The 141,628-nt window shown below is 33.3% G+C and overlaps 16 protein-coding genes, 1 long non-coding RNA gene, 3 other non-coding genes and 3 pseudogenes across 24 annotated transcripts in view; 8 read left to right on the top strand and 15 right to left on the bottom strand.

Moving 5' to 3' along the window:
- Positions 1-2,879, bottom strand: part of LOC11410903 (ubiquitin domain-containing protein DSK2a) — a 6,412-nt gene extending 3,533 nt beyond the window's left edge. The window contains exons 1-4 of one of the 2 annotated variants that reach the window (XM_024783668.2): positions 2,430-2,879; positions 886-1,626; positions 532-746; positions 344-454 (exon numbers count right to left, since the gene is read on the bottom strand). In XM_024783668.2, the coding sequence (XP_024639436.1) occupies positions 344-454; positions 532-746; positions 886-1,626; positions 2,430-2,664 (1,302 nt within the window). In that variant the 5' untranslated portion in view covers positions 2,665-2,879. The remainder of the gene's footprint in view (positions 1-343; positions 455-531; positions 747-885; positions 1,627-2,429) is intronic. The other variant, XM_024783667.2, reaches the window with a different exon arrangement.
- Positions 2,880-6,811: 3,932 nt separating this feature from the next.
- Positions 6,812-13,870, top strand: LOC11405782 (uncharacterized). The gene is made up of 14 exons (XM_003612276.4): positions 6,812-7,019; positions 7,111-7,192; positions 7,381-7,491; positions 7,773-7,870; positions 7,973-8,068; positions 8,210-8,346; positions 8,450-8,522; positions 8,613-8,658; positions 8,763-8,872; positions 9,087-9,194; positions 9,287-9,346; positions 10,310-10,371; positions 11,025-11,337; positions 12,819-13,870. The coding sequence occupies exons 1-14, from the start codon at positions 6,948-6,950 to the stop codon at positions 13,590-13,592; spliced, it is 2,142 nt and encodes a 713-aa protein (XP_003612324.2). The 5' UTR covers positions 6,812-6,947; the 3' UTR covers positions 13,593-13,870.
- A 5,724-nt stretch (positions 13,871-19,594) lies between these two features.
- Positions 19,595-23,509, top strand: LOC11405453 (G2/mitotic-specific cyclin-1). Its single transcript, XM_003612274.4, has 11 exons — positions 19,595-19,810; positions 19,929-20,046; positions 20,152-20,208; positions 20,615-20,660; positions 20,755-20,907; positions 21,010-21,135; positions 21,615-21,704; positions 21,897-22,118; positions 22,353-22,451; positions 22,568-22,746; positions 23,088-23,509. The coding sequence occupies exons 1-11, from the start codon at positions 19,759-19,761 to the stop codon at positions 23,230-23,232; spliced, it is 1,287 nt and encodes a 428-aa protein (XP_003612322.1). The 5' UTR covers positions 19,595-19,758; the 3' UTR covers positions 23,233-23,509.
- An 8,263-nt stretch (positions 23,510-31,772) lies between these two features.
- On the bottom strand, positions 31,773-43,331 carry LOC11410902 (protein GRIP). The gene is made up of 22 exons (XM_003612272.4): positions 43,097-43,331; positions 41,388-42,262; positions 41,152-41,267; positions 40,567-40,736; positions 40,125-40,218; positions 39,143-39,229; positions 38,872-38,952; positions 38,143-38,268; positions 37,254-37,362; positions 37,100-37,179; positions 35,324-35,452; positions 35,131-35,231; positions 34,863-34,996; positions 34,681-34,778; positions 34,456-34,575; positions 34,303-34,330; positions 34,080-34,138; positions 33,682-33,753; positions 33,543-33,590; positions 33,060-33,165; positions 32,886-32,944; positions 31,773-32,378 (listed from the first exon to the last, which is right to left on the bottom strand). Exons 2-22 carry the CDS (start codon positions 42,223-42,225, stop codon positions 32,265-32,267), a joined length of 2,769 nt encoding a protein of 922 aa, XP_003612320.1. The 5' UTR covers positions 42,226-42,262; positions 43,097-43,331; the 3' UTR covers positions 31,773-32,264.
- Positions 43,332-44,381: 1,050 nt separating this feature from the next.
- On the bottom strand, positions 44,382-49,281 carry LOC11409367 (serine acetyltransferase 2). Of its 2 annotated transcripts, XM_003612271.4 has the most exons (10): positions 48,702-49,280; positions 48,105-48,302; positions 47,604-47,663; positions 46,794-46,889; positions 46,664-46,688; positions 46,162-46,256; positions 45,752-45,918; positions 45,366-45,439; positions 44,829-44,888; positions 44,382-44,650 (listed from the first exon to the last, which is right to left on the bottom strand). In XM_003612271.4, exons 1-10 carry the CDS (start codon positions 48,897-48,899, stop codon positions 44,613-44,615), a joined length of 1,011 nt encoding a protein of 336 aa, XP_003612319.1. In that variant the 5' UTR covers positions 48,900-49,280; the 3' UTR covers positions 44,382-44,612. The 2 variants fall into 2 exon arrangements, with proteins under 2 accessions (XP_003612319.1, XP_013453581.1); XM_013598127.3 differs by lacking the exon at positions 44,829-44,888 and having other exon boundaries at positions 48,702-49,281.
- Positions 49,282-57,009: 7,728 nt separating this feature from the next.
- LOC11409879 (isocitrate dehydrogenase [NAD] regulatory subunit 1, mitochondrial) lies at positions 57,010-61,302 on the top strand. Of its 3 annotated transcripts, XR_003011974.2 has the most exons (5): positions 57,010-57,659; positions 58,548-58,787; positions 59,879-59,957; positions 60,308-60,422; positions 60,789-60,931. XR_003011974.2 is itself a non-coding variant. In XM_013598123.3 (4 exons), the coding sequence occupies exons 1-4, from the start codon at positions 57,150-57,152 to the stop codon at positions 61,061-61,063; spliced, it is 1,092 nt and encodes a 363-aa protein (XP_013453577.1). In that variant the 5' UTR covers positions 57,011-57,149; the 3' UTR covers positions 61,064-61,302. The 3 variants fall into 3 exon arrangements, 2 of the variants coding, with proteins under 2 accessions (XP_013453577.1, XP_003612317.1); XM_013598123.3 differs by lacking the exon at positions 60,308-60,422 and having other exon boundaries at positions 57,011-57,659; positions 58,560-58,787; positions 60,789-61,302; XM_003612269.4 differs by lacking the exon at positions 60,308-60,422 and having other exon boundaries at positions 57,014-57,659; positions 60,789-61,302.
- Positions 61,303-62,040: 738 nt separating this feature from the next.
- On the bottom strand, positions 62,041-67,786 carry LOC11426249 (probable acyl-activating enzyme 1, peroxisomal). The gene is made up of 2 exons (XM_003612268.4): positions 67,527-67,786; positions 62,041-63,895 (listed from the first exon to the last, which is right to left on the bottom strand). Exons 1-2 carry the CDS (start codon positions 67,731-67,733, stop codon positions 62,450-62,452), a joined length of 1,653 nt encoding a protein of 550 aa, XP_003612316.1. The 5' UTR covers positions 67,734-67,786; the 3' UTR covers positions 62,041-62,449.
- A 4,842-nt stretch (positions 67,787-72,628) lies between these two features.
- LOC112422240 (uncharacterized) lies at positions 72,629-76,493 on the bottom strand. The gene is made up of 5 exons (XR_005646251.1): positions 76,326-76,493; positions 76,144-76,203; positions 74,304-74,386; positions 72,905-72,940; positions 72,629-72,818 (listed from the first exon to the last, which is right to left on the bottom strand). It is a non-coding gene; the product is annotated as an uncharacterized lncRNA (long non-coding RNA).
- On the top strand, positions 72,846-75,933 carry LOC11415504 (uncharacterized). Its single transcript, XM_003612267.3, has 11 exons — positions 72,846-73,400; positions 73,527-73,781; positions 73,859-74,044; positions 74,147-74,244; positions 74,325-74,409; positions 74,495-74,581; positions 74,662-74,748; positions 74,850-74,990; positions 75,093-75,214; positions 75,304-75,376; positions 75,457-75,933. Exons 1-11 carry the CDS (start codon positions 73,161-73,163, stop codon positions 75,574-75,576), a joined length of 1,494 nt encoding a protein of 497 aa, XP_003612315.1. The 5' UTR covers positions 72,846-73,160; the 3' UTR covers positions 75,577-75,933.
- Positions 76,494-77,251: 758 nt separating the features above from the next.
- On the bottom strand, positions 77,252-79,992 carry LOC112422010 (protein FAR1-RELATED SEQUENCE 5-like). Its single transcript, XM_024784709.1, has 2 exons — positions 79,921-79,992; positions 77,252-79,540 (listed from the first exon to the last, which is right to left on the bottom strand). The coding sequence occupies exons 1-2, from the start codon at positions 79,990-79,992 to the stop codon at positions 77,252-77,254; spliced, it is 2,361 nt and encodes a 786-aa protein (XP_024640477.1).
- Positions 79,993-89,888: 9,896 nt separating this feature from the next.
- On the top strand, positions 89,889-92,100 carry LOC11426247 (cytochrome P450 83B1). The gene is made up of 2 exons (XM_003612265.4): positions 89,889-90,971; positions 91,287-92,100. Exons 1-2 carry the CDS (start codon positions 90,084-90,086, stop codon positions 91,893-91,895), a joined length of 1,497 nt encoding a protein of 498 aa, XP_003612313.2. The 5' UTR covers positions 89,889-90,083; the 3' UTR covers positions 91,896-92,100.
- A 4,715-nt stretch (positions 92,101-96,815) lies between these two features.
- LOC11416506 (putative DNA (cytosine-5)-methyltransferase CMT1) lies at positions 96,816-102,893 on the top strand. The gene is made up of 20 exons (XM_003612264.4): positions 96,816-97,162; positions 97,250-97,349; positions 98,074-98,181; positions 98,270-98,389; positions 98,484-98,574; positions 98,675-98,889; positions 98,992-99,057; positions 99,171-99,419; positions 99,504-99,562; positions 99,688-99,754; positions 99,871-100,200; positions 100,311-100,379; positions 100,488-100,574; positions 100,674-100,761; positions 101,128-101,246; positions 101,318-101,419; positions 101,500-101,543; positions 101,635-101,704; positions 101,950-102,053; positions 102,559-102,893. The coding sequence occupies exons 1-20, from the start codon at positions 96,915-96,917 to the stop codon at positions 102,728-102,730; spliced, it is 2,508 nt and encodes an 835-aa protein (XP_003612312.1). The 5' UTR covers positions 96,816-96,914; the 3' UTR covers positions 102,731-102,893.
- Positions 102,894-106,276: 3,383 nt separating this feature from the next.
- LOC11408561 (uncharacterized) lies at positions 106,277-107,434 on the top strand. The gene has a single exon (XM_003612263.4). It carries the CDS (start codon positions 106,316-106,318, stop codon positions 107,231-107,233), a length of 918 nt encoding a protein of 305 aa, XP_003612311.1. The 5' UTR covers positions 106,277-106,315; the 3' UTR covers positions 107,234-107,434.
- A 2,931-nt stretch (positions 107,435-110,365) lies between these two features.
- On the bottom strand, positions 110,366-110,449 carry LOC112422276 (small nucleolar RNA Z159/U59). The gene has a single exon (XR_003012644.1). It is a non-coding gene; the product is annotated as a small nucleolar RNA Z159/U59 (small nucleolar RNA).
- A 7,131-nt stretch (positions 110,450-117,580) lies between these two features.
- On the bottom strand, positions 117,581-118,921 carry LOC11407322 (uncharacterized). Its single transcript, XM_003612259.4, has one exon. It carries the CDS (start codon positions 118,528-118,530, stop codon positions 117,670-117,672), a length of 861 nt encoding a protein of 286 aa, XP_003612307.1. The 5' UTR covers positions 118,531-118,921; the 3' UTR covers positions 117,581-117,669.
- Positions 118,922-120,351: 1,430 nt separating this feature from the next.
- On the bottom strand, positions 120,352-120,525 carry LOC112422328 (uncharacterized; annotated as a pseudogene).
- A 1,286-nt stretch (positions 120,526-121,811) lies between these two features.
- LOC112422315 (U1 spliceosomal RNA) lies at positions 121,812-121,972 on the bottom strand. The gene has a single exon (XR_003012682.1). It is a non-coding gene; the product is annotated as a U1 spliceosomal RNA (small nuclear RNA).
- Positions 121,973-123,465: 1,493 nt separating this feature from the next.
- On the bottom strand, positions 123,466-124,483 carry LOC11405450 (uncharacterized). Its single transcript, XM_024783881.2, has one exon. It carries the CDS (start codon positions 124,434-124,436, stop codon positions 123,564-123,566), a length of 873 nt encoding a protein of 290 aa, XP_024639649.1. The 5' UTR covers positions 124,437-124,483; the 3' UTR covers positions 123,466-123,563.
- Positions 124,484-126,726: 2,243 nt separating this feature from the next.
- On the bottom strand, positions 126,727-126,876 carry LOC112422330 (U4 spliceosomal RNA). The gene has a single exon (XR_003012694.1). It is a non-coding gene; the product is annotated as a U4 spliceosomal RNA (small nuclear RNA).
- Positions 126,877-130,375: 3,499 nt separating this feature from the next.
- LOC112422009 (uncharacterized) lies at positions 130,376-130,953 on the bottom strand (annotated as a pseudogene).
- Positions 130,954-134,644: 3,691 nt separating this feature from the next.
- On the bottom strand, positions 134,645-135,715 carry LOC11409366 (uncharacterized). The gene has a single exon (XM_003612255.3). It carries the CDS (start codon positions 135,647-135,649, stop codon positions 134,795-134,797), a length of 855 nt encoding a protein of 284 aa, XP_003612303.1. The 5' UTR covers positions 135,650-135,715; the 3' UTR covers positions 134,645-134,794.
- A 2,062-nt stretch (positions 135,716-137,777) lies between these two features.
- LOC112422336 (uncharacterized) lies at positions 137,778-137,917 on the bottom strand (annotated as a pseudogene).
- Positions 137,918-139,746: 1,829 nt separating this feature from the next.
- LOC11409877 (uncharacterized) lies at positions 139,747-140,680 on the top strand. The gene has a single exon (XM_003612253.4). The coding sequence runs from the start codon at positions 139,802-139,804 to the stop codon at positions 140,663-140,665; it is 864 nt and encodes a 287-aa protein (XP_003612301.1). The 5' UTR covers positions 139,747-139,801; the 3' UTR covers positions 140,666-140,680.
- Positions 140,681-141,628: the final 948 nt, after the last annotated feature.

The following is a 141,628-nucleotide window of genomic DNA, read 5'->3' as shown; positions in this document are numbered from 1 at the left end:
ACAAATTGTCACAGTCGATTAATTTTCAAAGGCTCAGCTAGGAGGCCACTATCCAACCACTAGATCTAGGTCTGACTCTTGCACTCATTAGTCATTATTTTTTAATCCTGAAAAGTGAAAACCTTATTACTCATACAATTTATCACAGTGCCGGAGAAACAAAAGTGAAAATATCTATAGAAACATTAAAAATTAATGTTCTCCTAAAATGAGTGTACGATTAAATGCTTCAGCGTTGCACCACAAACTTATTAACACGTTGATTGTAATGTACTCAACACTGATTGAGAGAGCCTGTTAGCTCAGATTCATCAACAGACGAGAGCATTCTAAATCTGCCTACCTGCATTGTCTCGGGTGAGGAAAACATTCGAAGAAACTCCGGGTTTTGCATCACTTCTCTCATTGAATTCATATCAGGCATCCCACGCTGATCAGTATTCATACCAAGAATCTAAAATAAACCAAGACGTTAGAGATATCAGTTCAATAGCATGCATAACATAACTTCTACGCACATTAAGTAAATACCTGATTCATTGTTTGAGGATTGGACATGATACTTTGCATCATTTGAGAAATAGCTGGATTTTGCATTAATTGGGTCAATGAACCAGCATCTGGCATACCACCCAACATGCCTTCGAGATCTGGCATACCAAGCCCGCCTAAGCCAGTGGGTGTCTGCTGCCGAGCATCTGCAGCAGTAGGTGTTGATCTCCTGACATTAGTTTGGGCACCTCCAGCTAAAATAACAAGCATTGGTTTGTAAGGCTTTAGAACATAACAAATAAATTGAAACATCAAAAAAACTTGAAAATTGTGATAAACCGCGGGGCATTAAGTTCCTTGATCAGTTGATCATGATGAAAAAATCATACTTACTTGGAGCAGATGACCAAGGATTAGGAAGTGGGTTAGTATTGGGTACAGGGGAAGTTGCTTCAGCATTAGTAGTTGAGGGATTGGTCGATGGATTCCTCGTTTGGCCACCTTGAGTCCCCAAAATTCTGGAACTGTCATTTCCTGCCATTGTGGTGGCATTTAAAAATGGTTCTTGAACATTTTCATACATGCGCCTCAGCATATTAAACCCCTCAGGAGAAGATTCAATGTTGCTCATAGCTCTGTCTGTATTCCTCATCATTTCACGCATGATCTCAGGGTTTCTTGTAGCCTCAAGTGTCTGGCGAAGTGTGCTAGGATCATTAAGTATGTGTGCCAGCTCAGGGTTTCTATCCATGAGCTCTTGCATCTGTGGGTTACTCATTAGAAGGTTGCGCACTATCTCGGGATTATTTAATAAATTTTGCATGGCAGGTGAGTTCATTATTTCTCTCACTAAATTGGGATTTGACATAAATGGTTGCTGCAATTGTTCAAGATCTGGAGGCCCTGCTCCAAATAAACTATTGAGACCACCACCTCCTCCCATCCCATTGATACCTCCTAGTCCTGGAAACAGTGAAGCTCCAAGTCCAGGTCCTCCTAATCCCCCACCCTCATTAGCACCAGCAGCTCTAGCATTAGTAGTAGTCGTATTGGCACCAGTGGTATTAGCCCCACCAGTTGTATTGGCAGGCGTAAAGCCACGAACCAAATGGACAGTGTGATCTGCCTCCAAACCTATAAATAAATCCAAATACAAAAGAAAATTATATTCACACATTCGCTAAATACTCTCGGAAACAAGTTAGGATGCTCTCCATTTATCAAAATAAATGGAGGATGCCATTTAGAGATATAGTGGGTCCCACCACTATTAATTATTATTTTATAATTTTCTTCAAACTTGTGTCTCTCTTTCTAAATAGAAGAAATGGATATGCTCCTAAATGGAGACGATCCTAACCCCTCTGAAACACCAAAGAATTTCCATATGAACAAATCAATTCCTGACAGCATAAAATAAACAATGATTTTAATCCTCGTATTTTCACTCTAAAAAGTACAATACAACCCCTTTACATCCAAATAAAATAGTGTTTAAATCTAATTCCATGTTCCATTGATTGTCGACAAATTCATCCTATGTTATTGTTAACCCATACAAATGCAAATACTGGAGTTATAGACTATATAATAAAAACATAGACACGGACACCTGAAACACACGTCACTCGCATGGTGACACCAATAACAATTTGAGAAAATAACATAATTCATGATAGTCATATGTGTCGATGTCAAAAATGACACCTTTGATTAGGTGCTAGATAGGTTATCGTGCATTCTCAAATAAGTGAGATAAATTAATATAATAAACCAAAAAGCACGAAAAAATGATAAAATCAAAAGCAATACAATCAAAAAATTACACAAACATATCTTTAATTTTCAATTATTACATAAAATTAAGCATCAGGAACAAAACTCAGAATCTAAAAACACGAACAAATATAGAAATAATTGGAAGATCGGGTTCATACCGTAGCTTTGAAGCGTTTGATCATCCTTAAGAATTCTTCCCTTATAAATCAACCGTTGTTGATCAGCAGAAATATCGCAGTTCTGAGCAATAACATCCTTGAAGGAAACAACGGTGGAATCGAGGCTAATCTGAACGGAAAATTTGGAACCATTGGAACAACGAATGTTGATCTTAACTCCTCCGTCGGTTGATTGTGGCTCCGTGGTGGTTTCAGCGGTTGCGTCACCTCCCATGGCGGCGTCGGTGGGAGGGAAATTGAAGGTAGTTAGTAGTTACGGTTGTGGATCGAAACCCTAACCCTAGAAAACGATTTGGGAATGAAATTGGAAGCGTGTGAAATTTTGGGATGAAATGAAATTGAATTTGAGAATTTGTGAGAAAGATAAACTGAGAAATAAAAAGAAATAAAATAGACTTGCGAAATAAGAAAATAAAATGAGAGAGAGAGAGAGAGAGACTAACCCACCTACGCAGGGAAAGAAGAATTGATGTTCGTTTTTTTTAGAAAACTTTCTACTCACGTGCTTAACTAGCGCGTAGTGGAACACAACCTCTTATACGAATAAATAAATCATCAAATTAGTCTTTATTTTCTAGGACCTTGTTAGATAAATAGTATATGATTTTATGATTATTAATTAAATAAAGTAAATAATTAAATTGATTGTAGGTTGTTGGAATATATAGAAACCATTTTTCAAAAAAAAATATATATATGTAGAGACTTAATTCAGAGTAAGTGGTTAAATATAAAATCAATTTAATGAATTAATAGAGTCAAAATCTTTTTTTTTTCAAATATTCATCATAATAACCTATTTGAAAGTATGCTACAAAGTTTGAGAATTTTTTTTATCAAGTGGTTTGGATGTTACTTGCTAGATTGACACTCTTGTGGAGAAATGATAAATTTAGAGTTTGAACTTAATCCTTGCATATAACATCTCTAATAAGTATCAATTGAGGTACAAAGAAGATTATTTTGAATGTTTGCTCTTTGTTATGATCTTTAATACCACAATAGGACCACATGTGATAAGGAGGCCCAATCTCTTTGTATAACGCGTGAATATGATGGGGTTTGTTCTTACTATTTTTAATTGTTTTTTACTACTATAAAAACATTTAATTATTATGGGACCAAGGTCTATGTATTTATAAATAAGTGTCATGCTAACAAATGTTGATGTTTTTATGACATTTGTTAAGAGGATTTAAAAGATGAAATCATTTATGAACTTTATGGGAAAGAAGAAAAAAAATTGGTCAAGACTTTATGGAAAAAATTATTCTTAAGTTTTAATATGTTGAATATATAATTTTCAAAATCCTTATTTATTAATTTTGTTACGTCTGCAACAATTTAACCTAATTTTTTTCCGTTTATTTGCTTTATTAGATTTGCAATTATTTAACCTAACAAATTTCATCTAAAAAAAAAGTGTCGCATCAATTTCATTCGTATCCTTTGCCTTTTCTTTTCTTTTCTTTTTTAATGAAAGATTTTCTACACTTATTTAATGATCAACGTTTGTTTTAGAAACTATGAGCATATCAATGTTTGATGTCTTCTATTTTATACTTATTTTATTTTATTTTTTTGACAATTTTTTGTATATTTTCTTATTTAAGGAAATATTTTGTACACTTATTTAATACTAAAAAAATGGATCGCACCAATTTCATTCTTATCCTCTTGCCTTTTTTTTTTTTTTGCTATCCTCTTGCCTTTCTCTTTTTGACAATATTTTGTACACAATACTATAAAATTTCATTGCACTAATTTCGTGCCTTTTTTTTTACAATATTTTGTAATTTTTTTTTATGAACCAATTTCATGCCTTTTTTTTTTACAATATTTTCTAACTTATTTAATACGTTTACAAACAGAATGCCCTAATTTCCATGCAAACTCGGCTACCCTAATTTCCATGTAAACTTGGTTATATATATCAAGCCCTAAACGTGTTTCTCTAAAATAAAATAAAAACTAAACCGTGTAAAAATTTCACACACAACACAAAAATCATATATTTTGATATTTAGAACTTTGTAAATGGAAATATCTGACCTTGCAACTTATTTTTTTCACCGTTATCAATTATATATTGCATTTTATTATTTGTATGTCAATTCCTTTACAATAAATTCGAGCGGAACATGGGAAAAAATCTAGTAAAGTTTATTTTAATTTTGTTAGTATTTTCCCGTAAATAATAATAAATAGTCGATTCCCTCAACAAAAAAAAAAATAGTCGATTGGTTGAAAACAATGGTGCGTTTTTTCAATTGATTGAAAATGATGTTGAAAGTGGTAGCAGATAATGAATGTGGTAGCCTGGTAGGGCAGCTACCTAATAAAAGTATGGGAGATTTATTGTTTGCATAAGCAACTTGGAACGAAGATAGCTTAGCTCATTTATGGTAAAATAACAAAACTTGGCTCTAGTAAGCATTGTTTAATTGGACCTTATAAAAGAAGGGAAATAAATTGTTTAAGTATTCCTTAGATTAAACACTCTTTATTTGTCCATGTGTACTTAACTCATTTGGTAAAGGTGATGCATATTATATGCAGGGCCGGGGTCGAACCTCGGCATCCCACTTATTCGCCGTTAAGGTAAATTTCTCTAATCACTAGGCTATTTGAAAGAAGAAAAAAAACACTCTTTATTTAAGTATTTGTAATAATTTGTTTGTAAGTACGTGCAATTTATTTAACCAATTAATTAGACCTTGCATGAAATATTAGTTTTTGGTATAAAAAGAGGGAGAAGTCTAAGAGAAAGGTAAAAAAAATAAAAAATAAATAGAAAGCAAACAAACATTTTGAAATGTGAGCCTGAGAAACATTATCACAAAGGAGTTTTTTTCGCTTAATGGGAAGAGACTCCAAAACATTAATCTTTGAATCATCACCAAAATGTTTGTTTTTGGACGGAAATTAAAACTGATGTTTTGAGATTTGTCAGAGAATTTCATCGAAATTAAAGATAGGCAAAAGGTGTGAATAATACATTTATTGCTCTAATCCCTAATGTTGAAAGTCCACGTGTTTGTCAGATTTTATACCTTTTTCCCTTGTGGGTGTAAGTATAAGGTGTTGACAAAGGTGTTGCATAATAGATTAAAGAAGATTGCTGGTAAAGTGATATCTAATACCTAATATGTTTTTGTAAAAAGAAGGAAAATTCTAGACTGAATTCTTATTGCTAGCAAGTTGTTGGATGATGTGTGTAAAGATAAAGAACGAATTATTATTGTATAAGGTAGGTTTTGAAAAGGAGTATGATTGTGTGGAATGGATTTATTTAGATGTTATAATGAGAAGAAGAAAATGATGAATTTCCCAATCTTGTGGCGTAAAAGGATTGTGGAATGCGTGAGCACTTCAACGGTGTTGGTTCTTATGAATGGTAATCCAACCAATGAATCTAAATTAGAAAGGGGCATTCTTCGGTGTGATCCACTTTCATTTTTTTTGCTGATTGCTATTGAAGAGTTGAATGTTATGTTAAAAGCTTCGAATGAGGCGGGGTTATATTTAGGGTATAAAGTTGGCCAGGAGAAGGACTGCAACACTTCCCATTTGCAATTTGCTACAATCATAAGGGATTGCAGTTTTGCTAGTTTGCGTAATGAGACTATTGACAATGGTCGAGGTTATGCAGTGTACTCATAAAGAGAGTCTTCAATCAAATAAAACGATATATGTGTAATTACTGTAAGATTCAATCTTTTATTTTCGTTTGCACTTTCAATTTTGTGAGGCAAAGAAACCAAATCATACTGCTAATTGGACATAATTTTAGAAAATTGTTCGGTACAAAGTTTTAAATTAATATTCATTTTTTCGTTACTTTTTTCATGCGATTTTCCGACAAACCTCTATAGTGTAATTTGCTGAAGAAACTAGATGTAAACGAGGCTAGTATTATGGAACACGAAGAGGTTAGATTTCAATTGAAGATCGTCAAATATGTTTTGAATGGTAAGGCGTCGTATGATGTTTTGAGTTGTAGATAAAAAGAGTAGGATAAGGAAGTACAAGAGAATAGAGAGATTAAAATAAAATAAAAAGAGAGAAAAAACACTTTAGTAATTCATAACCCCACAATTTATCCTCAAAAAATGATTTTTATTCTTTTTTTGGCAAATAACGTAGCGGCTAGATTTCATCTATAAGATGAAATGTGAAGTGTTTGAGATTCAAACTTCAACTCCAATTTATCACCATCAATAAAACTATGTTCACCACCAATGATACAATCTTTATTTTCTTTTTTAGGGAAATGATCTTTATTCCCTAGCTATATTTATTTATTTTTAAAAAAAAGCTATATTTATTAATTACGTGATTCACGGTTCAACCAATTGAACCATAAATAAGAGGTCTAGTTTGATCTCCGGTTCGTTTTTTTAAATCATTGGAATTAGTGTGAGGAGCACCGTGGCGCTCAAATTGAACAAAATCTATGACTAATTAACGGTGAAGTTGTTTCGTTTCGTTTCAACAATGCTGAGAACGAACAACAACAGCAAGCGCGGAGTGTTCACTCACTTCAAAACTCTCATCAACAACTCACGGGTACCCCTCTCTCCTCTTATTTTGGTTCACGCATTTTATCAAACACCTTGTGTATATCTTTTCTAAACTACCCTTCAATTACTTCTTCCAGTGCTTCTGTTCATCTTCACCCAAACAACCACTGCAATATCATTCCTCTTCAGAAACCGAATCAGATTCCTCACTTTCTCGTGGTACATTTGCTTCTACATTTTTTAGTTTGAAATGTAAAACCTTTTTTTTTATTTTGTTATAGTTGCGTTTATACGGGTTACATTTTTGTTTTCATTTTTTATTTTCTTGTTGTGTGTAGAATTCCATGCTAAGGGTTGTTTTGGTTACATGCATTTGAGATTTAATCGAACTTTTGGATATTTGACAGGCCGCATTGACATTTCAAACTGGAAGACTTTCGATGCATGGAAGCTTGGCGTTACCGGCTCTATGATTTCAAAACCGTCTCACTTCGTCCTCAAACTTCTTCAGGACAAAGGTAAGAATCTTCTTATACCCCGCTATATTCTTTGTCGAGAGAATTTATGTACAGACTCGTAAAATATTACCCTCTTCTAACTACTACTGCCTCCCTGATCATGATACAGACGCGTTGGTTTCGTTGCAAGTTTATTTCTTTGGACCTTTTGTGATTTTTTCCCTTTCCTTTTATCTTTTAAAAAAATTATGGTATCAAATATCATTCTCTTTTGTCTGTTTTGTTAAGACTCCAATTTTCTTTTTGTTTAACAGGATTTGTTTACCTTTTGTGAGTTGCAGGGTTAAAGTCCTACTTAGTAGGTGGGTGTGTGAGAGATCTAGTACTGAATAGAACTCCAAAAGATTTTGATGTTGTCACCACAGCGAAGCTTATTGAGGTTTGTATGACAATCATTCGACTTATCAAATAAATTAGATGCACATTATTCATTTTTAGTGAGTTTTAAAACACCTTTTTTCTTCTATAATATATCTGATAGGTGAAGAGGCTGTTTCGTCGTTTTGGTCATCGTGCTGACGTTGTTGGGCGGCGTTTTCCAGTATGCCTGGTTCATATGCAAGGTTCGGTAATAGAGGTTTGTTCATGAGGAGTTATACAAGATTATCGCTATCCTTGTTTAAATACATACTATATGTGTGATTTAATGTGCTCTTCTTTTGGAGATTCTTCTGTGATTAATGTAATATCGAGAAATTAATTACTTATATTTGATCAGGTAACCAGTTTTCACACGGAATCAGAAACTCCCAAAGCAATGAAAAATGTTTTACACTCTCTGATGCCCAAATGTAAGAATAAAGAAAACCGATTCCTCTGCAAAAACTCTTTGCGCAGAGACTTTACAATTAATAGGTATTTGTGAGTTTTTGTTTTTTGTCACCCCCAAGTTTTTATCTTCGAGATAGACTTTTTTTATCCCTGGTTGTCTTGTTAATCCATTTCTTATTGAAAGCAGTTTATTTTATGATCCCTTTGCCAATAAAATATATGATTATGCCAATGGAATGGCTGATTTGAGGTCCTTAAAGGTAATTCTTTATTTGATCTGGTAATGAATGTTTATGCCTTCAAGAATGACAGTATACTGATAAATATTCTGCTTGGTCACATGGATTCAGCTAGAAACCGTGATCCCTGCTCAGATTTCCTTTAAAGAGGATCCAGGTAGGTAGTATCATACTCTAATCAGCATTTTGAAATTAGGAACTCTGACCATATTGATAAGCATCCACTATGAAAATGAATGTCGTTGTGAAATTTCTCTGCAGGGAGAATTTTGCGTGGCTTCAGAATTGCAGCTCGTCTAGGTTTATCATTATCAAGGGAGATTGAGGCTGCAATCTGGACATGCTCTTCCCTAGTTGAGGACTTGAACAAGGTACCTCGTTTGGATTTTATGATGATATGCTGCCTGAATTTGGCACATGAAAATTTATATCGTTCAGTTTTACTGGTATTGATTCTCCTCGTATTTGTTGCACTTCAGTCTATTAGTCAATGACAATCAGAAAGGGTACAGCATGCCAATAACATGTTCTTTTTGGATATAAATTAGTTTCTCATCTAGTAGCTGCTATTTTTATATACCTCAGGATAGAATGATGATTGAAATGAACTATATGCTGTCTTATGGAGCTGCTGAGCCGTCTCTGCGCTTACTCTGGAAATTCAAATTGCTTCAATTTTTGCTTCCGGTGCAAGTAAGTGAATCTGAGTTGCTGACTTTTCAGTCTTTTAATTTAATAATATGCTTCTCATCCGCATAAATTTTTTACTCATTAGTTGATTATAGGCAGCATATCTTGACGAACAAGCTACTAAAGAAGATGCTCAGGATTCCAATATGTTGATGGTGAGTTAAATTTGCAAAATAATTCTAGAACAAACATTTTATCTTATATGATTCAGTGAATGCAAATGCTAAAGTCATTAGAAGCTGAAGGAATGTGCTACTCTAAGTTGATAGTTTAACCATTAAGCATAGAAGGATAGTCGCCATTATGATTTTTTTTGTATATTAAATAATTAAAACTAAATCATAAATGATTAAAATTATATTAATACCCAAAATTCATGAAATATTCTTAAATGAAAAATATCCAACAAGTTCATGCAAATAAAGGCTTAAAGTAACAGAAAATTGGAGTTCAATGTATATAGCCGTGCATCAGAAGGAAAGAATACCTATAACACCCTTAATATAACTTTTTTTCTAAGCATTTAACGGCTGCTAAAGTGGACTACAGCATACTTCTTTGGTATAGCATGCTATTGACTACCTTGTTAAAATATTGCAAAAAAATAAATGAATTGTCTGTCGTCATTGAAAATATAATTACTTGATCAGTGAACTTGATTTGGTTATCTTGTTCTTATTGGCCTACATATGTAACTGAAATTCCACTTAAAAGCTCCAAACAATACGTAGATTAGTAAAGGATTGTTAATTTGATTCTACTTTTCCTGATAAAGCTAAAGATAAATTGGACTGAAGGTTAAATGATGTTACTTACATTGCATCGGTCTAGCATTAAGAAATGTATATGAAGAGGTTATTGAATATTCTTAGGCTAGGCTTGTATGAATAGGAAGAAAATTGAACAGTAGTTGGGCATCTAAAGTTTAGATAAAATGAGAAAATGGAAAATGTTTATGTCTGAGAACTTCGTTGTGTCAAAATAATTATTTTTTGCCTTTTCATTTTCACGTACTCATACAAGGATTGGATTAGTCACAATATAACAATTAACTAGTATACTTTTGGTATCAAACTTTTCTTCTTTCTTCTCATGGTTCTGTGTTGTCTTTTGTGCAGAAATTATTCTTCCATATGGATAATTTGGTTGGATGCGGTCGACCTTCTGATTGCACTCTATGGTGAGTGATTTTTATATAATAAATTTTTTGGTGAGTTGGGTCTCATAGGCTCATCGTAGCCAAGATAGACCTCAAAGCTCAGTGAGTGCATACAAAAATACTTCTACATCACCCACGGTTGTAACATCGGCAACAAGATTTGAACTCACGTCCAGCATAATGCCGGTGTTAGATACTAAATGAAGAAAGTGCAAGGTGGTTGCAATTACGGCGGCTAGGGTTTCCAACAAGGATGATCAAAACGGATTACTCATTAATAGCTTATTTTTAGTTTTAAACGTATATTTTAATTCATTTGGAAATGAGCATAGCATACAACCATTCTAAACCGTCTTTTTTTGCTTATAAACACCTTAAAAGTTAACTTCATCCCAATTAATTCGTAAATCCCTTCTAATGTGATAATAGATCATTCTGTTAACTTGGGGTCAAAATTCAAATGACTAATAAAGAACGAAAGGGTCTATTGTAAGGATGGTTGGGATTTAAGAATTAGTTGTAGTGAAGTGAATTCAAGAGTTTAGGGCGGTTCTTGGTTGTATGTCTTGCTCTTTTCCTTAGTAAAATAAAAGGTTCAGGTTTGTTGTTTTTGAATTTGTATTCCCTCAGCGATGAGTTTTAGAAACATCATTCTACATTTTTATGTGTTACAGGATTGGATTGCTAGCATTTCACCTGGCATTAGTAAATAACCCCCAAGATGCTCTTGTGGTGTGGGCATTTGCTTCTGTTCTATATCATGGAGATTGGGAAGGAGGCATCAAGTTTGCTAAAGAACATGCTAAAATGTCTGTTAACTTTGAACCTGAAATAAAGAGGTCCAGTATATGCAAATCAGATGAAGATATTGCAGAAGCAGTCACTAAATTGGCATCTTTGGTGATTGACTCCATACATCCGCTGGTTAATATTGAAAGTCTTTCTCAATCTCTGTCTAGATATCCATCTGTTCCACCCCCTCACATGGTAAGTAGATCTATTTTGGTATAAATTTCTTTAGCTAAGGTTTGAAAATTGACTGCACATAGTTGCAACATGATTGTGTTCTGTTCTAATTGATTGGGTTATTCTTCAAACCTGCCACAGTTAAGGTTGTGTGATACTTTTTTCTGGTTAGAACTTAGATGTTTGTAAGAGTTTGAGCATTGAAAACAATGTCGCTCTGCTGTCATGTGTAACAATGAAGAAAATTATACTCCAAAGGGATATGATGTTACTAAATAAATGAATACTGAATACTAAATAGAGAGGTTTATTTGACTGAAGATTATTCATTAGTATTCCAGCTTATGTGCCCAAAGCACACTATTTCCACACAGTTTATAAGTGTAGTTTTCAGACCGCTGCCATTTATGATTCTATAATCAATCAGAGTTTGAGACATGTGAACTCATATCAGCTCAATCTTTTTGTCATCTTTTGCATCAATTTCACGTGTTCCTATCCATTACAATTGAGTTTTGATTATGGCATAAAATGTATAGTTTGTGATATTCAGTCTGAAGCAACCAATTTGATACAGAAAACAACCTTTGGTTCCTTTTTCCACATAACAAGGCATGGAGATGGCCAGAACACAAATTGATAATATCGATGACAAAAATGAAAGCTTCGGAATCAAGTTGGTTTCATATAACTATAGTTGTCAAACAAACTAGCAAATCATGTTAGTTTACAACTAGGTAACAAAATCGAGTTTACTCACTTGCATAGTCATTTATATGTAAACTAAGGTAGACTCGTATATACTCACATAAAATCGTGAGTTCAATGGCTACCGAACGAGTCTACAATATAATGGTTACTTTCCCTGCATTTGCCTAAAATAGCGGCGTGTTATCTAGAAAACCATAAATGCAACAGCTGAATAATAAGGCTTTGTTGTGCACAAACCATTCATCTTGCTAAAATTAAGAAATAAGGCATTGTTATTACTCTTAGAGTATACAACTTTCTAGACCTAGTGTTTACTAAATAAGCATTCAATGTATTTATTGTGATCTCATTATAGATACACAGTAATTTAGAGTTTTACATATTTTTACACATCTCGAAATTGTAACATTTGACTCCACAGACGCATGTAGCATCCCAACACGAACCCTAATGCAAAAGAGGCAAATGATGTTGTATTGAGTTTTAACCAACATGGTTCAACGTAAACAAAATTGAACAAACCCACCGTTGCAAGTATGCAATGAACTCACTAGGTTAACGGCCATTAGGACGATCAGGTTGCTGATTTGAAATTAGAATGAGATAGTAGATGATTTTGCCTATCCTGGGATATTGTCCTTTCCTCCCCATAATCTTATACTACCTGATTATAAATTTGTTCCTTTATGTTCAGTTAAGTCATCTCTTACCCATCTGCAAATCATTCACTGTGTGTTACTTTGTGGTTATTCCTAAGGTTCCTATTCAACTGAAAACTTTGTGGCTTTCAGGTATTAGTTGTATCAAAGAAAACAGGGAAAGCTGTCTCTGAAATTTTCGAAGTGCTGGTCAATGATATTAAATTTTACAAGAGTGAAAGGAAAAGCGCAAAGATAAATTATGACATGCTTGGGAGTGGCCATACTTCAGAGACTAGATTTGTTTTGGGCAAAATTGTTCTTCAAACTATGCAAAGTGGAATCATTGGAGATGCGGACGGTTTTGGGACTGAAAAATGCCACCCTGACACTGAGGGCACCAAGGATTTTGGCCAATTGGTGACAAGGGAAGATAAAAGAAAGGTGTTATCAACACCAAATTTAGAACATAGGCCACAAAAGCTGAAGAAACAGAAATTGGCTGAGAATGCATGCATTGAAGAGCAGAAAACAGGCCTGGATGAATTTTGTAAGTACAAGGAAACCAATGAAGAGCACCAAAAGCCAGTTAAGTTGCACCAGGAGGTTCATTTATCTATGGTGAACTCTATGCCAAAAAATAAAAGTAATAAAAGAAAACAGTTGATAAATGACGAAAAGAAAAACGACGACAAGAAAATTGCCAGGGCGAGTAAAACTTCTACAGACTACGCCAAGCATCTGAATATAGATACATCAGCGCAATCTACAATGTCTAAGAATCATCCGGTGATAGCCAATAACCACAACAAAAATGTGGATGTAACAACAGATGAGTCGGTTGACGAAGTTGTCAACGATAAAGGAAGACAACAACCACAAAAAAGTAAGAAAAGTCGGTCTCCGCTCTCCAGCTTATTCAAGTAATGTAGAAGATAATATATTTCCTTTAGCATAGTTTAGAGATAGAATATATATTGTCTTCCTTGCAAGAGGAAGCAGAAGATATTCTTGCCGTGGTCTTGGATAGAAACATAATTGTAGTCTAAAATTAAGCTTTATTTCATCTAGACTGTTCTTATGCTGCTATTTTGTGGAATATTGACATAATTGGGAGAAAGACACAATACTACATGTGTTTGGATAAACCATATAATCAAACGCTTGTCATATAAATATTTATGTATAAGCTATTTTTATAAGAATTGCACTTGGTTTTATATAAATTATAAGTCGGTTTCATAACAATTTTCAATAGTGTTTTGATGGCTCGGATTTGCATGTACGTGTATAATAATCTCAATTATGGCACTTCATAGTATTTCTTACCACTTGAGCCATCGTATTACCTCACCTCTCTTTATCCGTTTGTACTTTGTATCATTTCCAATTGATTTTCATTATTACGTTGGGTTTGGATTGTCTTATAAAGAGTTTATTTTATTTTATTTTGAGCGAGAGTTTATTTAAATCTAGAGTTTAATTGATTTACAGTAGACCGTTGTTGTAAATAAGTTTTACCTATGCATCTAATGATGTATTATCACATCATTTGATGAGTTTTTTTTTTTTTTTTGATAACGTCATTTTATGAGTTAAAATCATATGATTTGTCATACTACATTAACTAATGTGACAACCCGTTGTTTAATGTATGTATAAAACTTTTGTACATTGACAATGTATATAAATTAAACTCTTAAATTTATATACTAACATAAACATTTATCAGAGTATTTGTGTGAACTTAGGAAACAGTTACTTAGGACCCTTTTGAATTGAGCTTATGAAAAAGAGTTTATGCAAATAAATAAGTTTTTATCTTAATTCATAAGTTCTCAGTAACGAAAATTGTACCTTCATGAACTGTTTTTTCATAACCTACATTAACAATTCCTTCAAAAAAAAAAAAACTACATTAACAAGTTTATAAATAATACATAAAAGCATATTTACATAAGTTGCTTTGCATAAGCTCTAAAATAAGCTAATTCAAACATGGCGAAATTCATAAATCATCTTCCCTCTTATCATAAAATACATTCCTAATCGATTGATTCCCTGCTCGGACAATCAAAATTTCACACTTAAGGGGGTGTTTGTTTCCTGGTTTAAAAAATTATTCCCAGGAACATGGAGGTTGGAATTATAGATTCCTATGTTTGTTACAAAGTTAAAAAAATAACTCCCGGGAATAAAGAATTCCTAGGAAAAAAATAACTTCCACTTACCCATGATTTTATTCCCAAAGAAAGTGGACGGGAATAAAAGATTCCCATGTAAATGGTACTAAAATGGAAATAACTACCCATATACCCACTATCACAAACAATTCCCATGAATCTGACAATTATTTACCAAACACCATTTTCTAAAAATACTCAGGAATAAGATGCCCATTATTATTTCCCAGGAAAGATTAATCCCAGGAATGAAATTTTAAACCGTCAAACAAACGCCCCCTAAGTTTTTCTTTTTATCCTTTTCCCTCTCTCTTCTTTTAACAAAGAGAAACTACAGTTAGTATTATTAAACAAACTATTTTTGTAATATCAATGTGCTTCAAAAATTGAATATTCCGAAACGTTGCAATTACTGTATCTGCAGGCCAAGTTTTTAATTTACTCCGTATTATATATCAAAGTAGAATCTAATTATGTGATTGGATTTGATTTGGTATGGTATGGTACCCTTAAATTGTCCTTTACAATTCAACCAACGGAACCCCACCATTTTGATTATTGGCATTGTTTTTCTACTCCTGGATTGGATTTTCTAATTAAGCAATCATATGCACGTGCATTTTTATCCTAAAAATGAAAAAAAGCGAAAGAAAAATGATGTACAATACAATAAAAAGAGGAAATTGCACCAAAATATAAAAAATAAAAAGAGGAAAGCTTTGTATTCATTTCCTAGTGCGGTAGAGCGCATTTGAGTATTCCTTTTTGAATTTTTTTCTTCCTATTAGAACAATATTTTAAAAATCAAATTATACAGAGTGAGCTCATATAGTTAAATTATTTCAACCACAATTGAGTGCCTGTTAGTTTGAGCGGTGACCCACCACTGCCGCACATTTTCACCCATTTTCACCGTGATAATGAAAAGCTACTAATTGTAGCTTCTTATCAAACGTGATTGTTGACCGTGATATTGTTAGTTTCCAAACACATGCTTAATCGAATAAGAAAAAAATAAATACACAAAAATAAAAATGTCAGAAAAGTGAAAGATATAAATTAAAAAGCGTAAATAGTCAATTTCCCCCTGAAATTGTAAGTTTCATCAATTACCCCCTGAAATTTCACAACGTTAGTCAATTTACCCCCTCCATCAAATTTTTCTGTTAGTGAACATGACGTTTTGCAAATACCCCCTTGAAGTTTTACACTTATGTGCAAAATGCCCCCCAAACTTAAAAATTTATATTATTTTTTCTTAAAAACAAACAATTAATAGATAAATATTAAAACTAACTATTAATTTTGGAATTTGGGAAAACTACATGCATATATACATCAAAATAGGCTCCAAAATGGGGAAAATATGTATTTTTAAAGTGACAATAATGGGATGATTTGTGGATTAATATTGGGGGTTGTGTAGTTTAAATGGTTTGAGCAAATTGTTGAAGGAGTTGGAGGAGTTAAAAGACTAAGATGGTGAAGGAGAAAATATAAATTTAAATCTGATTATTAATTTGTTTATAAACCTCTAAAAATAATAATTTGTCTATTAGAAATAATCATTATTGTCACTTTAAAAATACATATTTTTCCCTATTTTGATGTATATATGTATGTAGTTTTTCCAAACTCCAAAATTAATAGTTAGCTTTAATATTTAACTATTAATTGTTTGTTTTTAAGAAAAAAATAATATAAATTTTTAAGTTTGGGGGCATTTTGCACATAAGTGCAAAACTTCAGGGGGGTATTTGCAAAACGTCATGTTCACTAACAGAAAAATTTGACGGAGGGGGTAAATTGACTAACGTTGTGAAATTTCAGGGGGGTAATTGAAGTTTTGTTAATTTCAGGGGGGTAATTGATGAAACTTACAATTTCAGGGAGGAAATTGACTATTTACTCAAATTAAAAAATACAAAATGTACTTCTTCCGTCCCTATATGTAAGCACCTTTTGCCTCGAATAAAATGGTGCTTATATATAAGGACAGAGGGAGTAAAAATTAGTTGATTCAACTATAACTCTAGTTCGACTAGAATCAAACCAATCAATAATTTGACTATTTTTCAATTTAAATGCATTGGTGAGTTGACCAATTTTTTCAGGAATTTAATGGTGATGGCTTGACAGTCCAAAACAACTTTGTACGCACAACCAATCAAAACATTATGAATTGCAACATAAATTAAAAATATTAATCGATGTGACGATTTTAAATGTTTTGCCCGATTGTGTGTGCAAAATTCGTTTGAACCGTCAAACTCCCATCATTAAACTTTTTTGTTTTCAAGTTATTTAATTTAATTGGTCAAACCGTGATTTTTTACAACAATGTACTTGAGTTAGAAAATAGAAAATAAAAAAAAAATAAAGTAAATGTTCTAGACTGCCTAAATGACTATCTTTGACAATCCTCATTGAAAATATAGGTTCAATGATATTCGTTATATTGATATATTTTGAACTATTAAAGCTAAATTGGTGAATTATAGTTTCGGGATATAGAATTCGAAATGCATTTACATAGAGACAACACACATATTCTCTAACATATCTTTTTACCAACACACATTAAAACATATTATTAACACACATATCTAATAAAACACAATAATATTATCCAAATCATACAAAATATTCAAATAAAAATATCCAAAATACCAAATAAAATTTCCAAAGCATACATAACCAAATATTCTACTAGGTAACATGTCCCATAGCACCCACCTCCTTCAGCGAAACACCACTCCAAACTCTGCAGAATAGACTCCACTGCTCCAAATGACCAATGGTTAGAAACCCAATGACTATTGTCTAGATGCGGCCTAACCATGAGTTCATGTCTGCAATCGGGTTGCATGTCTCCTTGATGATAAATTTGACAGGTGCACCAAACTGTTTCATGTAACACAACAATAAGATATCGTCTCCACATGAATTGTTGTTTTCAACCAGGCAATTTACTAAACTTATAATTTAAAACCATAAATTGAAGGGAGTTTGAAAAGATGTTTGATTACGATGAAAAGTAAATGAGTTTTTATTCATATTTTAAACGCGATTAAAATTCTTCGAATCTCCTCTACCTTTTCGTTGGATTAATGCAAGTCTTATATCAAATATGATATAAGGATTATATAAATGATGGCTAACCTCGCAGGCATAAGATTCTCGTCCCTCTAGATGTCAGATTGCTCCATACTGATATATCATGGACTTATCCTCCCACATGTTATTGAGTCCATAATGTCATGTTGCTCCACAACTATTTAAGGGACTTATACTCACAAATGTAGGAGAAGTTAGGATGTTATATTGACCCTAGGCTCAAGACTTACACTCACACATGTGTCTTAGAACCTAAACATCATACTAAGAATCCCTAATTTCTCAACGATTCTTGAACAAAATACTTATGTAACGGTATCAGTTAAAGCCAAATGCCAATATGTAAACCCTAACCTAAGATCAATTTAATGCTAAGAGAAGTCAATTCTTAGTCGAAAAGCATTAAGCTCGATACATATGTAAATTATATATAATTCGGATCATATTGAATAATAGAAATCATGCATTATAAAATTCTAACAAATAAATAGAGGTTCACCTTATAACCCCAATCTTTAGGTGTTTAACTACTCATGGTAACTGAATACATAGTCAAAGAAAAACAAAACATACTTTAGAACAATGTGAAGAAGGTTGGAAAACACTCACATTTGATGCTGTAGTCGCCCACCTTTATCGTTGAAATCCCAAGTTTCTAAATAAGTTATTCTCGTGAAAAGAGACGTTTAAATAGACATTTTTTGCACTGAGTTACAAGGATTTTTGCCCTGCTATCAATAGAGAATACAACATAAAGCTCATGAGGCAGAGGCTAAATGGCCTTCTTGACATATTTTTCGATTTTTCTTCGTTCATCAAGTGTTTTTGTTCTTTGACATGCTCTTCGGCCTAGTTATTGTTGTTATATTGTTTGTTTGTCGCGCTCTTCTTTGTAGCATATAGCATAATTTAATATTGAAGTTGTCTAGCGATTAAAAAAAAAAAAACACAATTGTCACACCTATGTGTTCACATTTTTTACGTTGTGCAATTTGAATAAGATGCATTTTGATTTATTAATTAATTACCTATTGTGTCACCCGCGTATTCTTGTCATTTAGTACTCAAATTCAAAAATCTTTTTTTATTTATTTATAAAAAATACGCAATATCTAAATTGTATTTTTAACTAATTAATTCCCCTAAAAAATAATTAATATAAATAAGATATATTTAAATTTATTTTTAAAAAGTAATATCACAAAACATTCAAACATATTTCATCATCCAGATTTATAATAATATTATTTTCTAAAATACGTACACAAATATCTAAATGATCATATCTAATTACACGTCAATATAAAATCATCTACCTTAAACTTATTTGAGAAATTCAAATTAAGATATATTTAGTAAAAACTAATTGCTACAATTTATCATATTATATATCTATTTAGTAAAAGAATAATTGTGATTTGAAAAAAAGAGAATCGTGATGGGGTTGCTTGTAAGACACCTCTTTCCATCACATGTCATATTACCGTTATTCTCCTTATGACAGAACAGCGTACTAATAGAAAAAAGAAAAAACATAATTATTTTATTTTCCCAAATCTGAATAATCGAACGGTCACAAATCACTAGCCGTTAATTATTTCAAAACATAAACCTCTGTGTTCACCACAGACAAATACCCCCAAACGTTGTTTCACTCTCTTCACTTCAACTACTGTCACTGTTTTTCTCTTCCATATTTTTTTTTTTAAGGATCTTCATTTTCATGCCCTTCTTCTTCTAGGATCTTCCATTTTTTTGTGGGTTGTGTTTGATTTTTTTTTTCATTGAAGAAAATGAAGTTTTCTGTGGAGAAGAATGTTTCTAACAACCCCACAAATTTTGAAGGTTTGATAATGATTTTCATGGTTAATGGGTTTTGATTTTGATTCAAAGATTGAAAATTTCAAAATGGGTTGTTGAATTTTTTAATTAATTGATTAATTAATTGTTTTTGTGATAATAGGAGGGTTAGATTCTAGAAAGGTTGGGCAAAACAGAAGAGCATTGGGTGTGATTAATCAGAATTTGGTTGTGGAAGGACGTCCTTATCCTTGTGTTGTTAACAAGAGGGCATTGTCAGAGTAAATTCTTGATCAGATTATATGAACCCTTCTTTTTGTGATTGTGAATTTGTTTTTTCTTTTTTGGTTTTTGGTTTTGATTTATGGTTTGTGGGTGCATCACAGGAGAAATAATGTTTGTGAGAAGAAACAAGCGGATCCGGTTCATCGACCCATCACTAGGTGAGGAATTGATGATTTAAGTTTCTGGTTTGGTTCATAGACCCTTTAGTGTGATTTGAATTTCTGGATTGGTTGACCATAAGAAAACACAAAGATACTGAGACAAGTGTTTGAATTTTGCAATTTTAAAAACCAAAACAGAAATTATGTAGCATTGACAATTCAGATTATTGGAATGTTTAGTGTTCGACAGAAGTCCGACGCCACATTATCAGATGTGGTTAAATTCAATTATTGTTATTTTCTTAAATGAATTTGTCATCGGTGTCTACATCTACATGCCACGGTGTCTCTGTCGTGTCAGGTGTCTGCGTTATAGATCCGAAATAATGGAATTTTTCATCTTATTACCATGCAAGTTTTGTTAAAATGATGATGGACTTATCTTGCTTTACTGTTATATTAGGAGGTTTGCTGCAAAGATTGCTAGCACAAAAACATCTAATGCTGAGGTAGAATCTTTTATTCCTTTGGTGAAATTTCACTACACTGTACATATTCTTACCTTTTGACTAAGATTTTGAGTGTTTGGGTCAATTTGAATAGGGAACTACCAAAAAGTCAAACTTGGCGAATTCAAGTTCAAATGGATTTGGAGATTTCATATTTGTTGATGATGAACACAAGCCAGTGGAGGATCAGCCAGTGCCAATGGCTTTAGAGCAAACAGAACCAATGCATAGCGAATCCGATCGGATGGTAATTCTTTAATGTCTTGTTTATTTAATTCGTTAATAAGTTCATATTTTAAATCATTTTTCAAATTTTAGTTGTTGACTGCAAATAATTGGTCTTAAATAGGAGGAAGTTGAGATGGAGGATATCATGGAAGAGCCTGTTATGGACATTGACACCCCTGATGCAAATGACCCTCTTGCAGTTGCTGAATATATTGAAGATCTTTATTCTTACTACAGAAAAGTTGAGGTACATTTGGAATCAATATTTTACAACACTTCTCTGATCATTTGGATTTTATTTAAAAATGGGATATATGAAGCAATGACTTAGACACGGACACCATACACCACACTGACTCATAGACACCTATGATAATTTGAGAAAAACAATAATTGAATTTAATGGTGTGTCTCATTGTCACACTGACATGTGTTTGGCACCTGTCCACATCCACCTTCAAATTTTAGTGTGGTTGCTATATATACTACTCTGGTTGAGCCCTAATGTCAATGGAAGCATTTATTGTATTTTCTCTTTTATTATAGCTTATTGTCACTGTATTTATTCAGCATGAAACCAAATTTATACTCTTGAATTCTCTCACTAATTAGACCATAGGAGTATTTCACTTTTATAATTTTATGTAAATTGATTTCAGAATTCCAATTAATATTGCAATTCTCTCCAATCAAATTTCAATAACTAATAGCATTAACTACATGCAGAGTACTGGCTGTGTTTCACCAAACTATATGGCACAGCAATTTGACATTAATGAAAGGATGAGGGCTATACTGGTTGACTGGCTTATTGAGGTATATTAAATGCTCCTTCTGAATCACTATGCCTTAAAAAATGCTATTGACTTGCCTCCTGGATTAAATATAGGATTAATTATGTCTAAAAACATAATTAACTCTTAAATATAATTATCATTAACTTTTTGTAAATTTGATTTCCCTCCAAATGTTGATAATGCTCACTTGTTTTGCATGAACCCTTTTCAGGTGCATGACAAATTCGACCTCATGCATGAGACATTGTTTCTCACTGTCAATCTTATAGACAGATTTTTGGAAAAGCAGTCTGTGGTAAGAAAGAAGCTTCAGTTGGTTGGTCTAGTGGCAATGCTTTTGGCATGCAAGTATGAGGAAGTTTCAGTGCCTGTGGTTGGAGATCTGATTCTTATATCAGACAGAGCATACACCCGGAAAGAAGTTCTGGAAATGGTACATTTCTTTGCTTGCTTATTGTCAGAACCTTTACATTTATAGCATTTGTGGAGCCACTCAATATCACAACGAAGGTTTTAAAACTGCAGTCCTCTTACAGTTTCTGCGGTGACATTGAAAATCTTCGTGGAGCGACATAAAAAACCTATGCCTTCTTATTTGTGGCAGCGCAGACCTTTTTCTAAAAATTCCGATGACAAGTAACTGAGATTTATGTGTAAATTTTTGCAGGAGAAGGTGATGGTCAATGCATTGAAGTTTAACATATCTGTGCCAACAGCCTATGTTTTCATGAGAAGGTTCTTAAAGGCGGCTCAAGCAGACAGAAAAGTAAGGACTCAAATTTCTGAGAAGGGTTCTTCCATGCCATTTTTTTTTATCATAACTTGCAATACCATAGTTACTAATTACAAATACTTTTTGCTATATTCCTCACCATGAAACAGCTTGAGTTGCTAGCTTTCTTCTTGATTGAGCTATCTCTTGTAGAATATGCAATGTTGAAGTTCCCTCCTTCTCAACTAGCTGCCGCTGCTGTCTATACAGCTCAATGCACTATGTATGGTGTCAAACAATGGAGTAAGACATGTGAATGGCACACCAACTACTCTGAAGATCAACTCTTGTAAGCATTTTAAAGTTCAATCTTTTTCTAGTTCCAACTAAATTGATGGCTTATTCATTATGAGTTCAAAAACTGTGTCATTGTGTTGGTCTATACAAATTGAACATTCAATCATATCCCACATGTAGATATTTGTAGAGAAATATAACAAAGCCAGACATCATTATGAGATATGATATGATTAAATGTACGTGTCGAAGTAGAAGAATTGCACATTCAATCATATCACAATGTTGATATTTGTTGAGAGATATAATAAGATGACTGCTTTTTCTAGTTATAATGAAATTTATGCTAAATAAATACTAAATAGTGACTGCTTTGTTTGTGACTACTTACAGAGAGTGCTCTAGTTTAATGGTTGACTTTCACAAGAAGGCTGGGACAGGGAAACTTACAGGGGCACATAGGAAGTATGGCACATCAAAATTTAGCTATACTGCGAAATGTGAACCAGCAAGTTTTCTTCTGGAGAACGAGTCGTAGCTGGCCATAGCTTAGCTACTAATGATTGAATAACAAAAAATTAACTTTCATAAATGGGTTTAAGAATGTTGTAAGCAACTTGGGTTGCAATGGGGATGGGAATTTACTAATTCTAAGGATTCTGAAATCCCCACTCAGTGTTTTACTTGTTTGTTCTCTAGTTATTTCTCTGTAATGTTCTGATTGAACATAGTTTACATTTACAACTGTATTTCTGATGTTCCCATTGAACATAATAATGGAAATATATAGAAAATTTTCAATAATTCTTGGAGTATTTTGATGAATATTTTTGCTTTTGTCATGAATTCTCATTGTTGAAATTATTTGTCTATGTTGTAAGAGATCTTGTAAGTTGGAATTATGCAAATTTCTTGTAGTTTTTTCACAAATTTAGTTCATCAGTAAATCCCAAAGGTAAGGTAGATTTCTCATAGATTTCTCATTTTAGTGTAGTTAAATTTCCTTTTTGTTATAAGATTACACATAGGCAAACATAAGCCTTTTGTAAATCATTTGGAAGAGGTAAACCAAGGAGAGCTTTAAGCACATCATCAGTTGGTATTAGTTAGTTAATTACATAGGAATCTGTGATGAGTTGAAACAAGATGATCTGTTAGTTGCAAGATTTGCTAGTAGTGATGAGGACCTCCAAGAGGTTCAAGGATCTCGAGAGGGTTTGATTACTAGAAGTCTAGTGAGTCTAAGAGATTACTAATAAGAAACCTGTCTAACTAGTTTTGATGATAGTAGAACTTGGCAAGTTCAAGTATAAGTAGGAGTTCACAGACATTTCTAACTAGTTTTGATGATAATAGAACTTGAAAAGTGTTCAAACCTGTCCAGAGGCTGGTTCAACAAATTGTAACGGGCTTTTAAAATCTCTTGCGGTGATCACCGTTTTGATCTTATCTTCTTCATGCAGTGACGACCATTCATTTCCATATTCATTTTCTAATCTATTCCGCTTTGTAAGTTTTCAATTTCTTTCTTGGTTCTGGATTTTTGTTTATAGAATAATTATTAAATTCAATCATGAAAATATCTTCTTGAACCTTCACCTTAGGTAAGAAATGATGGTCAAATATAAGGGCTATGAAAGCAATTATTCGAGCTGGTCTTAGAACTCAAAGTAAACTTACATATAAGTTTGTTGGTGGATGTTAAGGTCAACCAATCATGGTTGGAAGTAGTAGGTAGCGGCATTGGTCCTTAATTGCAAGGTTGACTCTATTTCCTTCAAGAATTTGGTTATTATTGGCGTAAACCAGAGAAGGAAATCTTCTAGGATGTCAGTCATAAATCATAAAAAATCGGCTGTCTAATCGGAGGAATTGAATTTTCTCTTCTGTTAAAATTTGTCATGTCTGTTATCCTGATCTATTTTCTTTCCTATTTCAAAGCGTCATCTTATTTTAAACAGTTTATCTTGGGGGAGTAAGGAGGCAAGAAGAATTCATTGGGTAAAATTGGATAGAGTGTGTTTTGAGAGAGAATGGAGGGTAAGGCATCAAAAACATGCTGCTAGGAAAATAACTTTGGAGAATGCAAGTCGAAAATCATGGATTCTGGTTTAAGATATTGAATAACAAATATGGCCTATAGATGGAGTAATGATTGGGGAGAGTAGACGAAGTTCAACATGGTGGAGTGATATTGTTAGAGGATTGAGAAAGATGGTGTAAAAACTGCAAAGCATTTGTATTTGTTTCTTGAATGTAATCATTTTTCAAGTGTGTGTGTGGGGAGGATTGCTAAGATTGTCAGGTGTGTTAAGCCATGTCAAATGATGCAGCATATCACTTTCAGTAATTTGAAGAGGTTGTGAAAGGAAGGAGATAGGATAGTTGAACAAGATTATCATGTGTGTATATTTGGATGATTTTGAATAGGAAACAAAATTGTCTTAGAGAATAAAGCCGTGATAGAAAATATTGTTGAGTTGTGAATATACTATCTTGGAGTAGCTCAGTATTAATGGAAAAAAAATAAAATAATATATGATTGTTAATATTTCATAGGTGTAAAAATGTAAGGTTGGTGTAAATGCATATAATGTACCGAAAGTATGGCCTCGAGTTTGTAATGAAAAAATACACCACTGAAACTATTTCCTGCTTGATGCGCATATCAGAATGAATACCTGATTTACATTTCAGTGGAGAGAGAATATTCTGTGTATTCTAAATTCTGTTTTACATTTCTGTTAAGAGCGCTTTTTTATTGTTTGACGTACCACGGGCATACTACCAAACAACGTGCTGAATGTCTGGGTACTACGCGTGCCAATGCCGGTGCTTCAGAGCTCAAACTTAATGATCACAGAGGGGGTGCTGCTCCTTATATAGGAGTGTTGAGCTAACCTCTAACTAGTAGTATTCTTTAAAAGGCTGTGTAACACACCGAACTCTGATCAGTTAGTTACACGACAGTTTATACTCAAGATGTATGCCTATGCTAAGGTGCACTGTGCACACTCGTGCTAGACATCATGTAACAAACTGAACAGTGCACTATACAGGAGTATTAACTTAGATGTGTACTTGTGTTGTGTAGTGTTTGTGTGGTACAACTGTGTAAACCTATAAAAGTAAACCATATAGTACACAGGCTGTGTAACATATCTATAACACCACAGGTGACGTGTGTTTTATACTAGTTATTTTTTTAGTTTCTTTTAACTTCGGACGATTACGGATAGGAATGGGTGTAAGGTTACAAACCGAACCGATCTGAGCAAACCAACCCTAACTGTATGAAAATTGCTCTTCTCACATAAAAAATTGCTCATTCTCATAAACACAGCGTGAGTTAACTTACATTGAACTTCACGTGAGTTAACGCGGGTTGAGATCCTCTTCATTTATAAAAATAAATGGAGATTGCCATTATGAAAGAGATAGACACATAAAATAGGTGGTGGATCCTATCATTAAATGAATTTCACCATCATTAATTATTTTCAAATTTTTGTGTAAGGAGTATGTTGCAGTGCAATTAATGAGTCATGATGTTATGCAATTCAATCAAAAAAGTCTGAAAGGGGGGAACATGTATCTTCAAGTATCCATATGCTCATACAATTTTAGACTTTGGGGTGGCGGTAACCCCTAATATCTAAGGTGATCTGAACCTACGTGGTTCTAACAATCTTAGTCCATGAGAGTAAAGAATTTTGATAATTCCTTGATTAACATGAGATTTTTATTTAATCTCCTATTTTCTTGATCAATCTTGTTTATAATGTGAAATGTTATTGAGATGCTTTTAATCTCAATATGAAGCTCTTCTTATCAATCTGAAGTCCTTCCTAACACATTCTAATGTTCAGAATCATGTTTCTTTCGATATAATTGTATTGTGCATTTTTAATATCCTATTATAAATAAGACTTGAATAAACTTGTTAGAAAACAACATATCATAATCACTCTGATCTCTATGCCCAAATAAATATGTTATCTTAAAACATCAACTTAAGAAGGATTTTGTAATTTTCTTCATCATATTTCATGTTTTATTTCTTTCAAGAAGTGTTTTGAACGAAGTAGTAATTTTTGTTTTAGACAAAATGGTTTTAATTTAAAAATAATGTAAATCAAATTAAAACCTACCATTTATTGAGTATTCCATTACTTTTTTTTTGAAAGATCATTACCTTTATTATTATATAGTGTAAAGAGCTCAATTCATATTCTATTTGTTACATGAAAAAAAATATTGAATCATACAATAAAAGTTCGTAGATTCTTTTATTTTTGTTTTTGTGATGTTGAATTTTTGCTATTTTTAAATTACTCTACTAATTTGGATGAATGAATATTTTTATTTTTATTTTTTGAAAAAAATTAAGATCAACATCACTTACTTTTCAAATTAACTCTTAAAATGATTCTTATCAGTGGTGGGGTTCGAAAAAAGATGTGATGTGTTTGGATTGACAGCCATGGTGATACCTCTAATTTTAAAAGAAAAGGAGACACTGTAGATAAAATTCTTCACTCTCTTATTTCATTTCATTGTCATGACTAAAAAATCATAGCTTCAGATACCAAGAAATTATGAAGTAAAAAGAAAAAGAAAAAAAATACAATTATTGGGTGCATGCAGAAAAATAATTTGGCAGCTCGTGGAACATTCTAACATATGGTATATTGTACAATTCTTTTGCTAGAGCAAGAACTCATTCATCTCAATTTCCATTAACCTCCATTAACCTGTACACAAAATCCTTTACGACACCTAATATTATATTTTTTAAATTTTGGACAATCTTTATCCGTTACACAATATTGTCGAATGAGGGGATTAAACGAATCAGATACTATTATCATAAGAAATAGGGAAATAAATAGAATAACATAAACAAACTTTAGTGTTTCAGCCATATTTTTTCCTATTTTCATATAAAAATATGATATAATTTAATCTCTTTATAGTGTATAAAATTCATGCTCTCGTGAAATTAATTAATAAAATTATAAACCCTTATAAAATTAAACTCATTACGAAACGCCTCTCGGGTATATCAGTGTGCTGTGTTTGTAACTTTAACACACTTAGAAAGGGGGTCATATATAAACTATTATATAACTAACTTTTTTACCTTTTCCTTTAAAAAATATTTCATTACTTTTTAATCTTTCATGCTAGTAAAGGGGAAAACTCTTCTTTTGGACCATGGTAATATTATCTACGAATATAATGCACAATTTGGGTGAGAACATATTTATGCATAAGTAGAATATATTGCAGTTTTTTATTTTTTATGAACTAAGAGTATTGAAAAGTATGAAAGGGAGATTTGGACGTCCCAACTAGGTTAGCATTTCCATGAAACCTAAATCCTCGGTCACCTTATTCATAATATAAATTAGATCGATCACCCGTGCTGCTACGCATGTCATATACATTTACAAACATTCCTTGCAATGAAATATTCAACGTCACACAAAATGACTTGATTTTATAATTTAGGTTTTACATGTTTCGAAAAATCTCTTTATACACCCCATTTGAAGTCGTATTAATGCAGTTGCAACATACAGCTGACCATGTGAAAATATTGACCGAGAAGGTATATGTCAACTTCTTTTAGTGACTGCACTTGACTTTTGTTAATGGTCATTGCAAAAGAGATACATGAAACCGTCGACGTTGAAAGTCAGCGTATTAATATCACCACAAAAGCGTGTTAATATAAACATGACATCTGGCCAAAAAGTTTTGATTCCACAAAACAAAGTCAGCGCTTCTCTATAATCAGTGCTTTAAAAATCAATGTTTCTCTATAAATTAATGTTAAAAAATCAGACGCAAACAGTATAGGACCCTTAATCAAGTTATAACTAAAAAAAGGAACATTCAGTTTTAGTGTGTATATCCGTGCACCGAATGAGAGAGAATTTTTCTCTTAATTAAATTTAAATTAAAATACCTTACACTTTATAATATGAATATTATAGGATATACATATGGTTCTCAAGGAGAAAATATTTTGTCTATTAAATTTTTCAGAAACAATCTCAATATCAAAAGCATTATATAAGGGAAAGTGACTACTATTAGGATATTCACAAAAAGAAATCCAACAAATTGAGTCCAACTTGAGAGAATAACAAAATTAAAGTACCCAAAAAATATTTAAATAGAATAATGGCGTGTGATCAATAAAAAAAAGTTTCCAGTAAAACGTGTTGGTTGAAATTAATTTTTTATCATAATATTATTTTTAAGATACAAATAATACGACATATTTTAATTTTAATTTATTTTATAAATAAATTAATTAAGAATGTTGAATTTAAAGATTTAGCAAAAAGTCAAGAATAAGACATGCAATGTTCAAAATAGTAGTCAGAAACAACACCAGAGGATTTCGAAAAAATGACACCAGAGCATAATTCTCTTTTCGACGTATTACACAATATAGCACCTTTCAGAAACAAACAGATATTTAAATATGCCATAACAATTATATTTAAATGAAATAAAATATATGAATTTCCAAATATAATATTAGAACTCAAAATTCATTCAACAAATGGAAATCACTCAAACAAATACGATGCTCTGTTATTTATCTCTATGATGACAGAAAATCTCATCGAGTTTTCAAATCGGCACAACAACAAAAAGTAATAACAGAATTACATAAATTGATAATAAAGTTTCATGAAGCTGCAGATGACTTTTGAATTCAGAATAAGTGAAAGTCTAATGTAATGTAGAAGAAAAGAAAGCATCAGTCACGTTCACATCATAAACTTTCGACCAAAATGGCTCGCGCTTAAAGCAACATCAGTCACCTTGCTTGTCATAACAGAAATGATCGCTTAGCGAGCCATACATACATACCTTCTGCATAGTTTTCTGCATCAGGTGCTACAGTTTTAATTAAATGAATAAACCTGCAAGCAACATTAATAATTGTTCAAGTTGATTATTTGTTAATCATCTTAGTTTGAGATCTCAGAATTATTCACTCTACTTTCTGGTATAGACTTTTCTGGCGTGGCCATAATTAATATTCAAAGATTTGTTGAATAAATAAGCTAATTTATATTGCTTAAAAAAAAACTAATTTATAGTAGAATATGTGATGAATTTACCATTCAATATTGTATCAAAATTTAGAAAATTTACATTACTTCACCCTTTTAAACTTTATGTCTCAGCAATGTCAGGCATCGGTACAGCCCCTCCAATTTCAAGTAAAGATGTAAAATAGGTAAAAAAGTTTATAAAGAGAGGCATTTAATTCTCACTTACAATATGGTTTCCTAAACATATATTAGATCTAATATAAAAATAAAAATAAATAATATAATGTAGAGTAATACCATTTTTTTTAAGTCTGAAGGTGTTACTTTCATCAAGTAAAAATTTCACCACCTTTTTTTTTTTTTTTTTTTAAATTTTATAAAAGCTTATTTATTTTGATTGCTTAGCCAATACATCTAAAGCACTCTTTAATATCTGCCTAATTTTTATTAGTTAGTTTACACTTCAATAGTATATATAAAGACAATCAAATTTATTATCTTGACAATTTAAACAGGTTATACTTCCTCCGTCCCAAATTATATGACGTTTTGGGCATTTCACACATATTAAGAAATGTAATTAATATTGTGTGGGAAAGAGATATTATGAGTTGTTTTACAAAATTGTTCTCAATAAATAATATGAGAAAGATAAATGAAGGAATTGAAAAAAGAGAGAGCAATAAATAGTTAAGGATATAATATGAAAAGTAACATTAATTTTTCATTGGTATTGTAAAGCGACATATAATTTGGGACAAATATTTTTTCTAAAGCGAAATACAATTTGGGACAGAGGGAGTAAAAAGCAATGTTATGAGCCAACTTATATTTATCTACTTATTTTTAGGGGGAGGGTTCTCATAATGATCTATTGTTAAGGATTAACTCAAATCATTTATGAATCTAATTTCAAGTCTGCCAATGTAAATAAATTGTTGGTGAAAAATATGTAAGTTCTTTAGGCTCTCAGCTTTTAGGTTTTTTCTAGACCCTTGGCATGCTTCTAAGATTTAACTTGCATAAATTGTTTTATATATAAAAAATAATATTACGACGTGATAAAATAGTAAAATATACACGGTCAAGAGGAGCGAACAATGAAATGTATATATACTCTATAGGATGTAACCGTGTGCAGAATCTAATTATGTTGAAAAAAAATATATAATCATGCATATTTTTTCCTAGTGATACCAAAACTCTAAATTCTTAACTCATTCCGATTTTTGGATTTCTTCGGATTTCAATTTGGCTGAAATTTTTTTTCTCTCCATATTGTTTGCGAGTTAGGGCCGACCCCACTTAGTAAGATAAGGCTTGGTTATTGTTGTTGTATTGTTTGCGAGTTAGGATCATCTTCATTTCTTCAATTTGAAAATATAAAGACACAGAGAAGTTTGAAAAAAAAATAATATAATTGTGGTGCGAAATCTACTACTAGTAAGACTCACTATGTAATTTTTGTGTCTATCTCTCTCTAAATGACATTCTCCATTTATTATATGTGTCTATCTCTCTCCAAATTGCATACTCTATTTATTTTACCAAATGGAGAGGATCCTTACTCCAATGATGTTAATTACAAATCCAAACAATGCGGTCAAAGTGAATATGCATCAAATATCACTTGAAACTTGTTATTAGCAGACATGTATACACCATTTTTACTCGTGGTCTCGCTTATATACTTTATTGAACTTCATTTTATTTTATTACTATAATTAGAATCACGATGCTAATTGTGCACATATTCCGTTTTAACTTTGATTTCCATCAAATAAGAATTTTGATATAAATCTAACCCTTTTCACATGGAAATCATGTGCTTATAATATCAATCGACATTAAGTTGCAAAGCAGTAGCAACAGTTCAAGAGCCTGCAGCATCAACCTCTTACATAAGCTCAGATAAGCAGTTGAACAGACGGGATTGAGCATCCCTAGCTGGCCTATAATAACAATACAACTCCGGCTCATAATGCAATGTCTAGTGTACCAATAAGAAGCAGGTCTTCATGAACATTTCAATGATACAATACTAAGAATGCCTTATAATTATGATTTGTAATTATGTATGAACTCAAGGATAATTCTCATTCCTTTGGAATTGTCGTATGAAAATTCATATATAAAAAAATACGATACAATTTTCTAGCAATAAGCTTTGACTCAACGCATTCAATCATAAAAAATGAACTATGTCGTAGCTCCCTAGGCCAGAATCAGATAACAAGCAGAACATCCCATGTTCTCCCTCACCGTTGTGATATTCGTTGTATCCTCAACGTTTCTTTACAGGCTGTCAGTTACCAAACTCTTGCATTGAACAATTGCCGTTGTAAACCAATATATATTTTCTAATTTACAGATACAAACCTGCTCTCTCGTCAACAGTGAGTAAGTAAACATACTCCACTGAAGCTTGAATGGCAGAAGCAGTCATTCTGATATCAACAAAAGAATTCTCCACCACTCATTTATACCATTAAGTAAATGAGAATCTTGAGAAAAGAGAGAGGCCAGATCCTGAAGAGTCACTTGCAGGACTTGGTGGGACATCCGTTGTTGAGTTTTGATATGTCTGTTGACATTTCTGCATCTGCATTTGCAATCAAATAGCAGAAAATTGTTTCATTTTCACTCATCAATATAACTGAACTTTTATTATATCAGGATAATTACGAGGAGACAAGCACACATGAAAACGTTGAAACATGAAGCATAATGTTTGGAGCAATTACTACCGATCCCATTAAATACTTGAGCACATATTTGAAACTCCTATTATACAGAAGCACATACTTATAATAAACATTTATAGATTCTTTCAATGTTGTTAAAATATTGAGATATTTTTTACATATTCTAACAAGTGAAGTGCCAATTGACGAGCCTACTACACCGGAGGATATTGAGTATCAGCCAAATGATTTTCGCAACTTAAAATTACATCAAAGTGATATTTAATAGAACCCTTAATTTTGGAGATGTAACAGCATTGCATAAGGAGCACCTCTTTAATTTGCACAACTTATCCCCCTGTAATTTTTCTTTTCTATTTCTACCAAGTAAAAGCCTAGATGCAAGGTAGATGATGAAAAATTACCTCCTCTGGACTAAACTGAAGCAGCATCCCAATAACTGGTAGCAATACTTCCACTTCACCTAATCAAAGAAAATATCTATCAATTAAACTTGCTTCACAATATTAGCTACAAAATGCAAAGGAGATAAGGACAAAATGAGGACATCGTTAGTTATTTTTAAAATAAATTAATACCTGTCTCAAGAAGCTTTAAGATAATATTTTTTAAATACGTCATATCTACACCTTCCCTTTTCTTTGCTCTTTCCATGTTGCGAAGCTCGGACTTTAACATTGCCTCCTGCAGTCATAATATTTGGAAATTCATATGTGTTGTGTGTGGGTTGATGTATGCTTAGACGTGTAATTAAAATTAATTGAATCACCAATCCAAAGAATGGTCGTTTATTTATTTCTCAAGTGGTCACAAATTTAAAAATGACATAGCAAGATAACACTTTTCCTATCAGAAAATTGAAGTACAAACAAGGAGTATTAGCAGAAGATCTTAATCTTATTTTGTAAAAAATAAATAGCTGTTAAATTTCAGCTTTAAATGAACCTAGAAAATCAGTCTTTTAATCGAAGAAACTAGCATTAACCTAGTAGATCTGTTCGTTTCATTTCTTTAAATGGAAATACAAATAAATCTTAATAAATTCTGGCAGAGACATATACCTGTTGGCTGTGGAGACGATTTTCATGTTCAAGCTCCTCAATTTCTTCCTGAATTAGCAGTATTATATTACATAGTATTACGGAAGAAAGGGGACGAGGGACAGTTAGAGATGAATATTCTAAAGAAATCTAGACATACTTGAAGAGCTAAAATATGACGCTGTGATTGTGCTAGCTCTTCCTCTCTTTGGGCTTGTTGTCTAGCCAAAATCTGAAATTGTGACAAACATCAAAACAGAGGTTCAGGATGGATTCTCCAAAATATATTGAATTGATGTGAAAAGGTATGAAAAAAGTAGTCTTATATATCTTCGATCAAAATATCTTTTCTAGTTTCATCACCCACACCCCAAAGGCCAAAATAATTTAAGAAAGTGGAGGAAACAGAGTTGTAACGGATTTGCATCTTCTTCTTCCTCATAGTTCACCATATTGCTATACACAACTTCCTAACTGGATACTTGAAAAAATATCTAAAAAATGTATTACTGAGATATGTGGAATTGAATAGAAAGCTGCAACGGCAAAATGCTATACCAGAATTTGATGTTCGGCATCTGAGGGACTTAAATTAGTTGGATCCAATTTATGCAAGACTGTACATAACAGTTGAAGAAAGAGTGTCAAACATCACCGCTAAATGATAGACTTTATGATTACACTAGCAGCAATATGAATAGGTATGCATAACCTCAAGGAAAAACTTTAAGTAAACACTGCAAGTGGAAAACATACAGCCATACTATAATTGAATTAATACCTGTGTTATAATTATCATTTTGACCGGCCTGATATCATTTGACAGCATTGCGGCACCAGTAGAATAAAAATGCAAGATCATGGAAACGTTTAGTATATGACAAATGCCTTGATTTTTATGATATTGAGAAAATAGATAAATAAAAAAACATACGGGTGGTCTTGATTGAAGAGACTGGCGAAGATTCTTATTTTCATCTAAAAGTCTGGATATTTCATTGTCTTTGTCCTCAATCATTCTATCAGCAAGATCATGAAAGGAAGCATGTTCGTCCTACAAGTTATAGATTTAGTTAGTACCCCGAGAAAAAAGATGGGCAAAAACACTAATAGATGCAGGAATGAAGTCCAAGCACGGGTTTAACAATTTACACACTACCTTCAATTTTTTACATCTCTGTTTGAGCTCTTCCAATTCCTTCTGCATATCTTCTGCAGCAGCTGCTTCATTTTCGGCTTTCATAGCCTCACATCTGACTGCCAAGTTCAATTTAAATTAGATTTTTTATTCCAAATTCATAAGGTATAAACAACTTTTAACCAACTAGTAGTGTGTATTACTTCTCCATGTTTCTTCTACATTTTGAAGGCTCAGTCCCCATTCCTCTTTCTCTTTTAGGTGTTGAGCACTAACTGAATCGAGCTTTATTTCTAAGCTCCTTATCTGCTGCTTGACATTTTCAAGGGTAGTGTCTCTGAAATTATTAAAATGAGATGTGAGTGCTCCACACCAAACGGCAAAAGGTAACTAGTATTAATCCCCAAACCATAGCATTAATCGGATACACAAGCCCATTAAGATTCAATGATTTATCAATAATAATGGCACCTTTCTGCAAGTTCTTTCTCATTATTAGCCATGGCAGATTGAAGATCTTGAAGGGCTCTATCCCTTTCTTCTGTTATCGATAACACTTCATTTTCAGCCTCCTGTAGACAATAGAGAATGCGAATGTGATTGGCAAATGTATATATTTTAGTCAAACAATGTCCTCTTCTTAAGATTGTGATAAACATTGTACTTTAAGAGCCTCCTCAAGAGCTTTGAGTTGTTCAGAGTCTTTAGCTGCAATCAAGTCTGCATCCTTCTTTTGAAGAAGTGCATGTGCACGAGCCTTGTATGAAGAAAATTCCCTCTCAAGACTGCTGATCTGCAGAGGTGCAAAACACATTATATATCAGTCATGCAATATAATTCATGTGTCTAATCTTCACATGTTATGTGGTCAAGGGTCAAATCAACAGCCATTCAAGAACGGGGTTTGAGTACAAGCCATATTTCCGTGAATTATATGAAGTGTATTGTTATGAAATGTATATGAAGTGAAAAAATATCAGGTTCAGTGAAGTAATAACCATATTGTAACCTATAACCTATTGGTTCGTCTTCTAGATCAGTAAAATCACAACAATAAAAACTTCAGAGTTCAGACTATATATATCAAGTTACTATTACAGGAAAATACCAGATATTTCTTAGAAATGGGGTACTCCCCCACAACTGCAATGCCTATACCGACAGAGTCAACAACTACAATAGCAAAAACACTTTCCATGACGTAAGACTGGCTCCTTGCCTCGCTCGACCATACCATGCAAATGCAATAATGTCATAAATCATGTCTACAGACAGACCATTTAAATCTAGATCCTTCTTAATGGTTTGTCCTATACTCATGGGAGATTTTTTTGATTTCGCTCTACCTTACTATTAGACTACCCTTAATGTGAATGCACTTCCCTTACTAGGTCATCTACAGCATTTATCCACACATGCCTAAACTACTTAGGCGAGATTCCACAATATTTTCCACGATAGGTGAGCGTATCTTGTTTGGTAAGTCCACTCATTCATCGTAACATTCTCATCTTAGTAACCTTGAGCATCTTTTCTTATTAGTTTTTATACCCATCTTTCATCGTTCAGTTACATACAACATTACAAGTACTATAATTGTGTGATAGAATTTCCCCTTAAATTTAAATAGTACTTTACTACTTTTCTGTCAGAAATAAAACTTGATGCACTCCATTACATTCACCCCACACGAATCCTATGATTCACACCCTCTCTACTACGCTGTTAATTTGCACATTTATCCCAAGATACTTAAACCATGTGACTTGTTGTAAATGACATGATTGCCAATTTTCACCTTCAAGATAAAATTGACGCTCCTCCTGCTAAACTCTATTGCATAAACTCGTTTTAATTCTACTGAAATGAAATCCACGTACTACTACAGCCCCCTTTCATATCTCTAGCTCCTCGTTTATTTATTTTCTCAATTCTCCAAGATGTATTGTGGCACTGGCTTTTGTATATGTAGTGACTCCAAACTCAAGAGGGGGTGAATCGAGTTTGAAAACTTACAGCAAATCTTTTGCCAAACACGTAAAAAATATACTTATTAAGAAACTAACGCTATTAGCTTTACCGTGCGATTGAACTAACACCGACAGGATATTCTCTTAACTTGGGTTTTCACAAATACAAAGCTGGGATATATATGATATAATAAATAAATAAATAAATTGTAGTAAATAAAGAGATTGCAGGGTTGACCTTCAATGGAGTCCTACATTAACATAAAAGTGCATATATATTAACATCACTAAAGTTTTTCCCTGGGAGTGTATTTCTCTGACAAAAAAACACTTTCCTAATTCTTACCCAACTCCAGAGATAAGACAAAAACTATCGGCATCCTTTAAGATATACAGACAAGCTACAAATCAACACGGTTCAATGTGTTCAATTTTCTACAAGCTAATTTGTAAGGAAGATTAGTTAGAACCTCTTCTTTGGCAGCCAACAGTTCAGAATCTCTCATACTGAGGATCTTGGCTTGTGCAGATACCTCCGATTCAAGCTGACCTGGCCATTACCAAAAACTTAAAAATCTGTATTGAAGTAAATATGAGACAGCTTATAGAAGGATTAATATGTACTTCTTATTTTGGCTACTTCAACTTCTGCACGTATGCAGTTGCTCTCGGCAATTTGGAGTTTTGCTTTAAGTGCCTGAGATGCAGCCTCCCAGCTTTCCCTTTCTTTTTCCTGAACACACCAAAGCTTTAAGTAAAGCAACCATATAAAAAAGGTACGAACTTACCAAGCAATAAGTACGTAACAGTAAGACCAGCAAATTTCTAAACATTTCAAGTTCTTTTTAAATACTCATCTTTATCACCTACGCAAAAAAATAATTACAGCAAACGGCACCCCAACTGGATATAACCACAATTTTCTTTCACAAATAAAGGTAAAGAAAATTTATGACATTATTCACATTAACTTAACTAAAGGAAAAATTCAAGACATCTTCGGTAAGATAAATCATACAAGAATAATTGTGATTTAATATTCACATTAACTTAACTAAAAAAATAATTGTGATTTAATATTTAACACATGCATTTCAGTTAACAAACTTCAAACAAGTCAACAAATTTTGGGTGATAATGTTCCAGATTTTACATGTATATATTCAAGGAAAAGCGCAGTCAAATAATTAATTAAGTAACTCATTCTTCCATTTAAACACGTGTAATGGAGAATTCAATGCACCATCTAAATTTGCACACGTGATATGATGACTTATAATCAATCAATTGTAATAATTGCCTAACAATAAGTTACACATGATAAATCATTTTTTTTTGTACTGGCAAATGTTAGTCTTATGTTCTGGGTGGAGACCAAAAGTATGTCAGGTGTACATACTGAATGATATCACAACAAAATCAACTCTCTTGCTATTGGAGAAGAGGAAAGAGGAAGAGAGCTCCAAAACACAGTGAAATACTAATTTATACATATTGAAATTCAGAACCATACATGCTCCTGTTTTACGTGAGAAATCTCCCCCTTCACACTTTCCATGGCTGCTCTGAGCCGTGCTGCTTCCCCAGTTGATGCTGCCTCCATCTCTGCAATTTTAGATTCTTTCTCTGCAACTAGAACCTGAAGGCATTAGTCGATTGAGCATGGTCAGCCAATCAGCCGGAAACTTCTGACATGTCTAAGAACACATGCATTCATAAATAAGAAGTGTTTGGTAGCATAGATTTTTTGGATAAAATATTGGCACAATACTAGTCAACCCAGGGAAAAATATATTCTCTAATTACAATTAATATACTTTTTGCCGGTAAATGAATCCAGGGACTCTAAATTTAACATTCAGAAAGAATTTAAATGTAAGTCAGATATGCAAGTATGACAAAGCACGTTAATGGAATGTCTCCCAAATAAGGAACCTTTCAGCTCATGGAGCTCGTCCTCCAAAGTTAGATTAATTACAGGCTTAGCAAGTTTGGAAAGTATAGGCTGAACTTTACTAAATTTAAATAGACTGTTGGTTTTGGGGCTATATGCTCTGGTTATCTAGCCCTTGCAAAGCTCTATGTAAAAGTAGATACTAAAGAAGCTAAGCATGAACTGAAAAATAAAGCCACATGTGGATATTTCTTAACTTATGAAACATTATTTTCAACTTAGCAGCTTCTCCTCCCCACCTTGTTGAAACATATCATGTATGGAAAAGCTCATGATCATAAAATTCACCTGCAGTGAAGAAATGGATTCAGCTGCCTTTCTCCTATCAGATACAGCATCATTGAGTTGAGCCTCCAAACTCTCCATATTCTGCAGAAAACAAACATTGAATTGAAGCCAAGGTGAAACTATATACAAATGTCATAGTAGAGATGAAAGATCACTTTCTGATCAGTAGAATAAGGAATCTGATGAGTGATGAAAGATTACAAAATCCTCCAAAACGAGAAACTAAGAATACAGCCAGGCAAAGATGATAAAATATACACACAACACATACCTTTTGATGTTTAGCAGAGAGCTCAGCTAGTGCAGCTTGCCTTTTTTCCTCGGCAGTTCGAAGCAATCCTCTCATATCTTCCAGCATCTGAGTTGTCAAATTTTATTTTGTGATATCCAATAAACAGTGTTATATAATTACTTACAAGTGATGTACTACAAAAATAACATAAATACACAAGTTTGATGATACCGATACAAATGTAGAGAAAAGAAGTTACAAGAATTTGAAATACCACAATTTCTGCGAAAAATATCTGCTATTGTTCATAAAAACTGTTTGAATCAAGGGGAGAAAAACACAAAGCAAACACTTAAAGTTTGACAAAAATGATTTAATTCCTATAAAAATGTCTTGACTTATATAATAAGAGGATAAAAAAAAGGACTCTTATGTCGAACACCATTTTAAGGAATAGAGTACCAGTCTAAGAAAGGATGACATAGCCATAAGCTTTGGCCTGTGAGTGTGTATTGGGATATATAGAACTTAGCTTATTCTAAGTCGTTAGTTCTCTAAGATAGAGTAAGCATTTTTTTAAAAATCCATGTAGCCAATGGCCAATAGAAGAGTGAAGCGGCTGACCCCTACAGCTAGTGGTTGCTACAACCGCTACCCAAAACTGCAATGCAATGGGGTTTGGCATAACACCAAGGAGATGCTACACTACGGTCTCTATTGGCTACGCTCTAAATACAAACTTGTGGTTGGGCAGAGGCAGCAAAATAAGTTAGTTGGGTAAAACAGCAAGTGTGCACATATTCTTTAATAAAATGCAAAGCCCTAATTATTTAGTTTACAGCCATGATTAGTGTACTGACTACTGAGTCAAGTTAAAGATGCAAACATCGACAAGATACAAGACACGAGTTATAACCAGTTACCAGTAAGACGAAAGTGCTAAACACAATATACATACAGAAGATCTAAATCAAATAAACACTTCCCCCCCTATTAAAATATATGGATAATTTGTATGTACCTGTTCCTTTTCTGCAAGTGACAATTGCAATGACTCAAGAGCCTCTTCTTTAGGTTGCAATGAACGCCGTAAATCCTCAATGGTATCTCGAAGTCTGAGCAACACAGATTTTTTTAACTAATTATAATATAATTACAAATAGGATGAGTGTCTTGAATTCTCCTTTTTCCATAAATATCTAGAATTAGTTTATTTAGACACATCAAAAACATTTTGTTAGCCTAGAGGCCGATTTTAAAGCAACCTTCTAGGAATAATTCATGATCAACTTAACACAGGTTACTTTCTAATAATTCCTACATAGCCCAGTCAGTTGAAATCAGGGTTTACCAATAAAACAGAACATAGCTTATCCTGACACACCTGAAGATGCACACATTTCTAGGTAATGAATGTGTTTATTTATCAGTCATCGTGATGAAAAGTAAGTTAGTGTACTTACTTGTTGTTTGCACTTCTTAATTGTTGCCTATCACCATCCATGGCTTTCAATGCCTCATTTGCTTGTTTCCTTGTTCGCTCTAACTCTTGTTGCAATGCTGACTGTTGGGATGATGCTCGCTCAGCAGATTCATTTAACTCGGAGAATCGTGCCTCAAGATCGTCTTTTTCCTGCGGATGAAAAAATGAACTCACTTCTATATAAATATAAAGAAAATAATCCAGTTAAGTGCCTCAGTAAATTGCTTCAGGAGGTTTTGCTGAAGCACTAAATAAGAACATCCTTATTTTGTGCTTATATAAGAATTTTGTGGGCCAGGTTCATAATTATAAGCAAATAGATCATACGGATACCACAATTTCAATCACATAAGATAGCAAAGGTGAAGAGTACTCTCACTCGCACAAACTAATAATGTGGCTACACTGCCTAAGTTTAAGAGGGTGGGGGAGTTTAAGTGGCCCGCTTGATTAGAAGTTTGAGCACATGATAAGAGATTGTTCAGGTAGCATTACTTCAAGGAAATATAGACAATATCAAAATCAAAATATTAACGAGCCAGAAAAGAATATAGCAATGTTTCACCTTTTGAACTTCTTGAATGCGTTGTTTTGCCCTTTTGTGAAGCCTATTCAACTTGGCGTCAAGTTCAGAGTACTTCTCATCACGTTCTTTTATTTCATGTTCCAACTTATTTTGAGCTACACAAGAAAGTAACACAATGCATTCATTCAAAGGAAGATAAAATTTTCTAGAGCAATATTAATTTCTTCATGTCTTTATGACTTTAGCAACCACTATGCGCACAAACATAACCACACCTTCTACAAGCTGCTCAGAGAGATCTTTGGCCTTTGCTTCTGCATCTGAGTACGCAATTTGAAGGTGCTTCAAAGCTTCTTCGGATGCAATTCTGGTTTGTTTTTCTATCAGAAATTCTTTATTCAATAATTCTATCCTTTCTCGAAGTTCTTTCACAATGTCAGATTCCCCGTCTTCCGTACCACCAACTTCTTTCTGCATACTGGATTCCCTACTTACACTCTCAACATTGCTAAACCCCTCAATCTGGGATTTCAAGAATTCATTCTGAGATTTCAGGTCAACAACCATTTGCAGAAGCTCATCGTGAGTATCAGCCGAACCTTCATTTCCATCAGAGAATCGATTATCCAATACAAGATTTGTATTACTTCCATCTTTGCTTTGCTGATTCATATCAGAATCAGACAAATGCTCCTCAGGTTTTGACGAATCTTGTGCGTGAATCTCCATCATTCTACCAGTATCAGCCAGACCTTCGTTTCTATCTGACAAATGCTCCTCTGGTTTACATGAATCTTGTGCGTGAATCTCCATCGTTCCACCAGTATCAGTCGGACCTTCGTTTCCATCTAACAAATGCTCCTCGGGTTTAGACGAATCTTGTGCGCGAATCTCCACAGTTCCACCAGTATCAGCCGGACCTTCATTTCCATCAGATAAGCCATTTTCAAATACAATATTTACATCACTTTCATCCTTCCTTTGCTGGTTCATATCAGAATCAGACAAATGGTTTTCAGGTCTAGAGGAATCTTCTGCGCGTATCTCCATCTTTCCACCAGTATCACCTTCACCAGATGCCATCGACTTCTTGTTTTTTTTGGAACGCCCCATTATCAACTTCTCGTATCACACGTTTTACCAGCACAAGCTGCAATTCAACATCCAATAGCCATAAGCCTACTATGTTATACATATTGAAAATTTCAATTGAGCATGCATTCATGATAAAAATTCTTGCCATTTAAAGATCTATGAAGCACAGACACGTGTCCAATTGTCGGACACGCGTAGGTGTCACGCTGACACAAATAGTTACATTGAATTATGTGATTTTCTCAAATTATTATTGGTGTCGGCGTGCCAGTGTCCGTGTCGGTATTCGTGCTTCATAGTTAAAAATTGAAACATTTTGAGACTATGTTTGGTTCCACATTTGGAGTGGCCTGAATTAATTATGGAGGTGTAAAATTGACTCTGGCATGTTAGTTTTGCTCTCAAGTAGAATTAATTTCGCCTCCAAAATTGATTCCAACTTAAAGCTAAGATTTGTAGCTTTTAAGTCTAAATGTGATGTGATTTTCACACTTAACTTTATTATTCAACTCGCATTACATAAATGTAAACAAACATAAGCCACTTCACATTCAATTGATTCAAAATCAATTTTTATCACCACATAACCAAATATGTACTAAATCTATCGATCACAATTCAAAAACTATTTGAACGACTAATCCAAACATTAATAAATTTAAATTACTTGAAATTCAACTCCAAAATGTTGCATCCATAATAATCCATACAACTGAACCAACTTTATGAACTTTAACCATAATGTATAAACAAGTTACATAATCAGCAAAAACAAATCAAAAGCATTACTCAATTTTCACAATATCATTGCGATGTGTGATTGAATTAGAAATGAAGACGAATCTAGAAGCGTTATTGAATAGTAGAGATTCTGCAGAATTGAGTGTACCTTGTATTGCACAAGTATGAGGAGGAAGCGGGAACCGCCGGTGAAGGTGAGATCGCCGGCGCCGGTGGCAAAATGGATCTGAAGCTGCGGCGGATGTTAAGGGGAGAAAACGGTGCCGTTTAGGAATGTTCAGTCCAGTCACCGTCTCGTTACGTTTGTAGTTCGAACAATGAAAGAAAGAGGTTCGGATCCAGTTACTGAGATTGTAATAATTTGATTTCACAGGGATGTTCTAGTAATCTCGTCCTACTCAAAAAAAAATTATAAGTATAGGTTTTGTAATAATTTGTAATTATGGCAGAGTATATTCCAAGTTTTCTTTAATTTATTTTTACCTTAAGTTTTCTCTTAGGAAGTATTCATAGACTATCCAAAAGTACATAGATTCTAAATTATCTCTTTCAATGAAAGTGAGAATGCAACCGTCTTGAATATTTTGGGGAGAGATTTTTCATTAAAGAGATTTTATCAAACTAAACAGATTAATCTTTGCAGTTGCATGACGAATTTTATCTGATTCACGCTAATCAATTGCTAGTTGATCATTTTTAGTAGAGGTCTCTCCTTCTAACAATATTGTTTTCTATATACAGAGATAAATCATCTTATTTTAAAGATGAGTTTAGCTTCACTTTAACATTTTTTTAATAGGCAAATATTTGTAATTTGATGTTACATTAATATTTTCTCTTTGTCTAAAGTTTGAAACATCCAATTCATTCAACTCTTAACTCAAATTAGACAAGCTACTCAATCTTCCTACATATTGCAATCATTTTTTGAGTAATCAAGCAATTTGTTCTGCATACAAAGGATAATCTTGCACATTGTGGATCAAAATATGTGGATTTACATTATGTAAGTAGTTTTAATTTCATCCCCTTGAAATATCTCAACACTTATTTATCGAATCTCCGTTGTCCGTTGATGTTTGAAATTTAATGCTGACTTGGTCATCACCCATTATTTTTGACAAGGGGTGAAAGCTAAATTTTGTTGTGATCTTTTTTCTTTGCAGTATTTTAATGCATGTTTGGATTGACAGTGAGTTTAGTGGATTCACAATTTTGGCAAAACCTACACTTTGGAACTTAGACAAAATCACGGTGTCACCGTTATATTGTTAAACTCGCCATGATTCCAAACATGTCCTTAGCTTAGTGGTCTTTAAATCCTCCTTTCATCGAGAAAAAGAAACAAAGTTTGTTTGAAGAGCTAAATACCAGATGGGATATCTGTCACCTAAGCTCAGATGTTAGAAGGAAAAGGAAAAGGACCAAGAAGCAAGTGATAAGAGACATGTAGCATCTGCTTTAAAGTTTGTCTACAGAAATTTGCTATACTGGTGCAAGAACCTCGGCACTCAGCAGCAAAAATTGCAAGTAAAATAAATGTATTATTAATATATGAGATCCACTACATCGCTTTGAACTGATCATGATTCTAACATTAAGTACAACAACATCCTTCCTTTGAAGACAATCGATCCAAACTGAGATCTAGGCAACCAATCCACTCAAGTGTTCACTTCGATTTTGTCTGGATTTTGTTCTCCTGCAACATATTAAAATATCTAAGGCATAGAGAACAAGAAAATAATTGTAGTTAACCGCTTGTACAATGTGATAAGAACGCCAATTGAGGACCGAAAATGCGCTCATAAATTCTATTTGTAGTGGAAATTTTCTCGAATTTAAACAGGAAGATAAGACTTGAAGAAAAGAAAACTAACCACTGGACTTTTCATCTCTAAAGTTAGTAGCTACATGAGAGAAAAATTGTTTTGTAGCATCTGCCCAATCAGGAGAACAAATATTATGTGATATCATGAACAATGAAATATATTGTCAATACGATTCTGCTAGGGAAGTTTCCTAAAGAATAGATGACAATATGATAGTGCCGTAAAAACCAACAAAACAGATTCATCAGTATGTCCTACAGACCGGTATTCCAAGTGACTCAGATATGTTTCATTTTTGGTGGATTCTTATAAATAAAAAGTAAAATTAATTTCAAAATTATTTTCATAGGCAACATGTATTGGAAAAATATAAATTACTCCAATGATGGGTTAAAATGAATCCTATAGTCTATAGTTTCTGCCGCATAAAAGGAACTGCAGTGCGAGAGTAAAGCAGCCTCCTTGTATCATACAAAAGCATAATTATGTATTCCATAAGAATTTCACAACGTAAATATAATTTCCGTCAAAAACTACAAATTAGCATAGTCATCGATGATATGTCATGCTCAAAGGTTTGCTTACCATGTCTCATGGTCAAAGATGGGTCATGCTCCCGGAGACCTCCAATAACTTTAGCCGGTATTCCTGCCACAATACTTAAGACAAAGCAAACAAAAAATAAATACAAAATCATCACCTTCTAATATGAAACAAATCAGGTAGCAAGTACTAAGCATGTGTTCACAATTGAGGATCGCAGAAAATAGCAGTTTGCTCAAATTCCGCTACACAACAGTGCTATAGCACCACCACTATAGCCGCTATTTCATAATATTTTGTACTAAATAGCATATTGCATAACAATAGCATTTTGTTTCAAATTCCGTTATGAGATATCGCTTAGCACTGCTATTTAATAACATTGCCAGGCATTTTTTATAGACAATTAGATAGATATTCATTAATACCTGCGCGGAGGGGCATCTTTCAACACAAGGGAGCCAGCAGCGATCATCACACCTTCACCAATTTTTATATTTCCGAGTATAGTTGAACCAGCTCCAATCAGTGCCCCTTCACCTACTTTAGGATGGCGATCACCTGATTCCTTCCCTGTGCCTCCTAATGTCACAGCCTGCCAAATCAAACATATATGATCATCTAAAGAGCATAATGAATGCATGAGTCAAAAAGCTTTGTCAAAAAAGTTGTTTAAGTTCAATTGTAATCTAATGAACCCATTTCATAAAAGTAAAATCAGATTAGCTTTCAAAAACTGTTTCCAGGACTATTATCATTTCAATGAAGGTTTGTTAACGAATATGCAAAAATAACTAGATAAATACAATAAAAGATATTAATGAAGAAACACACTCACTTGCATCAATGAAACTCTGTTTCCAATAACAGCAGTTTCACCAATAACCACGCCTGTCCCATGATCTAATAAAATTCCCTCCCCAATTTTCGCAGCTATATAAAAAACCATAAAATGTAAAGTTCAACCGTAGTAATAATAATTAAGTGATATATAATCAATGACCAAAGAGCTTTCAATATCTTCAGTGGAGAGACAAACACCCTTCAAGACAGAACTTTATCTGTCAGTTGTCATACAAAGAATGCTGAAGTAAGGATAATCATTAATCATCAACTTGCTTCCAAGAATTAAATATTGAACCCTCAAGAATACCTTCTGCTTCAATGATACCAATCTCCGTTATTCAAAATAATAATAAATTCGCAGGCACAAAGTGAATCTATTTGCAACATTATATTGCTTCTTCGATGATAGAAATTTATTACATGTAAAATATGTCAATTTGTGCTTAATTAAGTTATTTATTATACAATCGAAAGCAAATATGATAACAACTTACCAGGGTGAATGTCAATTCCAAAAACCTGTGAAGGAAAGGACGAGGGGTTCGATTATCAGTGACAGAAACAGAAATATGAAATCCATTTGTGTCTATTGGATTTATCAAGTTTAGTCCAATAGTAAGCTACCTCGCTAACACGGCTTTGCAAAGCCAAGGCCAAGACTTTGCGTCCCTGGTGCCACAATGCATGAGCTACTCGATAAACTTGCAGAGAATGGAAACCCTGTTGCCAAAACACAACATTGAATGTCAGTCCTATGAAGCTATTATATGCATGAAAAAAGGGCATTATGAAGACGTAAACGCCAAATCCACAATAAAACATTTTGGTTGTAATCGCACGAATACAATGATATCAATGCAAATACATTGAATTGAGTACACAAGCCAGTAGCATCTGATGGTGCTGAAACTGTGAAAAAGCTAGCAGCACCCACAACTCCATGAATGTAATTAGGTTGTATAAAGAGCATAACAATTTTTCAAATCTCAAATTTCATGTAGCTTTTAGTGTAAAACAACACCTATAACACTTATGGTACTATAGCTAAATTTTGTTCTTAAAAAAATCCAATAATGATTGGAGCAATTTTACTCACTAACAAATCCTGTTGCAACAGTGAGCATCACTAAATTTGGTAGTCCTGCTCCTTATTCAGTGGTCCCTATAAATTGTACTTTTACCAAACAGTAAAAACTTTCTGAGAAGAAAAGATGCAGTATAGAAAGTGATGCTATGAATGCGGTGGGTCCCTATAAACTTGTGGTGCTAGCACTTCAAAAAAATTACTTTTTGTGAAAGCTAAAAAAATACAAAACTTTTACAAATAAGGGTATTGCAGAATTAACTTTAAAAAGTCCATTATCCCCTAATAATGGAAGCAAGAACAAAGTGCATTATCAGAAAGCAATAAGAAGTCCAAGTCAGAAAGTAAACCTTCATATACAAAATTGCTGAGCAATATGACAAACATGCAGGGTCCCTGTCTTTAAATGCCTGTTTACAAATATAAACAAGAATTAAATTATATCACCATCAGCAAACACTTTCAATCCAATATAAAATTAAATTAAAAGACTAAATTACCAATAACGTCTCGAATTCGACATATTAAAACATAAATGACACATAACGGATTTTTTTTGTTATAAAGAGTCTGGCGGCGAGACTAACACAAACTATACTTACCGTCTATACGTAACGGATTTAATCAGTGTACGAAATATGTACACGTACACGTGCATTCAATCATATCTTACCGACATAATAAGTATGTAGTAATTTCGGATAGTATTAAAACATAAACAACCCATAACGGATTATTTTAGTTAAGATGAGTCTGGCGGCGATATATAGTACAAAATATGTACACGTGCATTCAATCATCTCTTACCGGACACATTAAATATATAGTAATTTTGGGTCAATTGAAATCACCTGAACATCGAGGCGGATTGATCGCTGAATAGCTTTGTCATGCATGAAAACATTGCAGATTATATCCATCAGCTGTGTAGCCAAAAGAGTAGGACTTTGAAGACGGTTAGCAACAACAAAAGCTAGGACTTGCTCCAAACACTCATGTGCTAAAACACTTGCATACAAAAAGCTACTCAAAACTGGTTCCTTCTCTGCCTGCACCCCCAAATTCAACACAACACCCCTCAATTAATCTACTAATAACTTCACGATCAAAAAATCTTTTTCAAACACAACCAACTCAAATCAAACTAATGATGTCAATTTAGTTCTGAAAGTAACAATGGCAAAATAAATAAATATACAAAAAAAAAAAATTACTTTCAGATACTAAATTGCGAACAAAAATATAGTAATGCATGTTTGATATCACAGTGTGTTACGTAATTTTGCAAAAGTTACACGCAAATTTGCTATTTGAATGACAAAACAAAATACAAGTGTGCTATCACCATCACCGTGAGCCACTGTGATTTTGCAAAAGCTACACTGCGAAGTTTGCCTCATTTTAATAAAACAGTAAAGAAGTAAAAAAAAATATATATATATATTAACCTCATGCTTAGCTTCTTGCTTAACAGCTTCCCAAATAGGGTCAGACACGTCTAAGATGGATTCAGGATCCGGGTCAGGTAAACCCATAGCATAAACAGGAAAAACTTTTTCAAGACGGTAGGAAGAAGAGAGAGGGAAGCGTTTCTCAGAGACCATGTTGGAGAGATTAAGCCAATTGTGATGAGTCACACAAGCCATGCGAGTACTTAATAAGAAGAAGAGAAAGAGTAACTGAAGTAGTGTATGGTTTTGAGGGGGTGTAATAGTAAAACAAGTGGTAGTGTATTAGTAGTAACAACAAGTGATGATGACGATGATTCTTTGCTTTGTTTTGAGTAGTGGTGTTTTTGGCACATCATCGCAGGAAGGAACCGTTACTGTTGTTGGGAAATGGTGGTGTTTTCGGGTTACACGCACGGGGATAAGGAAAAAAGTGGAAGTACAATTATTTTAATGTTGTTGTAAAAGTGTGTGTGCATGAAAAAAAATGCAACTAGTATCGAAACAAAACAAAGTGAAACAGAAAAAGAAGCATGTTGGATGGTTAAGAATGAAATAGCCTTTGTTGGGTGGGTGATTGCTTTGCCCTTTTTCCAATTTGAGCCGTTCAATCAAATCAAAAGCTTCACGCCTTTTTCTTTTACTTATTTTATTTTTCTTAAAACCCTAATAATCTTTTTTTTGAAAGAAAAACCCTAATAATCTAAAGTTTGGTTCAAATGGAAATAAGGTTTGAGAAATAATTGTTTCATTGGAAGATAGAATTAGTGGAGAACTGTAAGATTTTGTTGACTAATGTTTCTTTGAAGTTTGAAGCATAATCCGAAAGACATGTGAAAATGAAACCATAATTTTGACGGCAGATTACACAGTTATAGAAGATTACCGTTGATTTTCAATGTAGATTTTATATCATATCCGTCGTTGTTTAACGCTACATGGAATAGATTGTTAACAACAGAGATATCATTGTTTGTGTGAGTGGTTGTTAAATGATCGCCTATCAACGAAAGATATTTTTCTTCGATGTGGGATTCATAATATTGAATCTCCCTTTTTTGTGAGGGAGTTGCAATATGAATGAAACATCTCATCGTATATATTTTTAGTATCATTTCTTTGACGCGGTTTGGTCTAAGATTTTGTGTTGGTTTCAAATAATTTAAAAACTCAAATGAAGATTTATATTATCAGAATAGAATAGATGAATGATTGGTTGGCAACATAGTTGTGGGTTGTGACTCTATGCTCTTTTTTGTGGTGGTCGAGGTTTGAATCCATATTATACATTGTCTCTATCAACTGAGTTAAGCTTACGAGGACACTCTATGCTCTATTTTACCTGATGAATAAAGAGACATTTTTGTCTTGATTATCTAAAATATATATTTTGTATCATGACAACACTCATGCTAATACTCTCATTTTAATACTCGTTCTTGCGTAAAAGTGGTTCACTGTCGTTTTGTATTGAAAAGAGAGTGTTGGGCAGATATTGCTAGCACGTTTCAAGTTTTATACGGTGGACCGTTTAATATGTATTGTGTAAAGTGATTTTCTGTCGATTTCATATTGAAAATAGAGTATTAGATTGGTATTGCTAGCATTATTCAAGTTTAATATGGAGAAGTGGCGAATCTGGAGTTCGAACTTCAACCCTTGTATACTTGTTTACCAACTTAACTGTGTTTACAAGACTAGCTAGAGAAAGAAAATTTTGTTTAATGAGATTTCCATTCTCTTTCCACTAAATATCAATTACTAGTTTTATCTTTAATCGTTTATAATTAAGTGTTCTAAAGGCGTTGTTTAAAGAATATTTTCTTGAAAATACAAATCAAACATATATGAAAGTAATAAAAACTCATTTTTCTTTGCAAAAGTTATCACTTTAGAAGTCCCACATCGATTATATCAAAGTACTTGATGTGGTCATCATAGGCTTAAGTCCTAATATTCCCAACCCAAAAGACTAGTATATCAAACATTTTGATATACTCGATGTGGAACTCCTAACACACTTTTGATTAGTTAAACAATACTCTATGGAAACTTATTAGGATTTTTCTATAATTAATATATTTTTATTAATTGCTTTTGCAAAAAAAGATATCTTTTACTGGTAAATGTTTATTAAAATGATAGAAGTTGCCACTTTTTTCATAGCTCGTTCAACTAGAAATAATTACATTTGAGACGTGTTCAATATTATATATGAAGTATATAACTCTTTTGGTGAAGATTCAAACATTGGTCCATCACTTTTGTAGAAATGAATATTTTTTCGATTCGACCTACCTCTCTATCCCATCGGTAAATTCACACTTTTTAACTTTGCTTAAAAAAAAATTGAAAGGACTTTGCTTAAAATTGATAATCAACTCAACTAATTAAAAATAAAAATAAAAATATTATATCTATGAATGAATCAGAACCTTTTGATTAGTTTTTTTTGTTAAAATTTTATTAACTTTTTTTCAACCTCATTTCCATTTCCATACTAAAGAAATGCAAGCCACCAACAAAAGCACAAAATGACCAAGGTCAAGTCTAGACTATACTTAAACAAGTAGTAAACAACATGAATTTGTCTTTTATTCGAGTAGTGTCACTGACACTTTACATTGATGCTAGCTAATCTGATTGAACTACGAAAGTGGTTGCTTTATTTGTTTTGATGTCTTTTGTCTCTTTTGATCCTTAGATCATTGAAGGAAAGATGAACAGGACTAGGTTGTATGTGGTCTTATAATCAACCAGAAACATTCTTCAATAAAGCCAAAAGCTTATAATGCGGCGAACATGATTATTATGCAATAGCAAATAATCAGATATCACATGACAAATCAATTATTTTTATACACAGTGTTCACATGACAATTTCATACGCATTATACTTATATTAAGTTTAGATCTATCATTCTTCTTTTGATAAAAAATAGATCTATCATAAGGAAAGAAGAACTATAATTCTCTATATAGTTTGTGCATGCTTATTTCTGCTTTTATCCGTAAATATGATATTGTTTCATACGCATTATGCTTATTACTAAATAGCTCGACAAATATCATCGTGAGTTTACCTCAATTTTTTATTTGACGTAATTAATTGTTTGAATATGAACAACCTATATTATTAATTGAAGCAAAATTAAAGAAAAATAAGTCAATAGAAAAACCAAGTAAAAATCTTGTAGTATATGTGATAGAGAGGTTGAGAGAGCCTATTTATGAATTAGCTCACATAAATTTACATCAAAAGAACTCGAAAATTAAATATTTAGAAAAGCACACCACGACATATTTTATTATACATTACTTTACCCAATTTAAGCAATATAACCACAACCATACATAATATCTTTGTCAAAGTTATATATATTCAAATCACTTAGACCTTTCACAATGAGAGAGTCTTCCGCTTGAATACCTAGTATTTAATAAGTATTTCAATTGTAGGGTTAATAAAAATTAGACTATTATTTTTTCCATCCCATCCATTTCTCGCGTGCCCTATTTTTTTTACGAAAATGTCAATGTAATTTTTAAATTTTATAATTAAAATTGAGTTTTTCCATTATTTTGGGTGGAAAAATGAACGTTTCACCAATTCATATTTTATAACCCGAACATCCTAAAAAATAGGGCTCATTCATTCCTTTTTTCGGATTATAGAATTCGAACACCCCTTAAACATCCTTATTCAAGGGAAAAACAATTCAAATTATGTAATCTGAATTGTATCAGAACAAATTTTGAGCTTGGTTGTACCATGGGAAAAAAATTCATTAGTTTGATTTGATTTTTAATTTTTTTGTGTGTGTGTGTGTGTCTATATATATATATATATATATATATATATATATATATATATTATTTGACATGTTTTATTTGTTTGTTTTTTTACTGTTTTTTGTTGTTTTTAATAAAAGTGAAATTTGCAACTGCTGAAATGGAAGAGATTTTGATTGATGCTTATGTATAAACATATTTCGGATTATATAATCTGAACATATCCAAAATGTGTTCAAATTATATAATTCAAACCCCATGACCATTTTTGTAAAAAAGTTGGGGCGTTTCATCTCCTCTATCTACACTATATTGGTCTCAAATAAAAGATACTACATCTGTCTCTAATTATAAAACTCTTTTAAAAATAAATTGTCCCTTTGCTATTTACTACATTAATTATTTTTTTACCTACATATCCCTATTTATTATACACTTTTTTTCTTTGATCAGCAATAAATAGCATGTTGAAAACACAAACTAATTCTCTCTCTTAAAAGAAAAAAATTGTAAAAACAATAATAATTACAAACAAATTTAATAAAAATATCAACTTTCTTAATTTCTATAATTTTACAAATTAAAGGGTATTATTATAAATAAAAACGAAGGTAGTAAAGTATATCTTAAACCATCGTCATTGTTATTTCATGCATTTTTTCTTCAAAATTGTACTTCATCGTATTAGAAGATAGCTTCCGATAGGCCAGTGTAATTTAGACTATCAAAACTTAACTTCTGGTAGCCTCAAGTACAAAACTAAATGGCTTAATTACTCTTTTGGTCCCTTAACTTATTTATTGGTTTCGTTTTGGTTCCTTAACTATTAAAAGTTTCATTTCGGTCCCATAACTTATATTTGAGTTTTCTTTTGGTCCCTTAACTATTAAAAGTTTCGTTTTGGTCCCTTAACTTATTTTTTGGTTTCGTTTTGATCCCTTAACTTATTTTTGGTTTCATTTTGGTCCCTTAACTCTAATACATTCATCCTAACATAAAGGATCAAAGTGGTTGACGGAGGAAGAGTTAAGGGACCAAAACGAAACCAAAAAGTAATTTAAAGGACCAAAATGAAACTTTTAATAGTTAAGGGACCAAAACGAAACCAAAAAGTAAGTTAAGGGATCAAAACGAAACTTTTAATAGTTAAGGGACCAAAACGAAACCAAAAAATAAGTTAAGGGACCAAAAGAGTAATTAAGCCAAACTAAATTGAAACATCTTTCTATTTTGTCGTTTGTTTGTGTTTAAATTGTTTCCTTTTCTCTTTGTTGTATGATATGCTTCATATATTTGTAATTATGGTTGAGCCTCTAGTTGATTCCAAAATGAACATTGTTGAATTAGCGGGTGCATAAAGTTGGTCGTGGGGATAAAAATTCAAATATAAGAAATGTACTGCTTGAGATAATTTGATTGATGGAGTTCGTTGTGAAGCAACAAAGATATTTTTAGTAGTTATAACAAATTTGAATCATAGTTTTGATCGAAGAAGACACTTTCTTGTTTTGGGTAATGGTGATGTGTACAAAGGAACCATAAGAAGTGGAAACAAGAAGACAATCGTGTGGTTATTTTTTGACAACATAGAATAGATTCTTGATGTTGTGTATGGATGACACATCCGTTAGATGGAGATAAAGTTAGAAGGTCATCTTATTGCTGGTCGTTTGAATACGAATGAACAAAAAAAAACTTGTTGGTGAGATAACAAGTAATATGGTCCAACCAACTAAAATTTTAATGATTTTGAAAGATGGGAGAAAAGAAAGTACGACGGAAATTAAACAAGTTTATAATCTATGTCCAAGAAACAAAATATAAGTACCTTATTTCACAATTTTCAAACAACAACCAATTAATATCCTTACACCGTCTAACTACATACACTTGGAGGAGGATAAAGAAGCGTGTTCTGGTTTTATGTTGAAACCTACACGAAGATAGTGTTAGTTAATTAGCAAATTGAATTTAACTTCTAGTAAGAAAGAATTTGTTTCTAAGCGTGTGTATAGAGGCTCCGTACGTCTCTTCCTTTCTTCTTCCGCCACCACTTACATACACAACTCATTGTCATTTACCATCTAATCTTCCTCACCCTTCTCTTTTTTCTCTAACTTCCTCACCGCCAAACACTTACTGCTTTCCCTTTTCATTCAAATTTTGCAATCATCGTGTAGACATCAGTTGGTGGTGGTGTGACGGTCGGCTTTAGCCATCCGCACCACCCTTTCTAGATCTCCCGAAGGTTGCTGCATCGGTGGACTGTGGTTATTGTTGGCGATTTTTGTTAGTTCTTTGTTTTTGTTTGCTTGGTTTCGGTCCGTTCTCTTTTTTTTTTTTTTTTTGCAGATATGTAAATCCTTTGTGTGAGTTTGGTTTTGGGTGGTCGTAGACCGCCGACGGCCTTTGGTGTAGTTCCAAGGTGGCGGTGGTTTGGTGGTGGATATGGGTTGCACAACACCCTTTCTCGGTGGTGATGGCCTTGGATTTGCGGGTTGGTGTTCGGGGTTGTGTTCTGGTCATTACGTCGCAGCGGTTCTCGCCAGTGGTTTTATTCCTCTTATGCGTGGTCCATATGATGGTGGTGTAGCAGCTCGCAATGGTGGTTGGTGGTGGGGTTGATGGTGGTTTGTGGTGGCAGATTTGGGTGGTTTTCATATATGTTGGTGTTGATTTTCGTGGCGGCTGTTTCGTGTTTGTTTTGATCTGTCCCAGATCCGTGTGCAGGAAGTGATGGTGATGTGAGGTGGTGAGGTAAGTCTTTGTTTTGGAGGTAAGAGGAGGTGTTGGCGGTGGTTTTGGTACAATAGTTGTGGTGGTGTTGCTTTCTTCCTTGCGGGTGCTGAGTTTGCGGCTCTTAGAAAAACACATGTTTTCTAGTGTTTTTGTGTGGTGTATGTTTCCTTCCGATCCAGATCTATGTGGAGGAGGTAATGGGGGTGTGAGGTGGTGATGTAAGCCACATTTTTTGTGGTGTGAGGAGGTGTCGGTGGGTCTTCAACGGCTGAGTTCAATCAAAACCTTCTCATCTGGTTCGATTACTCTGTTATCTAGTGGTTTGTCGATGTGGATCGATGGTGTTGATGGTTTGAAGGTGGATTTTGTTGTTGCGCTGGTTGTTGTTGTTGTTGTTGCAAAAGTGAGTTCGTTAAGGTGACATCGATTGTTGTTGCGGCGAAGGTGGTTGTTGTTGTTTCAATCGTTATTGTTAGTGGTTGCTGTATTGGTTCTTGACGTTGTTGTTTGGGGTTGTGTGCGAGCAGCGGAATATAGGTGGGTGAATTGTTTTTGTTGGCAGCTTGTGATGTTGGTTGAAGGTTTTTTTTTTATGTATGTTAGTTGAGGGTTTTGTTACAACTTTTGTTTTTCTTTATATGTTGCTACTTTACGACTCCTAATATAACATTCCTTATGTTGGTTAAGATTCTTTGTGATTTTAATAAATTCTATTTTTGCTTCTTTTAAAAAAAAAACTTCTGGTACGAAGAGGACATAAAATACCTTTCGATAAGTTCTGTTAGAGATATTTTACAGATTTTGGGGGTTCTACACAACATGAAAGACTGCAATTTTCTTAAAAATATACATGACCCAAGTCTAACAAATGCCATAGGGTTTTGCTCTTTTAACTTCTAAATTTGCTCTTTAACATCCAAAAAATACTAAAATACCTCTAACAGCAGTTAACTGCCACTCGCTTTCAACGATAGTTAACTGTCGTACATTAAATTATACAAAAAATTAATAAACTTAAATTATTGATAATTTTGACAAATTTATAATTTAATAATTCAAACTACAAAATTTAATATAACAATAGTAATATATAATGATATTCAAACTTACTTTAGTGTATGACCTAATAGGTCCGGAAGACTTTTTTTGGTTTGTAGTCTAGTTTCTTAACGAGTGTTTGGATTCACATTTGAGTGGTGTTTCTTGTGTCCCAATGAGCTCTTAACATGAATTTTCTGAAGCCACTTTTCTAGGCTTCTCTACAATCATGTGTTTGTTCCCTTTTAAACGTAGTTCCAATTCCAAACATGCCATTAAGCTAAATACACTTTAAAAAAGACAAACTTCTATATTAAAAAAAATTGCTTGACCTAGACTTGATGTAGGCTAGACCATAAACTTTTATAGGTCGGTCTGACATATTTATACTTTTATATATGTAATTATGTAAGAACTTCATCCGTCTTATTTTAAATGTTATTCTTTTCTCAAAATAATTATCACTTTAGAGTTTAAAATATGAATTGAGGGTTTATTTATTTTTTCTCTCACCAATATATCTTTATTTATTGAATTTCACTCCCCTTAATTACCTTACCTCAAATAGTTCGACTTTACTCCATTTTGTTTTTACCCCAAGGCAGTGATTAGCTGGATCCTTTATTTTTTTTTTTAGGCTTAATAAGTGACCAAACAAATTAAGGGATTGACAATTGCTTTAATCTTCGTGTTTCCATAGCTCTATAAAAAATAAAAAAAAAGTTTCCATAAATAGATACAAAATTGTAGTACCTTTGAAACCTCTTTCTGTACTTAACACTTCTGAAACCTCATTCGAATCTTCTAATACTTAAACCTACAAATCAAAACCACCAAAACACACACTCAAATTCTCATAACCCTAACACACCACCGCCAATGGCGACTCGACGATCCACAAACCTCCTCAAACACCTTATCTCCACGCGCCACCACCTCACCCACCACCGCACCGTAACCTACATGCCCCGCCCCGGAGACGGAACCCCCCGCACCGTAACCCTAATCCCCGGCGATGGGATCGGCCCTCTCGTTACCGGCGCTGTTGAGCAAGTAATGGAAGCGATGCATGCGCCAGTGCTCTTCGAGAAATTCGAAGTGCATGGCAATATGAAAGCGATTCCATCTGAAGTGATGGAATCGATTAAGAAGAATAAGGTTTGTTTGAAAGGTGGATTAGCGACTCCGATGGGTGGTGGTGTTAGTTCGCTTAATTTGCAGCTGAGGAAGGAGCTTGATCTTTATGCTTCGCTTGTCAATTGTTTTAATCTGGAAGGATTGACTACTAGGCATGATAATGTTGATATTGTTGTTATTAGGGAGAATACTGAAGGGGAATATGCCGGTCTTGAACATGAGGTTGTTCCCGGCGTCGTTGAGAGTCTCAAGGTATTCAAATTATGATCAATTTTTATTATGCAAATATTACATTGTGCGTGTTTCGTTAGTAATTTTATTTATTAAGTTGATTAATTAATGGAAGATACATTTGATGATCAAACTTACTAGCGAAAGACATAATTTTGTAATTTTGATACAATTGAGATGTTGGAAGGTGGTCTCGAAACTCTAGTTGACGGGATATGATTAGAAATGACAACATTAGAGAGGGAGTTGGGGTAGCAAATGCCGTAGAGAAGATGTGGAAATTCGACTTAGGCGGTTTGAGTGTGTAGAGTGAAGACCTGTTGATTCTGTGGTAAGGAGAGTGGGTAAGAGAAATTATTAGAGGCAGAGGAAGACCTAGAGATTAATGAGTTATAGTGACGATACATCACACATATGAGGACTAACATGATTTTTTATCCCTTATTAACTCACAACAATAAACTTACAATCAGAATAATTTAGAAACATTATAGTTAAGTGATTTTTCGGTTGTATTTGTGTTAATTCAAACTTGTTGTAATCAGTAATTCACTTTTAGAAATTGTGAGAACGTGTGGAGTTTATGTTTTAATGAGTACTCAGTGCATAGTAGTTATATTAATTCAGAATATTAGTTTTTAATTTTTTTTTCTTTCTTTTGTATGCATGGTGTTGTGTACTTGCTGCTCCACTGTTGATGTCCTTTAAAGGTTGTTAATTGTAATCATGCTCAGATAGTTTCCGTTTCTTAGAGGACTATTATTTAAATGTAGAGGTTTTATTCCTTTATATTTGCTGTATAGATAGATTTTTGTTGTAATATTTAAATGTTATATATCTCATGATGTTAGCACCATGACATTGTGACATATGGGTTTTTGTTTGCACCTCATACTCAAATTTTGCTAGGTAATAACAAAGTTCTGTTCAGAGCGCATTGCTAAATATGCTTTCGAGTATGCGTATCTAAATAACAGAAAGAAGGTGACTGCTGTGCACAAAGCAAACATTATGAAGCTTGCAGATGGTTTATTCTTGGAATCTTGTCGAGAGGTTGCCACAAAGTATCCTGGAATCAAGTATAATGAAATTATTGTAGATAACTGTTGCATGCAGCTTGTTTCAAAACCTGAGCAGTTTGATGTCATGGTATGTATATTTACTATTTGACCCTGAATCCCAATTATTTATCTACTTTTGGCTGATATGTTTACCAGTCCAGCACTTGTTTAAACATTTTTTTAAATAAAAAAAACTTGGTGCTATTAGTTTGTTGGTGAAATGAGCAACTTGTTTCATTAAACTGTGACCCATGTGTCGTTTGTATTTTCTTTTATTACTTTTGGGAATTAGTGACAACTGCCATGGGTTTCCCTGTTGTTAAATTTGTTGACGAGTAGCATTGTAATGAACTCTAAATAAGTATAGCTAAAGATAATTATTTTTTAGTCTTTACTTCCTTACCTTTGTATGAGGTTTTCAATCGTTGGTTCAATCAAAAGGTTATATTTGAAAGCCAATTAATCGGAGGGAAGCTAACCATTTGCTTATGCTCTCTTTGTAATTACTGTGGAGATTATAAGAATCAAAACAAGACAAATCAATCTATCAATTAAGTTTTGTTTTACCTTTCTGTTTCTGCTAATTTTGAGTAATGTCTGGCACAAATTAGAGTGCTGCAAGTAATGTTTTAGTTATCAGATAAAGTTTTTCTTTTTTATGTCAGCCTTTGCTACCCAATAAGTATTCAACAAGCCACCCTGCACAAAAAGAAAATCTAGGAAGAAGGAATGAAACAGCATCCCTGTAGGACAGTGATGGCATCATAATTTTTTTAACACGGGTTCCCTAGTTTAATCTAATTATATGAGAGGATATATGATAAATAAGTTATTAATTAACTTTTGTCATTTGAAAAGGTTGGATGTTGTATTTAATTAGGGTTTGATATAGCCATATTGTGCCAGTTCAAAAGAAATAGATACTAGTTAGCTATCTCCTTTATCGCTCTGGGGAAGTATAACAAATGGATTTGTATTTGTAATAATGAATACAAAAGGGACACACTTCCTGCCTGTTCTCTTGGTGCCACTTGAAATTAAGAAAACATTGAGGAGTTTGTTGATTAACATGACAATTCTTTCTTGCTAGTTATTGATTGGTCTTTTTCCCAGTCATTTTGCTTTTGATTTTAAATTCAAAGAAGGATTTCAAAGTCATGAACACTATTTCGCTTGCAGGTTACCCCCAATCTTTATGGAAATCTTGTTGCGAATACAGCGGCAGGCATTGCTGGAGGCACTGGTGTCATGCCGGGAGGTATAAATATCACTAATAACTATCACTAATGTGTTGAAACTCTAGAGCTCTCATTTGATTATGCTGTGGCATTTTTCTTATCAAATAGTATCTTGCTTCCATATGGTCACTGTCGTTATGAGATGTGTGAGGGGGTGACTACCACTCAGGATTGTTGAGTCTAGATTTAGAGTGTATTAATCATGTTTGTCTAGTTCTTACAATCAATTATTTCAGGTACATTTTTCATTCGTTGAAAACTCTGCCAAAATATAGTGATTGATTAAATCAGAGATTTTATATTCAATGAAAAGAAAAAAGTATAGGTGGTATAGAAATCAAACTGGAAATTCATTTATCTTCCTCAACAGGTTGCAGTCTGGAGGCAACAGCAGCCGTTGTGGGGTAATGGAGTTGTCAAATGGTAGTGACAACATAATTGCCATTTTACTCTTCTAAAGTGAACATTTCACTTCAGATGATGAAGTAAGAAATCTCAACCATTAATGAAAAATCAACCTTCAATATTTTAGCAGTGTATAGTAAGTAAACTATGAATGTGTTGAAATATCGACTATAAGTTTTCTCGTCAGTCGTTGAGGTCTTGTTGTACTCTAAAATAAGAGTTTGCTTTAGTTGAGTCAAATAACGGGGATGGGTTGGAGTCTGGTGGCGGCAGTGCTGTTTGTAGGATGTAGATTCTAATGAAAATATAGACAGGGCTGTTGGTCCTTTGTGTTGGACCTGTGGGCTGAATTTGTGGAAGGGTATCTAGATAAAAGTGATTATTGAATAAAGCCACTTTAACCTTAAGCTTGAATATCTTAATTCATGGATGAAATGTCTTTGCAGGTAATGTTGGGGCTGACCATGCTGTGTTTGAACAAGGTGCTTCAGCAGGAAATGTTGGTAAAGAAAAAGTAGTACAAGAAAAGAAAGCCAATCCTGTGGCACTCCTCCTTTCATCCGCAATGATGCTCAGACATCTCCAGTTTCCTGTATTTGCTGAACGATTGGAAAGTGCTGTGAAACGAGTCATTTTAGAGGGTAAATACAGGACAAAGGACCTTGGAGGGACAAGCACCACCCAAGAGGTTGTTGATGCAGTAATAGATGCATTGCAGTAATTATATATTCACTTGCTCATCTACCAAATGAAGTTAGAGTTTGAAATTAGTCGCTAATTATCGATAATGTGTTGCACCCTTTAAAGGTGAAATCATCAAATTTTTTGTTCTGAATAATGTGTATTCAACGCATAAAATTATGCGATAGAAATTTTGAAGAGAGCTTTTGTCGGTTTGACAAGAATCATCTATTACATAAGATATGAACATCATTAAAAACTTTGAGTTGATTGTCTCAATAACGTAGTCTATGGGGTTTATCACACTATAGAAAGTGACAAGATATTTTTAGTGCCACCAAAATAGCGTCTTGCCCGTTATAAACCTTTTTTATGATTTCTCCGATTACAGAATGAGTTTCTATCACAGTCAGAGAGGTTTGAAACTCTATCACTGTAGAGCTGGGGGTCTACAAGATTCTTCATCAATGGAGACAAAGGGAAAAACATCTCTGGTTGAGAACGAGGATAGTGACATGGGACATTTTGTGGGTGAGCACTCCTCGCCCCACTCACATCCCTTCTCACAGTCAGAGGTTCATATATCAATGATAAACTGTTACCTCTGTAAGGTCAAGTAGTTGCTAGTGTATCGCACGCCCACGCTTTACTTTTTAGTTGGGATCAAGTCAAGTACTCTAGCAAATGTTTGATGAAATTGTGGAATAATAGCTGATACATACATGCAATATTCAGGCAGATGCTTTTGGGTCTATCAGATGAAAATGACTTTAGGTTTTATTGCTTGAATGTGACGAATGTAATGAAATGGATTCTAAAAAATGATTCCCTAAAAAATGTAATGTAATGAAGAGGATTGCATTTTGCCATTTTCTAATGAGCAAAGCATCCCCATCCCCTGCTTCTGTAAGAAATCAGTATGTAATTTTTCCAGGTTCTAACCACCCTTTGGATAAATTAATTCAAGTGAATAGACCAATTTTTGCACTCCCAAACTTTTCTAGAAAACAATAGAAATAGACAGATTAATTGTAACATTCAACACAACTCATAATAATACATAGATTGTATGTCTTTAGAAAACACTGACATCAAATGTCTACAATAAAACAACAAATAAGTTTGTTTAACCTTATTACATGCTTGTTTGGCACATTTACCAACTTCCATTTTGCCCTGTTTTATTTATTATCATGCAAACAACTAATTTGGCTTTGCTGCAGTAATAAATTCACACATTCATGCAGAGTGTATATCGGCCATCGTTAGATCAAAGATTAGATGGTCAATTTTGAAATTTTTGAACTCTAAATAGTGCGCTAGATATATTGGATTGTCCGATATTGATTCAACAATCATTGATGTGTTGACTGCATGAATGTGTAAAATTTGTTATGCAATCAATCCAAATCCTACAAACCACGCTTTAATTAATTGAGTCACACCACCCAATACTTTTAATATTTTCTCTAATAACAAACTTTTGTACCTTACCAGTTGAATTAAGAGGCAAATCAACAAACACCACACTCTTAGGAACCATATGAGCATCCAATTGATCTTCACAAAACTTGATAATATCTTCAATATTAGCATTACATCCATCTTTCAATTTCACAATTGCACAAGGTGACTCAACCAAACACTCATCATCATCATATCTCCCCACAACAGCTACTTTCAAAACCATTGGATGATTCAACAAAACAGCTTCCACCTCTAATGAACTCACAAACTCACCCTTAGAATAAATAATATCTTTTGCTCTATCTTTCAAATTAAAAGAACCATTAGGTAACCTAACACCTAGGTCCCTAGTCCTATACCAGCCATCCCTAAAAGCTTCATGACTCACTTGTGAACTCTTAAGATACCCTGACATTGAAGTATTCCCTTTAAACATAATTTCACCTATGGTTTTTCCATCATATGGAACACTCTTCATTGTATTTGGATCTTTCACATCAACTTCAACCATCATAAAGTCTATAACCCCTTTTTTATCAACATAATTCAGCTTTGTAATATCATCATCAAAATTTTGTTTCCACTTTCTTACAATAACTGGACCTAATGTTTCAGTCATACCATAACCAATATTAACATCAAATCCTAGCTCTGCCACTTTGTTAAGAATTTTGAATGATGGTAATATACCAGCAACTGTGACACTCACCTTATGAGAAAAAGGCCTAATAATTTCACAATTTGCAATAATTTCCAGAAGGGTAGGTGCACCACACAAATGGGTTACCTTATGAACATGAATTGCATCAATAATATCTTTTGCTGAAAAATTATTTCTAAGACAAATGTTTGTACCACCAAGAGCAGGCATTAACCAAATGAAACACCATCCATTGCATCTAAACATGTCAACTGTCCATAAAAACACCGGCATAGGATTCACGTCGAAACGAGTAATAGTTGCGAGTGAATTAAGGTAGACACTTCTATGACTATAAACTGCTCCTTTTGGAATTCCAGTTGAGCCTGATGTGTAATTCACTGATATAGGATCACATTCATTTATAGGCATTGAAATCTTAAAATCTTTTTGCCCCTTTTCAAGAAGTTCATGGTATATTAAGGTATCTTGAGGTATATCTTTCACTAGTTGGCCATGATCTTGTATTAGGACAATAAGGGGTGGCTTGAAATTTCTTTGGGAAATTATTTTTGATGCTTTGAGTACAGAATCAATAAACTCATAGTCTACAAATATGATTTTGCAAGACTCTAATTGTTCCAATATTAATGCTAATGTTGTTGCATCTAGTTTGAGGTTAAGTGAAGAAATAATAGCACCTGCCATTGGTACACCAAAATGAAGCTCATAGTGTGCTGGAGTATTTGGTGCCAAAGTTGCAACCTGTGTGTAATATAAGAAAGAAAATTGAGGTCTTCATATGCATAGGAAAAAAATTCTTTTCGGTTATAATGAGCAGTTACATGTTGGTTAGGTAAATTTCTTTGGAAAATAGATAGTTGATGACAATGTTAATTCATTAATCAAAACAAATAATTGTTTGGAATTATTTGGAATTCCAACCTTATAATTTTTGCTCCTGTACACCAAAACAAAGTTAAATGCATTTTTGCTCCCTGTAAATTGTTTGGAATTCCAACCTTATAATTTAAATATTCTTCTCTTAGACTTTTGTGGCATATGACTTTACAAAACAAATGATGTGGTAAGGGATAAACCGAAATTAAACAAATACACTTTTGTGTTTTTGCTAGACCACTATTAATTTGTCTTCTCATGTTGCATTTGTATAGAAACTTTTGTAAATTATCAAATTATATAGTCATTTGATATATGGAAGATCATATATCGAGTTTTATATAATATTGACTTTGATAAACAACCTATTGGTGTGCCTTGTGTTTTTATTAGGTTATCTTGATTATTTGCTTATCATTGAGTTTTTTTATTATATTCTTCCTTGTATTTTGAATTCTATGTTAATCGAAATTCATGTTTTACTAGGTTATCTTGATTATTTTGCTTGTCGCAAGTTTTTTATTATATTCTTCCTTGTATTTTGAATTCTATGTTAACCGAAATTCATGTTTTATTAGGTTATCTTGATTATTTGCTTGTCGCTAAGTTTTTTTATTATATTCCTCCTTGTATTTTGAATTCTATGTTAGCCGAAATTCATGTTTTGACTAAGTTATCTTGATTATTTGCCTGTCGCTAAGTTTTTTATTATATTCCTCCTTGTATTTTGAATTCTATGTTACCGAAATTCATGTTTTGACTAAATTATCTTGATTATTTGTTTTGTCGCCAAATTTTCTATTGTATTTTCTCAAAAAAAAAAAAGTTTTCTATTATATTCGTCCTTGTATTTTGAATTTTATATTATTAACCAAAATGCAATGATTTTGATTGCTTAAAAAGAAAGATATGTGACAGATATATACTTATATTTCGAACAACATATTAAACTTCCTGGTGTGACTTGATGGATAAAATGCATGTGTTAAAAAAAATGTTGTCAAGATATAAAATTAATCTCGTAAAATAATAGTCTCACATCACATCGGTTCCTCTAAATGAGCAATTCACTTTATCATAACAAATCAAATGTAGATCTTGCCAAAAAAATAAAATAAATCAAATGTAGATATAATATACTCATTCCGTCCTAAAATAACTGTGTCATTTGCGATAAAATATTGTCCTAAAATAATTGACTCATTTCACTTTTCAATACAATATTAATTACTTTTTTTTTAATTATACACTATAATTGATATTACCTTTATCATTTCAATTCAACATCTTCCACTTTGCATTTATGATAATGGTGAATGTACTAATACTTGATAAACACAGTAAAAATCATTTTTCTCTCTTTCACTTATACACTTTGCATTTATTATAGGACGGGTGGAGTATAGATATATCATCATCATAACAAATAATGAGTTTGTTAACAAAGCAACCCTTAATTTTTTCACTTTATACTTTACATTTTTTTTTTGAGAGACTTTACATTATTTTTTTTATTGAGAGATTGATTATACTTTACATTCTTAGAGATCCAAATTCCACACCAATATACTATAGTGTACAATTCTGTAGTGAATTCAGAAGAGAGTGAAAATAAGGAGAAATAGAAAGAAGAAGGAAAAAAAAAGGAATAGACCATATACAAAAATGGTGTGTAATGTGAGAAACTCTTCCAAACATAATGATGTCAGAAAAGGATAGTAAAAAATAATAATAAATCTGTGTGGACTTCCCATATTGAAGACATTCTAATGGCTTAAAATAAAGTTTTTCAAAGACTATGGACTTTCCATTTTAATAACGTGTTTTTTTTAAGGGATTCTTTTTTTATGTTTTTTCTTAATGGCGTAAATTCTGGTATGGAATGAAATGTCAATGACCTAACTCAGTCTTAGAATAAGGACAGCGACTGAATCATTTTAAAATATGAATATAAACAGTGTTGAACACGGTATACATGTACTGTCCCATTTTCCATAATTACGCGCTTATGGAATTATTTCAGATCCTGAAAAAAACAATGAAATCATTCACTTCCAATGAAGCATCTTCTAACTCTAAATACTTGGTTTATTGGTAAACCATAAGTTTTAGACTCCAGAGTCACACGTTTGAGCCATGTTAGAGTTGGTAAACGATGAGTTTTAGATTTGAAAGTCACACGTTTGAGTCGTGTTAAGAGTTTTTAGAAGGAGGTGAACTTTGTCAAGGCTTTTCATAATGATGTAATTTTACAAATTTGGATTAAATTTTTATCATTCAAAATAGTTTAAAATGATTTACATTAATATAAAGTGTTTCGATTGAATTTTGTAATTTTTTATATGGAATCGAAATTTATAATTAATCATGCAAAAATAAAAAAATTAATTAATATAGGTACTATTTTATATTATTTGAAATATATATACACACACATAATATTTGTTACATATAAAACAACAAACTAAATTAGAAGACATGGTACTTTAATCACTTTACTTTTGTCACTTTTATATGCAGTTTCTATTTTATGTTATTAACTTGGATGATGTGAGTTTGTTCGCATATTCGTCCTTTTTATTTTTAATGAGATAAATTTTTTGTTATATTTAATGTATTCTATCAATTTTAATGAATCAATACCTTATTTTTAGTATAAAAAATGAAATTTATCCATCTGATCATTATTTTGATATGGCAATAATTACTACTAGAAAATTGTCATTAAAGTCCCCGTGTAATCAGCTCGGTTGATAAAAGATATTGCTTAATATATATATATATAGGTCGAGGTTTAAATCATATACACTTCATTGTTCAGGTAAATTTCTAGTTTACTAAAAAAAAATGGTCATTTGGTGACTGCAAAACTGGTCCCTTTAGTGATAAATTGGTAGCTAAATTGATTATTATAGTCAAGAGACCATTTTAAAGTAGTCGATAAACCACTAGTTTGTATAGACCAATTAGAATAACCAGTTAATTAATTTCTGCCTGATGGAAGAATATAATTCTATTACCAAACTCTATCCTATGTACCCTAAATATACACTATATACTCTATAAGCAAAAAAACAAAAAACAAACTGTAAAATGAAATGTATTTAGTCTAAAATTTAGAGAAAAACATTTGACTTATGGTTTTTTCTAAATTACCTTTGAAGAATGGTGGGTAATTTACCCACCAACCAATGAAAATGAGTAATTTATTTGTGGGGTCAAGATAGTTCATGAATATATGCTTATGTGGCTAATGTGTATTGGTTGGGATAAATTACCCATCATTCTTTCATGGGTAGCCTAGTTGTCACTTGACTTATAGATCTCTTTTATATTTTGTCACAAAGGATGCATGAAACAATAGATCATATATATTTTCTGATTTACATTCCATTGTTACATTATATTTGGTCATGAAGAGAGAACAAAAACAATAGTTAGCTTGAGAGGAAAGTATAATATAACCATAAGGAGATTGGGAGATAAATGAACTTACAATATCACCATTAGAAATTCCTAAGTTGACCAAAGCAGAAGCAAGCTTGAGACATCTTTCATAGGTTTCTCTCCAAGAAAATCTAACATGATCATTGTAGATGATGGAAACTTTGTCACCATACACAGTGGCTGCTCGTTCAAGGAAACAGATCGGTGTCAAAGGTATGTGTGAACCTTTAGAGCACTCAACCAGGTCTTGCGTCATTGTAACGTCCTCATTGGTTCTGGTTCTGTACGGCTGGTATTTGCTTAATATATGCAACATGGCAACGTTTAGCATGGGCAAGTTGATATATTTCCCCAACTTAGGTCAATTTAATAAGAGCCATTGATTTAATACTAATAAATACCAATGGATAGGATTACTCTAAAATGTTTACCTACAACTTGTTGAGATTTTAATATTAAAAAACTAATGTACACTTTTTGAAACTAATGTACACTTTTTGAAATTGTACAAATCACCTATTTTTTTTATAGATTTATAGATTTGCAACATGTAGAAAACGGAGTTATTTTATTTCCCGTTACTATGTTGTTTTTTAATCAAAATAAATATTTCATTTTTCTTTATTATTTAGAAAAACTTGATAAATGTTAGTAGTAGTTGGTAGAATAATATTTACTCATTCGTTCGAATTTGAACTTTGAATCTATAACAACTTTAACTCTTAATAATGATAATCGTAATAGTTATTTTACCAATAATATGATTCTTTTTTTAAAGATTAATAATATGAATTTTGATGATGTAGATTTTATCTTTTTTATGAACCAGGTGATATTCATATAAAAAATATATAACCAAGAACGTGTTTTAAAAAAAATTATTATATTATTTTTCTAAAAAAATACTATTATTTAATTATACAAAGATTACCGTTTGAATTTATAATTTTTGGAACGAATGTCCAAAGCTGCAAAATTCTCTAAGTCCATGATTAGATGTTGTTGGGTTCGACTGACACTGAGAACGTTCGACAGGAGCCATGATTCGATGGACAGTTAATTTAGTGAAGAGGTTGGCTTCAAATGTCTAGGACGCGGGAGACAGGCAATTTTCGGTTGAGGAAGTGTGGTTCTTAGTAGTTTAGTTTTTGCATTTATTTCTTCTATGTATAAATAATAGTTTTTCATGAAGAAAAAAAAGGTCGCAAATCATTTATAAAATTCTAGCACTCGAAGTACCGGCGTCTAGAGAAAAGAGTCACATGATGTATGTAACTTGATTTGTCGAACCATCATTACATTCAAATGCAATGCAATTTACATTTCTTTCAGTTTTCTTTAAGTTGATGCGTTTAAACTTTTAAGTCTTTATACTTGCATTTTCATTACTGCTTTCTGTCGAAAGACATTACCTTCATAACAAAACACAATTTTATTCATCTTGTTCATAAAGTAACCTATGAATATGATGAACATTCATGTATTTTATGGAAAAAGATTGCACAATATTCCTAGGATTTCTGATTTGATCCTGCTTGTAATAATCAAAACTAGTCATGTTATTTACCAGTTAGGATTAAATTTGAACTCAAATGACATAGTTAGACCATACCCTAACCTTAACCCTATCTACTACTATTCTTATTGAGTTTAAAATTCAAATTCACAAGTCTCAATCTGAAATTCTAGTGCACTTGTTTTAATATGTTCTGTCAGATGTTTTAACATTTGCAATGTTCCGTTTAGTGTTCCAACATCACATGATAAACAGAAATAAAAACAAGAAAATAAACGACAGAAAAGTAAAGAACACAATGAGTTTGTTGACCTAGTTCGGTGACAAACACACCTACATCTGGGGACTCCAAGTCAGGAAGGAAATCCACTAGTGTTGTCCTTATTCAATAGTTACTTCAACCTATGAACTCCTAGATCTGAGATCCCATCTCACTATCCTAATGGTCAGTCATAGCCCCTGTGACCTATTAGACCTAAACCAAAACACAAAGATGAAGTTAGCTTCAAACACAAACAACTAACACCTTGTTTCACAACTTCGGTGTAGTACACAAGAGTATCAAACTCACACAAATAGTTCTAAACAAGTATCACATACGATACAAGAGAGAACACATAGTAGATTCTAAACTTGCATCACAGACGATACAAGAGCATAATACATGAAGACTCAATCCCTAAAAATCTAAACTTTTTAGAATGACGGCTTGAATAACAATTAGGTATTGAAGTCTTCCTTATATACTGAAGCAGTTTGGGCTAAATACTTAGTTGGACTTCAGCACAAAGCAGATCGGTTCAGCTAATCTGCAAAACAAGAATCAGAAACAAAACTAGAAAGTCCTAAAATGTTGGAACATTTATAGGATCGTTCCAACCAATAATAAATATTTCCTAAAATATAAAATCTAATTTAGAAATATTTCACAGCTGATTCTTAGAAGATATGCGTATTGCTTGATCAATAAGATAAGGAAATATTGTTTCCTTAAACAATAAGGGGCGCGCGTACAAGTAGGCATGAACCCAGGCTCACTGAACCGTGCTAGGATGTTGGAACATCGTATCCAATGATGACACTAGGTCATGCATTACTTTTGGCTTAGTTTTTTTATGTAATTCTAGTTGAGTTCAGGTGTTTTTGCATAAGTTTGAAGCTACAAAAGAACAATTTTGATACTTGAAGAATGCAGAAAATCGTGCTCCGATTTCTGGCATCGTAGCCCGATTTTTGGTCAAGTTTGGAAGCCTTTGCTACGTAAAATATTGGGCTACGATGGAATTCCATCGTGCTCCGATTTTGAGGAGCGTCAGACAGATTTTGAAGATTAAGAAGAAATCGTGCTCCGATTTATTGGATCGGGCTACGATTTTGGCGAATCAAGAATTTTCACTATAAAAGCCAAGTCGATTTCTGAAAGAAGGGTTCGAATTTTTGGAGAGAAAATCATACTTTTGGAGCTGGATCACTGAGCAAAAGGTGGGAGACCATCAAAATTCATAGCCGGTTATCAATTTCATGTAATGAATTCTTCTTTATCATTAGTTATTTATGCTTTAGCCATGAGTAGCTAAGTCCTTTGCGATTAGGTCAAGAGATGATTCTGTACTAGCTCATGTGGATGTAACCTGAAACTCTTACGTTTATGAATGTCAATCTAGTTTATTCAGTATATCTTGTTCTTAATGCTTTTATGATTCTGACCAAATATAATTGATTTAAGAGATTATATGACTATTGACCGTTGCGTGTAACTCAGATCTATTTATGTTGTTCAATCTAACAGACAATCTAGGGATGGAGCGTTGTTAGGTTAAGATCTTTGAATTAACGGACTTAATATCCTTTGAGAATTATAGGTTCACCTAAGGAATTAGGGAATTATGATTAGATAAGCGGACTTAGGATCAAGGGATTGACCTAAGTTAATGTGTTAATTGATCATTCACTTTGTGATATTCGTAGACATAAGAACCAGGTTGCCAAATGAGTGAAGTGCAGATGAATCGAATGACCTAGTCATCTCTCTAAATTATTTCTGAAACCAACGTTACTATTGTCAATTGAATCACAATTGCACACAAAACCAATTTTGCCTAAGGCAACCCCCAATTTAATTACATCTTAATGACAATGTTTTTGTTAAGTAGAAATTAAAAAAATCCCTAAGGAAACGAATTATTTTATTACTCGATTCAAATTAGTACACTTGCTAATTCTCTATCATCCAACATCTTACAGAGATGCCTAAACACATGTTGGAACTTTAGTTCCAACTTACAGGACAAGGATATTTGTTTTTAGCAAAAATGCAGTCAATGCAAATACTCAACACTTTCATTAAACTAGAAGGGATCATTTTCAATTAAGTTATAATTTTTGAATGTAATAAAGATTTAGTAAGTCTACTTAACTTTCTATTCTACCTAGTAAATATCGTTTAGCCCAATTAGGTTTTAAATTCAAACTCAAATCACATCGTTACATCATACCCTAACCCAAACCCTAGCCACTAATATTCTTATTGGGCTTAAAATTCAAAAATCTCATTTCAACTAATTAGGTTTAAAATTCTCACTAAATTGAAAGGAATTATTTGTAATTAATTTAGAAATATTGATTGTAATTAACATTCATTTACCCTAATTAAGATTCAAATTTACCTTTTTTTAAGGAAATACTCAATTATACATGATAAGTATCATATAACTCAATTAGATTTCAAATATGAAGTCAAATGACATAAGTACACCATACCCTAACCCAAACCACTAATATTCTTATTAGGATTGATTCATATAATTTTGAATGTAATAAAGATTCATTTCGTCTAATTTAGTCAAATTTAAAAGGGATTATTAACAACCATCAGTCTTTTTTTCTTTGACAAGGTAAACTAATTAGTAATTAAAAGTCCCAAATATGATTATTAATAAGTAATTTGATAATTATGATGTAAGTGTAATTTTTTTAACTTCATATTTATTAAAAAAAATATGTAACTTCATATTATAATTTATAGTAATTAGATAGCAAAATATCTTTTTTTTTTTTTTGTATATAAAACACCTTCATAATTCAAAAAAAATTGGTCAGGGTAACTATTCAAATAAATTTTTTTAATTTGGAGCCAAATTTGACATTGTCATGTACCAATGTGATCAACTGGTGGACAAGTAGAGTCAAGTAGAATTAGTGTTTTTTTGTTATTCACAAGTGTTTGTTGTTATTCACATTGACCATTGGTTAATAGATTGATGCAATTAACCAATGACACACATGCTATGAGACAAAAACATAGTACTAGACACAAGCTATGAGACAAAAGAAGTAGGATGATTAGACTTATAAGTCATAAAGACAAATGGAGACAAAAAGAACCTAGTCAAATACAAATGAATACAATTCATTTTTAAAAATCATTTTTTTAAACTATTACAAACAGACCATATATAGCAACCTATTTAATCTCTAATTAAACTAATTACAACTAAGCTATTTTCTATATAATTTAAAATTATCTAAACTAATCTATGTATTTTTTTTGTAAAATAAACTAAGCTTTGACTAAAACCTTGCAAAATGACTGCTGAATGTTAGTTTCATTTGTCTTAAAATTTTAAGGAATCTTTCTGCTAATTCCTGCTGTGTTGATCTTTCTGCTAATTCCTGCTGTGTTGAAACTGCCAACTTACATAGTTCATCAAGCTATTCCATTTGTCATAGCCAGCTAAGGCCCCATAACATGATAGGTCTCTTTCAATCCATAACATAGGTTTATGGGTTCCCTTCATGCATGTCTAGACAATATATAATCTAATCCTGAAACATTACACAAAAACAGTCACTTAAAGGATATATCTTTTCATTTAGTCTTTTATTTTGCAGTACTATTTTAATCAATATACCATGTCAAGTCTTCCCTCCATCTTGTTACACGAGCCCTGCATGAATCAATTTAAAGTCAATGTGTGTACTCATTTTATTTTATCAAGGTTAAACAATTAAAATAGAACATTGTTAAGTGTACAAATAGAGTTTCACACTTGGTGGATAGCTGAATATAAATATAACAATCACTTGGAATACCATCACACTTGTTTTAAATCTCACTTTATTTTCTGAAGTTTTTGAACCTCACTTTTTCTTCTTAAGCTTTTTGACATGGCCATGGGTGTTGGGGATTCTGAGAGGGTTTTTAGGGAAACAAATGATGTTGATGACAGTGAAAACATGAATCCAATGACCATTGAGGAACTAGATGTTGAAGGTGATTATGTTATTCAACATGATGAAGTTCAAAGAGTTGAGGTGAGAAACAACAATGACAATACTATTCTTGAACTTAAGAGATTGGTTCAAACCATGGCATCTTCTGTTGCTACTGCTGTTACTAAAATAGAGGTTGATTTTTACACCTTTTTACATAACAATATTGCATTTAATTTTCGATATATGTTTAAACAAACCTTATATTATCATCTTTTATATTTCAAATACTTATAAGTATTTATATATGAATTCTTGCAGGAGCTAAGTTACAAACAACTTGAGCTGAGTTCAACTATGATGGAGTTTCAACATCATAACAAAGAAATGTGTGAGTCTCTTAAGTTGATGGAGGTAGCTGTATGCTTGAAAGAAAATGATGTGTTTGGCAGCCATGTAACCCCAAACAAGATAGGGTCTGATGCTTTTGACATGGTTGTTGGAAGGATGGATAATCATATATCACAACCTATGATGCTTTGGAAGAGCAACTTTAGAAGGTCATCCAACTCAGAGGTAATAATAATTTTAACATGTTTTTTCTTAATTGAAAAGTGACATGTTTAACTAACAATTTTTTATAAACCTTGTAGCCTATTGGTAGTGCTGTATTGACTGGGATAACTAAAAAGTTATTTCAAAGTCCATCTCACAGATCAAAGATACCTGTTACCAATCCATATTTGCAACCACGTCCCAGTCCAGTTGGGAGAGGAAAGACAAGGGTCAACGAAGTGCGCCCATTCATTCCAAGAGTCATGAATCTCACTCTCCCAAGGGTTATTACCAATATCACTCAATATAAATATATAGATATTTTGATTATTATGTTCTGTCCTATAACATTATTTTTGAAGTTATTAACCTTTTTTTTTTTGTAGGGAATTAAGTGGAGGTTTAAGCCTACCCCAGAAATGCACTTGAGTCCTTTAGAAGTTCAAGTTTGTGCATATGTGTTTCATCCAGATCAGGATGCAGAGTATTGTTCTTACTTTAAGTACATTCACTTATTGTTATGGTAAAAAAATAGTAGCTAACCTGTTGTACTCTATTTTTCAGTGAACCATTGATGACCACTCATAATATGGTTGCAACTCGTGCTGACATTGAATGTCTTTGTCCTGGAAAACCAATAAAAGATGTGGTTAGTATTACACGTTGTAGAGGAATTTTAATATCTTATGTATTTTGTTAAAAAAAGTATATATCAATCTGCTTTAATATGATAGGTTCTCAGTTATGTTGCTGGAAAAACATGCTGGGTTCAAAAGAATCTTAGTCACAATGCTGTTTGGGTGATGCCGCCAACTTTTCATGTGAGTAGTTAGTAAAAAAACAATAATATAAATATGTATTATGTCAAAGGAAAATATAATAACATAACAAATAAATGCAGGAAGATGTTTTTAATGGAGCTACACTTTATGAACTTATGGATAACTATACAAGGCATTGGATGGTCTCATTTCAGACATTGAAATATGTGAGTGAATGTGAATACATGTTTTTTATTTGAATGGTTTCTTCTTTATAAGCATTTATAAAAATTTAACGCCACTACATTTATCATCCTCATTATAAAAGATATACATTCCGGTCAAGAACATTCTCATCAACCATTGGTATCTCATGGTGGTTTCTCTCAAAGATGAAACTGTGTATCAATTGGATTCATATCTTAGAGCTGAAGATATTGAATCTCGCAGGGCTACTATTAAAACATTGGTGAGAGAAGATTATAACTTACTATTTCTTTATCTATTTTTAAAAAATAAATAATAATACTAATATGCATATCATAACTCTATTGTTAACATTAAAATGAAGGCCGAGGTAATGTCTCAAATGGTGAATTCAAGCTATTTTGCAACAGTCTTCATGGGATGCAAGTTGGATTTCCAAAACTGGGACATCAAAGAGGCCAGGGGGATACCTAACTGTGGTCGTAGGTAATTTTATTTTTCTAAACTTGATTTTTATATTCTTAATTCTGCAAATTTTAAGACACTAAATAAACATATAATTATATTGAATGTAGTAACAACTCTTTGGTGTGGTTGCTGGAATGGTTGGAGATGGAGCATTCTTTTAACCATAATGTTCATGGAACAGTAAGTTACAATTTCACATTATAAATTGCAGTTTAATGAAATGTATACACATGTTATGCTAACAAATATTAAATGTGCAGATTAATGAAAATGCAGTAAGGATGAGGACATGCATGAGCATCCTACTAGGACTTCACAATGAGCTGAGATCTCATTTGGAAGTGAAGAGCATGACCTTTTGGGAGACCCTCCCACACTGAAGAAGCTTTACCTTTTCTGGTTTCTAGTGTAGTTGATGAACTAAACTTTGTTATTTCTCTAATATTAGTATTTACTTTATTTAGGATAGAACCTTAATGTGGCACATATTTTGTTAAGGCCTAAGAATCACCTTTTTTGTGTTAGAGCCTAATTAAGCGTGTTGGAATAGATTCCAGACTCTTTTTATGATTTCAGGCCTAGGAAGACCCTTTTGTGATTTAGAGCCCAATGTTATGAGTTATGGATCAGAATCCAAACTCTTTTTATGATTTCAAGCCAAAGGCTCATATTATGTATTAGTGCCCATTCCTTGGTTCATTAATGGAATTATCTACTACTATTTGGTTTATTTTCTACTTCAAATTTATTGTGCTACAAACAAAGTTATTAAACCAATTTCCAGTAACTCTAAATCATTGTGTTTCAATTTACAGATTTTGAACTGTAAACAAACCTGAACCTTATACATGGTTGGTTAACAACAATAGAAAACAATAACTAACATAGATGAACAAAAAAATAAATAAAAATGCATGGTTGGTTAACAACAATTGAAAAAGACGGACCTGGTTTGGGTCAACTTCATTGTTGTTTGAGGATGAGACTGTGTGTGTAGCATACAAAGCCTGCACCGCCAACATAATACATCTATTAGGCTCTTTTCATAATTATGACATGTGAATTGGTATACATCAAGATAAATCTATATGAATTTCTATAAAATGATTTGAGGCACACTCACACTCACACTCAAGATCCAAAGACAAATCACATAAGCAATTATAAACAGCCCAAAATCCAAAGGCAAACCAATCAAAACAGAGACTAGTGATCAGATCTAAGAGTGTGGAGTTTGTGTCATTATTACTTTTGGTTCATCTTTGGTCAATTGGGCCATAACCCATTTATTGTTGTAAGTACACAATAATCACACAATTATTATTACTTTTGTAATTCAAATAATACAAATAAAACATATTACTGAAATGTATAGTGTAAATTAGTTTTACATAACAAAAACTCATCATTATACTGCTAAGCAAAATCTATTTTATAAGTCAAACTTGCATAACCAATTAGGTTGCAACTTATGTTTTCATGGTACGTTTAATGGCTCATATTGAGGCCACTAGTGCTGCCTATCAGGACCCACAAAGCTAACAGAAAATATGCCAAGTATCAAGAGGAAGAGGCCTTTAAAAGGGAGCAGTGAGTGTGTGTGTGTGTGTGTTGATCATAGCAAGGAATATTATGACTTATCTTTGATACAAATTGGACCTCTCTTTGTGCAAAATTAATAACACAGTACAATTCATATACTCTTTGGTGCATCTTTGATTTTTCTGTCCATAACAGTGCATCATTCAATTTTTCAAAGATATCAAACTAAATTACTAATAGTAACGGGTCACAGTAAAATAAATAATTCGAAAAGGAAATTAAATTAACAACTAACATAGGTCTTTCATGAAAACAACAAAATAAACTTAAATATAGAGCAAATATGGAGGCCTAATACTTCAACTCGTACATGCACTTGACCTTGTCATCCTACAAAAAAATTAAACAAATTTCATGTATCCGATAGACATGTACCAAATAACTTCAACCATATCGATATGTTAAGATAATTTTACATATAAATAATGACATAATTACCTAGTGAGGATTTGGCTACTGCCACTCTTCATCTTCATAATACATTACATTTGAGCCAACTTGATTTTGGGACATGGCATCGGTCCGTCTTTGAACCGGACAACACTTTCGGTTATGACCTTCTTCACGACATACGCCGCATGCTGGTGCTTTACGTGATGGTCGCTTTAATCGATTACTAGCAGACGGCACAGCACTACGACAACCTTTAGTTCTAGCACGGGATGGGTTCATCAAGTTTTCTGCGAAAGCACCGTTTAAGTCAGAATGAGTCGGAATATCCTCTGCAGCAATTGACTCCAATGTCTCTGTACGTGTACTTATCCACTCTATAGTGCTTCGAACGTACTCTGCATTTCGACATTTTACAGCAGCACATGCCATCCTCTTGCAATGCTCGACAATACCAACATATTGACTTACAATTGATGGGTCCCAGGCAGAAGACAGACAATCATTTGAAATTGGCAATGAGTCCTTCACGTCCTTTCTCCATCTCTTCAAAACTAAACAATCAGGGAGTTTTACAATGTCCAAATATGTGATTACATAAATTAAGTGTTCGCATGGAATACCCAATGATTCCAACCTCAAACAAGAGCACTTAAATTCGAGACTAGCTGGGTAATATGACACCTGCCATTCTGACCCTTCTCTACAATACTTTGACACTGTGTATATATAACTACTTGTGGTTTGTCTAACACCCAACACCTTTAATCTGCATGCTTTCTTTAGTACGGGAAGAAATAGCAAAAATATCTCTCTTGTATAAACATTAGCCGCTGACCTCTCAAGAGAATGAAATTCAGTCTGCATTAAAATCTCCCCATGGACCGAAGAAAAATCTGCTTCGACTTCTTTGTACCTCATAAAACTCAGACAACGAAAGTAATGGTGTAAAAACTCCAAAAGATTGTTTTGAAAATTAACATACTTACCCAGTTGAGAATGCAAAGCCTCACAACGAGAAGTCGTCCTAAAACCAGCAAAGAAATTACCACGAATATGAGCAGTGGCCCACATATTCCTCTTCTCATACAGTTCATTTACCCATTTGTTTTCCTCAACACAAAATTCAACTACCATTGATTCCCATTTACGCTTGAATTCAGCAATATCATAATCACCCAACATACATTGTCTTAATCTAGATACAAATTGGACATTTCCTACGTTGCTTGTTGCATTGCGGAGAAGGTGCCAAGCACAAAGTCTATGGTGAGCATCAGGAAAGACTCTTTTGATTGCATTTCGCATAGACAAATCTCCATCTGTTATGACTGATGTAGGACTCTTACCTCCCATTGCTGTCAAAAATTGCTCCAACAACCACACATATGTTTGCTCTGTCTCATTACGAACAATGGCAGACCCAAACACAATACTCTGATTGTGATGATTGACACCGGAGAAAACAACCAACGGACACAAGTACTTGTTCTTTTGATATGTAGCGTCAAATGCCAAAACATCACCAAACACAGAATAGTCCATTTGTCCTACACCGTCAAACCATATCAACTTTTCCAATCTTCCATCTTCATCTACAGTATGCTTCCAGAAAATCTTATCATCAGTAGATCCCATTGATTCGAGAAATCCAAGGGCATCACTTGCATCTGAAATGTTAGATCGTCTTTGCCTCTCTAACTGATTATACATATCTCTTTTTCTGAATCCAACCTTTTGATACCCACCAGCCTGATTGGCAAACAAACCGTATATGTGAGGGGTCCTAATCCCAACCTTTCTCATGTTGTTCATTTGCAATATATCATACTCCGTCATCTTCCTATGTGCAGGTAACATGCCCATAAATTTGTCATCCAATAAGGGGTGATTGTGTTCGTCATTCAAATATTTGATGTACCATCTCCCATTGGTAGCTTCAATATGAACACGACATTTTGCCAAGCAACCACATCTGGTTCGTAGTTTTGAACGTCGCTTCCTAATCACCCCTGCATCAACTTTTACTTGTCTAGTACCTTCTCTATAGCAAAGGAAAGTCTGTTGCGTTATCTCACCCTTGATGTTCCTCATAAACTTGCTTTTCCGGGCAGCAAAACCATTCACATTAGCGTACCAATTGTAAAACACAAAAGCAACCTCATTATTTGGAAAATGAAATTTCATAATGTACTCAGCAGGTGCCTCATTTACTTCAACTTTCCATATATCTTGAAGCCCGTTAACTGCAGTATCGTCATCAAAATTACATCGATCAAATCCAGAATTGGCAAGATGTTCCTCGTTTAAGTCAGTACCATACTCATCATCTAATGACTTATCTTCCAATCCCTATAAGTTAATAACAACAAAACCAATTTAGAAACCAATTTACAAAATATCTTGCAATCAAAAGTGAACATAAAAAAAAAATCTTTTATAACTGTGTCTTCCAATCCCTACAAGTTATTAACAACAAACAAAAAAATTTACAAACAGAACAACCAGCAACATTGAATTATTGTGTGTCAATTAATTAACAGCAGTTGTAAATGAAATTAGTTAACTTGAATTTACAATTAGTTAACAATAAAATTATTTTTAAAACAAAATAATCAGCAACAGCAATGTTTGAATTTTTAAAAAGATAATGAAAACAAAATCATGGAAAAATTCAAGGGTCAAAATACAGAATCAACGAGAACTAACACAAATGAAAAGAAAAAAAAAACCTGGGTTGGATCAACTTCGTCATCGTTTGACCGCGAGCCAGCGCGTGTAGCAGATGTGGCTTCGTCTTCCATTAGTAACAACAACAGAGATGAACTGAGTTCGTATAAAAGCGTCAATCGAACAGCAACAACAACGCCGAGATCGAACAACAACCGCGCTTCGAAACGTGGCAACACGCAGCAACTAGAACAAGATTTGGTGGATACAAAACGCAACAAAGACACCAAAATCAACGAAGGATTCAAGTTGTATCAGTGAAGAAAAGCTTCTAGCAATTAAGTATATTGAAAATGAGATTGAGTAACGGGTGTTAGACTTTTCAACAGAGGAGGGTAAAAAAACCAAGTATCCACCCATAAATGAATTAACTAAAACAATTGGGGTCAAATTATTATTTTTAATTAGGGTCTGAAATGAAATATAAAAAGACAGGGAGTACAGGTAATAACACACATAAAACAAAATTGATCTAAGATGGAGAAATTTAAGGATTTCCCCATGCCAAAACCCGCCATGCAACATATATATAGTGCATTAATATTTTGCATAGCTGTCAAAATAGACTTAGTCATTAGAGTTGGACTTGGATCCTCTCCAACCATTTCTCTCATGTTGTTTGTCCTGCCATAATCTAAGCCATTTATTCACCTATTTTCTCTCTTTAGTGTTGTTTTTTGTTTATTTATGAACCAATCAACCATTGGATCAGAAAAGGAGAGGGGGCTGCACAAAAAATGCAGGAGAGGATCCAAATCCATTAGAGTTAAGGATGGCAAAGCGGGTCGGCCCAACCTGTTTAAACTCGTCTCTCTTAAACCCGCAAAAAACAGACCGAATCAATTTAGATGACCGAGTTTAAAATCACACAATGCCCTGCTTCGTGGCTGGAATATTTTGTAGAGCTATCAAAATGGACTTAGTCCCTTAGATTTAGAGCAGTCCATTTGGCTTACATTTTAACATGGGTTGAACCGTAAAAAAAAAAAAGCAAAAACAATTAGGTCTTTTTGTCACAATATAATTAACTCCCGATAGGACCTCATAAAGGAACAAGAGCTGTTGGGAGGTTCCATATTGTCGAGCCGAAGTGCAGCCCAACAACAGGTTCGATGTGGTAGCAGCGTCCTTTGTAACGATCAAGACTGATAAGTTATCAGTCCACACAGTTGTCCATGTCCCAGTGGAAGATTCTGCAGCTACCGCTGCACCTGCTTCTTAGAAGTAGATACTAGTTCCAGTTGTTTTCAATTCTAAATTAAAAAAGAATTGATTCGAAACAAAAATTGATCGAGTCAGGCTGGCCCGTTGGGCTTCATGTGGGTCTAGTACCAGCATCTCTGTGTGATTTTAGAAAAATTAATAGTATTAAATTACATCTTTAAAAAATATTAATTAAATGTAAATTTAAAGTTCATAAAATATAAATCATTAATTTGGTTCAATCGAAGGAATAAACCTTAATTTAATTTATATATGTTGTCAATGTAAAAAATATTACACGTGAATTCAATCATATCTTGTCAGATAAATAATTATGAGAAACTGATATATCTGAACCACATAACTATTTTACTATATTGGACCATAATCTTCGTATTCGACTCGCACTCAATTCATACCCGTCAAACTTTGTCCACTTTATTATGATTTTAGCCCGCTATCTTAAGAAAAGCAACTCAATCACGATTTTTGCATCCCTTATTACGATTTTTGCATGATAGACTCCCCACATAATAGGGGAAAAGGTTACCTACCTCTTACCTCTATAAATAAGGTCATCTCTCAACAACTAAAGCTCATAAGTCACTCATTCCACACATAAGCATCTCGACTTAGTCATGGCACCAACGTCTATTGTTAAAAATCTAGCAATTTTATTTTGGCCCCTTAATTTTATTAATATTTTAATAATTAAAAAGTCAAGTCAACAATATATTTACAGTCGGAATGTGTCACATCATTCAAGTAAGTATTGACCATGTCAAAATTAAGGTTTTAACCAGGGCCGGCCCTAGGGCATAGGCCGCGAGTGCGACGGCCTAGGGCCCATGTCGGTAGGGGGTCCAAAAGTTTTTTTAAGGTGTAGGGGGTATATAGAAATATTTGGATTTTGGGGGGTATATATAGCAAAATTATCTGAAAAGGCCTAAACTTTGACATGATAAAGGAATGGGCTGAAATCTGTTAATGTTTTTGGCCCTTTTAGTGAGATTTATTATATATATCCCATGTGGCACAAATATTTCTATATACACCCTCCTATAATTTTTTTTGGTTGTTCTTAATAATATGCTAAAAAATTTATTATCGAAGAAATTAATGATATTTTTTTGGGTCCTTTTTTCCTAATAATGTGCTTCACTAATATTAAAAATATCGACGATATTTTTTATCCAAGAAATTGGGATAATTTTCATAACAAAGCAAATTCTATTTTAGTTGAAAATGGGGTGCTAAAATTTTAGTTTACCATGCATGTGCTATTTTTCTCTAAAATTTTATTTTGTTTTTGTGTATATAGAGTATTTAATTTATTTTCAGATGTTATCTAAAAAACATTTATTTGGTAGTGAAAAGCGAAATAAAAAACGAAATGAAGAGCTGAAAAAACACAACAATAAGCTAAAAAAAATTATGATCTATTATGTAATGACCCTTTTTTCATATTATGCCTAAGACCCATAAAACTCTAGGAACGGCTCTGGTTTTAACAAATGGATTAATCTTACGAGGCTAGAAGTGAAATTTGAAAATAAAAGGTCAAAATTGTCAGATTTTATTAAAACTTGGTGTTTCAAAAGTGCATTTTAATGTTCTTTACAAATAAGATCAATCTTAAAATAAATATTCTTATAATAAAAACTGAAGGAAAAATATTTTAACAAATTGTAACTTTTCGTATTTTCCCACTGAAACATGATAAAAGAGAACATAAAATGAAGAATAGAATAAAAATGATATATCCCCATGAACATAACTCAGTTGGCAGGGACAATGCATTGTTATATGCAGGGGTCGGAGTTCGAACCCCGGACACCTCATTTATTCAACTTATAAGATGAATTCTAACCACTAAACTACCTGATAAAAAAAAGAATAAAATCCGTAAAATAAATGGATAGATGAAAATGTTACTACCGTCTACATGATAATATCATATTACTTGATTTCAATGCAAACAATCTCGTAAGTATAAAGTTAAAATCATAGTTGCAATTATTGATAAGTTGAAACACTAGTTTGAATCCACGAGTTTTCAGTTCTTAGCATTTGGAGTGTACATGTGTTTTGCCCTAAGGTTTTTTTTAAAAAAAAGTTATACTAATCAGTATTCGGGAGATATCGATTAAGGAAGTTAAAAAAATAAATTTTAAGTAGAAAATAACCTTTATTATAACTTACATGAATCTTATCATTTTATATTAGATTCATTTTTAAAATCACAATAAAAAATATTCATTTTTAAAGTGTAAGATCAACATAATTTTATCCAATAAAAAAGTAAATATTAAAGATACAGTGTGTTTATTAGCAATCATGCTATACGGTGAATGCCAAGTCAGGGTCATTAGCAATAGATAATTACTTAATGTGTTGTATATTATGCATGTTTGTCTTTTTTTAACAAAAAAACAAAAAGTGATGAGTAATAAAGTGTCGAATGCGTATGCTGATTAATAACGCAAGTGTGGTGATTAATGGAACATCCATCAGCTGCTTATTAATTTATTTCATTCCATATCGCATCGTACAGTGAATGACTTCATCCCTTCATATTTTATAGAGCTCTTATACATGAACCACCTCAGGTGACATACGCCCTTTTACACTCACACACATTTGTGACACGTGGCAAAAACATTGAAAGAAGAGATGAAAAAGGGTGATGATATGATGTAAAATTACTCAAATACCCCTAATATATGGGGGTGTACATAAGAAGTGTATGAAAAATGGTGTATATATATATATATGATAACTTTCCATATTTTATTTATTGTGTATCCTCTTTTTCAATCACACACTATTATTGTATTCAATGATTAAAAAACCCCAATCATGATCCTGCTTATTCTCTTGTTTGCAAAGTGAATCTGATATTCATGAATCTTCTTGATCTTTTGCCCTCTCACATCTTGTGATTAATTTCGATTTGTGCTTCATTTTTTTTTTTTATAATGATGTCGTCTATATCTAATTCTTTAGAGATGCCATGGCAAAATTGGATCAATTATTGTTGTGATAATTCATGAATTTAATTTCACAACAATGATGCAGTTCGATTGACTCACATACTTTTTTATTCCAATTTCAAGAATTTAATTCAGGTGCTTAATCTCATATTTTTGTTACGGTTTGAACTTAATCTCATATTTTTGTTACGGTTTGAACTTAATCTCATATTTTTGTTACGGTTTGAATTGGAAAGATACGGTGAAATATGATTTGAAAGGGATGATCCCAAACTCATATTCTTGTGAAGGAATAAAAAAGGGTTTATGTCAAAAAAAATGACATAAAACAATTTAACAACCATGAATCAATTCTTTTGAAAAATAACATGGTGTTGGTACATATATATCAATGAGAAGAAGATAGGTATAGTTTAGGAAACAAGAGGATTTTTAGGAAAGGAGATATGAAATACTAAGTGTCCACATTAAGATTTTTATCAATAATTATTGACCTTTAGATTAAAAGAAATGAACGCTTAAGATTTGGTGTCAACGAATCCGTTGACACTTGGTGTCATTGGATCTCATCTCTCTCTCTCTATATATATATATATATATAATTGTCTGTAATAATCATTTTTTAAAATTTTAACATAAAAAATAATTAATATTATGAGTAATAAAAAATTTTAAAAATAAATTTTATTTCGTTGACACATTTGGTTGACAATGTTTTGTTGTTACAATTTTAAATGATAAAAAATATTTCTTTTTCAAAGACAATAACTCACGTAACTATTAACAATTGATTGCATGGTACATATTAAATTATCGGAGTGTAACTTTAAAATCATTAGTGTTTTTCTCTAACACATCTTATGCTAATGAGTTTCTTTTTTTTAATATATTTCATTTTGCTTGTTAAAAAAATACGTTGAAATTATTAATTGTAGAGATTAATTCTTCGAGTAGACAAAATTTTCCTTCATTCTACCAATGTATATTACAAGAATTCTTATGATTCCTCCACATCAATCAAATTAAATATTAATTTATATTTGCATGTTATGCGTTGGTCCATCCCTCACACTCACAGAGGTCATGGTGCATGTATGTCTCTTCTGAAATGACGAAAATGGGAGTAGACGCTACCAAAATTTGCAATTAGCTGCATCTGCATGCATATCAAATGGAATACAGCGGCCCTGGCATATATTTTTAAATGTAAAACACCAAACTAAAAATTTTGTATAATTTTTAATTTATTTTTTAATAAAAATAAACGATATTCATTTATTTAAATTGATAAAATATTCAAACAATACAAATTCAAAGTCGATAAAAATAAAAATCATGAATATGAAAACAAACTTGCATCATCTATGTTAATAGCATAAAAAGACGGAGTACATAAGCCTACAAATATGACTATATTCAAGTCTTCATAAAACTCATGTCTCTGATCTGCAACGCGGGAGACACCAAAGTTATTGATTAAATCTACACTTGATTAAGGCTAATATTTCAACTTAAGTCAAATAAATATTGCACTTATACGGATGAAGAAAAAAAAAACAGTGCACAAAGGCGATAAATCAAAACAAATAAAGTTGTGCAAATACGATTAAATCACAAAGCAAATGAAAGATGAGTGAAAAATATGTGAAAATCACTTATTTAATCATAGAGAAAGTGTGATTTCAGATCAATATCAACCTTAAATCATTGTTAAGTAATGACAGCTATAGTTTTTTGAAGGAGCACACTTCTTTTTTTAAAAAGCTAAACTGTCAAGGCATTTGGGATTGGGGGCATAGGTGCTCGTGGAAGTGGGGTTGCGTGTGAGGTTTGTTGGAAGAGACCAGACACTGGATGGATGGCTTTGAATGTTGATGGGAGCGCTCTCACTGACCCAAGTGCAGCGGGGTTCGGAGGCATCATCCGAAACCATGAAGGTCGATTCATGCTTGGGTTTTCTGGATCTGTTGGTTGGTCTAATATCTTGTATGATGAGTTGATGGGTTTGCTTAAAGGTATGTTGTTGTGTTGGGAAGAGGGGTACCAGAAAGTTCAATGTTTTACCGATTCCTTGGAAACTATTAGAATCCTTAATGAGGCAAACACATTATATCATCTTTATGGTAATGAGGTTGCTTTGTTGCGTAAGCTGCTGCAACGTAATTGGCAGGTGCATATATCTCACATCTACCGCGAAGGTAATTCTTGTGCGAACTGGTTTGCGAAGACGGGTGCTAGAAACAATGTCGACTTCGCAGTTTGTAGAAACCCCCTTACAGATTTAGGCCCCCTTTTAATTGATGATGCTAATGGTACTCGGTTTGTAGTTTTTTTTTTCCTTTTTCATTTGTAACAAAGAAAAAAGAAGCTAAACTAATTCATCCAAATTAGCAACAAGGATAATCTAATCTAAAACTGTAAGAAAAAGCACACTCTGAGGTCTTAAACCAATACCTGACCAACTCAAATAGGTTAAATGATTCGTGAATATTCTAGTAAATATATTACGACAAATATTTATTCACCGTAAATGTGAATTTATAACTACTATACTATCTGACCCAAAATATATAATAGAATGTTACAAGTGCTCATTGATGAAGGATTTTTACCTCTCATAAAACTATTTACACGTAAGTATAATAGGATCGTGTCCACAGGGAGTTGCGTATTTCATAAGCATTTTCACAATATTTGTCACGTTAAGTGTTTGGGTATAAATTGTTTGTTTGTGTAAAACTATTTTCCTAATCGACATAAAAGTAAAACGAGAAGAGATAGGGCTATTCCGCTTGCGGTCAGAGACATCAACCAAGCGTAACAGCTGCAATCTCTCGATCGATTAACGGATTCTAGCTTTTTAAACTATATTATCACAATCACTCAACAATATCATTCGTGTCCAAATGATATCGTTATTTCTAAGGGATCGTTTAAACATCGATTTCCCAAACATTTAAACGATCACAAAGTCGTTTGGGTAGTTTAATCGACGATTTCCCAACCGATTAAATTACCCAAAAGCATTAAGTTCTAGATTAAAAGTGATTATCAAATATTAACATCCATGTCTAGAGTGATAACTTAAGATAGATTGTTATTCTATTTCTAGATTCAAAAGTATGTGTCCATATCATTTTGAATCTCAATAAAACAATAAAAACAAGAATAACAACAATATTGAATAAATAAGCTAGAACCATATATTAAAAGATCAAAAGATTACATAATAGCTTGTTTGAATACCTCAAAACTACAAGAGTAGATGTAGCTACATATGTCTATGATAGCTTTGCAAAGGATGAAGAAAGGGTGAAGATTCCATGACAAGATCCATGATGTCTCAACAAATCTTGGCTTGAATCTACTCCTAACTACCTTGCTTTGTGTTTCTCTCTCTAGAAAAGCCCTAGTCTCTCTCTAAAACCAGAAAAATATGAATAAAAATGTAATAGAATACTTTGGAAAGAGAAAAGAAAACTATTTATATGGGCTGACTGCGTGCCAGTTCGCTTAAGCGAAGCATAGTTCGCTTAAGCGAACATCCAGGAAATCTAATGTTGACCATTGAGGAGCTGCCACGTGGTCCTTATCTTCTGAAGTTGGATGAACTTCGCTTAAGCGAAACGCAAGCGAGCGTGTGAGCGAACTTTCCTGGAGCTCTCTGTAACTGGTTCGCTTAAGCGAACCGTAGGTCGCTTAAGCGAAATGACCTTTTCTTCATGAGCGAACTGGAAACGTGCTAGTAAGCGAAGAATCCTGGTGCTCTCTGGAACTGGTTCGCTTAAGCGAACCATAGGTCGCTTAAGCGAACCATAGGTCGCTTAAGCGAACGGAGCTTTGTCCTGAGCGAACTGAAGGCGTGCTTGTAAGCGAATAGAACGGTTGCTCTCTGTAACTGGTTCGCTTAAGCGAACAGACCTTGGTTCAGGAGCTTCCTTCTTTTGGTCCTTGCTTGTCATTTCCTGCATAAATTGGGTAGAATCAGGCATGTAAAGCATAAATAGTAATATTACACTCAAATGGTAGCTTTTCCTTAGATAACTTGCAAAACAAGTCACTAATTTGCCTAAGTTAACACATGAAATATGTTACTTTTGAGCACTTATCACTCATTAAAAAAAGAGTAGTGATATTTAAACAACCATTTGATACAACTTTTGTGACAACTTCTTTTTTAATGTAAGTCTCTTTTCTAATTACCAAATGTTTTTATTATTATTATTTTTTAAACTTAACCTTAATTGATACTTTTCTTCTTTTTAGGAGAACATGTTTATAACATTCTATTATATATCAAATCACAAATACATAAAGGTGCATGTTGCCATGTGATAGAAGCACTAAAAGGACTGTATTTTTTTTTTTTTATCTAATACGTTATTCACACATCCTTTTTTTTTTTTTTTTTTTTATACAAAATATCATTTGCTTGAATTATAGAATCCAAACTATGTTTTGGATTCTATAATCCGAACCCTTCCTACATATAAGTCGAAATCAGAAACCTCTCTTGTACGTATGGGGAATGACTTCCCTTGCTCACATGTATAAGGAGCTAAGCAAGGAGCCCATTATAAGACTTCACAGTTGGCTGAAAACTTGAGCTTCTTACATGTATAAACAACAATGAATTGCTATTTATTTACATGTTAAACATGTTTTTTATACTTATATTGATGTTGATACATGCTTGGATATTCCAGCATTTTCAGGCAATTGAGGCTAGGGATTATTGAGGTGGATACAAAGAGGATTGACACCCATGTCGCATGATGTTTGTTTCCTTAAAGGGTCATGTTGTCGTAGATCCCACATGATCCCATTTGGATCACATGGGTCTTAGCTCTGTTCCCATGAAACTATGGCAGGCCATCGTGAGACATGTCTCTTCCAGCGAATAAGTCTTTATTCTAGATGACTCAGATACATACCTTGCATGGTCCGATGTCTGCCAAAACGGATGTTGCACTAGTTTGGTTATGTCAAACCACCCCAAGGCATCCACATGATATTGAAAGTCCTCAGATGAACGGGCAGGAGATCAGTTAGCGCTACGTGTAGTATTTTGATCATTACTAATATCGAAATATTTAGGTTTGCGTGCTCCGACTGGTCTAGAGATGGAAACCGGATACATGAGGTGATATTTCACATCCATACATCATACCTTAACCAGAATATGTTTATATCATGAGGCCACCTGAGCAGAAGACCTTTGATGAGGTTGTTGTTGAGCATCATGGGACCAATAATGGCTAGACTTTAGGATACGGTTAGGCCGCATCAGAGACCAAGCCATGCTATAATGGACAGTGGTCAAATGGAGGAGGGAAGTCCGACTTGTATTAGTCTGAATGCAATTATGTAAAAGGCTTAGGGAGGGGTTGCATATCGCCGTAGGTGTGTTAGGGTGCATGGTATAATTTGAACCGTATATTTACAAGCACCAGACAAACATCAATATAGTTCTATAGTCTTGACTTCAATTGTAACAACGTTCGGATTAGAGAACACAAAACATGGTTGAAATTCTATAATTCGAATAAAGGGTATTTACAAAAGAAAAAATAGGACGTGTGAAAAACGTATAGATAAAAAAGGTAATAGCCCAGAAAAAAAACAGTAAAGGGATTGGAATCACTAGTTTCCAAACAACAATGTTGCTGGGTGCCATGAAACAGCCCACGTGTACCCTTATCTCATCCAAAGAATTCAGGTGAGTTGTTCAAAGGCTGAAATTACTCCCTACTATATCAGACACACTTCTACATACATATGATATCATTCATGTGTTATCAAGTGCCTATTTTTTGCTTATCCGCAGGTCAAAAAAATTTGTGGCTCTCAAAATACTAACGTATTAAATGAAGGTCTAAAACCAGGTTATATATACGTGTAATATTTTATCATTCGAAGTTGAACTTAACAAGATTGAAGCGTATTTTTTCCTCTTCATTTTGGTGATAATGTTGTCACTAATTCTCCTTGTTTTGTGCCTGATTTTTCCATTACTTATGTTCTTTCATAAACGTAGAAGAACCATGAATGCACCTTTTCCACCTGGTCCTAGAGGCCTACCCATAATAGGGAATCTTCATCAGCTAGACAATTCTACTCTTTATCTTCAATTATCAAAACTTTCAAAAATATATGGACCAATATTTTCACTTCAACTTGGTTTAAGGCCAGCAATTGTTGTTTCTTCAGCTAAAATTGCCAAAGAAATATTTAAAGACAATGATCATGTGTTTTGTAATAGACCTATCCTATATGGCCAACAAAAATTATCTTATAATGGATCAGAAATTGCATTTTCTCAATATAGTGATCCTTGGAGAGATTTAAGAAAAATTTGTAATATTCATATATTTAGTGTCAAGCGTGTGTCATCTTATTCCTCTATAAGAAAGTTTGAGGTGAAAGAAATGATCAAAAAAATTTCTAACAATGTTACTTCTTCAGTTGTTACAAATTTGAGTGAATTATTAATTTCTCTCTCAAGTAAAATAATTTGTAGGGTTGCTTTTGGGAGGAGGTATGAAGATGAAGGACTAGAGAGTAGTAAATTCCATGGAATGTTGCATGAGTTTGAGGCCATGTTGACAGCTTTCTTTGTTTCTGATTATATTCCATTTATGGGTTGGATTGATAAACTAAGAGGGTTGCATGGTCGTCTTGATAGAAATTTCAAAGAGTTTGATGAATTCTACCAAGAAATTATTGATGAACATTTGGATCCAAATGAACAACAATTTACAAGTGAAAAGGTTATTGTTGATGTCTTACTCCAATTGAAGGAAAAGCGTTCATTTTCTTTTGATATCACTTTTGATCACATAAAAGGGATCCTTATGGTAAGCTATTTTAATTAAATTTTCCACTTTAATCTTTGTTTTAGTTTTTGGTTAACACCTTCTTAAATCCACCTTTAGCAATAATTTATATTCTCTCGTAAAATTGTGGCTTTATAGTTATGCTGTGAAATTGTGGTGCCGAAGTTGATCATATTAAAAGTAAGCAGCAACAACAATAACCAAGCCTAATCCCACTAAATGGGGTCGGCTACCTGGATCAAATGACGCCATAGTATTATATCATAAACCAAATTTAAAAAATTTATTTTTAAATAGTACTTAAAACTATTTTTTTAATTTTATTTTAACGCGCAGAATATGCTTGTAGCTGCAACAGATACAACATCAGCTACATTAGTTTGGGCAATGACTGTCCTAATAAAGAACCCTGCAGTAATGAAGAAAGTACAACAAGAGATTAGGAGTTCAAGAGTTAAAAAAGACTTTTTAGATGAAGATGATATACAAAATTTCTCCTACTTGAAGGCAGTCATAAAAGAGACATTGAGATTATTCCTACCAAATCCATTGCTACTGCCAAGGGAGTCAATGGAAATGTGCACTATAGGTGGTTACCAGATTCCAGCAAAGACAATAGTGTATGTGAATGCTTGGGCTATTCATAGAGACTCTAATGTTTGGAAAGATCCAGAAGAGTTTTATCCAGAGAGATTCTTAGAAAGTTCTATAAATTTTCTTGGACAAGACTTTGAATTTATTCCCTTTGGATCTGGACGAAGAATTTGTCCAGGCATTTCTATGGCAGTTGCATCATTGGAACTTATCCTTGCCAATATCCTCTATTCCTTTGATTGGGAATTGCCACATGGGTTGGTTAAGGAAGATGTTGATTTTGAAAGGTTGCCAGGGATTGCTCAACACAAGAAGAACCATCTTTGCCTTTTTGCCAAGGTCCCAACGTAGATGCAATTTATTCATCGTCCTCGTCTCGTTGTTTTGATTATCATATAACTTTCTAATTGCCAAGGTCTCAACGTAGATGCAGTTTCTTTATTATTATAGAACTATCATCGTCGTCCTCATCTTCATCGTCTCGTTGTTGGATTCTCATTTCTCACATAACTTTCTGTGTTTATATGTCAATATACTTGTGGTACTTTTTGATTAATTTGTTTTGATTTATCTATATTCTATTATAATACAAAAAAACAAAACATAAAAAAAAAGAAAGATAGATTTTAGTTTCAACTTTGGTTTATATATTTGTTTCGGATCGAGCAAAGGTTCAATTTTCTACACACTCAGTCTGCGATTACAATTAAGATTTAATAAGGTGGCGTCTACTCGCCACTACAATCTACATGCATTGGTGAAGATATGTGTCACACATAATCATATGCTCGAAGCCACTTTGAATCCTTATCTTGATTCAATGACCTCCCGACTGAAGGTGAGAAAAACACAAGAAAGGAGGGTTGAATTGTGTTAGTTTTTTCTTCATTTTCTCCTAAGCTGAAAACACTAATCAGAAGCAGATAGAATTCTATTTCTGAAGTGATGTCAGGACTAATTGCAGCGGATAAAACAAAGAGAGAAAGAAGAGAGACACAAAACAATTATACAAGTTCCTTCCACAAACCGGAAGTAGTCATGTCCCCCTTGCACTTCCAAGGAGAGTTCACTAAAAATGTAATATCTGATTACAACTACTCAGAGCTACAACTAGCAAGAGACTTCAAACTACTCAAGCACAACTGCAGGAGATTTCCTATGCTCCTGAACACAATCAAGAGACTTCATATGCTCAAGCACAACTGCAAAAGACTTCTATTCAAACAGAATTACAAAGAAAATTGTTTGAGGTTGAACACTTTATATACAATCAGTGGTGTTCACAATACAAATCATATACAGACTCTTAAGACTCTAGAATTTCTAAGATATGAACTTTGATAAGAGACGTTGTAAATTGCCAGCACATCAAAATAGAGTCGTTCGAAGCTTTGATCAATCGCAATGATCTTTTGCCTGATATGGTTATTGTCCTATGAAGGATCAATTTCAAATCCATTCCAAGTCTGAGGGAACAATGTTGCAGGCAGAGCTGTTATTCTTGTCTTGTAGCAGAGACACAAACTGAGTAGTGGAGATAGTGGTTATACACTTCGTACAATTGTACTTTGTCAACGCTCTTCAAAAAGTAAGCATTCAATGCCTTCAACTTCATTTGAATTAGTCGTTGCTCCACTCTCCTGATCTTAGACGAGATCAAATCCAATGAACAACCTTTGAACCTTTAAGTCTCTCATCTTCTGATGAACTTCAACTTCTGGTGATCTTGAGCTTCTGATGAACTTGATGTTGATGACGTCATCACTTCAGGAGCACTTGACTTCAGCAGCACTTCTCTTCAAATGCTTCAAGCTTCCTTTTTGTTGATTCCATAGCTCTTAATTTGTTACTTCAGAACCTACAAATATACTTAACCTTGTATATGGTCTTGCACACTTGAACAAATATTAGCATATCCAATTGACAATTTTTAATACCTTATTATCATCAAAACTCTCAAAAGGTCATGTTAAACATATTTTGTTCCAACACCGACCACTGAGACATAAGGACATAAATTAAACTTCCACGTTGGGGGGTCGATAAATAGGACGTGCCACACTAAAAATAGGTTGTACATTCTCATTATGAGAAATCTCCTCAAAGCTTCACTAACTTTAACGTTAGAGTGTCTTTGCAGGTACCCCCAACACTAGTGAAGATATTCTCCAACAACTGTAAATTAATGCATCAGTTGCTTCACACCATCTTTGACCGATAGTTCTATTTGACGACAAAAATAGTGGCGCCTCGAAACCTCTTTACTTTTTGACTATTACAACAATGGTTGAAATTACCACAAAAACAAAGCAGCCCCTCGTTCTCATGTATTGACCAATATCGCGATTCGAGAATCTTCTCCCCACCCAACTCAACTCACCAACCACAATCATTTATTCTTGACCGGTGATCATCAACACAACAACTTGATAAATCACTTTGCTAGTGGAATCAAATTATTTTTAAATATCGATCCATATGAGCTTGGTTAGTGAATCATTTAATTACTTTGACGGTTAAAAGTGGTGGTAGTAGATAGATGGTTGATAGTTTATATCGACAAAATTAGAGAGGTGATACAAACAATTGACAAGCTGTGATGAGATTAAGTTTCACTTGCTAGTAATCTAATCTCTTTCCTTGGTCGATTATATATTTCTCATATTTCAATTATACATTTACCTATTGTCCTCCATACATCTCGAAGTCTTGCAGATAACGAGATATCCACTCTATTCTTTTGCCTCCGATGTCTCGTCCAGTTAGCTAATAGAATGACATTACACTCCAACAACATGTGCAGTTATAAACTTAACTCCGATGTCTCACAACCAACATCTACAAATGTCTTTACCCACGTCCATAATGTATTAATAAATTTTGAATTATTTTTGTATTAAAAAAAGTTCACTACTGTTTATTTTTTAAAACTATATGTCAAAGATTATTATTATGTGCTGAGTGTATTTTATTGTCACGTTTAATTATTTATACATTATGGAGACTAAAAATAGGAAAGAAAAAAAAATTAAGAAATAAAATTAATTTAATAATAATAATAATATATATATACAAGATATATCAATTAATAAAATAAAATTGCTAAATTTTAAATAATTTAAATATTAATTGATAAATTTTTTAGTGTGAATTAAAGAATACCCTTTTATGTCATTTCACATTTATCATCTAGTTGAACCGCTAATTTTACCAAACAACTCAATTAACTTGTCAACCATCAACTATCTTGTTATACGTTATAAATTAATTGATCAATCATCCGTTATTTTTACCGAACACGGTGGTGCATATCTATCTATTGCTATTTATAACGAATGGTTTAACAGATCAGCTCCCATGATTTTTATTCTCCTTTGCTTTTAAAAAAATAGGAACGGCCCACGTGTACACTTATCCCATCCAAAGAATTCAGGTGAGTTGTTCAAAGGCTGAAATTACTCCCTATACTATCAAGATAATTTTTTTTAGGGACTATCCTATGTTTCTGGTGAAGAAAAATGCTTATTAATTTCTCTGAAAAAAATGCTTATTAATTAGCTTATCCGCAGGTCAAAATTTTTGTGCAACACCGGTGAAGAAAACCAAACCCCCAAAACCCCCCACTCTCATAGTTCTCTATTCTTTCCATTTTTTCCTTCCTTTTTTGTACGGACCTTCCCCTCTCATCCTCTCAAAACTCCCAAACAAAGCTTAAGTGTACTATTACAATCAAGATCCAACAAGACGTCGTCCACTCACCACTATAATCTACATGCATTGGTGAAGAGTTGTGTTGCACAAAATCATATGTTCAAAGCAGCTTAGAATCTTCTCTTGATCATCCGACCACTAAGACACAAGGACAAAAATTAAGCATCCACACTAGGGGTGTATAAATTGCGTGTGCAACACTAAAAATACTTTACACATTTTCATTATGAAAAATCTCCTAAAAGCTCATCGAAACGTCACCGACTTGAGTGTTGGAGTGTATTTGCAGGTACACCCTCCCACCCTCCAAAATACCGATGAAGGATATTCTCTAACAACTGTAAACTAATGCATCAATTGGTTTGCACCGTCTATGCCCGACTTTTCTATTTGATGACAAAAATATTGGTGCCTCGAAACCGATCAATTTTTTATTTTTTTTTACTATTGCAACAATGGTCGGAATTGCCACCAAAAACAAAGTAGCCACATGTTCATATGCAGTGACTTACGTCGCAGTTGGAGAATCTCCTCCCCATGCAACTCACCAACCGCAACAATTTCTTCTCAACTGGCTATCATCACCATGACAACTCGATAATTCACTTTACTAGCAGAATTAAAATATTTTTAATTATTGATCCACACGAAGTTGGTTAATGAATCATTGAATTACTTTGACCGTTAAAAGTGGTGGTATTAGATATATGGTTGGTAGTTTATATCGACATAATTGGAGAGGTGAAGTAAACAAGTGAAAAGTTGCAACGAGATTAAATTTTAGTGGTTAATCCTCTAATACTTTTATTTGATCGATTATATACTCCTTATATTTTAATTATACCTCCGTTTATTGCCTTCCCCATATCTCAAAGTCTTGCAGATAACGAGATATCTACTCTATTCTTTTGTCTCCGATGCCTCGCTCAATTAACTAATAAAATGACATTACACTTAACATGTGTGATTACAAACCTAATCCAATGTTTTACAACTAACATCGAAAAATATCTTTACCCACGTCCTTTTTACAAAGGAATTCTATCTCTGAAACTCCCTAAGACAAAATGTAATACATGACTTTTGTTAGAATAAACCCACTGAAGGTCTATATCCACACCTTTGGAAAAAAGACATTCTTTTGTTCTTTCGATAGAGACAATACCAATGGGCCAAATTGCAATTGACGTTTAAATAATACTCCCTCCGGTCCTATTTATAAGAGAATTTTGGGTCAACAAAAGTTGATGTATCTAGTTAAAAATTCAGTCCAAATACATTCACTTTTGTTGACCTAAATTTCTCTTATAAATAGGACCGGAGGTAGTAATATTTTTATAATGTATTAAATTCTTACTCTTTGGTCCCCATTAACAATAGGAGTGGAAAATTACTTCACTCTATTTCCATTCACACCGTAAAAAAAACATTTAATAATTTCCATTCACACTGAGCGGGTTCAAGTGCGGGAAATGAAAAGTAGTCAAAATTAAAAGTGCACGATTCAATTCATTTTCCCGCTTCAGTTCAAAACCGCTTCTTTTCTTCTCTTTCATTTATAATAATCGCTTTTTTTGTTCACAGCTTTCACTATTCACCTTCTTCTCTCTCTCTTCTCCTAACAAAAAACAAGTACTTATTTTCTCCTTCACCTCAACAATGCCTAAAAAACGCGTTCGTAAATCTTCCAAACAAGACGACGTCGTTCCTCATTCTTCTAAATGGAAGAAATCCAAAAAATCTCCGGTTAATCCCGTCGAAGAAGAACTACAGGTTTCGCTTCTTCCTTCTAGAAGAAAGAAAGCGAAGCAATCTTCGGTTAACTCCGACGATGCATGTTTCGTCGGAGAACCTATTCCGGCTGATGAAGCTCAAAAGAAATGGCCTCACCGATACACCAAGAACGAGTGAGTTATTTTTATTTATTTTTTGATTTTTTTTTGTTGTGTTATTGCAAGATTTGAAATTTACTGCTATATGATTGTGTTTTGTAGTGAATCGAGTGAGGATGAAAGTTTGAAGGCAAAGTTTCACTACCGTGAAGCCAAGGTTGATGGGATTTTATATAAGCTGGAGGATAATGCTTATGTCAAGGTTTCTATTCTATTTCATATAATGTTCATAAATTTCTGTTTTTGATTTCTTGTTGAAAATTTGATGTTTTAGGGTTTATTTCTTTGATTTCATGTTGGCAACTGTGTTTTTATGTTATTTTGTTTGATTTTATGTTGAAAATTTTCTTCTTTAGGGTTTATTCATATGATTTCGTGTTGAAAATTGGGTTTTAGTGTTTATTTCTTTTATTGCATGTTGGAAATTCTGTTTCTATTTTATTTATGTTGAAATTATTTTTTTATTTTTTTTATGGTTCATTGGTTTGAATTTCATGTTGAAAACTGTGTTTTATGGTTCATTTCTTTGATTTGGTGATGGAAATTATGTTTTTTATTTTTTGATTCATGTTGAAATTTTGGTTCTAGGTTCCTTTCTTTTGATTTAATGTTGAAAATTGTGTTTTTGGATTCATTTCTTTGATTTGGTGTTGGAAATTATGTTTTGTATTCTTTGATTTCATGTTGAAAATTTGGTTTTAGGTTCCTTTTATTTGATACCATGTTGAAAACTGTGTTTTAGGATTCATTTCTTTGATTTGGTGTTGGAGATTATGTTTTGTATTTTTTGATTTCATGTTGAAAATTTGGTTTTAGGATTCATTTCTTTGATTTCATGCTAAATACTGTGTTGTCTGGGTTTATTGATTTGGTACTATTTTTTACTAGAGTTTTGATTTTACTGTGTTTGTTTGTTGATTGTTTAGGGGGAGGAAGGAAAAGAGGATTACATCGCTACGATTGTGGAGATGTTTGAAACTCCTGAGGAAGAACAATATTTTACTGCCCAATGGTTTTACAGAGCCGAAGACACCGTAAATATTGAATTTTAACTCTTGTGTTTTGGGTTTGTTTAGCTGTTTAGGGTTATTGTTGATTTTGGTGATATGAATGCGTGTGCAGGTGATTAAGGACCATGGGAATCTAGTTGACAAAAAGAGAATTTTCAAATCTGATGTAAAAGATGAAAATCCTTTAGATTGTTTAGTTAGGAAAATAAACATTGTACAAATTTCTCCTGATGTAAGTGCTTTGTGTAGTTCTTCTTTTGTTGTATAACTTGTAATTTTGCATTATAATGTTCAGTTTTGAAATACGTTGATTTTGTTTACTACAGGCTGCAAAAAAGAAGAAAATTCCTCCTTGTGACTTCTATTTTGATATGAAGTACAATGTGCCATATTTAACTTTCTCTAATATTGACAATGGTATGATTTCATAAATTAATTATGATGATTTGCTTAAGTTTCTTGCTTGTAGCTTTACCGTATTTTTTTTGTTGATTGTGGTTTGCCCTGATTGATACAGCACATGCCATAATAGAAAGCGAGACTTCAACACTTTCAAGTGAATCTGGGTCCAATGTCCGTGCAACTGATAAAAAAGGGGTTAAAGAAAAGTCAACACAAATTAAAGAATCTAATAGGCCTGAGTGGACTTTACTGGATTTGTATTCTGGGTGTGGAGCTATGTCCACTGGCCTTTGCTTTGGAGCGTCTATTTCTGGCATTAAGCTTGTCACGGTATTTAGACTAATTTGCATAATGTTTCTTTGGTTCATTTTAACTTTGCTGGTAAATAATATTTTTACTGATTGTATAATCTTGGTTGTTTTTGACTTGAAGAAATGGGCTGTGGATATAAATAAATATGCTTGTGAGAGTCTAAAGCTGAATCACCCAGAAACATACGTATGTTTTGGTGTTATTCTGTACTTAATGTCTGTCATTTTAACTTTTTTCATTATTCTTCATTATTATTCTTATTAACATGCATGTATTGCTTCCCGAAATGTTAAATTCAGGTGAGGAATGAACCCACAGAAGACTTTTTAAGCCTACTTAAAGAGTGGGCTAAACTTTGTGACGAGTTTGTACTGAATGGTGCAGAAAGTACAGATTCTGATTTGAATGCTGCTGAAGAAGCTGAGGAAAAAGCTGATGATGAAGCTATGGATGATTCACCTGACTCTGAGGTATTTGAGGTTGAAAGACTACTCTCTATTTGCTATGGTGATCCCAACGAAGATGAAAAACCAGGACTTTATTTTAAAGTAAGTTTTCTTGCCTTAATGTGTAATTAATTATTTTCAGCTAGTGGTCATTATTTTTTATGCTATAAATTTCTAATCTTTCAGGTGCATTGGAAGGGTTACGATTCCAGTTATGATACTTGGGAGCCCATTGAGGGCTTGAGGTATGTTCCAATTATCAAGATATTGATTATTGTTCCTCTAACTTTGCATTACTTAAGATTTGCCCGTTACTTAAGGCTTATAGCTAATTATATGCAAGATTCTAACTTTGATTATTATTTAACAGCGAGTGTAAAGATGCTATGAAAGATTTTGTTATAAATGGATATAAGGAAAAGATACTGCCTCTTCCTGTAAGTCTCACCACTCCTCATTATTGACTTGTACTCAACCCCTTCTTTCACCTCTAATGGTTTATCAATTCTTTGTTATTCATTAAAATGATCTGTACTACTTTATGCTCGTACAGGGCCAAGCTGATTTTATTTGTGGTGGGCCACCTTGTCAAGGTGTTAGTGGTTTCAATCGCTTCAGGAACAAAAATGCTCCGTTGGAGGATGAAAAAAATAAGCAATTAATTGTTTACATGAACATTATTGATTTCTTGAAGCCTAAGTATGTTCTGATGGAGAATGTTGTAGACATTTTGAAATTTGCTGGTGGGTTTCTGGGGCGTTATGCTGTGGGCCGTCTAGTGGCCATGAATTATCAAGCTCGAATGGGAATGATGGCTGCAGGGTCATATGGCCTTCCTCAATTTCGGATGCGTGTTTTTCTTTGGGGAGCTCTTGCCACTGAAGTAAGGCCATTTCTTATAGTACTTGTTTTTTATTTTGTTGTGTTATTTAAGTTACTCTCTAAATATTTTTAAATGGAAGGTTAATGATTTATCATCTTTTCTGTTTGTAGAAATTACCGTCATATCCGTTACCAACTCATAAGGTTGTATCGAGATCAGTCATCCCAACTGAGTTTGAAGTAAGAACTGATAGAAATAGAGATGTTTGTGCCTTTTTCTTAGACAAGGAACCCATGCTGTGATAGTAAAGTTCTAATCAATGTGATCTGGGTACTTTCATAATGCAGGAAATTACAGTTGCATATTCCACTAATGAAAATTGTCAGCTGGCCAAGGCATTAAACCTTGAGGGTGCAATTAATGATCTCCCACCAGTATGTTGATTTGTTCACTAATACATTGTGAATATAGTTTGTTTGATTCTTATAAAATTTTGATTCCACTTCTTTACTCGGTTTTCGTTTATCAAACAGGTTGAAAATGATGATAGTGATGATGAAAGGAGCTATGGGACTACTCCTCGTACTGATTTTCAAAAATATATCAGATTACAGAGAAGTGGTAAGTTTTGTATTGATTTTTGAGTTTTGAAGTAGTCTTGGTTGTTTGCATTTTTAGTACTCTGTTGTCATTGCAATGAAAGATGTCAGCAGTTTTTTATGAATGAATGTTTTATATTTCAATGTGTTCATACTAAATATCAAGCTTACCTAGAGTAAGATTCATACAATCTCTATTTATCAGCTAAAATGTACTGGCTGCATATATATGAACTGCATTTTGTCACACTCTGGTCTTTTTTATAACTAGAATTGTGTATGTGGTCATTGCATGATGTTACATGTCACATTACATGGTTAGAAAATCTGTCTTGCTTCCTTCATCATTAAGCTGAACTGGTGTTGAATCTTGTGTTTTCTACTCCAGAGATGGTGAATTATTCTGCTGACTCTCAAAGTGCACCAAGTGGTATGCTGTATGATCACAGACCTTTGAAATTAAATACCGATGACTATGAGAGAGTTTGCCACATTCCAAAGAAGAAGGTATCATATCTTGAATTGATATTATGTACTGTTATTATGTAAATTTTAATTGTGCTTGCTTGCCTTTTTAGGGGGCAAACTTCAGGGACCTCAAGGGAGTGCTTGTTAAAGAAAACAAGGTGGAATGGGACCCCTCAGTTGAAAGAGTGTATCTAAAATCTGGAAAGCCTTTGGTACTAATCTTGACTTGTCTTGGGACACATTTATTTTGAAGTTAGTTCTTTGTTGACCACAACCTTTTTTTCCCACACAGGTTCCAGATTATGCAATGACATTTGTTCGTGGGACCTCTTCTAAGTATGTACATATGTACATCTATTTTAGGTCATCATATTTTATGTCTATTTTATCTATATCAAAGTTCTCATGTATCTGTTGAACACAACAGGCCATTTGGTCGACTTTGGTGGGACGAAATTGTGTCTACTGTTGTAACAAGGGCCGAGCCTCATAATCAGGTTATTGTTTGAAGTTGTGTACATTATATTTTGTAAAACTAATGCCACTTATGCTATCCTCCCATTGCAAAACCTCTTTAAAACAATGTTGTATATGAAAAATGTTATTGACCTCAGGATTATCATGTTAGCATTTTTTCAATTAAACTCATCTGACCATGTTCTTTGTTTGGACTTGTTTTCAATTTTTTTCTTTTTCATTTCTGATTCTGCATTTTCTCAATCCCATGTTATTCCATTTCCAGGTTCTTCTCCATCCAGAACAAGACAGAGTTCTTAGTATTCGAGAGAATGCAAGGCTACAAGGATTTCCAGACTGCTATAAGCTTTGTGGCCCTGTCAAACAGAGGTATGTGTTTGAACTGGTATCTTATCTTGAGTTAATTAATGAAAGATATAAGCAGAATTTTGTTAGAGAACTTATGTAGCCTTGTATCCACAAATTTTCACAATATTTTATCTATGATTTAAGATAATACACAATATATTATCATATGAAGTATTTAGAGACAAGGATGACTGAATGTTCAGCCTTCCCTTCCATTTTGAGATAGGAATCTGTTCCTTCCAATTCCTTAACCAATAACTGATTAACCTATTATTATAACTAACTTCCATATTTATTACTAAATTGCACAACTGTTCAATAACTCTCCTAAGGGATCAGTTCAGAACTTTTTAGGTGTAATATTTCTTATTGGTCTAACATTATGGTTAGAAAGATTGCTAAATGTAGAAGACTAAACTAGTTATAAGTGAGATTAGTTAGTAACATTTTCTATCTTTCATTATATTTTTTTTTCTTCCCATTATTATGTATTGCATGGCACTCAATAGTTTCATCTTTAATGCAGGTACATGCAAGTTGGAAACGCAGTTGCTGTTCCTGTGGCCCTTGCCCTTGGATACACATTAGGTTTAGCAATTCTAGGACTCTCTGATGACAGTCCTTTGACAACTCTCCCCTTTAAGTACCCAAGTTGTCTGGCCCGTTCTTTAGATGTAGTTGATGATGGCTCAAGCTGAGCTTGTCCTCATTAATCCATGTCTTTTCCACCGTTATTTTGATTTCATTTTCATTTTTAAGCCAAGAATATTCAAGCCCTGGAATTGTATGAATGAATGTTTGTACAACTGATGACATTATTTATAATGATTTAATATTCACATTTCGGTGATGATTTTGCAAGATTTATCTGAAAACAAACAGTATGGCAAATAGAAATGTTTGAAAAACTGTGATTGATTTAATGACACTTGATTTTAAATTTTTTGGGCAAGACTTTTCTACACATGTATCCAATCATATTATGTTAAATATTTAGAGATATTTTAGAAATTAACCTATAGAAGAGACATTGAGAGGTAATTTGATTGAATACATGTGTAAAAAAGTTTTACACCGAGAGTACATAAAAATTATGCTTTTAAAGAACATTTGAAAAATCTCATGATATAAAATAGTTATGTTCTAAAGGAAAAAAAATATGATTCATTTAATTTAGTTTAATGCAATGGATTATTGAAATAGATTCTCATTATCATATGATCAAAAGTTCATGTAAATAAAATCACATGAAAGTCACGGGGTACACCTATGTGATGATGAATGTGGGACGGTTACATCGCATGTTTGCCAAGCAGTGTGGATTTAAGGCCATATAGGAAATTATGATTGGAGTGGTGGTGTGCTTAACTGCTTATAAATCATTAGAGGACCAACCACCTGAATTGAGTCAAAGATCTACTCATTGCCAATAGTCTTATTTAGTTTTATTGTTTCATGACTATGTTTATTTTAGTCTTGCTAAGGAATTTAAAAGCAAAAATTTTGTATAGTAAATTTCAAAATTTTAGAGAATTTATAGCACAAATTCTATGATATAATTTATACATTTTGTTCATTAACACGTGCCTTTAGAACAATGACTCATGTTAATATTTTTTACAAAAAATTACCGATTGTTATAAAATAATTGTATAAATATCATTATTCTTATATTATTACTTGAACTAATAATAATTATTGGTTGATGAACTAAAACCCATTTTGTTGTCTTAGTTACTTGACGTCATGTTAGATGACAGTGAGTCCAACCATGTATCATGCTAGTCTTAATTTGGTTATTAGTTAGTTAGTTTTATTAGTATTTTTTTATTTGTTGATCACGTTTATAACTGGACATAACACATTGTTTTTGTCTTTTTCATGATACATATGACCTTCATCCGAGGATACACATGCTTTACATAAAGTCACATGGAGCCACAAAACAAGGGCTTATGTTATGTTGTATAATTGTATTTCATATTACAGGGCAAAAGAACTAAGCCATTAACCACTGTCAGATTTTGTATTTATCCAAAATAAAATGATCCAATCGACACTTCTTTTTGCTTACAAAAAACAAGAAAATTAAGAAAGTTAATAATAAATTAAATTATTTGTTAAAGGTTTATAGTATTATTGGTTTTATAAATTTACCTTGGTGGGGAATTGATTTATCTTTTTAAAATAATACATAGAAAAAATGCAATACATTTATTTTATTTACATTTAAGTTAAATTTATCAATTAAAGTATATATTTACTTATCTCAATTTAGTTAAATACTTAAATATACACATTTGAGTTATACCTTGTGCTTGAGACTTCTCTTTTGGGTTTCTAATATATATTCAATTTTTGATTGTTAAAAAAAAATATACACATTTGAGTTATACAATTAAAGTTAGATAGAATGAAAGGTTAAAAAATTAAGCATTTTGTATAATGCAACTATCAAAAATGATTTTCTAACCAGCGAAAGTTGGATATAATAAATGGGGTTAGATTCTCACAATGTGACGAACTAAGATTCATATCATAGTTAAAAGATACACTCAAATTTATACTCGACACGCTTTAAATAAAATTATCTTAATAAAAAAATTTATGAAAAAAATATTTTTCTATAATTGATTGTAACCTGTAAGTGACAATATATGCAGATATTGTATTGAACATTTTGATAGAAAAATATTTAAGTTTAACTGTCACAACCATCACAAGCCTGTCATAGAATATGATGCTTGGATACATTGATCTTGAAACGTAATGTTATTGTTAACACTGCAAATGCATTCTGAAGAACACAACAAAATACATAAAAAACTTGTTAATTACTTGTCCAAATCAACATGTGATTCCTATTAGTGGCCCCTCTCTCTCTTGTTACTATCTAGACACAAATATCCCCCCAAACCATAGCACTAGTAACAGATATTACATGCCGCGATGTTTGTATTATGCTAACACATCAAATATCCTAGGTATGAGAATATCACAAATATCTTGGTTCATTGCTACCCTTTGTCTCCATTAACAGTAAATGTACTGCCATCACCGTACATCACGGTTGAAATTATTACAAGACAAAAAAGTTGATCGAACAAAGTGACCGATTTAAAAAGTAAGCAATTGAGCTCAAGTGGTTAATAAACTTCGCCAAACAAAAATCGTTCGAGAAAACTTAAATTCGATTCATGATATTTAAAGAACCAGTTGCTAAATAATGTCATTGAATTAGAGATACCAAAATATAATGGTCACTATATAAATCGCTAATTAGCAAATTTTACTATTCAATAATATCTTCATCTTTAACTAGCCTAGATTAGAAACCTATGATGGAAAATACTTTAAGGCTACAACCACTACATTTTGAGTTATTTAGGATTATTTAATCCATCAATTATAATAAACCTTTGAAATAAGGCATGAATTAACAACATAAGCCCTTAATAAACATTATAATTTTGAGATATATCTTACATTATTGAATAATATATGGTTGAAAGATGATGCAAATAATTGATGCATAGCAGGGGAACAAACCCCAGCAAGGCAGCAATGTTTACGTTCTCATAATGTTCACCACAATTTTCTGAAAGCTCTACGTTGCTCATGTTATGGCCATGGATTAATAAATTGACTTGAGCTACCGACTTGCTGGCCTAAATTGTCAGAAAACCATATGAAACATAGGGTCACAAAACTTGCCATCACATGCACACATATTATATTCTAAATTGGTTAAGGTTCTTAAAATATCATTCGAAATGGATTTATGCCGTCACACATCTATAGATTTATTATACCAAACTTTATAATAGATTCTCTCTAGTAATTTTTAAGTGTTATTTGAGTACATTTTTTTTCTTCAATATTTAACTTTTGTTTGTATAATTTAAGATTGTAATTTGTCAATAATATATTTCTCAATTTTTCACGGTTACTCATTCTGTATATTGAGAGATTCACCCCCACACTCTTCTATCGCAATCCGATTAACATTTGGGTTTGGTCCAAAAAGAGATTTCTTTTGCAACGAGTAATTATGAGTCAGACTCAACCGAACCTTTTAAATAAATTTCAATACCTTATATACCTTAAAGATTAGCCGTGATACTAGGTTCAATCAATAAAATATGATATTATGTTAACTTTGATATTATTATATTTAGGCCCCCTAACCATGTTCCTATAAATAAGATGGAACAAAGGCTTGTTGTCACTCAAACATATCCTTGTCTTAGGAACAACTTTCAAACAAGCAACAAAGAGAAAAAATGGAAGCCATTTCAAAATTTCCCCATACACATCAACCAATAAGGTCCATTAGTTTTCCTACAAGAGGAAACCCTTCTTCTCAAAGAATTGAAGAACTTTTAAACCACCTAAAACATCATCATCAAAACTCTCTCTCAAGCAACATTCATTTGGAAGCAGAGAAAATTCAGAGTGACTTAGTAGGGCTTGCAGAGATTTACAATTGTATGGAAGAACTCTTCAACTCTCCACAAACTCAACAATCTCTTCTACGTTACCAAGATGGAAAACTCATATCAGATTCATTGTGTAGCTCAATCACATTGCTAGATGCTTGTGAGTGTTCAAGGGATTTATTATTGGTTCTTAGAGAACATATACAAACACTTCAATCAGCAATACGTAGAAGAAGAAAAGGTGATTCAAGCATTGAAAACAGTGTTTCTTCTTATGAAAATTTCAGAAAGAAGGCAAGGAAGAAAATTTCATACCAACTTTTGGAGCTAAAGAAAATGCAGAACAAAGTTAACTCATTTTCTCTTTGTGATCAAGATCAACAACTAGCATTTTTGGTTAGAGTTTTAAGAGAAGTGAACACAATCACTATATCTATATTAAGTTCTGTACTACTTTTTTTTTCTATGCCAGCACTTGGAACAAAAGGGTCATCTTTGATTTCGAAGTTGAAGCCTATGGTGTTTTTCTCTTATGAGAAAGAAGGGAAGAACAAAAATGAGGTTGAGGATCTAAACAATGCTTTGTGTTCTCTTATTGGAAAAGATAAAAATAGTGATCATTCTAATAGTGAAGGTCAAAGGGCATTGAGATTGTTAGAGACATTGAATGTTAATGTTGATAGTTTAGAAGGTGGATTAGATTGCATATTTAGATGTTTGGTAAAAAATAGAGTGTTGTGTTTGAATATGTTAACTCATTAGGCTAACATAGGTGGAGTAAAAATTAATGTCCTTTTGTAAATGAGAGAATGATCTTGTAGTGAAAATCAATCCATGTTTGAACGAGAGCTTCATGTTTTAGAATTATATTATTGGACCTTTGATGCAATACTTTGTGACCATTGATGTTTTAGAATTATATTATTGGTCATTACAAAAAGAATTATATTATTGGACCTTTGATATAATGATCATTTTACAATTGTTTATGAATAGATTTACAATGAATAGATTTGAATTTTGTCCTTTAATCTAAACTCTTACCACTAAACTCTTCCAAACCAAATCTTAATTTGTATTCTCATCCCAATGCCTCCCAATTCATTTTTGGCTATGCATACACACCAGCATACCCACAAACATTAGAAACAATTATTTAAAAAACCCAGGACATTAAAAATAGTCTCAAATTATTTGGTAATCAAAATTATAGGTAATTTATAAACAAGACCCATACTTCTCAATTCAACGAATCACATTTTTTAAAGAATAAAATTGTGAGTTCTCACACAATCCAAAACGAACAATACGTCAAAAACGTATGTTTGTAGGCTAACCACTTGTATAAGAAGGGGACAACCACCGTGTTACCAAAGAACAGGGGGAGAAAATTCGGTTTGGATTGATTCTTTTTAGTTAGAAACTCGAAACTATTATCTATCATTGTAAAATGAAAGAATAGTAATAATAAAAAAAAGACTAAACTTTTCTCCCCTGAAACTATTACTTAAATATGCAACGAGAACTTTGTCATTTTTAATACAAAGTTCGACATATAGTCTTTATAATTAAAAATATATTAGTCCAATTGCAAATCAAAAGAAAAATTCCTATTCAACACTACTAGATTTAATTAAAAAAACACAACATGCAAATTCATCATATTGTAGTGTCGAATAAAATTTACAATATAGTGTCACACAGGCGACACATAATTGAGTTCATTAAACATGTGAGTATTGGTTCGACCTTGATCGTTGCAAATGAAAGAATATTGTTGTGAGAAGTCAGCTCCTTAAATAGACATTTTTTGTATCTCAAATGATTGATTAGTCTTTAACTTCAATCGAAGGATACTTTACACAACAACGAAAAAATCTAATAAATTTTGTCACATGGTCATACTTTCACCTTGTATCAATTAATTGTAACTCAAGTTTGAATTTACAATTTCTCAGTTTAAAGATTATACATAAATTTCTTCAATAAATTTGGTGTGTTTTTCCCTCAAGTATTGGTAGTTTGGGTAATGAAAACTTTTCTTCCATGAAGAATAGTTAAACTTAAGCTTAAGCCAAAGATGAAGATTGACATTTCGGTTAGCATTTTTTTTTTTTTTTTTTATAAAGCTAGAAATTCAATATAAAAGTCAGGAGATGTCTGAACCTCAAACAAGATAACATCTAAAAACAATTAAACCGATCAAAACCAAACCCTCCCAAAACCAAATCAGGAGGGAGGGAAACAATCAAGACATATGAAATCTAGTAAATGGCATCCCTAATCTATCTCTAGAGAGAAAATTAAGGAGGAAATTAGGTGCAGATGGCCACCATTGAGTGAATGCCAAGAGAGTCCCTGTCCATTTTTTGTTAAGGTGAAGATTAAGCCTCTTCCAATACCAAGAAGGAATAGATGTAAAATGCATCAGAGGCTCATCAAGAAACAAGATGTCAGGCTTGTGAGTTTTAATCATATGGAACAAATCTATTTGGGTCTCAAGGTTGCCAACTCCCCTGATGTTCCAATATATGCATTTCATTGAGTGCAAATGCAATTGTTTTTGGGTTTTGCCTTGCTGCCAGTTTGGGACCTAGTATGTACAGTTTCCTTAGCTAATTTAGGAGAGCTTTGATGAACTGCTGAATCACCATTTTTATCAGCTGGACTCTTTTGTTTCTTGGGCCTTCCTCTCTTATCTGCTTAAAATTCTACCATCTTTCATACAGGCTGCAACAGTATTTTTAATTCCCTCAAACAAATGAACCTTCCTTTTGTCTTGCTCCAGTGCCTCATCCCTAGTTGTAATAGGGGAGACGAAAGACTGCATTATGATATTCTCCTCAAAGGTAGTGTTCATAGCATTCAAGACATATGAAACTAAATATTCTGGACAAATATTGTAAATGTTACTCGAAGTTCCTTTTAAGGTCTACTTGATAAGAGATATGTTTGTGCTTATAACACAAAAATCATCGTCATTTTCACACGATCTTAAAGTTTATTTTTACTAGGTTATAGTGTTTTTTTTTGTTTATGCAAAATGTTAGTTAACTATTATGTTACTAGTTTTTTTTCTCATTTGTATCCAAAGCCTCCAATTTCTTATCTTTTAACTCAATCCAGTTGTCAAATAGCTTATAAAGTAGTTCATCAGCCATTGGTTGAGCAGATTTGTGTTTTACTTACTGCATCTAATATTTTCATTATTTATAAGCTCCAACTTGTCTTCGATATTCTTCAACGCCCCAATTTTCATAAAATTGGGTAACGGGTTACTTGGATTAACTGTAAACGTCTTAGCACCATTTGTGTAGTGATCACTAGTTTTTTAGTCTATCCTCTGATAACTTTTTCATTCTTAAAAACAAAAAATAATTAGAAAACAAGCTTAATTAATTAGGAGTAAATGATAATTAGTAGAATTACACACCAAACTTACTTTTTGGTAGAGATAATAAAAACAATAAATTACATCACAGGTACACACAACCTAACCGCCACCATCACCGTACTTCTCACTGATTGATATTTTGAAGTTTGACCTTAGCAATCCATCTATAAAATGAAGAAAAAGGCTCGACTTTAAATGTTCAGAAAGATTTCCTCATTCTTAACCTAAAAAGTCCCAACTCTTTTCTCCCTTTTAAGATGGATAGCTAAGTTCAAGATTGCCTCGTTCACCACCATGATTAATCACTATGTTGTTTAAATTTGTAAGGTGCACTAATGATTTTTGATATTTATTGAGTTTTAAAACTCTTCTTGCATTGCATCATCGATTGTAACATAGTGGTACAGATTCACATCATTAGATAATAAAACTTCATATTTAAAATGAACAAGAAATGAAAGACATGGAAATAAGGAAAAGGGAAAAAAAAACATAAAAAAGCCTCTTCAGTTCAGGTCTCCATAAAATTTCCGCATGGATAACTCGGAAGAACGAAAGTTATGTGTTTGATCATCATCAGAGGCTGATTCAAAGCAATACAAATAAACCTTACGCAAACAAATATAAGACCTAAGCAAGCAACAAAACCATGAACATACAAAAAGCTTAAAAATAAAAGTTCAAAGCAAAACTTAGATATTGATTTATCATAAGCTATGAGAAATCGAGAAAGAAAAAAGATGGTGAGGGAGATGAATGGAAGCGACCTCTGTTTTATACCGTGAAAACATAAAACCCTAGTTGTATGGGGCTTATTTGTTTTTGATGGATCAAGACCCGAGTTTGGTGTCAAGGCCCATTGCTTAAGGTTGGTGCTTAAAAACTAGAAAATTACTCTTTAGCCTTCCAAAATTGCTCCCACACACTCAAAAGTAATATTTAGCAGTAACTACTGCTGGGGTATTGAAGGTAATTTTGGGTGCGTAAGAACAATTTTTAAAGTTTAAAGAGTAATAATCTAAAAACTATTCATTAAACCTCATTCCGAATAAGATTGATTACATACTCAAAAGGCACCGATAGACAAATTAGAGAATTTCTTTTCACTTCTTGACTTCTCGCGTGAACTTTGATTTGACAAACATATTCTGAACCTTTTTAGATTATGTAATATGAATTACTCATGAGTTCAACAAACCATATAAAATGCTTTTGTACATTTAACCAAATTTCATAAACTAAACATTTGACTAAAAAAATTATAGTTATATATAAAAAAAGCTTAATTAATGAATTGATCCCTTAAGTTATTTGTTGGTTACATTTTGATCCCATAAGTTATTAATGTTACGTTTTGGTCCCTTCACTTATAATATGTTAGTCAAATAAATCCTTCCCGTTAAATTTTGTAAAAAACTGTTAATCTTCATCATTAAACCCAAAATTCATCACTCCTTCATCATCAAAATCCAAAAACCCAAAGTTGTCGGGTGTCTTAATGAATAAATTTGTCAGGTGAGGAAGAGAAGGAACGTGGTAAGGGTAGTAGGATGAGAGGAAATACAAGGAGTAGTCGTGGAGATGGAGAGAGTGGGAATCAATTGGGTTTGTTAGATAGTGCTGGGACTGATGAGCCTTCTACACATGTCAGTCAGAGTGATCGTTCAATTGGAAGTGTTGAGGAATAGGCACAAATACAACCTGAAGAGGGAATTGTAGAACATAATGAATTGGAAGAGACACACGTTCAGGTATTATGCTCTGTTTTGGTAATTTATGGCATTTGATGGTGCTATTTTTTTTTAGGTGGCCATTTGATGGTGCTATTGCTAAGGTTTAATTTTGTCTAATTAATATGTATATATGGAAATATGAAGGACAAACAACTCTAGGTAAGTGAATATGATGAATTTCTCATGAATTATGGGTTTTGGTGATGAATTTTGGGTTTTGATGATGAATGAGTGATGAATTCTGGGTTTAATGATGAAGATTAACAGTTTTTTTTACAAAATTTAACGGAAAGGATTTATTTGGCTAACATATTATAAGTTAAGGGACCAAAACGTAACGTTAATAACTTGTGGAACCAAAATGTAACCAACAAATAACTTAAGGGACCAATTCATTAATTAAGCCTAAAAAAATCAATACATACACAAAATATGTATTAAGTTCTATAATGCTATACATTTGAACTAATCTGTACCAAAGTATAATGCTACAAACTTCAATTCTAAGACTATCAACTTCAACTTTTACTCCATGTTCGACCTTCTCTTTCTCGTCAAGGTTTTCAACAATCATCACACCATCATCTACGATTATCTCATTACACACCACCCGACACAGTTGATTATAACTAACAATTATATATATATATATATATATATATATATATATATATATATATATATATATATATATATATATATATATATATATAGGCTCATAGAGCTTTGCATCATCTTGAGAATGTTGTACCGAAAGTGCAAAAGTGAAAGATATTAGACACCCATCCTTTATATATAAATTAAAATCATAGAGATTAGTTAGGTTCAGTTCGTAACTTCTAAAAGAGGTCTTTTTGGATTTGTGAGGGGCCTCTAAGTAATCGAAGGGGCCTATCGAACAATTTTCAAAGAATTTTGCTTTATAGACTTCCAAGTGCTCCCAAAAATAAAAAATACCCCTTATAGGCCAAAAATTGCTATATACACTTCTAAGAAGGCTGAAATACACCAGAAAAAGACATAAATTCTCATCGATAATTAACTGCCGCCGGTTAAAATTCATCGACAGTTAACAACCGATGAAGTTATATTGATAAATTACTGTAGTTTTCAAGCATCGAGTGAAGTGTGAATAACATTCTTCGTATATGCCTATTAGAAATCAAAACTTTTCAGAATATAACTTCTGATAGATACTTATCGGAAAATATGTTTCGATAAGTTCCATAAGAAGACTAGATCAAAACCCTTGTTTCTATATTATTTATTTTAAAACATTACAAACTTGAATTCTTGACAACCCAAACCTATTCTTCCTTCCTCCAACCCTATTCTTCTTTCCTCCATAAAGTTTCATCAAATTGATGTCAAAGCATCATATTTCTTCTCAAACCCAACAATTGTCAATTCTTCACCTATTGTTTATGTGGAGAAAATAGGGTATTCAAAATTTGTTTAGCAAAATAAGGTTACACAATTTTTCTTTTATGCAAAATTAGATTCATTTAAGCATGAATACATAAATTTGGATGTTTTTTAAAAGCTAAATTGCTAATTTGGTCCATTAACTATTTTTTTGGTATCACTTTGGTCGCATAATTAATTTTTGGTCCGTTTAAGTCCTTTAAGTTCATCTCCGTTACATATTTCTGTCCCTTCAGTTAGCTTGTTAACCTCAAATGTCTAAGGTGGACCAACATTATAAGTAATAGTACATTGTCACCACCTAATCTTTTTATCTCTTTATTCATCTTCTTCCATCTTCTTCAACATCACCTTCATACAAAAATATACCCAGAAAAAAAACCATCAACCCAGAAGTAAGAAAAAACCAAAACCTACTTTTGTCGTTTCTTCCAGCAACTTGAAATCGTCTAAGGTTGAAGTTTCGGTTGATGCAAATCCAAATATGATGAAGCTTCTGTTCATGTTGAAGCTTCACATTTTAATTCCGGTATCTCCCAATTTGGTGTCAATGAAGTTGACACATCTCCTTTCTTTTCAACCGAAGATACATAGAAAGTTAGAGATCACATGCTTAATTGGATAATCTGACAATTGAAGAGCACAAGATTTACAATTGTTATAGAATGATCCAATTTATATAATCCAATGTTGTAGTTATTGTCTTAAAGAAGTGGCGATCACAAAGCACCTAAAAAAATTGAAGCATGAAGCATCAGACTCAAGAAAATGTGGTTGTTTGTTCATGTTGCATGTATATATTAGTAGTAAAACAAAGGAATAAGAGTTGGTTATCCTTAATAGAGTTCACAACTATGAGATGATTGTTGGAACAAAATGTGTTTCACAATGAACCTTATTGAGTTTTGATGATAACAAGGTATTAAAAATTGTCAATTGGTTATTACTAATAATTGTTCAAGTGTACAGGACCAAAGGCTACTCAAGTTATTTCAATAGGTCTTGGAAGAACAATGGAAAGAAAAAGAAATTCTGAGCATCTGAAGAAAACTGCTCCTGAAGCTAAACTGCTCCTGAAGAGATGACGTCATCAGAAGCAGAAAGTCATCAGAAGCAAAAGTTTTCATCAGAAGCAATATCTTCACCAGAAGCTACATTTGATCCTTTAATCAAACTGAAGATTCAAAGTAGCTGATTCTCAATTCAGTCTTATCAAAGAAGAACGAAGAATTGAAAGGGAGGTATCAACGGATATATGGATAGCACTGAGCTCTTGTCTCTCGTTAATAGAGTTGACAAAGTACAAGTGTACAACCACTACCTCCACTACTCTGTTTTCTGTCTACGCTACAAGACAAAACAACAGCCATGCCTGCAGAATTTGTACACTCAAGATGGGAATGAATTTGAAGTTTATTCTTCAAAGGACTACACCCAAATCAGGCAAAGGATCACTGGTGGATAATCAAAGGATTTCAAACGACTCTTTAGACGTGCTGATTATCTCAACGTCTCTTTCACACCTCTATATAAAGGAATGAAGACTTGAAGATTTTAGAGAGAGATACATAAGTTTAAAAGCGCCAAAACTCTGTCAATTTGATTCTAAAAAGCACACTGAATTTCTGCACTGATTTGATACATCTTAGAAATTCAAAGTCTAGAGTCTTTTCTGTATTGTATTGTGAACACCACTGATTGTATATCAAGTGTTCAATTCAAACTCAATTCTCTGTATTTTTGTTTGATTAGAAGTCTCTTGCCTGCGTGCTTGAGCATTAGAAGTCTCTTGCTTAGTGCTTGAGCATTGGAAGACTCTTGCGTGTGTGCTTGAGCATTGTTTTGTGAAGTCTCATACTTTGAAAGTATTGAGCAGTTGTAATCTTGTGATTATAGTGAAATCTCCTTGGAAGTGCAAGGGGGACTGGACTACTTCCGTGTTGTGGAAGGAACCAGGATAACTGCCTGTGTCTTTGTCTTTCTTTTCTCTGCTCTGTTCTTTTCCGCTGCAATCTGACTCTGATCATTTCATCAGAAGCAATCAAACTGCTTCTGAAGTTTTATCAGAAGAAGAATCCTTTTTTAAGAGAAAAAGAAAACACAATTCAACCCCCCCCCCTTCTTGTGTTTTTCACCTTCAATGATGCCAAAGTTAGAAGGGAAAAACATATCGTTCGTGACTTGACCAAGAGTTTGGTGCCACCTAAGAATATTTTGATGAATTTGAAGGGAAAAAGACAGGAGTGTCTGACAAATATAAAACAAGTATAAAATGCATGTCAAAGAATAAAAAAAATCAAGGAGAGATGACAAGACGAAGATGCAACATCTAGTTGCAAAGTTGGAGGAGTACAAATAAGTTTATTTGACCAGATTACAATGTGAGAGTACTACTATTTAGGACATATTTTGGACTCATCCCGAAATCTATAAAGTTGTTTAATAATTTATCGATATTTTTGATCATGGACCCCACCTATAAAACCAACATGTACAAGATGCCATTGTTTGAGATAGTTGAGGTCACCTCAACAGATATGCCATATTCGGTTGCTTTTTCTTTTCTTATGGCTGAGAAAGCGGATAATTTTGTTTGGGTTTTACAGATGTTGCTTCAACTTCTTAACTTAAAGAAAGATATGCCAAATGTGATTGTGACTGATAGGAATATAGTTTTGATGAATGCTCTAGCAACTGTTCTCCCTAACATTACTGCATTACTTTGTTATTTTCATGTTGGTAGAAATGTTAGAGCTAAATGCATCACTGTAGAGTAAAACCCAATGATGTAAAATTGGATGAGAAAGAGAAGGTAGTGAAGGAGGAGAGGCCAAGTGACATAGTTAACAAACTACTGAGAGCCTGAGATGATGGGGTTGAATTTTCTTCAAAGGAATCATATGCAAGTACGATAATGCAATTTCGAAATGTTTGTAAAAATTCTTAAAAGTTTCTTAACTACGTTGAATGTGCCATTCTAGATACTATTAAGGAACGACATGTTATTGTTAAAGTACCATTTCTTAACAATAGACATGGCTCGATTAGAACCGCATTAGATGAGAAAGACATCAACTTGTATTGATCACTTTCAAAATCAATATCAAACTAAATTAGATTTTATACTCCCTCCGTTCATGTATATAAACCCTTTTGCCTTTTTTCACATTTTTAGGAAAAATTATTAGTGCAATTAATATATTTATTTTGTGTGCTAATATTACCAAATTGTCTTTTGTTTGTATGTTTATTAAATTTGATTTTTCATATTTCAAGATAAGTTAGTAGTATTAATCAAGAATATGTTTAAGAAAAAAATAATAAATATATCTAGTAATTTAAAAATGGTTTATATTTATAGAGAAACTTTTAGTCAAATAAATGCTTATACATATAGACGGATTTGGGTGGAGCCTCACCATTAGCAAGGTAGGTCTAATTAAATTAGTTAACGGCATTTGGTTAGACATGTGGGACCATACTATCACAAATAGCCATAGCTCACTATTTTTTTCTAAGATAAATTAACCCACCTAGTTTAACATTTGAGACCTTGAGGAGGAGTAAACTCTCAGGTCCAGCTAATACTCCATCTATTTCAAATTATATGTCGTTTTACAATACAAATGAAATATTAATGTTAATTTTGCTATTATATCCTTAACTATTTATTTATTTTTGAACAAGATCCTTAACGATTTATTTCATGCATAGAAAAACGTACCTGCTGAGGGGTTTGCACATTCCAATCCAAAACCAATAAAAAATATTGTTAATGAACTATCATCATCGACAGCAACATATGTGAGGTCTTTCCTTCTCACCCTTACAGCCCCTTTAAGTATGCCAGCTTGCAGCTCGAAAATTAGCATGGTCACCACCTCCCATGCTAGCAGCATTACTTGCAAAAGGGCAAGATCGAGCGCCATCTTCTAAAAGCGTTGATATAAAAGGATCAGTTTCCAATTCACTTTCCTGTTATTTTTTTTTTTTTGGGTATGACTCATTGGAGGTACAAGAACTCTTGAACTTATCAAATTCCAATGATATATAAAAAATGTCAGCAAAAGTACTTTGATATCAAATGTCACAGGAAATATACTTTTTCCAAATGAAAAAAATTCTCTATATATAGTTGTTATGGTGAAGTGGTACGGTTAAAGTATTGGTTTGGAAGGAGCTTTTATTTCGGCTACTGGTGTGGAGGATCCTAGGCGTGTAAATAAGTTTGGTTTTTTTCTAAATTACCTTTGAAAAATGGTGGGTAATTTACCCACCAACCAATGAAAATGAGCAATTTATTTATGGGGTCAAGATAGTTCATGAATATGTGTTTAGGTGGCTAATGTGTATTGGTTGGGGTAAATTACCCATCATTCTTTCATGGGTAGCCTAGTTGCCACCGGTTAGTTTTAGTTTTAGTATTTTCTGCCACCAGTGTTGAGCACATCTAGTAATTAAGTTTTAGTTACAACTTTTATTGATGATTCTGTTTGTTTACCAACAAATTAGCAATTGGAGTTTTTAGGCAAAGAATTTAGTAAAAGAGCAGAAATATAGAGCAAAAATTTGTTGTTTCTATTGAATTGTATACAGTATTTATATACAAATTAACTGTACAAAATTTTTCAAGCCTCATCAAATCCCTAAGATAGAGTCATGATATTCAAAAGACAGACTCTAGTTTTAACCAAACACCTAAATATATTCTCTAAACCATTTTCTATACTTTCAATTGCATTCTCCAAAGCCTCAAATCTTTCATGTGCAACATTAGAACCTTCACTTGAAAGGGTTCTTAAAGATGCTTCAACACATTCCAATTCATTGAAATTGTCTGAGTTCTCTTCAGAGGATACCCTCTTATGCATCAACTTTGTCACTTTCAACCATTTGGTTGCCTTTGACTTTGATGAAGATCCAACCAAGAAAGAGAAAATGGATTGAAAGATAGACAAGTTCATTTTAATGACCTCTCTAAGAACTGTAATAACTGCGACAAGGTCTTGATCTTGATTCAAAAGTGAAGAAACTCCAAATTTAGTTTCCATATGTTTTAAAGATGTGATCAACTTTGTGACATTCTTCTTCATCTTCTTTGTGAAGAATTTATATTCGGCTACACTTGTTTCAATGCTTGAATCTCCCTTTCTCCTTCTAAGAGAAGAGTGAAGTGATTGAACATTTTCTTTAATTTGTAACATGGTGTCCCTTGTGATGCCACAGATATCCAAAACTTTCACTGAACCATCCAACAACTCTTCCACAAATTTCTCACCTTGATGGTGAGAAACAAGCTTCTGTGTTGATGTCATATTTAGAAGATCTTCCAAAGATATATACAAATCTTCAAGCAAGAAGAGGCCATTGGTAATTGAATCAGATGTGGATGTTGATGTGGCTTCCCATGTCTTGATTTTGGTTAGCTCTTGTTCTATTCTTGTGGAGTTAGGATGAGATTGAGAAGGAAAACTGTTTGAGCGAACATGGTACTTGTTGCTTGCCATATTTCTCTTTAATCTGTTGTTTGTTATTTTGTAAAGCTCGATGTTTGTTTGATATTACCAAGTGCTAGACTCTCTCTTTATATAAGAGCTAATCATGATATTGGTTGATAATTATCAAGTTCATATAGAAAGGAAATGAATAAAATAGAGGGCAGTTGTTAATGATGGAGTAGAGCATGTGGTGCCTACATGAATTTTCCTTTGAATATGGTAAGCTTGTTACATGTTAGTCCAACATTGTGAATTTATTAATGATACTGCATGTGTTATTCTGCAAGATGCCATGAATATTAAAATGAGTTTGAGATGCATGATGAATATAGCTGGCATGTCTTCTTTGTGTTGGCAATCAGAAAACATCATTAGTCATCAATAAGTTTGTGCATACTCTGCTGCCACATTACCCTCATCATTTCAATTATTATTATTGGTGCTGCATATTACTCAGAGATGTGTTCTATATGAAGGAGCTGCATGCTACATGATTTCAATTGTAATAATAACATAAAAATTATATATAATTGATATTGTTGTCTGTGTTTGATCATATATATCCCACAAGATCTGGATCTCATCCTTCTGAAATCCATTCTTTAAAACCATGTAGCAGTTGTAGCTCCGCAACAATGGAACATGCCAGCCAATAGATACCTCTGGATCGAAAACAACACCTTTATTTTAGCATTAGAAAAAAGTGACTAATGTACAATGTTTGGCATAAAAATGACAAATTTACCAAGTTCTAAGGAAAACTCACGTGCTACATTATTTTGTTGAATGAAGCATGAATTGCTTTCTATTATATATAGAGAGACAAAGAAGATGAAAAAGAATTGCAGGAAGTTGATCCATTTTGAAATGAAGATCATGAGCTCACTTCATTGATAACAGTGCTTAGTCTGCTTCAGAGTCAAAGTCAACCAAATGGTTAAGGATGGCAAAACTAATTCATAAGAGGATAACTTCATGTGAAGAGAACTTGGAGAATTTCAACAAGTTTCTGAATGTGAAAGCATATTTAAGCACCCTTTTAAGTACTCATGTTTGTAAAGAGAACTGGTAAAATTTCATGAACTTGGCGCTCCAACAATCTTCTGTCAAGTGTTAGTCTCGTCCACATCGGGCCTCTTCGAGAGATACTTAAGTGTTTTCATCGAGCCATTCTAAGACCAAAGAAGCTCTCTCTCCTACTGGAAGCTTTTGTTCGAACAATTGAACTTGTACCGTCATTGGCATACATACATCAACATGACACCTTAATTAGTTTGCTGGATTCCTGAGTAATCAAAGAGGGTTGCATGCATGTGGAAGCGAGTAACAAGATATAATATTCTTATGAAAGCCAAAAGTTTCTAACTTCCTATATTTCTTGGCAATAAATAACAAAGAAAAGTAAATATTATAAAAAAAGAGAATTCTCTACCCTTTTTTACTTTTAGATCTACATAATGGATTCCAAGTCCTGAAGCAACCAAAGCAATGACAATATGGAATCAAAAAGCACTTGTAACTTGTACAGCTAAACTTTAAACTTAGGAATTGTAGCATCTATGTTGGTAGCTTTAAGACATTGTTTGGTACTTCAATCATATCCTGCACAATTCCAGGTGAAAACGTTAAAAGATGAAGGAATGCATTTCATATTCTGTAGCACACATCAATTCATATGCAAACATTCAACATTAATTGATTTGCAATGACAGATATTTTGTAATACTAGTTTGAAGATATATCTTATGCAAAAGATTAGTACAATTTTCGCAAATTGCAAAAGATTAGGATTCAGCACAAGAATAAAAGGTTAAAGAATTTTACTTTCCTGACTAAACTTGAACTGAAATTGTAGGATTTTACCCCAAAGGGAGTCCTTCCAAAAATTCTCAAAGGCTTAAGCTACCCTAAGCCTAGAGGGGGTTTGGAAATAGTTTTCAACCAGCAATAGACGCGCCTCGGTTAGTACCTCATTAGCTGCGTCATTGCCCCAAGCGCAAAGATGGTTTCTACTGTTCAACTTCACATGTTTTAATATAGATTTCAACCACACCTTGTTTCTCATAGGGCGATGTGGGACTAAATACGCAAGACTTGGAATGCATTTGGATCTTCTGCAGTATACATCAAGTTGCAGTTGTAAGCATACATTCTTTCAATATGAATTTCTTTTATAAACCGTCCACGCTTTCTTCCGATTACATTCTCTTCAAGATTCATACTTTCTTCTAAATATTGGTAATATGTTGGTCTATAGAGATTGGTATGTAGTTTCCGTTGGATATTTTCCCAACCAAATCAGCCTGCAGATTTCAACACTCTCAATCATCAACAATTGCTTTATTAAAGGAGAAGACGGAAGAAAGATGATTACAACTGCACATTTCGATTATATGATTGATACTTAACATCACACATGCAGTGGCGGATCTTGCCGAAAATATTGGGGGGAAGTTATAACAATTTCATCCAAAAAATATCACCGCAATAGCTCAAACACGAGACTAAAGCTCCAAATATACTATATACCAACTAGAGAGATAACCTATCCTAAACTTGGAGGATTAAAACCAGCCTACTCAGATGCTTGCCACATGCATAATAGAAAAACAATCGCACCAGACAAGTAACAAAACAAACAATAAGCAGCATCATTTGTTGGAGAGTACTCTAGCCATGAAGGGAACATTTTGAACCAAGATGCTTGAAATCGTCTTGAATGCTTATCTTCATTGAGAGGATATTTTTCAGCTACCCATTGAGAGGATATTTTTCAGCTACATCTCTTTGATTCACCGGATATTCCCAAATTTGGAGGCACTTCCCGGGGTCACGTTCTAAACAATTGACATCAAAGTTCTCCACAATGACTCTTTGAATCTTGCAAGGTTGCTCGTCCGGTTGAACTGTTTGATCACCGGAAGGGTTCTTTTCGAGATTTGATGTTGAAGCTATACAATTTGCATCTTCCTCAGGAAGTTTTCTGTTATAAAATGCTTCAAGTTTCTTATGTTTGAGTTTGACCATTGTATTACTACTCCTACAAAATGCACAATTCACACATAAATTACAAGTAACAAAATCAAACTAGAAGGGTGAATATGAACAATGAGTTAAGCAAGTAATTAAAAAAAAACACATTATCAAAGAACACAAAACAAAGAGTAATTAATAATCAGTACTTTCATTAAGTTATGATCCTCAGAAAACCAGTACCTTCCCCCATAGTACATCCATCACAGGTTGCACAAGAGTGTAAGATATAATTGTAAATATTTAAACTAAAATTGGGAGGGGCCGCGCGAACGCAAGCCCCAACCACAACATATTATGATGTAGGCTCCACCACTTGGGTAGACCTTAGGCTAGCACCCCTTCAAAGTGCAATGAAGGTCACTTGCCTAGGCCATGGGCCTTTTTGATCACCCATTGACCCCATCCAGGTAAGTATGTTGCAATGAATCACACAATTCTCTTTTATAACTCATGCTCCATAACATTCACTATAAAACTTCCGATGTGGGACTTAGATAATATGTGTGATGTCTGTCCCTCTCACCCTTACAGCCCCCTTTAAGCCATCTCGCAGCTCGAAAGTTATCATGGTCACCATCTCCTTGCTAGCAGCATTACTTGGAGAAGGGAAAGATCCAGCGTTATCTTCTAAAAGCGTTCAAGGATCAATTTTCAATTCATTTTCCTGTTGTATTGACTTCCCCGATGCATTATTATCTGCAACCCTTGATAGAGCCGGATTCCTACAAAGGGTAGCTGAACAACAGGAGTTAAAGCCAGCAATTGTACTGCTGGCTTGAAATAGATGAATTGGTACAGGTGGAGGCTGCAGGAGAAAGAGGACCGCATAGATGCGAAAATTACAGGCATTGCAGCTTGGATATGCAACCAAATAGTGTCTGGCATTTGCATACAGTCCAAGTCATTTTGCATCAAAAAATAGATCATTACACAAGACAAGGAAGAACTGGCAAACTGCTACATTTCAGCAGTGCCCCCTATGGAACACACACACCAGTAAAAAAAAACCAAAACAAAATAGATCATGCGCACGATGTAATCAAGTTCAAGTGTATTAGTGGGGGCTGGTCAATAATCAAATTTGTACTGTTTGGATCTAATGTGTCTTGGATGAGAAGCTTTAAAAGGTTGCAGAACTATAGTCGACTGGTTTAGGAAATTTCTGCTGCTGATGTAGATTTATAGACACGTTTGAGCCATTAATACTGTTTTTCTTCTTTCTTTTTCCATTGAGTAAAAACCGAACTCAATACTCATCACTTGTCCCAACCTTCCGTGATTTAAGTTACTCATTATGTCTTGGTGTTAGAATTCATTTGTTGGCTACATCATCTTTGATTTTATGTTGGTGGAACCAATTTTTTTGTTTGAGCTTGCAACATTTTTTTATATGATTTTTTTCCTGTAATTACAGTATTTTCTACAAGTGCTTGAGCACATCAGTTATTGTAGTTTTTCTTAGAAATTGTGGTTGGGCCTAACACAACCCCACATAATCGGCTTGTGAAGTGAGAATTGCCCCCACTTATAAACACATTGTCATGCCATCTCCTATCCGATGTGGGACTCTTAAGACACCCCCTCACGACCAGCACTATTGGGTTTGGTTCGTGGACATACATGGTGGGTGGTCCAATAGCGGAAACCTGATAGCAGGTGGCCCAATGGATCTTGAAGAGGCTCTGATACCACCTTAGAAATTATGGTTGGGCCTAACACAACCCCACAAAACCGGCTTGTGAGGTGAGGATTGCCTCCACTTATAAACACATTGTCACGCCATCTCCTATCCGATGTATGACTCTTAACAGTTTTTAGGCAAATAATACAATAATTTATAACTTCAGACCTTAGAGAAAAATTGTAATAACTTCAAATTAAAAATAGAAGAGCTGAAATATAGAGCCAAATTTGTTGTTTCTATTTGATTGTATTTCTATTGAATTGTATACATAGTATTTATATACAAATTAACTGTGCAAAATTTTTCGATCCTGAGCAGATCTCTAAGATAGAGTCACAATGTTCAAAAGACAAACTCTAGTTTTAACCAAACACCTAAATATATTCTCTAAACCATTTTCAATCATTTCAATTGCATTCTCCAAAGCCTCAAATCTTTCACGTGCATCCTTTGAAACAATTGAACCTTCTCTTGAAAGGGTTCTCAAAGATGCATCAACTGACTGCAATTCATTGAAATTCTCCAACTTCTCTTCACATGAGATTGTCGTTTTGTGCATCAATTTTGCCACTTTAAACCATTTGGTTGCCTTTGATTTTGATGCAGAACCAACCAAGAAAGACAGAAGGGATTGAAAGATAGACATGTTCATTGCAATGACCTCTCTAATAACTGTAATCACTGCAACAAGGTCTTGATCTTGATTCAAAAGCGAGGAAGCTCCAAATTTACTTTCCATATGTTTTAAAGATGTGATCAACTTTGTGACATTCTTCTTCATCTTCTTTGTGAAGAATTTATATTCGGCTACACTTTTTTCAATGCTTGAATCTGCCTTTCTCCTTCTAAGAGCAGAGTGAAGTGTTTGAACATTTTCTTTAATTTGTGACACGGTGTCCCTTGTGATGCCGCAGATATCCAAAATTTTCACTGAACCATCCAACAACTCTTCAACAAATTTCTCACCTTGACGGTGAGCAATGGCCTTTTGTGTTGATGACATATTGAGAAGATTTTCCAAAGAAATATACAAATCTTCAAGAAATGAAAGGCCATTGGTAATTGAATCAGATGTCGATGTTGATGTGGCTTCCCATGTCTTAATTTTGGTTAGCTCTTGTTCTAATCTTGAGGTATTAGGATGAGATTGAGAAGGAAAACTGTTTGAGCGAACATGGTAATTGTTGCTTGCCATATTTCTCTTTAAATTATAGTTTGTTCTTTTTTTCTTCTAAGATAATTATAAAGCTCTAAGTTTGTGTGATGTTACCAAGTTCTTGACTCTCTATTTATATAAGAGGTATTCATCATATTGATTGGTTGAGAATTATTAAATTCATATGATAATGAAATTAATAAAATATGAAGCACTTGTCGGTGATGGTGTAGAGCATGTGGTGCCTGCATGATTCCCCTTTGAATATGGTAAGCTTGTTAGATGTTTTCCCAACATTGTGAATATTTGAATGATATAGCATGTGTTAATCTGCAATGATATTAAAATGAGTTTGAGGTGCACGATGAATATAGCTGGCATGTCCTCCGAGTGTTGGCAATTAGAAAACCTCATTAGTCACCAATTAGCTTGCCTCCTTTGCTGCCACATACATTCATCATTTCAATTATAAAATTGGTGCCACATTTGGTTCAGAGATGTGTGCAGTATGAAGGAGCTGCATGCTACAAGCTTTCAGTTGTAATAATAAAATAAAAAATACATATAATTGATATTGCTGTCTGTTTTTGGTCATGTATATCCAACAAGATCTGGATCTCATCCTTCTGAAATCCATTCTTTAAATCATATAGCAGTTGTAGCTTCTCAAGAATGGAACATGCCAGCAAATAGATACCTCTGAATTGAAAACAACACTTTGTTTTCTTCTTCATATATATTGGAAAAAAGTGACTAGAGGTTTTCTGTTTACCAACACTCGGAGGACATGGCAAGTCATATACACCTCAAATCCATTTCATTACCATTATGGCATGTATAATAATGCATAATGTTTGGCATAAACGTGACAAGTTTACCAAGTTCTATGGGAAACTCGTGTGCTGCATTATTTTTGTCGAATGAAGCATGAGTTGCTTGCTGCTATATATTGAGAGTGTCAAAGAAGATGAAGAAGAATTGTAGGAAGTAGATCACAACATTGAAGAAGATGGAAGGAGAGTTTGGAATAAATCCATTTTGAAATGAAGATCATGAGCTTACTTCATTGATAACAGTGCTTAGGGAAATTATTGTTTCAAGCATCTTCCAGTCCTTTTTATCCTTCTCGACATTATCCGCTTCAGAGTAAAATTCAACCAAATGGTTATGGATGGCAAAATTAATGCATAAGAGGATAACTTCATGTGAAGAGAACTTGGAGAATTTCAATAAGTTTCTGAATGTGAAATCATATTTAAGCACCCTTTTGAGAACTGGTGAAATCATATTTAAGCACCCTTTTGAGAACTGGTAAAATTTCATGAACTTGTTGCTCCAACAATCTTCTGTCAAGTGTTAGTATCATCCACATCAGGCCTCTTCGAGAGATACTTACGTGTTTTCATCGAGCCACGCAACAAGTGGAAGCTTTCATCCGAACAATTGAACTTGTACCGCCATCGGCATACATACATCAACATGACACCTTAATTAGTTTGCTGGATTCCTGAGTAATCAAAGAGGTTTGCATGCATGTGGAAGCGAGTAACTAGATATAGTTTTTGATCTTGAAATGGAATGGACGATGTGAATAGTTTATTTCTAAGTCACCATTCATCACTCTTTGCCTTAAACAAATGTCCAATATTCCTTATTCGCCAATAGTATTCTTCGGACTGAACAAAAAGCTACAAAATCCAATTATTTGTCTCTTTACATGTACAAGGAGTTTTTCTAAAAAAAAAATGTATAAGGAGTTACTTCCTATATTTCTTGGCGATAACTAACAAAGACAATCAAATATTATAAAATTATAAAAAAAGAGAAAATTATCTACCCTTTTTTAGTTTTAGATCTTCATAATGGATTCATAGTCCTGAAGCAACAAAAGCAATGACAACATGGAATCAAAAAGCACTTGTAACTTGCAACAGCTAAACTTTAAACTTTGAAATTGCAACATCTATGTTGGTAGCTTTAAGACATTGTTTGGTACTTCAATCTTCCTGTACAATTCCAACTGAAAATGTTAAAGATGATGGAATGCATTTCATATTATGTAGTACACATCCATTCATATGCAAACCTTCAACATTAAGTTTACAGTTAAATAGGCGCATACAAAGAGGAACATTGGTTTTAGGAGTTAATTGATTTGCCATGACAGATTGACAGGTAGTTTACTGTTATATTTCTAAGTTGCAATGTAATGCTGGTTTGAAGATATATCTTTTGCAAAAAATTAGTACTACAATAGTTTAGGATTCAGCACAAGAATAAAAGGTTAAATACTTTTACTTTCCAGACTAACATTGAACTGAAATTGTAGGACTTTACCCCAAAAGGAGTCCTTCCAGAAATTCTCAAAGGCTTAAGTTACCCTAAGCCTAAGAGTGGGTTTGGAAATAGTTTTCAACCAGCAATAGACGCGCCTCGGTTAGTACCTCATTAGCTGCATCATTGCCCCAAGCGCAAAGATGGTTTCTAATGCTCAACTTCACATGTTTTTATATAGACTTCAATCACACCTGGTTTCTCATATGGGCGATGTGGGACTAAATACGCAAGACTTGGAAATTTTAGTCACCGCTCGCCACGCCTTTGCCTTCAACAAGTGTCCATTATTCATTCATCAACAATCTTTAGATTTTACAGAAACACTTCAAAATCTATAATTGCATCATACTTTACATATACGAGTGTTATATCATAAGACTATCACGACAATGAAAAGAAATATAGGAGCTACGGACTTCAGTGCTTAGTAGTAACTCTAGTGATGTGTTTGACTTAAAAAAAATCTTTTCCTTCTTGTTTAATTGTCATCAACTGTTATGTTTTTATAAGTTTACAGCTAATTATTAAAATTATGAAGTTTCTAAGTGAAAACTTTAAAGACGGAATGCATTTGGATCTTCTGCAGTATACATCAACTTATAAGCATACATTCATTCAATATGAATTTCTTTTATAAACCGTTCACGCTTTCTTCCGATTACATTCTGTTCAAGCTTCATATTTTTTTTCTAAAGATTGGTAATATGTTGGTCTCTAGCAGGGCCACCCCTAAGAATTCGGAGGCTCAGCTCTGGGAATGAAAAGAGGCCAGTGATAAAATCAAAACGTATTTTTTTTTTTAAAAGCAATGTTCTATTTATATTTTTTAAAAGATAAATATAAGGTGCCGTATATATGCGGTACACCCAAAGGTGAAAATGACTACCGTATACATGAGGAACCCCCACCTAACATCAAAAGCAAGAGGACCTAATTCTAATAGACCTAAAAGACTAAAACAAGGGGACATAAAATGGCTGGGGGTATTAAAAAAAAATTGGAGAGCAGTAGTACTAGTGGATATTAAAAAAAAATTGAGGCCCATGACTGAGGGAGGCCCAGCTCTGTTGAGCTGTTTGCACTCACAAATATCCCTAAGCACTTATGATTAAGAGGACAGCGCGGAAAATCTTGGACATTTTTACAAGAATTTTCACCAAAGGTATAAATTATAGTCTCAGTTTCACCATAATAATCATTCTTAATAGACACTGCAAGCAACTTGTACTTGTCATTAACTTGATCATAGCCAAAACCATAATATAGGAGAAACTCGTACCAGTCAAAGGTTGGAGAGCTGTTGGATTTCCAGTTGATAGAAGGATTTCACAATCTGACAGAATGTTGATGGACATTATGAAGACACAGAAATCCATTGCATGAACCTAGAATAATAATATAGTCCTGATGTCCCGTGTTGAAGCTAACAGGTGTAACAGTGGTTGATGAGTTTTGTAACAGTGACTCGATAGGATAAGATTTGATTTCCTGGTTTTGAGCGGCAACCAATTGTGGATAAGCGGTAGAGATCAGAAAGCGGTTGTTTGCGAATTGGGTATCTGAGATTAGGGTTTTCCATGTTTTGCAAACACGCTTAAACCGAAGGAGTGATCTTACCGGAAGACTGAGGAGGATTTTAACGATGAGTTCTTCTGGCAAGAACCGTAATGGATTGCTGGTGGTGGTTTCAACAACGGATGGAGTCGAAACAACAGTCTTAACATCTTCACCACCTATTCGAAACTGCGTATGTCTGCGGTCTCTTTAAGGGCTTTTGTTTGTTTACGTGAAGAAAAAAAGAAAAAGATTATGTGTTCTGAAACCTTTAAAACGTTATACAATTATGTTAGAGTTTAATTGTAGTGCTCTGACAGTGTAAATGCACTTTACACAGTCATCCAATAGAATTTTGCCACATCATGCCTTTCATAGTTGAATTAATTAATTCAGAAAAACATCATTCTCACTTCTCAATTCTTTGCTTCTCCGCTCTATTGTTCTACATCTCTTCAATCATAGTCTCCATGATCAATCTCGACGTTTGACGGCATCCGACGTTGTTTTATGCACCGTAAGTAATTGAGGAACAAAGGGCAAAGTAATTGAAGAAGTGGTTGATTTCTTGAAACAAAGAAAATAAGACGGTGGTTGATATTGACCTCATTGGAACTGAAAGGTAGAAGATCCACCGTTTTCTTTCCCACACATCAGTTTTTGAACACTCTTGGTGGGTGTAACCGGGTGTTATCCCCCAATTTCTAATACACGCATGTTAATGACCAAATAATAATACACCATCCCCAATTCCAAAATCTCACATCTCTATGAAGGGTGCTTTGATTGCAGTGCATCGTCGGTTGTGTGAAGTTCCGAAGAGGACGGTTTGCACGACCTACACATTTATTGTTTTTAAAATTAATTTTTAATTCTGATTTTTTTTAAGGAATATATTGACATAACTTAAGAGTTAAGTATTTAATTGATAAATATGGTATGACTTAGAAGATAAGTAAAATGATGTCGCTTAATAGATAATTATATATAAGACGAACAAGGTCAAATAATCTTTTATATTAATTACTTAAAATCTAGCTCAACTGGTAAAATGATAAAATTGTTAGGCCGAATGTCATGATCGGAGTTCGAACCCCGGTTGTGTGTGAGTTTATAATGACTTTGTCGTTTCGTCTATCTACAAAAAAAAAACTTTACATGGCGGTGACTGCCTAGAAATATATGATTTATCTCCACACTTTTCTCCAAATTAACAGTTTTTAAGATATTATCTTCATATTGATTTGTTGAAAGATCCTACTTATTAAATTATAAAACCACCACAAGTTTCTTGTATTTGTGTAAAATCATAATTCTTAATAAAGAGCATTCATCATTTCCTTGATGCACAGATCATATTGTTGCTTCTCTAAGATATAAATTGTATGTTTGACTTTGCTACCATATCTATATTTATTAATATTGACAAAAATAAAATAGCATAATATAATAAGGATTAATGTTGTTATTACATTAATTAAGGATGTTTATCCTCGTGAGCTTAGCTTAGTCCGGGGTTCGAACCCCAAACACCATAATATTTTCTTCACTCCTTAAGTCACTCATGTTGGAACTAGCATGTCCGGTTTAATAATTAAATTAACAAAAATTAATTTAACATTTTCAAGTGACAAAAAAATATATTTCTTTTATACCTAAGCCCCGTCCGACCCAAAAAATATATTTCTTTTATACCCAAGCCCCGCCCGACCCAACGGCATCGCACGTGTGAAATGTATATATTTTCTAAGCGTTCATCCGTTTGCAAAAGTGGATACCACAAGGGCACACCCTTGGATCACCCTCCACTTATATAAATACTTACTAGGTAGTATGTCTCTCCAATGTGGCACATTTTTAAGTCATACCAACACTAGCTCTTACGAAAGGTGTCTATTCTTTCCAACTTTCCACTTTAAGTCTATAACTTGCTAGTGTTCTAACAGTTGTCACTTCAAATTATAAATAAAAAGATCATATATATAGAACAAATTTGTTTTTTTCTATTTTCTTGTATTGCTATTGAATTGTACATAATATTTATATACGGATCGACTGTGCAAAATTTTTCAATCCTCATCAAATTTCTAAGATAGAGTCATGATGTTCAAAAGACAAACTCTAGTTTTAATTAAATGGCTAAATACATTCTCCAAACCATTTTCTAGCTTTTCAATTGCTTTCTCCAAAGCCTCAAATCTTTTTTGTGCAACATTAGAACCTTCACTTAAAAGATTTCTTAAAGATGCTTCCACGACCACACCCTTCAATTCATTGAAATTCTCCACGATCTCTTCACATACTACCCTCTTTTGCATCAACTTTGTGACTTTGATGATGATCCAACCAAGAAAGACAAAATGGATTGAAAGATAGACATGTTTATTGCAATGATCTCTCTAAGAACTGTAATCACTGCAACAATTTCTTGATCTTGATTCAAAAGTGAGGAAGCTCCAAATTTAGTTTCCATATGTTTTAAAGATGTGATCAACTTTGTGACATTCTTCTTCATCTTTGTGAAGAATTTATATTCTGCTACACTTTTTTCAATGCTTGAATCTCCTTTTCTCCTTCTAAGAGAAGAGTGAAGTGTTTGAACATTTTCTTTAATTTGTTACAAAGTGAATTTATTAATTAGAAGTTCATCTTTCTTCTTAGACATTTTTCATACAAATTTATTGTTCTAGCTACATTCATGTTCAACTTTAGTGAGTGCATAGTTCATATTATTATGGGGTATGGTACAATACAAATCAAGATGCATGATGGAGCGTTAAGAACTCTGATGAATGTGAGACATGTTCCAAATTTGCGGAAAAACCTTATTTCTCTTGGCGTTCTAGAGGAAAATGGTTGCAAAATAGTTATGGAAGGTGGAATTTTAAAAGTTGTACGTGGTTCGTTGGTTGTGATGAAGGGAGTTCGACACAGAAATCTTTATCCTCTTATAGGTAAAACCGTTACAGGAGACTTGGCAGTTGGAATCATTGGAAGTAAAGATCAAACAAAATGGACAAGGATATGGCACATGCGCCTTGGGCATATGTCAGAAAAGGGTCTATCATTACTTGGTGAGAAAGGTTTGCTGAAGAACATGAAAAAGCCATGCATGGAATTTTGTGAACATTGTGTGTATGGAAAAGCACATCGCTTGAAGTTTTCTACAAGCAAACACAAAAGCAGAGGATTGTTAGACTACGTGCATACTGATGTTTGGGGTTCGGCTTCGGTTACTTCTAAGGGTGGTTCCAGGTACTTTGTTACATATGTTAATGATTATTCGAGGTATGCTTGGATTTATTTTCTTAAGCATAAGAATGAGGTATTTTATATTTTCAAGTGTTGGAAAGCAATGGTTGAGAACATAACGGGTAGAAAGCTGAAAACTCTGCGATCAGATAATGGTACAGAGTATACATATGGAGCTTTCAAGAGGTTTTGTGACCAGGAAGGCATTGTTAGACACTGGACGGTAAGAGGCACACCACAACAGAATGGAGTCACGGAAAGACTGAACTGTACACTTCTTGAGAAAGCAAGGTGTATGCGCTCTAATTCTGGGTTAGGTCGAGAATGGTGGGCAGAGTCGGTTGCTACAGCTGGTTATGTAGTAAACAGATCCCCACATTCTAGTTTAGGTGGAGACACACCCTACAAGGTGTGGTCAGGTGAATATGCGGACTATGACAAACTCGAAATTTTTGGATGCACGTCATATTATCACGTCAAGGATAACAAACTTGATAATAGAGCCAAGAAAACTATCTTTTTAGGATATGCAAAAGGAGTCAAAGGCTATTATCTTTGGTGTCTAGAAGATTCTAAATTTGTGATTAGCAGGGATGTTACCTTTGATGAGAAATCTATGGTGCCTAACTATGGTGATGTTAAAGTATCAAATCAAATAGTTGATATAGAATCTAAAGACCAACTAGATTCTAGTCATGTTCAGGTGGAACATCCTAGTGTCACTCAAGATGATGAGGAGGATGAACTTGATAATGAGGTTCAATAGGAAAATACACATGTATTGCAACAGCAGCTGCAGGAATCTTTGGATACCACTAGGCCAAAGAGAAATTATAAAACAGTTCAGAAGTTGGGGTCAGACAAACCTCTAAGGCATTATGGGCAGGTAAACTTGGTGGAATATGCACTCTCGGTTGAAGATGATGAGCCGGTCACCTTCAAACAAGTTGTCAAAGACAAGGATAAAGAGAGTTGGTTGGTTGCAATGGAGGAAGAGATGCAATCTCTTCACAAGAACAAGACATGGGAGGTAGTCCCATTACCTGTAGGAAAGTCTGCTATTGGTTGTAAATGGGTGTATAAAAGAAAAGAAGATCATACTAAGTCGTGCAATACAAGATATAAGGCTAGACTAGTGGCTAAAGGGTTTGCACAAAAGGAAGGAGTTGATTACAATGAGATATTTTCTCCGGTGGTGAAACATACTTCTATCCGGGTGCTATTAAGTTTAGTAGCTCATGGTGATCTTGAGCTGGAACAACTAGATGTGAAGACAACCTTCTTGCATGGAGACTTAGACGAGGAAATATATATGTATCAACCTGAGGGTTACAAGGTTGAGGGTAAAGAGAGTCAGGTATGTCGCTTGAGAAAATCACTTTACGGGCTGAAACAATCTCCTAGACAGTGGTACAAGCGATTTGATTCTTTTATGATAAAACAAGGTTTCTCTAGAAGTAGTAATGATAGTTGTGTCTATATTCAGAAGCTTCATGGAGGTGATTATATCTATCTATTATTGTACGTCCGTGATGTTCTTGGGAAATGATTTCTTGGGAGAAGTAACATTTTCCTACTTCTTATATTGTCCATTAACATTTTCTTGGGTGTTTTGTCTTCTATTAGAAGATTAAGGGCCTGTTTGAAACATTTCTTAAAAACACTTTTTTAGTTTTTCTTTTTTTGAGAGAAACACTTTTTTAGTTTTTAAAATTTTAAAAATTAAAAACTTGTTTGATTACCTATTTTTGAAACATAAGTTTTGAGAAGTGCAATGTAAAGTGCTTATTGCAAGAGTAAAGTGCAACTAAAAAAGTGAAATTGTTGTGGTTTATAAGTGAAAGTGAATCTGAAGCATTGCTTTGATCCAATGGCTGCAGTTAATTTGACTGTGTTATTATTTTGACCGCAGTCAATCACAGTCCTTCAAAACCTAAAACCCTAACACAGCCAACTTTTTGCTGGAATGCATATTCAACAAAGACAACAAGGAATACTTGGTGTGTCTGAAGAACCTGAAAAACTTCATTGAGAAATGAATGTGAAAAAGAAATGCTTTATATAACTATTGAGATTATGATATGAGAAATGTTGATGATGCCTTTGATTTTAGTTTAAATGCATGTTCTGTCCTGTATTATGATCTGAGGGTTACTTGAGGATGCTAATAATTTTAGAGGAGACGTGTCTTTTAGATTGTAAACTAGTTAATCTCTATATATTTTCATGCAAAATCTCTTTAATAGTTACAATAGAGGGTAATGCTAGTACAATAGCAAAATAGTGATGCCTGCATAAGCAAGGAGTGATTAAGCATGGCGGATATTGCAAGTAGAAAAGTAATGAAATTCAAAGAGAGATATGTTGCTCATTAGATTATTAAGTTTTCCAATTATAAGCTATTTTCACTATAAAATTTCCTATATGGTACTTAGATAAGATGACATTGGACTGATTCATTTCAAAGAAGAAATAAAAAAAGACTAGCTTCCATACAAAAATGTCTGATACCTTTAGTAATTTTAATTGATACATCTGATTAGTTTATTACTTTTGATCATGTATGCTACATACAAGATTCTATATAGTTCGGTCATCCACCATGCTCATATGACAGTATAAACAGAACAATAATTTTTATATTTTGATGCTTTTGCTATTCTGATTTGAGGTATCAGCTTTGAAAACAATATAAAAACAGCTTCGTTGATGAGCTTATTGAATTTCCTTTACCTTTCATTTATCATGGTTCCAAAACATAAAAAAGAACCAAGATGAAATATCATTAATGAAACATATCTTTTCTGCATTCTTCGTCCAACACGGTTTTAGTGATATTTTGCACCTGTGTTTCATCAAACTATCACCTTGCATTGATTCATTAAGCCCCAAAGATAGTTGCTGCCACCTAAATATCATCACCTGCTTGATACCTCTCCATTTACATTATATTCTACTACTAAAGTGCTTAAGTTTTAGTTAAACCTGTTATTAATGAGTTCTGTTTGTTTAACAGAACAAATATTAATAACTATAGTTTTTAGGCAAAGAATACAATAATTCACAATTTCAGACCTTAGCGGAAAAATAAAAGAGCAGAAATATATAGGACAAAAATTTGTTGTTTCTATTTGATTGTATGACTATTCAATTGTATATATACAGATTGATGAAGCAAAAAATTCCAATCCTCAAGAATTCCCTAAAATTTGGATTCTTTGGAAGATTTGGAAAGAAATTTACAACTCAGCACACTAATGAGTCATGATGTTCAAAAGACAGACTCTAGTTTTAACCAAACACCTAAATATATTCTCTAAACCCTTTTCTATACTTTCAATTGCATTCTCCAAAGCCTCAAATCTTTCATGTGCAACGTTAGAACCTTCACTTATAAGGGTTCTTAAAGATGCTTCCACACACTGGAATTCATTGATACTCTCCATGTTCTCTTCACATGTTACCCTCTTTTGCATCAACTTTGTCACTTTCAACCATTTTGCTGCCTTTGACTTTGATGAAGATCCAACCAAGAAAGAAAAAAGGGATTGAAAGATAGACAAGTTCATTGCAATGACCTCTCTAAGAACTGTAATCACTGCAACAAGGTCTTGATTTTTATTCAAAAGTGAGGAAGCTCCAAATTTACTTTCCATCTGTTTTAAAGATGTGATCAACTTTGCGACATTTTTCTTCATCTTCTTTGTGAAGAATTTATATTCGGCTACACTAGTTTCGATGCTTGAATCCCCCTTTCTCCTTCTAAGAGCAGAGTGAAGTGATTGAACATTTTCTTTAATTTGTAGCATGGTGTCTCTTGTGATGCCACATATATCTAAAAGTTTCACCGAACCATCCAACAACTCTTCCACAAATTTCTCACCTTGATGGTGAGAAACGGCCTTTTGTGTTGATGACATATGTAGAAGATCATCCAAAGAAATATACAAATCTTCAAGAAAGGAAAGGCCAGTGGTAATTGAATCAGATGTGGATGTTGATGTAGCTTCCCATGTCTTCATTTTTCTTAAATCTTGTTCAATTCTTGTGGAGCTTGGATGGGATTGAGAAGGAAAGCTATTTGAGCGAACATGGTATTTGCTTGCCATCTTAATTGCTCTTTAATTTGTTGTTTGTTTCTTTTTTAGTTCTAAGAAAATGGTAAAGCTCAATGTTTGTGTGGTGTTACCAAGTGCCTGACTCTCTCTTTATATAAGAGCCATTCATGATTGATATTGGTTGCTGATTATTAATTTCATATAATAAGGAAATTGATAAAATAGGTATCACTTGTTAATCATGGTTTAGAGCATGTGCTGGCTGCATGAATTTCCATTTGAATATGGTAAGGTTGTCATATCTCTACCCAACATTGTGAATATGTTAATGATATTGCATGTGATACTCTGCAAGATGCTCTGATATTGAAATTGGTTCAAGATGCATGATGAATATTATTCACTATATAACTGGCATGTCTTCCTAATGTTGGCAATCAGAAAACCTCATTAGTCATAAAAAATTATTTAAACCATTTAACATTATTTTGTTCTAGTAAACAAAAATTGTAATACTATATAATTGACATTGTTGTCCATATTTTGATCATATCCCACAAGATCTGGATCTCATCCTTCTAAAATCCATTCTTTAAACCATTTCCCAGTTCTAGCTCCTCAAATATGAAACATGCCAAGCAATAGATACATCTGAAGCAAAAATGACCCTTTTTTTTTTATTAGAAACAAAGTGATTAATGAGGTTTTCTGTTTAGTAACACTTGGAGGACATGCCAGTGTTATACACCTCAACTCCATTACATTAATCACCATCATGCATATGACATGTATAATAATGCACAATGTTTGGCACAAATGTGACAAGTTTACCAAATTCTAAGGAAAACTCATGGAGCCACCACATGCTCACATAGATTAAGAAAGGTTTGCTGCATGTGCTATAGTATTAGTTTTTGAATAAAACATGAATCACTTGCTATTATATAAGGAGAGGGTGTCAAGGACTTGGTAACAATTAGTACATGCATAATTATAAACATTGAGCTTGAGCTTCCATCTGCAAAAAAGAGAAGTAGCCATGGCAAATAAGTACCGTATTCGCTCAAATTAAATAGTTTGTCATGTGGTTCTCATCCTAGCGACATTAAAGTAGAAGATAAGTTACAAAATCTCAAGAATTTGACATTATGTGATGCGACTGATTAAGGGAAAATGTTCAGGCACTTTATTCTGCTCTTAGAAGGAGAAAATGGGATTGAAGCAACAAAAAAAGTGTAGCTAAATATAACTTATTCTCAATGAAGATGAAGAAGAATGCTAGGAAGTTGATCACATCATTGAAGGAGATGGATGGAGAATTTAAAGTATCCCTGTTATGGATGAAGATTTTGAACTCAATACTTCGATTAGAGTGCTTAGGGCAATTATTGTTACAAGCATGTCTATCTTTCAATCCCTTTTATCTTTCTTAGCATTACCTGCTTCAAAGTCGAAGTCAACCAAATGGTTAAGGGTTGAAAAACTTATGCATATATGTGAAAATAACTTGGAGAATTTCAATGAGTTAAGAGCAACACTAGAAGTGGCTTGGACGCCTCATCTTTAGCAACTATATTAAGAGCTACAAAGATCTTAAAATTGAATTAGGATCAACACTAGAAGTGGCTTGGACGCCTCATCTTTAGCAACTATATTAAGAACAACACCGCAATAAAAGGCGGACATTGACAAGTGGACTATTTGACTGGTACTATTAGGTTTCAATAAAAGGCCTATTTGAAATTGCATCTGATGCATTATTGTTGCTGTCCTGCATTATCGATCAACCTGGCTAGGGGATGACTAGGAAGTGGTGGTGGCACTACAACATGATTGAGATTTAGTAACAATTGAAAATTGTAACTGAATCAAGAAAAATGTTACTAATTAAATTTAATAACATTTGAGCAATTGTTAGGTAAAGCCCATGTTACTAAAAAGCTACAGGATTCAGTAACAACCATGGTGAGATATGGTGGATGCAGTTCCGGGAGGGAAGGTTAGTTAGGGACTGGCACATTAGGGAAATAAATTCTAAGCAAAGCAAGGATTTTAACTGAGATAAACGAAGTTAGTAAATGGATCCAACTTGCAATCTTTTGACCTTGTTCATCTCAGTTTCAATATGTTGTGATATCTTCCATTCTAAGCATGAATATTAATGGAGATGTTTTTTTTTAAAAATATTTGGTTGAAGAATTAATTTGCCTATTTAATATTGATATATGCAAAAACACAACTCTGTATGAGCAAATTATTATAATAGACGCGCCTCAGTTAATACCTCACTAGCTGCGTCATTGCCCCAAGCGCAAAGATGATTATTTTCATAGACTAAGCTCTATTTTTATATAACCTTACGCTAATCTCTTTCCTCTTTTAAGCAACGTGGGACTTGGAAGTTTTGCATTTTTGCTATGCTCGCCTCATTTCCTTATAGGTCACTTCCCATCACTCTTTGCCTTAAACAAGTTTTCGACCAGGAAGTTTTGGTAACAACTAAGACAACAAATATCATAGAAAAAGATTCCTCAAATTCTTTTTCTGCATATATTTGTATACACTTTATCTACATGAAAGAGTTAAACATGCAACATTTAAGGAGGTAGCGTTAAGACATTGTTAGTTTTATAAGATGGGTTTGATTCAATATTAAAATTCAGTAACAAGTAATGATATGAAAATCAAAAGGAAACATGAATAGTACACAATGTTGTGAGTTTCGGTTGATAATCACACCAATGAAAAAACAAAGATGTGTGGAGCAAAGGAAGTGGTAAACAATGTGTAAAGTGTCTCCAAGCAACAACAACAAAAACAGACCTAGTCTAGTGTAGAGCAACACCACAAGCATATACAAAGAACAAAGATAAGCAATGAAAGAAGGAACAAACACACCAAAAGATTGTTGACCCAGTTCGGTCCAATATGACCTAATCTGGGGGAGAGAGCAGCTCTCCAATCCACTATGATGAAAGTGTTACAAAGAGTTACAAGAAAAAAGCTTGCAAGCTTACACAAGAACAAGATCTAATTTCTACCCATTTGTGTTTCCCACTCTCTCAATAATGAACCTTAAAGAGAAGACACAAAAGGAAGCTTTTGATCCTTCCAATGGTGAAATCTCACTACCCAAGGTGTTTACAATGTTTCCCAACCCAAGAGATCCTCACTACAAAGACACTTAACCCTAAAGTTACCTCCTTTGTAATCCAAGTTTCTCTCTCTTCATCCTCTCCCAAAATCTGCACAAGAACACTTAAATACCAGTCTTCAGCTGATAAAATCGTGCCACGTTTTCCAAATCGTGCCACGATTGATATGTACGACCCAAGGTACGACCAACCTTATCCTGAAAACTTAACCAGCAAGTTTGAAAATCGTGTCACGATTTCACAGAATCGTGCCACGATTTGACACCCTGCAAACCAGCTCACGGCATTACAAAATCGTGTCACGATGCCACAATCGCGTCACGATTTCTCTGTTCTTTCAAACCACAAATTTGAAGCCAAATCTCAACACACAAGAAAATTCTATTGTCAAAATAAAAAAAATGTCCATAGGAAAACTCCACTCGTGCACACACACGTTCCTAATCTAGATGCCTACTAATTTGCACATACACGTCACTTCAATTATTGTACACTTTTTCTATATTTTCAGACCTTGAAGATGGAAACCAACTTTGTTAAAAAATCAGATGTTTTGGCCTGCAGCTCCTTCATATTGAGACAACCTACTGCACAAATCTCAGAACTATGCAGCACCAGTTTTTATAATTGAAATTATGAGAGTTATGTGGCAGCAAAGGAGGCAAGCTAATTGATGACTAATGAGGTTTTCTAACTGAAAACATGCCAGCTATATTCATCATGAACCTCAAACTCATTTCAATATCATAAGCATCTTGCAGAATATCACATGCAGTATCATTCACATATTCACAATGTTGGGAAAACATGTAACAAGCTTACCATATTTAAAGGAAATCATGCAGGCACCACATGCTCTACACCATCACTAACAAGTGCTGTTTATTTTATTAATTTCATTATCATATGAATTTAATAATTATCAACCAATCAATATGACGAATACCTCTTATATAAATAGAGATTCAAGAACTTGGTAACATCACACAAACATTGAGCTTTACAATCTTAGAAAAGAAAAATAACACACAACAAATTAAAGACAAATATGGCAAACACCAAGTATCATGTTCGCTCAAACAGTTTTCCTTCTCAATCACATCCCAACTCCACAAGAATAGAACAAGAGCTATGCAAAATCAAGACATGGGAAGCCACATCAACATCCACATCTGATTCAATTACCAATGGCCTTTTCTTGCTTGAAGATTTGTATATTTCCTTGGAAGATCTTCTCAATATGTCATCAACACAAAAGGCCTTTGCTCACCATCAAGGTGAGAAATTTGTGGAAGAGTTGTTGGATGGTTCAGTGAAAGTTTTGGATATATGTGGCATCACAAGGGACATCATGTTACAAATTAACGAAAATGTTCAATCAATTCACTCTTCTCTTAGAAGGAGAAAGGGAGAATCAAGCATTGAAAAAAGTGTAGCAGAATATAAATTCTTCACAAAGAAGATGAAGAAGAACGTCACAAAGTTGATTACATCTTTAAAACATATGGAAAGTAAATTTGGAGCTTCCTCACTTTTGAATAAATTAGATCAAGACCTTGTTGCAGTGATTACAGTTCTTAGAGAGGTCATTGCAATGAACTTGTCTATCTTTCGATCCCTTTTTTCTTTCTTGGTTGGATCTTCATCAAAGTCAAAGGCAGCAAAATGGTTAAAAGTGACAAAGTTGATGCAAAAGAGGGTAACATGTGAAGAGAACATGGAGAGTTTCAATGAATTCCAGTGTGTGGAAGCATCTTTAAGAACCCTTATAAGTGAAGGTTCAAATGTTGCACATGAAGGATTTGAGGCTTTGGAGAATGCAATTGAAAGTATAGAGAATGGTTTAGAGAATATATTTAGGCGTTTGGTTAAAACTAGAGTCTGTCTTTTGAACATCATGACTCTATCTTAGGGATTTGATAAGGATTGAAATTTTTTGCACAGTCAATCTGTATACAAATATTATGTATACAATTCAATAGTAATACAAGCAAATAGAAACAACACATTTTTGTTCTATATATCATCTCTTTTTATTTTGAATTTTAAATTTGAAGTTACAACTTTTCTCTAAAGTCTGAAATTATGAATTACGTACTAGAATAAGACACGCGCGTTGCGCGGATTTCTTGAAATATATCTTTAATTGGAAAGATATCGAGAATTTATTCTTAACTTACTGCACGTACAAATTTTTTTTGTGATATTGAAAAGTATGGATTACTCATACTCTTCGAAGATATAATCATGTTTTAAGAAAAGTTATGATATGATCAAAGAATTTGTGACTTTTCAGATATAATCGTATCAATTACTACAGTCTACACAAATTTCTCTTTCCCCTTCTATGCAATTTGCAATAGAGCTGCACATATTTACAAAGATGAGTCAACAAGATGAAAAGGAAAATATGAGTCAACATGCACACATATTGCTCGATTTTAAAAAATGCACCTATTGACAAAGATCATTAGTGATATGTATAACAAAATACATAACAGAGCAATTTGTACTAGGAAACTTATTTCAACTTACCCATGGAATCACAACTAATTTGAATTGACATAGGTAGCTAAAAATGTTGCATGGGAAGAATAAAATTGGTTTTGTTAGTGTTTTATTAAGAGGTGCAAAAGTACAACAGATGTGCCTAGGGAGAAGTATACATACAGAGAGAGTTTGAGGTGTGAGACAAATTATTTAGCAAATAAATTTAACATTGGTGGCAATATAAAGTAGCCAAAAGATTTTTGGATCAACATAAAAGATAATAGAAGATGAGGAAGGGGAAGAAAGGGTGGCCGAAAAATTACCTTGAGAAAGAAAGGATGATTACAAAAGCAAGAGGAAACATAGTAAGTTCATGATCGGATTA

This window comes from Medicago truncatula, chromosome 5 (genome assembly GCF_003473485.1).
Source record: "Medicago truncatula cultivar Jemalong A17 chromosome 5, MtrunA17r5.0-ANR, whole genome shotgun sequence".
Taxonomy (NCBI): domain Eukaryota; kingdom Viridiplantae; phylum Streptophyta; class Magnoliopsida; order Fabales; family Fabaceae; genus Medicago; species Medicago truncatula.
The sequence above is the reverse complement of the archived record's forward strand: the minus strand, read 5'-3'. Positions and strand labels throughout refer to the sequence as shown.

What these genes read in the sequence shown, in the direction of transcription:
- LOC11405782 (XM_003612276.4), top strand. Translation starts at nt 6,948, where the DNA reads ATGCTGAGAACGAACAACAACAGCAAGCGCGGAGTGTTCACTCACTTC. An exon ending in CAAACTTCTTCAGGACAAAG is followed by an intron (nt 7,492 to 7,772) that starts GTAAGAATCTTC and finishes TGTGAGTTGCAG; the next exon opens with GGTTAAAGTCCTACTTAGTA. An exon ending in AATTTTTGCTTCCGGTGCAA is followed by an intron (nt 9,195 to 9,286) that starts GTAAGTGAATCT and finishes AGTTGATTATAG; the next exon opens with GCAGCATATCTTGACGAACA.
- LOC11405453 (XM_003612274.4), top strand. Translation starts at nt 19,759, where the DNA reads ATGAAGTTTTCTGTGGAGAAGAATGTTTCTAACAACCCCACAAATTTT. An exon ending in CAACCCCACAAATTTTGAAG is followed by an intron (nt 19,811 to 19,928) that starts GTTTGATAATGA and finishes TTGTGATAATAG; the next exon opens with GAGGGTTAGATTCTAGAAAG. An exon ending in ATAGCGAATCCGATCGGATG is followed by an intron (nt 20,908 to 21,009) that starts GTAATTCTTTAA and finishes GGTCTTAAATAG; the next exon opens with GAGGAAGTTGAGATGGAGGA.
- LOC11410902 (XM_003612272.4), bottom strand. Translation starts at nt 42,225, where the DNA reads ATGGGGCGTTCCAAAAAAAACAAGAAGTCGATGGCATCTGGTGAAGGT. An exon ending in TCTCTGCTAAACATCAAAAG is followed by an intron (nt 38,953 to 39,142) that starts GTATGTGTTGTG and finishes TGTTTTCTGCAG; the next exon opens with AATATGGAGAGTTTGGAGGC. An exon ending in TTCAGTTTAGTCCAGAGGAG is followed by an intron (nt 32,379 to 32,885) that starts GTAATTTTTCAT and finishes TTGCAAATGCAG; the next exon opens with ATGCAGAAATGTCAACAGAC.
- LOC11409367 (XM_003612271.4), bottom strand. Translation starts at nt 48,899, where the DNA reads ATGGCTTGTGTGACTCATCACAATTGGCTTAATCTCTCCAACATGGTC. An exon ending in AAAGATGCCCCTCCGCGCAG is followed by an intron (nt 45,440 to 45,751) that starts GTATTAATGAAT and finishes CTTTGTCTTAAG; the next exon opens with TATTGTGGCAGGAATACCGG. An exon ending in ATCTTTGACCATGAGACATG is followed by an intron (nt 44,889 to 45,365) that starts GTAAGCAAACCT and finishes CTGATTGGGCAG; the next exon opens with ATGCTACAAAACAATTTTTC.
- LOC11409879 (XM_003612269.4), top strand. Translation starts at nt 57,150, where the DNA reads ATGGCGACTCGACGATCCACAAACCTCCTCAAACACCTTATCTCCACG. An exon ending in CTGAGCAGTTTGATGTCATG is followed by an intron (nt 58,788 to 59,878) that starts GTATGTATATTT and finishes TTTCGCTTGCAG; the next exon opens with GTTACCCCCAATCTTTATGG. An exon ending in CACTGGTGTCATGCCGGGAG is followed by an intron (nt 59,958 to 60,788) that starts GTATAAATATCA and finishes ATGTCTTTGCAG; the next exon opens with GTAATGTTGGGGCTGACCAT.
- LOC11426249 (XM_003612268.4), bottom strand. Translation starts at nt 67,733, where the DNA reads ATGACGCAAGACCTGGTTGAGTGCTCTAAAGGTTCACACATACCTTTG. An exon ending in GAATTTCTAATGGTGATATT is followed by an intron (nt 63,896 to 67,526) that starts GTAAGTTCATTT and finishes TATTACACACAG; the next exon opens with GTTGCAACTTTGGCACCAAA.
- LOC11415504 (XM_003612267.3), top strand. Translation starts at nt 73,161, where the DNA reads ATGGCCATGGGTGTTGGGGATTCTGAGAGGGTTTTTAGGGAAACAAAT. An exon ending in GAAGGTCATCCAACTCAGAG is followed by an intron (nt 73,782 to 73,858) that starts GTAATAATAATT and finishes TAAACCTTGTAG; the next exon opens with CCTATTGGTAGTGCTGTATT. An exon ending in CATTTCAGACATTGAAATAT is followed by an intron (nt 74,749 to 74,849) that starts GTGAGTGAATGT and finishes TCATTATAAAAG; the next exon opens with ATATACATTCCGGTCAAGAA.
- LOC112422010 (XM_024784709.1), bottom strand. Translation starts at nt 79,992, where the DNA reads ATGGAAGACGAAGCCACATCTGCTACACGCGCTGGCTCGCGGTCAAAC. An exon ending in ACGAAGTTGATCCAACCCAG is followed by an intron (nt 79,541 to 79,920) that starts GTTTTTTTTTTC and finishes ATTAACTTATAG; the next exon opens with GGATTGGAAGATAAGTCATT.
- LOC11426247 (XM_003612265.4), top strand. Translation starts at nt 90,084, where the DNA reads ATGTTGTCACTAATTCTCCTTGTTTTGTGCCTGATTTTTCCATTACTT. An exon ending in ACATAAAAGGGATCCTTATG is followed by an intron (nt 90,972 to 91,286) that starts GTAAGCTATTTT and finishes TTTAACGCGCAG; the next exon opens with AATATGCTTGTAGCTGCAAC.
- LOC11416506 (XM_003612264.4), top strand. Translation starts at nt 96,915, where the DNA reads ATGCCTAAAAAACGCGTTCGTAAATCTTCCAAACAAGACGACGTCGTT. An exon ending in CACCGATACACCAAGAACGA is followed by an intron (nt 97,163 to 97,249) that starts GTGAGTTATTTT and finishes TGTGTTTTGTAG; the next exon opens with TGAATCGAGTGAGGATGAAA. An exon ending in TAAAATCTGGAAAGCCTTTG is followed by an intron (nt 101,420 to 101,499) that starts GTACTAATCTTG and finishes TTTCCCACACAG; the next exon opens with GTTCCAGATTATGCAATGAC.
- LOC11408561 (XM_003612263.4), top strand. Translation starts at nt 106,316, where the DNA reads ATGGAAGCCATTTCAAAATTTCCCCATACACATCAACCAATAAGGTCC.
- LOC11407322 (XM_003612259.4), bottom strand. Translation starts at nt 118,530, where the DNA reads ATGGCAAGCAACAAGTACCATGTTCGCTCAAACAGTTTTCCTTCTCAA.
- LOC11405450 (XM_024783881.2), bottom strand. Translation starts at nt 124,436, where the DNA reads ATGGCAAGCAACAATTACCATGTTCGCTCAAACAGTTTTCCTTCTCAA.
- LOC11409366 (XM_003612255.3), bottom strand. Translation starts at nt 135,649, where the DNA reads ATGGCAAGCAAATACCATGTTCGCTCAAATAGCTTTCCTTCTCAATCC.
- LOC11409877 (XM_003612253.4), top strand. Translation starts at nt 139,802, where the DNA reads ATGGCAAACACCAAGTATCATGTTCGCTCAAACAGTTTTCCTTCTCAA.